This window comes from Phoenix dactylifera, chromosome 6 (assembly GCF_009389715.1).
Source record: "Phoenix dactylifera cultivar Barhee BC4 chromosome 6, palm_55x_up_171113_PBpolish2nd_filt_p, whole genome shotgun sequence".
Classification (NCBI taxonomy): Eukaryota; Viridiplantae; Streptophyta; class Magnoliopsida; order Arecales; family Arecaceae; genus Phoenix; species Phoenix dactylifera.
In genome coordinates, this window is record NC_052397.1 from 13,168,730 (window position 1) to 13,312,908 (window position 144,179).

Below are 144,179 nucleotides of genomic sequence, written 5' to 3' on the forward strand. Positions count from 1 at the left end.
TAGTCCAATGAAAACAGCAAAGGAATTGTGGGAGTCCTTGGACAAAAAGTACAAGGCAGAGGATGCCGGCTTGAAGAAATTCATAGTCGGACGTTTTCTGGAGTATAAAATGGTGGACTCCAAAACAGTTGTGAGCCAGGTTCAAGAATTTCAATTAATTCTTCATGATATAATGTCTGAAGGCATGAGTTTAAGTGAGTCTTTTCAGGTGGCTTGTACCATCGAGAAGTTACCACCTTCGTGGAAAGACTTCAAGAACTACCTGAAGCATAAGAGAAAGGAGATGAACCTGGAAGACCTGATAGTCAGGCTGAGGATAGAGGAAGATAATAGAGCCTCTGAGAGGAAGCTTGGAGGATACTCCATTGAGACCAGGGCCAATGTCATAGAACACAAAGATAAAGGAAAAAAGCGAAAGTTCTTCGGACAAGAAAAAGGACCTAAACAGGGGAACAAAAAGAAGTTCAATGGCAATTGCTTCAATTGTGGCAAGAAAGGCCATCAAGCCAAGGATTGCCGAAAACCCAAGAAAGCATCCACTCAAGTCAATATGATGAACAAAACCACAGATGAGTTTTCAGATATCAATTTATCTGCAGTTGTCTCTGAGGTGAACCTAGTAGGAGGGAATCCTAAGGAATGGTGGGTGGACACTGGAGCTACCCGTCATGTGTGCTCAAATAGGTCTATGTTCTCAACATACAAACCACTAGAGCATGGAGAAAAACTGTACATGGGAAACTCCTCAACTTCCAAGATTGAAGGAGAAGGAAAGGTGATTCTGAAGATGACTTCTGGAAAGGAACTGACTTTGAATAATGTGCTGCATGTGCCAGACATTAGGAAGAATTTGGTTTCTGGTTCTTTGCTGAGTAGGAATGGTTTTAAATTGGTTTTTGTGTCTGACAAGTTTGTACTAACTAAGGATGATGTGTATGTGGGGAAGGGTTATATGAGCGATGGGCTCTTTAAGATGAATGTAATGACTGTACTCCGAAAGGAGATTGTTAATGACAATAAAGCATCATCTTCTATTTATATGGTTGACTCCCCAAACATATGGCATGGTAGGCTAGGGCATGTTAATTTTAATTCTATTCGTAGATTAATTAATATGGACCTATTGCCTAAGTTTAACATTGATTCTAATCATAAATGTCAAATATGTGTAGAATCAAAGTTAACTAGATCTTCTTTCCAATCTGTTGAAAGAAGTTCTGAACCTCTTGATTTAATTCACACTGATATTTGTGATTTAAAATTTGTTCAAACAAGAGGTGGAAAAAAGTACTTTGTTACTTTTATAGATGATTGCACACGGTTTTGTTATGTGTATTTATTGAGAAGTAAAGATGAAGCAATCGACATGTTTAAACATTATAAGAATGAAGTTGAAAATCAACTTAGCAAAAAGATAAAGGTCATACGTAGTGATAGAGGTGGAGAATATGATATACCTTTTGATGAGCTTTGTTCAGAACATGGCATTGTTCATCAAACTACAGCTCCATATTCACCTCAATCAAACGGTGTTGCTGAACGTAAAAATCGAACCTTAAAAGAAATGATGAATGCTTTGTTGATAAGCTCTGGATTACCCCAGAACTTGTGGGGGGAAGCGTTACTTTCCTCAAACTACATTCTTAATAAGTTACCCCATAAGAAAATTGAAAAGACACCTTATGAATTATGGAAAGGAAGAGCTCCTTCTTATAAATTCTTAAGAGTGTGGGGGTGCTTAGCTAAAGTTGCAGTCCCTAAACCCAAAAGGATTAAGATAGGACCAAAAACTGTTGATTGCATTTTCATCGGATATGCACATAACAGTAGTGCATATAGATTTCTAGTCTATAAATCAGATATTTCTGATATACATGTGAATACGATTATAGAATCTAGAAATGCATCATTTTTTGAGGATATTTTTCCTTATAAGAATGATGCAGAAGCTTCGAGTTCATCAAAAAGAACTCATAATGCTACTACTAGTAATCATCAAGAGAATATAGGTCAAGGTCCTATAAACAATGAAGATGAACCTAGGCGTAGCAAGCGGGCAAGAATAGCTAAGTCTCTTGGTCCTGATTTTCTAACATATATGTTAGAAAATGAACCTCGAACGTTCAATGAAGCTATGTCTACTCCTGAAGCTCCTTTTTGGAAAGAAGCTGTGAACAATGAAATTGAATCCATACTGCAAAACCATACATGGGAACTAGTGGACCTTCCACCTGGAAGTAAACCACTTGGTTGTAAATGGATATTCAAGAAAAAGTTGAAAGCAGATGGATCCATTGATAAATATAAAGCCAGGCTTGTAGCTAAGGGCTTTAAGCAAATGGAAGGATTAGACTATTTTGATACATATTCACCAGTAACTAGGATAACATCCATACGTATGCTAATTGCCATTGCAGCATTGCACAATTTTGAGATACATCAAATGGATGTTAAGACAGCATTCTTAAATGGTGAATTAAATGAAGAAATTTATATGGAACAACCAGAAGGGTTTGTGTCACCTGGACAAGAGAAAAAGGTGTGTAGACTTGTTAAATCCTTGTATGGATTAAAACAAGCACCTAAGCAATGGCATGAGAAATTTGACAGTGTTATGTTGTCAAATCAGTTTAAAATAAATGAGTGTGACAAATGTGTATATGTCAAGAATACTCATAATGGATACGTCATTGTATGCCTTTATGTTGATGATATGCTTATTCTCGGTAGTAATAATGAAATTATTAAAACTACAAAGAGAATGTTAATGAATAAGTTTGATATGAAAGATATGGGTGTTGCCGATGTCATTTTAGGAATCAAGATTTCAAAGACATCAGAAGGACTGATTTTATCTCAGTCACATTACATTAAGAAAATTCTTGAAAAATTTAATAAGGATGACAAAAGTCAGGCTAGAACACCTATTGACGTAAATCTTCATTTAATGAAGAACATTGGTACCGGCATATCTCAACTTGAATATTCTCGTATAATTGGCAGTTTAATGTATTTGATGAATTGCACAAGGCCAGATTTAGCTTATGCTGTAAGCAAGCTAAGTAGATATACGAGTAATCCAGGATATGATCACTGGAAGGCAATCATCAGGGTTTTAAGATATCTAAGATATACCATGAATTATGGATTGCATTTTACAAGATATCCAGCTGTACTTGAAGGATACAGTGATGCTAACTGGATATCTGATTCTAAAGATACAAAATCCACAAGTGGATATGTCTTTACCTTGGGAGGTGCTGCAGTTTCTTGGAAATCCTCTAAACAATCTTTAATAGCTAGATCGACCATGGAATCTGAGTTTATCGCTTTAGATAAAGCTGGAGAAGAAGCAGAATGGCTTCGCCAATTTTTAGAGGATATCCCGATGTGGCCAAAACCGGTGCCTGCAATATGCATACATTGTGATAGCCAATCAGCAATTGGAAGGGCACATAGTAATATGTATAATGGTAAGTCTAGACATATACGTCGTAGACACAATACCATTAGACAATTGCTCTCTAACGGAATTATCACTGTTGACTATGTGAAGTCAAAGGATAATATCGCAGATCCACTTACAAAAGGTTTAAATAGAGAGCAGGTAAATTGCTCATCAAGAGGAATGGGGTTAAAGCCTATAAATTGAAAGTCACAATAATGGTAACCCAACCTAGCTGACTGGAGATCCCAAGAACTAGGTTCAAAGGGACAACCGAATTATGTGTGACAACAAAGAGCACTAAAACCCACTCCTGAGATATTAGTGCGCCTGTAGAGGTTATTAGGGTAAGCTATGCTTTTAATGGTTTTCATATACCTGATTAAGTCAGGTTGAGTATGGCAGGATACTCTTAAATGGAAATCACCTATGTGAGTGTGAAGGGGCCGCTTCTATGAGAATGAGTAAGGCTAAGTTCTCTAAAACACTTGCAGAACCAGGTGGTGTTCAGGGCCAAAATGAACACAAAGTAAGAAATAACAATGTTCGAAAGGAAGCTGTGTAATTTCTATTGTCTTGATTTACACGAACGGCTGAACAGTTCAAGGCATCTCGTCCACTGGTTAGCCAAGTAAATCCAATAGTTTTTACTAAGGAAGGTTCAAGGCTAAAAGCTACCTATCTCGATGCAGTTACTTTCATTAGTACTCAATGTCTTTCTCTATGTCTGTATTTGAAATTTGTTTTCTTCAGCCAATTCCAATTCATGTGGGGGATTGTTAGAATATTGAGCATTATGGGAGTTAAGTTTTTAAGCCAAATTAAATGTAGGACCCACATGTTTAATTGAACAGGTCCAACAGGAAACGTATTCTACTCTTTGAGTAGAATAATGTGATATATTCACATGCTCAAATTCGTTAAGTAGTGAATTAGATAATTGGCTTCAAAGTATCAAATTGGTAATGGATTATTGATGGAAAAATATAGATCCTACATTGGGAGAACATATTTCAGTAAATGGTTTATATAGTGGCAGATTTCAGTTTTTAAAACCGTCAATTGTCAACAGTTGTGTCTGTTCAAAGAATTTATTAACTTCCTATAACTGCCATTCGGTTGTAATATATAATTATCCTTCACTCCAGAAATCTGAATCTCTCTAGAAATCTGCAGGATCATTTTTTGAAGTTGCAAACAGATTTTCTGATTTGCTCTCTCTCTCTCTCTGCACTTGTTTCTTTATTCCTTCCAACCCATTCCCCTAATTGAGTACTAAGCATTGAGTTTCAAACAAGGCTTGAAGATTGTAGTGCTTCATCTTCAAGAGGTTTCATACCGTTTTATCCTGGGAGACAAACGTCTATACAAACCTTAAGCACCGAGAGGGAGACGAATTTGTCTTAAGGAAATTGTGTTAAACACAAGACTCGGTTATCAAGTTCAATTGACATTCGAATCATTGTAAGTAGTTATATACAAATTATGTTTGCATTGTTTTTATTTATCTCAAAATTTTAATATTGTAGTATTGATAAATTTACCCCATAACAGTTAGTTAAAAGTTGAAAGGTCTAAATATATTTCCGAAAACCCAAGAAGTCAACAAACACATCACTCATCAACATTTCAATATTTGAGAAAAAAAAAAGGGAAGCAGTGAATCGTTGAATTTATGCCTTCGCCCTTTGATTCATATGGTTAAAAACGTGCCGAACTGAACCAATAATGTCCAAGTTCAATAGAAGTCAAATGGATGGATAAACCATGGAGACAGAAGAATAAGCACATGTCAAACAAACAAAATAATAATTGACTTTCTGAATTCATTCCCCACAACTCCTAAAGTCAACTGCCTTGTTGAAGAATTGAAACATTGGTCGGTTGGATTCGTGGTTCCTACATTAATTCATATAGAAAAATTCCCAAGTATAGAAGGGCTAAATAGCTCGAAAACCATGGCGATAGAGGGCCAAGTTAATATATGTATATATAAAGACTAGTCGACTATTTATGTTCGTTTCCCCATACCCACTATAAGGCCCTGTTTGGGGGAGCTATTGGCAGTAGAGCTGTTAGAAGTAGAGCTGTTGGAAGTAGAACTTTTATAAAAAACTGTTTGCTGTTTGGTAACTACATTTCTAAAGTGCTGTGGCACTTTAACATTTGTTTAGTAAACAAACTGAGAAAGTACTTTTGTATGACAAAATGACTATAAAGGACATTACTAGTATTATACAATAGTGCATAATAAAATATAATATATATTAATACATAAATATATGATATAGTATAATATTAATGTAATGTAACATAATATTATTATAATATAGTACTATAACATTGTATACTATAGGATAATAATTTAATATAATATTAAATTATTTAACATAACATAATATTATATTATATTATATTTATAGTATAATACAATAATAAATGTATAAAATATTATAATTATTAGTATAAATTAATTTTTTACTCTTTTGATGACCATTTATTTCTCTAACAAATTTTCTAGCTAGGTGAAAAAATTGGTTAAATAATTACTAATATTTTTATTTATTTATTTATTTATTATTTTATTTCATTGGAATATATTTATTTATTATTTTATTTATTTATTTATTCGTTCATTTATATACATATTTATTTATTTATTTATTTTCTTTTTCTTTCCTTTTCTTTTTTTCTTCTCTTTTTTTTCTTTCCTTTTCTTCTTTTTTTTTTCTTTTCTTTTTTCTTCTCTTCTTCTCCTTCCTTCCTCTCTTTCCTTCTTCTCCTTTCTTCTTCTCCCGCGAAGCCGGCGGCGCCGGAAGGGGGGCCGGGCCGCGGCGGCCGCGGGAGGGGGGCCGGGATGGCGGGCCGCGGCGGCCGCGGGGGAGGGGGGGCCGGGACGGCGTGCCGCGGCGACCGCGGGCGAGGGGGGGCTCGGGAGGGGGCCGGGACGGCGTGCCGCGGCGACCGCGGGGAGGGGGGGCTCGGGAGGGGGCCGGGACGGCGTGCCGCGGCGACCGCGGGCGAGGGGGGGCTCGGGAGGGGGCCGGGACGGCATGCCGCGGCGACCGCGGGGGAGAGGGGCCCTCGGGAGGGGGCCGAGACGGCGGGCCGACCAGGGAGGCAGCGGCCATGGTGGCCCCTTTCTCCCCTTCCTTTTTTTTTTTTTTTGCTATGTGGTGGGTCGCAGCGGCCGGGGCGACAGGCCGCAGCGGTGGCTGGGGAGCGCGGCCACGGGTGGCCGGCGTGGTGGCTGCCTCCCAAAAAAAAAAAAAAAGGAGGAGGGCCGGCGGCATTGAGGAGAAGGAGATAGAGAGGGAGAGAGAGAGGGGGGATGGTGAGAGAGAAAGAGGCGGTGGGATTGAGATTTTTGGGAGAAAAAAGAAACTTTTAAATGGGGGTATTTTGGTCAAAAATACAGCTTCCCGACAAAGCTGAAAACAGCGTTTTCGGAAAGCTCCAAAATTGAGTTTCTGCCAAAAAGCTGTTTTCAGCTTCCCGCAAAAGCTGAAACAGCTTCTTAGAAATTTTACCAAACACACTTTTTTACCTAAAAGTACTTTTGGAGGGCCAGAAAGTGCTTTTTGGCCCTCCAATAGCTCCCCCAAACAGGGCCTAAGAGGAGCTGTTGGCAGTAGAGCTGTTAGAAGTAGTGTTGGAAGTAGAGCTGTTATAAAAAGCTGTTTGCTGTTTGGTAACTACATTCGTAAAGTGCTGTGGTACTTTGTTTTGTGTTTGGCAAACAAACCGAGAAAGTACTTTTGTATGACAAAATTACCATAAAGGACATTGCATAGTATTATACAACAGAACATAATAAAACATAACATAAATTAATACATAAATATACGATATAGTATAATATTATTGTAATATAAAATAATATTATGTTGATATAGCATAATAGTAATATAATTATTAGAATAAATTAATATTTGGTAATATAACATAATATTAAATTATTTAACATAACATATTAATGTATTATGATATAATGTAATATATATTATATTTATAGTATAATACAATAATAAAAGTATAAAATATTATAATTATTAGTATAAATTAATTTCTCATAATATAACATAATATTAAATTATTTAAAATAACATATTAATGTATTATAATGTAATGTAATATATTACAATATTTATAGTATAATACAATAATAAAGGTATAAAATATTATAATTATTATTATAAATTAATTTTCCATAATATAACATAATATTAAATTATTTAAAATAACATATTAATGTATTATAATATAATGTAATATAATATAATATTTATAGTATAATATAATAATAAAGTTATAAAATATTATAATTATTAGTATAAATTAATTTTTCATAATATAACATAATATTAAATTATTTAACATAACATATTAATGTATTATGATATAATATAATATGATATTATATTTATAGTATAATACAAAAATAAAGGTATAAAATATTATAATTATTAGTATAAATTAATTTTTCATAATATAACATAATATTAAATTATTTAACATAACATATTAATATATTATGATATAATATAATATGATAATATATTTATAGTATAACACAAAAATAAAGGTATAAAATATTATAATTATTAGTATAAAATAATTTTCCATAATTTCCCATAAAATAATTTTCCGCGGTCCAGAGGCTCTTCTTCGTGGTCCATGCTCGAGGAGGACCTCAGCGTGGGCCGCGAGGTTGATGATAAAAAAAAAACAATAGATTGATTTTGGAAGGTATGGAAAAGGATTAAAATTTTTTTCTTCTAAAATGTGGTTCAAGAGATGCATACAAAAATTGAAAAGAAAAATACCTTTTCTTATGGAAGGGAGTCTGACGGCTAGGGTTCTTGGCTCCAGTAGATTTTTAGGTTTATAAAGGGACAAACTATGTAATTATGTTATTTTAATATGGGCATTTTTGTTAAAAATACAGCTTTCCGAAAAAGCTGAAACAGCTTCCTCCCAAAAGCTCCAAATTGGAGCTTCCTTCCAAAAGCTGTTTTCAGCTTCCCGCAAAAGCTGAAACAGCTTTTTCAAAAATTTACCAAACACAGTTTTTCATCTAAAAGTACTTTTGGAGGGCCAGAAAGTGCTTTCTGGCCCTCCAAAAGCTCCCCCAAACAGGGCCTAAGTCAATTGCACCCAAACACCATCAGCTTCAACTGTTGAGTATAAAAAATCATTGCGGAAGAGAGCTCTTCTAGATAAATATCAATTTGTACAAAAGACATATTCTTTTTTAACTTTATATTAAATAGATAGGTAGCAACCAAAATATATAAGGAAAACGAGTACCGCCTGTTAAATGGCAAATCCATAACCATCTCCATATGACTCAAATTCACCTTGATGACAATTTTTTTAAAAACAAGGATCTGGTTCTGAAGTCAGAACCTCACTTGAACATAAAGTGCACATATCCAGAAGCGGAGAGGGCAGACTAATCCAATGAGAGCTTACGTTGCATCTGTTATAGTCCTCAACAACCTTAGGAAACAAACAGATTTTGACAAGCATAAGGGCGACGTTATCTCAAACAGCAAGGCAAGCATGGCTAGCATTCACTGCATCTTATTATGGCAATCATGGCAAAGGAAGACATAATATAAACCAACCTATGAGCACAATAGATCGGGCTATCAGCAGATTACAACTTGCATCCTTCAATCCAAAAGTGGTTATTGTACATGGCTTCTAAGGGAGGGGAATGACTAAAATGAGTAGATAATGATTTGGTAAGCAAAAGTTCTTTGAACATCAGGTAAACAACATTTAACCACTCTATAAGGAGTAGGTAGGTGGCGGTATGTTTGCTACGCCTTAAGAAATTCACAGGAGGGAAATGGCCTGGAATGAAGGCCCAGAAACCAAAAAGTTTATGAAACAATCCCACACAACCCTAGCATGAGAAAAGGCTAAACAGTACCTACTGAGGTTCATCTTCTGGCACTTCTTCACCAAGACTGCGCTGTGCCAATCGATAGTACAGAATGCCCATTGTTGCCAAACATGCCCTGCAGATATACACAGACTTCACATTAAGCTTCTTTGCATGGATTTATACTTACAAATGATCACTCTCTGAGAGAAAGAAGCTTGTGCTGGATAAAAGAGTGATATTCCAGCATAAGACTGAAATACCTAAAACATAACCATCAAGTCATGTCCAGGATGCTTGTTAGGACAAGACACCAATATGCATTGATACGATCAAATCATAAAAAATGATTGCATAACACTAATCAAGTTAGAAAGCAGCCTGGGGCATGTTGGGCACTCTGATAAACTTGGAATATACCAGCAAACATATGAATGTAGTTATATATGAAGAGGGAGCTCCTACCAGTACCTGCAAGATCCTAGGAAATCCTAGAACAGTGCATGAAAACGGACCAAACAAGAAATATTGGAAAACAGAAACATGACGACTAGTGTCTTCAAACTACGATGCAAATGATATTCTGCAAGTTCTGACAGCAATAATATGAATTCAAGAATGGAATGATGGTTTTCTGTTGACTAGCATAACATGTAAATGTCAATTTAGAGCAGCAAAATAAGCTGGACAATTCAACTGTTCATATAGAATAAAGGCTTTCGCATGGTCAGCAGCAGCAAAATTTCCAACTACAATACCAGATCAAGTGTTTGTGCTCAACAACAGCCAGTGAATAAAGAATAGACTTAACGTTAAAAGAATCTAGAACGTTACATGATCGCCATGATGAGTAAGATTTTCCTGGGATCCATCTTTGATGATCTTTGATGCCGCAGACGTCCTTCTGGAACATCATTTGTATTAACTAGATCTTTACGTGGTGGTGCAGTCACTGGTAGAGTTGGCAATGCATTAGACCAGAAAGGTAGCAACATTCTCAGAAACTTATGACGGAAAGGACCTGCAATTCAAAATGGTAACACTTTCACATCAGGTTCCAGTTATTACAGAAGAAACTCGTTATAGCTTGTAGTAAATTAACCATGAAATCTACTTGCATGCTAATATATGATGATTTAGTAAATCACTCCATCTTTGCAAGATCGTCAAGATCCAACTAGAATATGTCAACACATAACCTAATTATTTGTTTCAGCTCACCCCGCAAAAAAAAATATTCCATGTTTGCAAGTTTACTGAGGTCCACTTTGAATCAATTAACGCATTATTACTACTTGCTTTAGCTCAGCCAAAAATAATCTGCAAATTGTAGTTAATCAGTAAACTAAAACTAAATTAAATAAAACACAAGCTGCTTCATGTCCTTAGACATCTAACTAGATCTCATCGGCATGCTTTGCATAGACCTCAAGTGTCCAGGTGTAACAACTATATCATAAAAAACTTAAAAAAAAAGAAAAAGGAAAAGGGGCTTGTATAGAATTCACTGTCACAACATTGGCCACATACTGTTGCATGTCGACCTTGTTTATGTTACAGTTAATATTTATATAAAAATATGTGACACTTTTCTTTTTGATAATAGGTAATATAGTTAATAAATCCACTCTTCTCTCCCCCCCCCCCCCCGCCCCTCTCTCTCTCTCTCTCTCTCTCTCTCTCTCTCTCTCTCTCTCTCTGTGATGGACGAAAAGGCAGGTACAACTTCCAAAATACAAGTGTTTTTGACATATTATCAGACAATCAAAAATACTTGGACCACATTTAAGTTTTATACTGGGTGGATGTACAGTTTCCAATATCTATGATTAATTGCTAGATATATGTTGATAACTAGTAAGTGCATAAACTGAAGATGAAAGCAGAATATGCAGTGGATTTAATCAATGCAGAACAACAATAAGATTCCACACAGGACCATGAAATCATACAACTGCATATTTATTGGAAATTTATCATTGTGTTGGGCCTAATACACAAACAGCTTCTTTTAGGGCTCGAATAGCTCTCAACCTCTAACAGGATTGCTCCAACGACCTGCAAGTCTTGCTAGAATTTTCACCAATAGCTAAGGCAAGCAATTGGCAGTGTGCAGTGGTAGCAGGGAGGAAACCACCTCTCATACTCTGCCTGCATCCAACAAGGCTTAAAACAAGAGTGTTCTTGTGCATGAGGCTCCCATCACTGCAGGGGCTCCCATCGCTGCAGGGTCCGGGGAGGGTGTCAGATTGAGGCAGCCTTACCCCCAAGTGAGGAGAGGTTGACCATGCTTCAAACTGGTGACAACCAGGTCACAATGGAGCAACGTTATCGTTACACCAAGGCCCTCCCTCTCCCTGCATCCAACAAGGCTCTAGGGAAAAAGGTTGTATATTTCTTAAGCCATAGCTAGTATGCGCAAACATCATCAGGGTCCTAAAAATGATCATACATATAAAATCACAAATATATATACACACACACAAACAAGTGATATAAGTAATATAGTCTCTAAATTAATGTGAAGTATAAAAAGAACACTCAGAAATCGTTTTCTTCATTTGAGCATACCAAGATTTAGTACATATAAATGGATCCCATCTTGAACAACTTAGATCTTGTTATAGCATATGCATAAGGAATTCACATTAGCTAAAAATTATTAATGGATGAAGACCAACCTGGCAGCCCCTACCAACCCAGTAAGAGATTCAGACCTCAGCCACCTCGAGGGTTCAAAGACACCATGGAATCTACCGGACCTGACAAGGGCAGGACCTTAGTCCAGCCTGTGCCAGACAGAAGTCCACAAAGATGGACTTCTTGTCCTGCCAGGACCTCCTTGGCAGCCCCTTATGACCCCAAGCAGAGCATCCAGCCCTTGGCCGCACAGGAGGTGGTGTAGGAGCATATAGATCTGGCACAGGCGGGACACAAGTCCAGACTGCACCAGACATGGGTCCACACGTAGACAAACTCAGGTCATGCCTGGGCCAGGAAAGACCTCAAATTCAAGGCTATAGCATATGCCATAAAAAAGGTCCAAAAACAATTATACTTGAGAATTAGCTGGATAAGAATGGAACAAATCCTATATGCAGAGAATCATAATATCCAGTTTCTGCAATGGACATGACAAGTGACTGCAATATCGACTGCAAAAATACAGCCTTGGTCTACAACTTGAACCTGTTTCAGCCACATATATGGGCAACTGCTCGAGCACAGCATGCCTTTGTAGGATTTAAAGAAAGGCATAAACATGAAGACAAGGTGCAAAACTGTGAAGGTACTGAAAGAGTAAAAGAATCAAACAGAGCAGGAATTTCTAGAAGTCAATCAAATTCAAGGAAAAAGGATACCATCAGATGACAGCAACAAAAAAAAAAAAAAATCTTTTGATAGCTACATGTTTAACAAACACTGCATTAAGAGAACTTAACATTTTACGTCAACAAAATTGAACAAAAACACAAACTGCCATGAGCAATGAAACATGCTAACAGAACATGTATCAGTCATGGTTTTGCAACGTCCATAATGATCAAAGATGGGCAACCACACTAGCCTTGTAGAAATGAGGGATCTGAAGGTACCATACAAATTGCACTTCTAACTGTTTAGTTATTATAGGAACCAATCAGGAAATAAGATTAATCGCATCAATCTCACACAGATGAAATAAGGCTTAGTGTCGTTTATCAGGAAACAAAAAGGCTTAGTGTCCATGTTAATAATCTCAAGCTAGACAATCCTTATTGAGTCAAGAGCATGCCAATCACGTAGCAGAGAGAAATTATGTTTAGGGAAATATTTAGCTTTTTTCCATATAACTTACCTCTTTTCGTGTACTTTTTATGTGTTCCATCTTCATCATCAGCATAATATGATATTTCTGAATTTTGTCTGTCAACATGGTAAGTGCCCTTCCTTGTGGTAGCACCGGGCTGCATGACGTTAAAACACAAGATCATAGTGCCAGGCACCATTTACATTTGTATGAATGCACCATTTATGAACTTAAATTTACACAAAAAGTACTAAAAGATGGTTGATCATTGGCTCAGATATCACTTACACCCTTGGGGCTCACACTTTTGATGAAGTTGGGCTCTTGGTCTGGCTTAAATTGGTTTCCTAACGAACTAGGACCATCTATTTCAACAATCTCCGGTTCTGAAAGTTTAGTAGAACCTGTTCCAGCAGCGGAGTATACTTCATCTGAGTATTTTGCTTCTTTGGTAAATGAATCTGCACGACTTTTATCGCTATCTTCAACACCAGATACATGCATAAGTGGATCCGAAGCAAAAGCAGGAGGAGGAACACGGCTCTCCACTGCAGGCAATGAAACAAGGTGATTTCCAAATACATTTTTCTCCAAGCCACTCTGCAAATGTCAGAAACCATGTGGAATAAGTTTGAAGAGTCTTAACAACTGTTACTGAGTTGATGTCTTGACAAGGCAACTAAAATACGCTAAGCAATGGCTGAAAATGCAAGATGATTAACATAACTAAAACTCAATAAGGAAACAAACACAAAATCAAATATTCAAAATGAAGGACATTTGAATAAATGGATTTTCAAAAAAAATGTAGCTTAGGAACTGCTTAGATCACTTTCTAATATAAACATTTAAGAAAGGAAGCAGAATAATTTATGATATATGATCATATTAAAGTTTTGACAAGCTTCATTTTCTTTAACAGAATGTTGAACCTCAATGCCCATTGCATAAAAATCAAAAACACTAGGTTGATATTCAGTTTGTGTAGAATCTCATGCACCATTCATGAGATAAAGTGGTGCAGTCCTGATAAATTTTTATTTAGTTCAGTAAGCTGATTAATAATTCCATTATTTTAATCCATAACAAAAAAACAACCTTTCATGTGTGAGTAAGCTTGTGAATTACTGCTTGACATCAAACTCTAGAAAATTGAGAGAGAGTGTGAGAGAGTCGAACGATCATGAAGTAGAACAGCTTCTGAACGAAAGAACAGGAAACATATCTCATCTTCTTAAGAACTCTGGGTGCTAAAACGAACACCCAAAAGAAGCTAGATAACATAGGGAACAGGATCTGATGTCTTGAAGCATAAATTTAAATCTAAGAAGGGCAAGTTGTAGTACATGGACTCGAATAGCCAGATATACGATAGATCTAGCTTCTGAAAGATTGATATGATACCCAAAAGGCTAGATATCTGGAAGGCCTGGAATAAGATTAAACTCACAAGGAGAATTAATGCACCAAAAAGTCTATGTAGGACACAGGATATAGAAACCTCGAATCTAGAATTCTTGAATATGAGATCCAAAACTTACTTCCAGGATTGAACTTTATGCAACGAATCAAACATTCAGCATGATCCCACAAGTTAATCTTTATAAAAGAGAAAGTTCACACAAATCTATGTGGTCAGGCCAAAGTTTTTAATACGTGATATCTCAGAAATATCAGTAGGCCACTGAAACCGAGATAAACAAAGATACCAGTTTATCTCGGCCAAGATTGAAAAGGAAATTTTTTTAAAAAGAACATAATTTCCATGATTTCTGGATATGCAGGCCGAGACATAAGAACTAATATAATATACTGGAAACTTAGCTGACATCACAAATACATCATTTGTTCCCTTTTATACATGGACTGTGGCATATAATAGCCTTAACTATTTGCAGAGTCATTCTCCTCAAAACTTAAAAAAAAACAAACAAACAGAGAGAAAAGAATATTTTCCACATCCATGTAACCTCTTCCCTTCTATTCTTTTAGGACCCCCTTTCATCTCAACAATGGCAAAAAAAAAAAAAAAAATCTTCGTTCATCATTGTTGCCAAAGCTAACTACGAGATGAATCATTCGCCTCAACAAGTGGCCTTTACTGCCCAGCCATAGCGACTCTCCAGACACCAGCGCGGCAACACCTCCATCACACCCTCCACTGCTCACCTTCCTCCACAAAGTCCCTATTCTGATGCCAGGTTTTTTTGAACCTGCAAGATCTACAAATCTTGGCAGATAACCTCTACCACAATTGTTTCCTAATTACAGTCTCCAAAAAAGATAGGTCACCCCTTAATATGGCTTAAGAAAATCCTAAGACAAATGATAATAAAACTAGTAATCTCAGCCAGTATCTTGATATTGTATCAGCCGAGAAATTGGGATATAACAGTTTATAGCAGCCAACATAAGCTGATATTTAGAACATATTGTATCGTTAGATGCCCGAGACCCATATAACTGATATCTCGCCGCAATATCAGCCAAGATGGAAACCTTAGGTTAAGCATGTCTGGAAATAAACAATATAATTTCATTGCAACTACCATCCAGCCCTAAATTGGTGAGGATTATTAAAAAAGAAAAGAAAAGAAAAGAAAAACTAGGACACCTATATGCAATTATGCATAGATAGTCACAATAATCAGAAATATTCAGAATGTATCATGTCATTAAAGTGTATACTTATTTACTGATGTCAAGCAGCAGAAATTATTTTAACATATTGTTGCCTATTTGATCAACGATTTAGCACTTACATGGAATAAACATATCGTGAAACCAACCCATATATATGAGAAAAGGCTTATGGTAGGAAAAGAAAACAATAGCATGCTGATAACTCTAGAAATAAAATTTATGATGGTCTTACCTGGACTATTGCTTCCTTGAGTTTTGAATGGAGGTGAGATCCTGTATCTTTAATGCTTATAGGAGGCCATATCTGCAAAAAAAAAAGTGCTTTTCTTGATATTAAACAAATTCATTGACTGATTTTCAAGGCAGATAAATATAAAAGTAGAATAATTTCATAGCAGTTGATTTAAAGTTGAAAGGGATCAATATCATAATCTGCAGCAAAAAGCATTCTTCCCTCCAAAGTTCAAAGGGTTGGCAAAGTCTTCCAGCCTTCCACCCTCACTTCAAGATGTATAAACTAAGGAAAAACCATCATATGACACCTAGTGCTTTTGAGTGTGTGGTTTGCCAGTGATATGATGATAATTCTAAATTCTAAAACGTAATTTTCTGATGTTTGCTTTAAGCACAGCAATTTTAAGTAGAGAGCAGATTAGGAAGAACTAGAAGGGTTCAACAGTACAAGAGATAGAAAACTTAGTGGACACTAATTGAGGTTGAAGAGTAGAGGTATGAGGATGGTCCAGGTGTGGCATCAAATTATAAACATTCTCACTAAGGTACAGAATAAAAGAAAGTAAATCAAGCATTCTTCTTGGTGCTGTAAGGCTGTCACTAAGTGCACTCAAAGGATTCACTGGGCTTGGCATACAATATTAGAAATGGCCAGGCATATAGGATACTAGACCACTCATGGCTTTTTGATATACAAATTAGGTATAAGCCTATTTACATTATTAACTGAGGTTTATGCAGGTGAGCTAATTGCACATAATAGCTGGAATGTACAAAGGCTATGGGATGCCCAGACAGTTGAGAAAAACATTAGCATACAAAACTCCTATATATATGTTATGGATGGTTGGCGACAGGCTACTACCATACATGGTAAAAGGCTTTCCAGATCCATCTACAATTTTGTGGCTCAACAGGAACACTATATTTGTAGGGGGCAATGGTACAATTTCAAATTTCTTATGGAAACTACCTGCTGCTCTAAAAGTTAATTTTTTTTGTTGGCGGCTTATTTCTTGAAGATTACCAACAAATGTGTGGTACAGATTGATCTTTTCTTACTTTGTTGACATATGTTGTAAGTTTAATCTTGTCGGTCAGAGGACATCTGACAATTCCTTTTTGAGTGTAGATACTCGCAAGAAATCTGAATGCTCTTAGGATGCAACGAGGATGGCAACCTATGGATTGGACTCAGGCCAGGGATGGGGATGGGGATGGGGATGGCTCGGTCCTAAAACTGTGTTGGTGTATCAATCCCAATCTGGGCTATGAGTTTCTTTGCTACCACTTGCTGGTTCATTTGGCAATCTTTGAAAGGCTTCTATTGCTCAAGAGGAGCTTGAATGGGTCCAATGGGAGCTTCCACCATAGCATAGTACAAAAATAACACTGATGGATTGTGAAGACCTATGCGGGCGTGTGTTTAGTCCCACATTGGTTATTCGCTAGGTAGATCTTGGATACTTATACAGGATCAAGAAACCCAAATAATACCTTCCGGCTAGCCACTTTGGGTGAGGTCCTAGGTTGTTACAAATGGTATCAGAGCGGACCCGGCCTATGACCTATATGGACTAGGAGACACTGCAGCACGGATCCATTGGGGCTGACCACGGGCCAATTGTGATGTTTATGATTAGATTTGAATTGATTTAAACCTTTAGCCTAACGAGGACGTCACGGCTTGAACGGAGGGAGTATGTGAGAATCCGTACGGACGGTCTCACATTGGTTTGTTTGCTGGGTAGATCTTGGGTACTTATACAGGATCAAGAAATCTAAATAATACCTTCTGGCTAACCATTTTGGGTGAGATCCTGGGTTGTTACATGGATCTTCTGTAATTTCAGATAGCAGAGTTGCAAGAGCAGTAGTTCTCATCCATGTTCATGTTGGGCGGCCCATCATGGCCCAATGTATGATTCTCAACTCAGATTCCTCTCTCCTAGCTAAGGCTTGGATCTTCATGAGGCCTTGTCCTTCATAAGGCCATGTCCTTGGCATGACACCACCAGCTTCAACAGGTCATCATTGAGAGTGATCATCTTGACATGTGGGATTTTATGAGATGGGGTGAGCCCATCCCTTCCACTATCATCGCTGATTGCCACAGCCTTATGAGGGATTTCGTGGATCTTCAACTTCGGCACATATACCAGATGCCAACCATGCAGCCAATTGGGTTGAAAATCACTCTAGAACATTGGGAATTATATGAACCATGGAGAGCATATTTGATGTTTTTGGAAGACGCCGTAAGAATGTAATGGTCGCTGTTATAGCCCTCTTTTATTTAAAAAAAAAGGAGTTTCTACCACAATTTACTTTGAATTAAAAAATTATCTTTCTTCATAACTTTATGAATCAACTAATACAAATAATAATCTTAGTAGTAAATTGAACATTATGATACAATGTTCGTGAAAATATGAAGTTTTTTTTATATCTTTATCTCGATTTTTATATTTTGTGGTAAAGCATTTTATCTCCTTTTCTTATCTTTTACCTACTATATTTTCTTAGGTTTTTATCTGTATAGGTAAGACAAAGCTGACCTCAAATATAAGCATCTCAACTTTGGGTTAAGGTTGTCAGGCATTTGGATAACAATTCAGAGCATATATACCCAAATGATAAAGCATGATAGACTTGAATTTTCTACAGAAGTAAACTTGTTAACTGTCCCCACCCCCCTCAAGTTGTGTAGATTGCGGATGCCATTAGACAAAATCCATTTTCTTTCCTTTTGCTTTGGCCATTCAAGAAACAAGAAAATACTATTGAACTACTACTTGCTAGACAGAAGAAATTTGTAATTTAATAAACACAACAAAATTATGCAAAGATCCTCCCATGCATCTTACAGGTGAAGAACATGCAGGACAAATATATCCTGCTGGAGCAGTTTGTGGTGGATAGCTTTGAATATGCGACACCAAACAATTTGTGTGCACAAGATCTGAGACAAGCAAAAGAGAAGCATCTTAGGTTTACTACATTTTGTGGAGCATGCTTTCTTGAAAGCTAAATTATAAATGTATAGGTGAAGAATCACATACGCAAGCAACCCAGTCGAGTAGTCTGATCATTTCCAGCTTCGAGCGCAGCATTACAGGAGGAGCATGTAGGAGGCCAATCATACTCTCCATCAACTACCCAATCAGAGTATTGTTTGACCTAAAAGATCGATAAAAATAAGTGTGATAGACCACTAAATAGGAATATATTTATGCTGGTGCACTGCAATAAAGCTATAATATTGGTTGTTTCATGTATATGTAAATGCAGATCTGTTTACACACTTATCTGTCTACCAATACATGTTATATGTGCACAAACATGTTTCAGTGCAAATTATAAAAAGAATGCACAATATCCTATGAAAAGATACAAACAAAAAGTTAAAGTTACAAAAGAAAGGGAAAGGGAATATAAAGCTGACATGCTTGGACGCTGCTATAAAGATATTTACATAATTATGATAATCAACAAAAGATGCTTAAGAGATGGTTTATCTCCAAAGGATGAACCTAACTGGTGAGTTTTAGGCACTTGCAAGTTCGAGTAAGAAATAACTTTCATTGACAATGGTAGTTAAAAAAAGGATCAAGATTTTTGCCGCACAACTAATCTTGCCACTCGAATATGGACCAGTATAAAATGCTGAGTTATAAAAAAAATTGGAATGGACTGTGCCGGTGGGTCAAATAACTTATATTCACAAGCTCTTTCTAGATTACCCCCAAGCCCAAAATGCTTCAACATATATAACCATCGTTCAACAAATCCTTTTGCCCTCTCCCAGTTCTTCATTTCCTCCATTCATGAGGCTAGGTGATAAAATTGCTCCCTGTAATTGGGATTAATCATTGGTAGGTTAGCTGCTTTTTACGAGAGAGAGAGAGAGAGAGAGAGAGAATCACCATCCATACCCAGATGCATGGTTATGAACTTATGATCAATTGAACACTTTTCTTGATGTTCAGTGAGATACAAGGTATTGTGCCCTTATTTATCTAATTTCTCGATGAATCCAAAGTCCTTGAGTACCCAACTCTATTCTAAAGCAGGTTTTTGTTGCCAATCTTTGTTCAGAATAGGAAAATACAGGTGGAAGAGAAGCAAAGGAGGCAGAAGAGATTAAGGAAGAAGACGAGGATGACAAATAATCGTACGAAGTCTCTAATAACCTGGATAACAGGATAAGTTCTTTTTTCCTTTTTCGTTCATTTTCTTTATCATCTATCTTTTTGCCATGTTGCAAAAACATGAACATAAGTTTTTTCCAATCACAATTTCAAAAAGACTATGCCATCAATCAGAAGACAGTGAAGAAACATAAGGGATATGAAACTGGGTCGTTATAATGATTTAATGAGTATTCTGTTCACTATTCATGCAGCAAACTGTTGGATCACAACGCAAATTTCCTTTTGCCTCTATGCCTTTTTTCCTGGGAAGCCTCCAGTAGAACATATGTAGGATTGTTTATGAGAAAATGATTCCATTTATGATTAACTGATTCCATAACTAAGACAAATATATCAAAGAGAGAGCAGAAAACATGGGTCAAGAGATGGCTTATTTGATTGCTAGAGGAGGGCAGTTTCAAACTTGACAAGGTTGTGGGCAGTTGGGTAGCTGTCTAGGTGCGTTCTGTGCTGTGCAAAACTCAATGATTTTGAAAAGCTTTGAACTACTTCTATGCCCACCATCAAACCACATAATGAGTTAAAAAGTGCTCCTTAAAACTTTTGTGTTTTTCGGGCTTCTAAGATGCCTTCTTTTCATCCAAAAACCTGAAAACTTTTTTTCTTTCTAGCTAGTACTTATAACACCTAGATGGTTTGCCACATACATATCTCCAAAGCTGTTTAAAGACCATAATTATGAATTTTTAAGAGGAGGTGTTTCAATACATATGAATAATATCTGTGGAATGTGCATTTTGTACATATTCTTTGTAAATGTAATCATAAAAAGCATGCATTATGTCAATCAATTCCATGCCGTACTGTATGGACTCTCTTTCTAGTAACTTTCTCTAGTTGATTGAGATAACTAAAATTATATTTATGTCTCTGATATTCAAATAGAAACTTTGTTTCTAGATTATTAGTCCCCATCTCCAAAACCACCACCAAAAGAAAAGAAAAGAAAAAAAGAAATCCTTGCTGCAGCACTGGCTATGATTTAAATATTCGAATAAGGCCATAAAGTCTCTGCTTCAGGTATCTATTAATTAAGCATAAAGAGAGTGATCTCAACAATCATGAGAGGCAATTGTGGGAGGTGACCATGACTAAATGTAAACTTCAAAATGTCACCATGATGCTTCACAGAGGTGAACTCTGGCGACTTTATCTTACTCTGAAATTGAGGCAACAATCTAGAATGTTTATATAGTGCAGACTAGAGTATGGCACATGCAATGCATGTTGCCACGGAACCGTGGAAAGACAAAGGCATAAAGCATCACAAATGCACTTTCCTCCAAAGTTTCAGTCATAGAATAGAATGGATAAAACTGCAAGAAAGGAATATGGATAAGAACTTTACCTTGGAGTGGTGGTGTTTAGAAATTAGAAGCTACAATGGATAGTTATCTCTTGTTATATTTGCTATATTATCGTCATTTTATTTTTTATTTTTTTTTGTATTTTGTACTTTGCTTCTTCTTCTCTAAAATTCTTGAAGCCATTATTGAGGTATTCACATGACACTATTAGGAGAGAAGAAACAAGCATCAAATTGCACTAGTCTGATTCTTATTTCAAATAAAATAAATGACATCAGCTGTAATTGACAACAAGAAAGCATATGATATGGAGGCTGTGAAAAGTTTGTAGGAACCAATATACATAAGAAAGGGGACATGCAAAACAACTTGCATGCTGCAACATTTCAGAAGTTAAATCATGTTCATGATGTTGCCTCCATAAAATCCTTATAAATCAAGTGAATTGCGTAAACTCGCCAAGCTGCAAACTTGATACCTTCATGAATATAATTATCATCTATGGAATGGCAGATTTTGTTCATACTAAACATTATTCTGGATGTGATGATTTTGTGCATGAATCATGAGTTCAGATGGAACATTTTTCCTTGCAATCATAATATACCAGCAAAAAATTGTATCTGCATTGGTATGACAAAAGTCCAGATGGTTACCACGCAGATTTGGTGTTCTGTAAAACAGATGCATTCCCCGCAGACAGGTACCTTGTGAACAAAGCAATAAAGCCTAGTCGCCTGAAACCAAAATGCTCCATTACTAGTTATCCAAAGAACAATTAAAAATCAGAAAACCCAAAGATCAGATATCAAATGAAACTATGAAAATCGTTGAGTACAACTAATCATCCTATGCAACGCCAAAATCTACGGAAAAAAGCAAGCACCAGATTTTACTTCATAGATCCATAGTTTCTCTATCACGAAGAAAACCTCAACATCCAATCAATCCAAAACCGTAAAAAGAGACTTTTTCACCCGCTCCATTCTGAAACACGATTAGCGCATTGTAAATCAGCTGAATTTGTACCCTAATTGCATCAATTCTTGTAAAAGTGGCTGATCTCAACCGCTGGCAAACCCAATTCGAAGCAAACCACTCAAACAGATACCAACCAAACGAATAACCGATCGAGCACATTCACAACAATAGGCAACAAAACAAAGCCATCGATCTCAACACACCCGCACAGTTAACGGTTTCTACGAATGAAAGAAATCTCTCTTCCCAATTCTCCGCAACCCATTAAAAAATTGAGGGAAAATGAGAACAAAATCAATTAAAATCGAATTTAATATTAGACTTAGGGGAAGAAGAGAGCTTAAGGGATTGAATCCCGAATACCTTGCGACATTTGCAAACAACCATCGCTTCTACCACAAATCTCGAGAAGAATAACCGGATCTTGGCGCTGAGAGAATCGAAAAGGGATCGGAGATTTGTATGGCTTCGAGAAGGAAGGGGGAGGCAGAGGGAGAGAGAGATCTGAGAGCAGAGTGGTCAGGGACTCCGCGAGGAGAGTGGCATTTCGTAATAAAAACAAACATTTTATCTATTAAAGAAGGAAACGCGTGCATCGGTTGAGAGCAAGGAAAGGAAGAAATCAGAGCCGTTGATTGGAGATCGCGAGGCTGGGAACGCAGATCCACGTGTTTGGAGACCGCCGATATGGGTAGGATGGGGGTCCGGACTCCGGGGGCTTGTTATGACGGTCGCCCGTTTTTAATTGAACGGCTTTTGTTTGTTGATTGATGTGATCCTGACCGTTAAATTTACATCCAACTGCTTGGAAGGCGTACCGTGTTCTCGAACCTCCGACTATAGCGGCTAGCGATGGGTACTGACTATTGAGGTGGATTTTGGTGCGTATGTAACTCGAGGGACAGGATGATGGTATGAGTATAAAGAATTCAAAACCCTTGAAGATTAAAATAAAAAGGTTGCTAGGAGTGGCCAGATTGCCATGACAAAAAACCAAGTTATTCACCATAAATCACCCAGTTTTGTTCTAATAATAACAAAATATTATAGAATGTAACAAAATATGCATCATATAAGAATGTTAATAATAATATCATTAATTCTGGTATTAATATAATGAGATTATTTGATTATAATAATATTGATATTAATATTAATATTAAATTATTAATAACAATATTATGTTTGTTTTGCTAAACATTAAGATGATAATATTATTGTTAATAAAATTAAATTATCTTAATAACATTTACTAATAATTTCAACGTTATCGGTGTTAAAAATGATATAATTAGATTTAATTTAGAATAGTTATTCCTATTTTAACCAAAGGACACCTAATTTGACTAAAATTTTAAATTTTAGAATAAATTCATTATTATGTTGTAACTGAAGTTTTTAACCCTTTTTTTGACTCAAGACATAAAATATTTTTAGATCTTAGAATACTTATCTAACAAGTGTTGGAAAACTGAAATCTGATATATGTGAGAAAAATTATACTTTTGAAATGTCATATATTTGAAATGGACTTCATTAAACTTTGACCATCACATTTGATAAATTTTTGGATCTTAAACCTATATCAAAATTGACCGGCTAAGAGTTTGGGTTCGGGATCACTGATCCAACTACCGAATCAATTAGTCCAATCAAATTTAAATAGATGATATATTAAAAATAAAAATTATATAATTACAATTAATAAAAATTAAATATATACACTAATTGATGATTTTTTAATTAAAAACTACACTACAGACACATAAGTCAACATTCTACTCTACTATTTAGTTACACCATAAATAAAAAATAGCCATTAACCGCTTGATATTTATTTAAAAAAAATATATTACAAAAGGAATATATATTAAATTTAGTTATACTTTTCATAATTAGAATAGAAAAGTTTGAAAATATTAAAAATTAAATGAGTATAAATATATTTTTATTCCCTAACAAAGAAAAAAGAATTGGTTATTATTGTTATGGAAATAATTGATTATGGAGACCTATTTAAAATAGCTTTAATGAGATAGAACAAGTATAATAAAACTTGTTAGCAAGCTCATGAAATAAATTATATAGTGGTTGAGAGTTTATTTCTCTAAATTGAAGTTTAACTATTCGAAACCATATTTTAATAACTATTTTTGATACTTCCATCAAAACCCAATTCATTAATTTTTCTGGAAAATTGGCCAGGTTAGTTGTTTTTGACTAGTTTAATCATATTTCTGATCCCAAATAAAAACTGAACTTAAAGAAAATAATGAACATTACAAACGTTCAGGCTTTAGAATTGGGGCTATTGACAAAATGTTAAAACAAAGGCTTCTTCCATAGTCATATATGATTTAATATATAATATGATCCAAAGAGGTCTATTTCTATTGATTTTTATCTCCTTTTATATTTGTGTTACCTCCATAATCTCCTGTTCTTATTATCATATCGACCGCTACCTTCACAAAGCTAATGATAACTCTTAGAACCTATTTTTCTTCCTTACTATCCAAATTCTAACCCTAAATTAAATATAGCCATTACCACAGAATCAAAATTATCCTATGGTAAAATACTACTTGAAGAGTTTATTATTCACTATATAGCAATTTTAATAAATTTTTTTGGGAAGATTTTTGCATCAAAATATCTTTACATAATTTATAATTATAATATTTTTTAAAAAAATATTATCAGCATATCCTCTTCAATAAATTCATCACCTAGATGGAATTTTTTTTTGTTTTTTAACCTAGACTCTATTAAGGTGATCCCACATATACAAAAACATTGATATACATATCTATATTATATGTATGCACTAGGTGATTAAGAAAAAAGAGAGCCCGAGTTTTAAATTTTTTATAAGGTATTTTATTATTTAAAAAATCAATGATCACTCATCCAAATCGCAGTGTTGCAATATTATCTTGATTTATGCAATTAAAACTTGCTTTAAAAATAATATGTTTAGAGGTTTTGTAACTTATGCATTAAATTAATATATGATATAAATGATTTTAATAATACAACATGATGTTTTGCTAGATCCAAGCAAAATGTCCAATGAAATATCATGTAGATAATATTTTAAAATATTATATCATATCTATATAAATTTTCAATTTGCATGCTTTGACATGTTTTTCAACATATAATTAATTTATTCATTTTTTTGGAATCAAAGTATAGTTCGGGGACTATCAAGCATGTGGCAGACCTCTATGTATTTTTATTAGTGTGTATTATGATCACCTGGTGTGGACTTTTAATTTTGATTGCCCATTTTTTTAATTATATTTAATTATTTATCAATATTTACTATTTAGTATATAGCTAACTCTTATCCTGTGCTTGGCACAAATGATGGATTGGAGGAAGAATAGATAGAAGAGGAATGATGGATGAGAAAGAGGAAAGATAGATTTTCCATCCATTCCTCCATGTGTTTGGTAAAACATAAAAGAATGGATAGCAATGAGTCTCTCCTTTATTTTGGTATAGAATAAATGGAATAAAGAATAGATGATATTTATATAACATTTTTACTAAACTATACTTTGATGAAAAAGATGAAAAGGTGTTAGGGTTTTGTTACAAAATTAATAAAGAATAATTTTGTCAATATTAGAAATTTATCCCTCACATGCTCTACCCATTCTTCCTTGCATTATTTCAATTTGGAAGAATGCAAATTGGCAGACTATGGATGGATAATCCTTTTTTTTAATCTTTTTTCTTAAGATTTTTTGAACCAACTGGTGAATGGGGTCTATCCAACCTTCCAACCCCATCCTTCCACCCTTTTATCATCCTAACCAAACATAGGATTAGTTTATTTGCATAATCATATTTATTAAGTATAAAAATGCAAAACATTTTTAAGGTATTATTTCATACAAAAGATATGATAATATATCTCATATAAAATATAAAAATTTGTATTTATATCATTTTTTTCTTCACATGATTCATATGGTCATAAAGAATGGATAAACTTTTTTTATTATTATTTCTATGTTCATACTATATTCTATTATCGTTTTTTTTCTTCATATGTTTCTCATTTTGAACTACTATAATCAATTGGTGCTCATGCATTTAAAACTTTATGATAGATTAGAAAAAATTGAACTTATAGATAGTAATAACTATAGTCTAATATGCCATTTAGATTTTTAAATAAAATTAACTTAATTTTCAATTGGTTAGATAATATTTAGTACCATGTAATCATGAGATTAATATATTTTTTATGATCGTCTGATTGGACATATAGATTATTATATAATATGCAAATTAAAATCATAACTAATATTTTTTGTACATTTTAACCTAGTCTTTAAGTATTAGTTTCTCATCTTCTCAAAATAAATTAACAAACACTATAAAGTAATATATTTTTCATTTAAGAACTCTCATAAATTTAATAAAATATAATTTTGAAGTTGTAAATCTTTCAACCTATCAGTTAAAGTATTTAACAATTTAACTATTCAATTAATGGCTATCAGAGATTGATTTTCAATAAATTTGATCATCTTAACAAACTTGCTAAGGTAATTATGTATATGTATGCTATCATGGATCCCCAACATTTACAAAATAAACAATTGCAAGTAATTTTAAATAGAGATTATATGATACAACATATCACAAAATTCTAAATTAAGGTAATAATGTTTATACCACGATAAAAAAAATAAGTATTTTAATTCAAGTAAAAATAGGTTTAATGCCATGTTACTATTACTAATTATATTATATGGTTGAACTATTCTCTATACTTTAATTTTTCTCATATAAACATGTTAAAGCATGTAAAGAGTTTAGAATTTGATAATAGAATAAACATTTAAATCAACAAAACTTAGTTATATCAATTCCAGAGTTATATCTAGATTTCATAACTATTAACAAAGTTCACAATAATAAGTTAGGATATTTATTAGCGTAATTTAATTTTTGTATACCATATTTAGACTAATCAAGTGATCAAAGTTACCCTCATACACCTATTGTGTTAACAAGTAATGAAACAAAGTTACCTAGCTTTGTTGGCAAATATAAGTTGGTTGAATTCGATTACCACTCCACACATCAACAAGGCAAACTTTTTCAAAGTACATTACATTCAAAATTGAGTGGAGAAAGTTAAGCCGAGGGTTTGAAAAATGTAAAGCTAGATCGCCATTAAATAGTGATGGAAATATACAAAGTATTAGTTAAATATAAAAAAAATTTACACTATTTTGGTGGTGAGAGAATAGTACACATAAAAAAATGAATAAAAAGAGCGAGAGTTTTCACCAATATCTATAAAAAGTCCTAAACAAAATGATAAGGTTATTTTTTGTCTAACATCAAAAAAAAACTTGTCACATTATGTTAAATATCCAAACTAAAAATATACACTGATTTGCTTGCAAAAACAATGTTGAATATACCAACTATAAATGTACATATATGTACCTGCAAACAAAGTCATGGCTAGTATACTTTAAGATTGGAAATATTTTTAAACAGTTTGTTGGATTTGCGTTAGATGGGCTTATTTTGAAACGGTTACACAAGTCTGTAATTTTAAAACTAAATTATAGTTAAATGAAAAATAAAGATACATTTACTTATTTTAAATCTCGATTGGTTTGGGGTCGGATTTTGATTAACGTCGCTACAAATCCAAACCAACCGTAAAACCGCACCCAAATCTTTGTCACAAGCGAATTGGGCTGGCATGGTTCGGATTGAGCCCAGACCAGGTTAAACCGTAGGTGACCACTGATCCCTCCTTCCTCGGTGCACGTGCTCAACGGGCAAAATAAGAGAATTCCGAAATTTTGAACCGCTCTGGACCGCCCGCTCTCCTCCCCGAGGATTCAGCCATCTCATCAAAATTTCTTCTTTCGATTTGTTGAAAGCTTCCATCAAATTCAAATTTCCTCCGTTTTCCCTTCTTCCCCAAGAGCCAAAACCCTAGTCCCTCGACGCTCCGATCTCCGGCCTCCGCCATGAGCGCCGCCGTCCTTCCTACGAGCAGCGGCGGCGGGAGGGAGCTCTCCAATCCCCCCTCCGATGGCATTTCCAACCTTCGCTTCTCCAACCACAGCGACCACCTCCTCGTCTCCTCCTGGGACAAGGTAAACTCTCTTCCTCACTCCTCTCTTCCCTTCCCTCCCCCACCAAAACCCTAATCCTATCTGACTAGGGTTTTGTTCTTAATTATCACTGGATCTGGATCCTTGTCCTTTGATCAGACTGTTCGGCTCTACGACGCGAGTGCTAATGTCCTCAAGGGGGAGTTCATGCACGGAGGCCCCGTTCTCGACTGCTGCTTCCATGATGATTTCTCTGGTTTCAGTGCCAGCGCTGATAACACGGTCCGGAGGTAAGGGGGGGACTTTTAAGGCTTGAGTTCTGCTGTCGAGTTCTTCTGAAATTTTGAGCTATGCTGAACATTTGATGGGATTGAAAAATTGATCTATTGTGACCAAAAGCGCCTCTCTCTCATTTTATCATAAAAAAGACTTTGCTATTTTAGCTGTTTTAGTATAATACTGCATTTATGTCCTGTAGCCTGTAGGCCACGGAAGTTCTCAGCGTAATTAGAAGCTTGAATTCATACATATTAGCGCTTCCTTTTTCTTTCTTTGGTACCATCTTTAGCTTGTATATCTCAAGTTTAGAGTTTGCAAGTAGAATTGACAACAGCATTGCATATGCAACCCTGTGAATTCCAGATGGAAAAAGTTGGACTTTATGAGCTATATCTGTTATGGTTCATTGGTCTGTTCAAGTGGGAACTGGAATTAGGCTGCCCCTCCCCCTCCCACCCTGGCATGGATGGTAACACAAACAAAAATGCTTTTCTTATTAGAAGGGTTTGTTGTCATTTAGTTTTGGCTAGGCTGGTTTTGCTGTAGGTTTCATGCTTTGTTATACATCACCCTTCTCGTTGGGGAAGTAGAGCCTTCACTAGTGGTACTTGCAGCACGCTATAGGTTGTCTAAGGATGATGATGGTACCGCTGATATTATCTGAAAAACTTTGGACCTGTGAAAACATCCATAGTTATTTAGACTGTCTTCTTCATGTGTCTGAGGAATTGCTAGAAAGAGATGATGTTAGATACTGTGTTCATATTTAGTTAGCCATATTCCCACATTTGGGATTGGCTGTACGAATCATTTTCCATTCAGGAAAATTTTTCTGAGGTTCCATTCATATTGTAAGCCTCATTCTCTACAATAAACTCTAAACCTAGGCTCAACCTTTCACCTCTTTAATCAGGTTTAGTGATAACAATGCCTCAATGCTTTGCATGTTCGCGATAAGAATGTTATCTTCATCTACTCTAGGTCTGCAACCTTTGAAAGATAAGGGTCACAAAGTGGAAACATTGTGCATATCAAACATAGGGATGGCGATGTACCACGTTGGATTGGGTAAAATTTTGAACGAGTAAAAAAAATCCTCAACCTGTACCAACCTGACAACCCGTTTATATTCAGGTAATCGGACTGGAAAGTAAAAAGCTAAACTCAAACCCATTTACTTTATATGGACCCATACCCAACCTGCCAACCTGATTAGTGCTTTCCTTGTTAATTACATATGTCAGTAAACTATAGCAAAGTATGGTTACAAAACAGATGTTTTAGAACTTGAATTCAAATAAAGTGAGAAAATGAGAAGAAAAAAATAAGGTGGAGGAGAAATGTGATAAATCTCAAACACTCCATCCTCTACTTCTATTGAATATATATATTTTTAAATTCTCTAATCACCAATCATGCTACAGTTCTAATTATCTGAATCAGTCCTTAACCAGGCTATAAACCATTGCATGGTTAGGGCCATCTTTGAGGAATCAATTTTAAAGGGTTATCTAGTCCATGGTGACACATTGGGTCTGAAGAGCCAAACCCCTACCCAACCATTTATAACCAGGTTGCTCGGTTAATTGATACCACCAAATTATTGCAAAACCCTTTCATGGGCCCATTTATTTTACATTGGTTTGGATGGGGAGGTAGGTCAGCGTCAAATTGCCACACCTTCAAATATTTTCAGTTTTAGAGGGAATGTTAGAACTCGTATGTAATTCTATTATCTAGTTGATTGTTTAGGTGTAGCACCTAGTGTAACACCTTTTCATCAACTACTTATTATGAGATACCCACAGTTACTTCTACCGCTATGCAAATTATAAGAATGAAAAATAAGTATACTACTAAAGATAGGGAAAATAAAGGTAGGTGCAAGTACCAAGGTTTTAAATCTTATGGGATTGGGGCATCTTAGTTCTTTCGCGGAACGTGATGTGTTGCCATCTTGCCCCGTCCTGATATATAGGATGAGGATGTCCCAGGATGTGCCAATCGGGATGCTGGGACAATCTTGTCCTAATACTTGGGATGATACTTTCCCAACATTCTACAAGACATCCCATTGGGATTTGAAACCATGGATGGAACCACCTTCTTCGGATATCATTTTTGGGAAACTAGTTTAACTTGCTTTACAATTTTCCTAGACATTGCTCTAGTGCCCACTTCAAAAGATAGTGAAGTTGCTTAGGTGAGAACTGGTCTTGGACCTTCCAAGCCTAGGTGGTCACCTAGGGAGGAAGGCATTTAAAATGTTATAAGTATCTGTTTAGACCATAACAGAGCAGGGAGAAAAGAGAAGAATAAGAGTCCTAGAAGCAACAACCTCTAAGCTAGCTTTAGCAACGTTAAGCACAAGGCAACATAGGAAATAGAGGAAGGAGAAGAAGCAGGTTGTGGGTCATTAGCCACCAAGGAGCAAGTGGAAAAACAATAACATAAGCAGAAAAAAAAAGATGAAATAAGATAGGGAAAAGCAGGGGGAAAAATAGAGTCTCCTGTTGCCTCCAGTGCCCATATCCATTGCCTATTGGTGGAGCCCTACAAACCATTGCTTGGGTCTTTGCTTCTCTCCAGGTTGGGTGCTGCTGAGGCAGGAGACATAAAAAAAGAAGAGAAAAAAGGCAACAAGTAAGGAAGCAATTTAGATGGCCATGTACGGTGATCACAACACCTGCTTCTTTCTCTAGTTAGTCGATGTTTGTGAGTGGTTTACTTCAGCAGGGACGGATCATGCTTTCGAGGATCTACATGGCTTTCAACAAAGAAATAATGAGAAAGTTTTTTTTTTTTTAGGGCCAGAAGCCCTTCATTTCATGTTGCTTTGTCTCCCTTTCCACTGGTAATCACTATAAAGAGAACCTACTGAAACCCATGGTAATCACTGTTGATAGAAGAAGGTAATTAATATTGATTCCAGATTGAGTCTATGGCACGATCAATTGTCAAAGACAACCAATACAGATTGATGTTTGATTGATGCCAAAGGAGGAATTAGGAAGGAAATAAAGTTTGGATAAGTGGATATGAAACAGATGTTTTTTAAAAGATATGAAACAGTTGCTTTTCAAAAGAAGGCATGGGGTCTATTTATCATGTTAATAACACCTTTCCCATGACCCCAACTAATCAAGAAGGTTTCTCAAGTTTGATTCTTTGCATGGTATGGAAGAACATGCAAGCATCTATAACTATTAATCCATATGCAGAATTTTGACATAAACTAAGAGGAGTATGGAGGTCTGTACCTACATAATTGTTCAAGATCTCAGTCAGCCAAACACCTAATTTTTTAACCACTGAATAGTTTTCCTTTAATCAAATTGATAATCTATATAGAGAAAAATGAATGCTGATTCTTTGAAAGAGAGCCTATGTGGTACCTATGCAATATACCTTGAATCAGTTGTTTCTAGCAAGATGAATATATACTAAGAATTGCCGACAATAGTTGAACTTTTTGTTTACCGCGAATCAAGCTCGAACATGGGGAATTGTAAATAACTTCATATTGTCAGCAACCTTACATAGTCAAGGTGTAGTTATTAGCAAGGGGGACAGGATGCTAGTAAGGCATTGATAACAAAGTAGAAGTTGCAGTTGAGTCAAGCCTAGAAGATGAAGTAGTTTGAGAAGGGGCAAGGTAGGAGAACATGGAGGGAGGTCACCAAGTAGGTAGTCGAGGTGTTCATGCCAATGTTGCCATCAATAGGAGGGTGAGGAAGGTTTGAAGAGGATGGGAAAAAGAAAAGGTGATGATAGGACCCGACTTAGACCCGAATGGCAAATGGCTTTCACTCTGTTTCTTTTTTTTTTTCTTGTTTCTCATTGAAAGGCATGTGGGTCGAAAGCATGGCCTGCCTAGCTAGAGTAAACTTCTGGGTTCACAAGGTCCCTCGCAAGCTGGGTTTTTTATCCTTCTAAAATGGGACACTTGCTGCCTAACGAGACGAGGAAGCGGGTGTTGTGATTACCATATATTGCAGTCTAAACCGTTTCCAACGGCTAAAGGTTAAATGGGTTAGTTTTTTTTTTTTTAAGTTGGGCCTTGCCTAGGCGGTGGCCCTTTTGGGCTCCTAGGTAACTGATTCTAACAACACTTTTGCTTTCTAAGCTTCCTTACTTCTTTATTATTATTATTATTATTTTGTTATTATTTTTATTATTATTACTTAAAAGACATGGTCCCATCCTGCACCTAATACCTGCTTGCAATTCAAGTAATCAAGTGAAATATTGAAGGAAATCTTGAAGAACAGTGGCAAGATAATACTCTTTCCTTTTGGTAAATTTTATCTTCAAAATTCTTTTTACCCCTGGAAATGTGTTTTTCCACAGCCCTTTCATCTTTGATGTGCTGAAGGCATGCATGTAACCTCACAATAAAGGTATTCATGGAACATAGGTAGAATTATAAAGTCTTAAAATGGCACTTTGTTTTCAAATTGCATCTTAAATCTCAAGCAGCTGGAATGATACTTTGCGACCCACTTGAGATTTTTTCCCCTTTTAAGTGGTGCCTTGTGATCAATAGCTCATCCTTATATATTTTTTTGTTCTGTTGCAAACATTTTGCATCAATTATTAGTAGACAGAACTTTCTCGAACATAATTTTTCCAAAATTTTGCTGTAAGGCAATGATTGGTGCTTGGTTGCCTATCCATTTTACAACAAATGTTGAATATCTGTCGTATAACCTATATTTAAAATTTTAACCGTACCTTGTTGGAAAATCAATTAAGTCAAAGTTTTTACAATAACCATCCTATTTCAGGTTTGTCTTCGGTACTGGCAAGGAGGATATTTTGGGACGTCATGAAGCTCCTGTGCGTTGTGTTGAATACTCTTATGCAGCAGGTTGCCTGGCTATTTGTATACTCAAACTATATAGCTGCCAAATTTTTTGGTTTATTATGCTATTAAGTTTTACAGAGAAACCATGTCAACTGAAAGTTTTCATTATTATTGTTACTATTGTTGTTGTTGTTACTGATCATATGTTGAAATTTCAAACTTTATAAGGCAAGCATCAATGATTGCATATTGACATGAACCTTATAAGGGTTTCACTTTTAACATAGGGTACTTCAAGATAGGCAAACTAAATGATCTTATGCAACTTTTCACTCTTTTTGAACTGATGCAGTGTTGCCCCCTTTTTTATTCCTGTTCTTATAAAGCACATTCATGGATCAGTCAATTTGACAGGTTCATATGCATGCAATTGTATTCTCTGTTAAATTTATTCAAAATTTGTTTGTTGTTTTGTGTAATCAATCTATATAGATGACTTTGTGCACTGCACTATGAATCTCGAAAAAAATTTGTTATCAGAAAAAAAACCCATATATGCACATCCTATTTTACATTCTTAATATAATATTGAAAGACTTTAATCTGTGCATTATGACTCTTATGAGTCACTAAATAACCATCATAAGACCCATAGCTCTATACTTGGCAGTTGCAATGGTTTGGGTTGGGTTAGCCTTGTCTATCAAGATATATAGGCTTGACTTAGAGCTGAATGACCTGACTACTCATTGTTTTTCGAGACCATACAAGCCATACTCACTAGGTAGTAGTAGCTCATTCTACTGATCTGCTCTTGATCCATCGACCTGCATAACAAATTTTTGTAACCTCTTGAATCCTACATGATCTGATGCTTCTCTCCTGTCTCTGGTTATAGTAATTAGTTATCAATACTAACACAATAATCCCTACTTGATAAGGATCATCAACAACGTAGTGCTATCAACACCTAACCTGTTTAACTTGTGGTCATTGCTGCTTGACCCATACCTGACCTGCAAATAAAACATGCCTGCCCATGTTTGCTTCGTAGTGAGTTGGGTCCTAAATTGCTTCCCTTGTATGTGTAACTTTAGCACATTCATGGTACTATTAACATTTAACCTGTTTAACATGTGGGTTATAAAAAAATGACAATCCATGTTTATAATTCCTTGTGTACAAATTTCTTGATTGGATTATTGAGAATAATTAAATGGAAATTTGTGGAACCAGGATAAACAAATGGAAACTCTTTGGGCTAGGAATGTAGGCTTAAGAAAGTTGATGGATCAAGGTTTCCTGTAAGGTTAATCATTTTTTATTTTTTATTTTATTTTATATAGGATCCACTTGTTTTCCTTATGGCATAACATCTAAGGATTTTAGAGATAAATTTGAGTTTGCCAATTTGATCTTTGGTGTGCCAGTTTGGTAAATCTGATCTAACCAGCTCTGTCTTGGTTGACACCAACATTTGACTACTCTGCTTGATGAATCAATCGTCAAAAAATAATATACAGCAACATCAGTAATTTTCATCTGCTTCTCCCATCAAGTTTGCAACTTCAAACAGCCTTTGAAACCTGTATGTGGGATTCATGAATTTCTAAGTAGAAAATAATCAGATTCAGGACACAAGTGGAGGAGGTTACATTTTAAGAAAAGATTTATTATCTTGTTCCATCTAAATTGGATTTTTTATCTACAGAATGTATTATTAGAAATTGAGCTCAGTAAAAAGGAGATGAAGGTTTTTTTTTTTTTGTCTAAAAATAAGAAACTCTAATCTCAAAGGAAGTCTCTTGTGTTGTCTGATATAATTTAATTACATTATTGTTAATTGACCTCAAGTCTATGGCCTTAAACTTGATTTATGTCTGAACCTTTCGCCCTCCGTAATTTCAAATCAGATAATCAACTAAAATAAATATATCCCACTGTGTGTGAATTCACTCTCCATGTGCTTCAACTATAAAAACACCCATTATAAGTTATTGATGTGATTATAGTACAACTACGAAAAGTTATTATAATCAATGAGAAAGGTTTTTACAGGTGCATCTTGTTTACTTATGTTTCTACCTCATCCCCTAAAGCTAGCAATTGGGTTATATGTGTTATGTTGTCAAGGAATAACCCACCAACCCAGCAAGCCAATGTTCTTCACTTCGTTAATTCAAATCACTAGAAATTCTCATCAATGTTAGCATCATGCATGAGGCTATATATGCATAAATATAAGAGGATTGTATGCATTTCCATGTAAAGTATCTCGGAATATGGCAACTGGGTGGGTTCCTAAGTTCGATGTGCATAAAAGCATACAACAAGCCACATATTCTGAAGTATACCTTGAGAGTGATTTTGAAAGATGAAGATACATATATCCGATTTTTCAGAATTACTATCATGGCATATAACCTTTACCTTTCCAGATGAGATGTTTGGACCATCAATGAATAACTCTTCTTGATCAAATGATGTGGATATCCTTTTTGTTTGCTCAGTCTTTCATAAATTGTAGTTACCATGACATTTGGGTACTCCACCATGTATCCGGTTGCTGTCACCTATTTTAGTTCTTGACCTGACTTATTTTAAGCTTCGAACCACTTTATATTAATATCGCTCTTTATGGTCTGTCTAAAAATATTAAATATTTAATCCTCAACCTGGGAAACAAGTTGGCTAGAAAAGCTACCTTAAAAGACACTTTTCTCAAGTGGAAAGTTAATTGGTTGAGCAAACATCTAATTCCATGTTAACTAAAAATATCAAGAACTATTGATGTCAGTGTTGATAATTCATTTTCCCCTGAGTGATGCACAACTTGGGGATTGAGAGAAAATTTTATAGATAACAATAAGGCCTGAAATTTTGTATTGTGTTAGGCATTAAAGATTGTTCTGGAAAACAAGTTGAGTGTGGCAGAAATGTAAATGTAAAAAAATTTTGGTATACGGATAGATTGAGAATATGAATTCTATTACAGCATTTTTAGGTGCTGCACAATGAAAATATGAGGGGGCTCTAGTAAGGAGAGAGAATTGTTGAAGGATGCGGGACAAGGAGGGGAAGATTTAAAGTAATATGTACGAGGTTGTGAACAAAGATATGGGGGACATTGAATGGCATCAAAGATGGCCCTAAATAGAATGTGGATCCATAAAGCTGACCTAAATAGCTAGGATAAGGTGAGATGGTTGTGGTTATGGTTGTGATTTGTAGTGTTTCTTTCCCACTCACCTATTGGATCAATAAAAGATATCCAAGGGTTCTCTGGCATTTGGTGGCTACGGTGCTTATGCTTTATGCTGATTGATTAATCAATTTTAGGTTCTTGTTCGTAAAGAATTACACAATGTTGCATGCATCACTTTCTGTTCCTGTCTATTTGGTCAGTATAGCTAATGGAACTCAATAATTTCTAATATGGAATTTATCATTGTCGTGTGTTAAAAGCTATATATTATGCATTTGTCTACTATTTTTGAACAAATTAAATGCCATTACTATTTTTAATGTCACTTGCCAATACGTAAAACAACACCAAAAACAAGAGATCTATTTTTTGAGATTTTTGTCTGACTCTGTGATAAGTATAGGCAGTTATATCAGAATCAGTTCACTGGCCGCTGTGTTAACATGGTATTGCAGTTGAGCTCACATTATAACCTACTCATAAAACTAATGAAGATAGCTCTTGAAAGCAGGATGAATCTATGGTAACCTCATTGGCCTTTATATCAGGCATCTTGGTCATCTTTGAGCATTCTACAGTCTTCTCTGGATATCCTACTTCTAGATCACTCTATAGATTTGACTACCATTTGAAGCTGAGGTTGGGATGTTGCAAGGACTTCCTCTTTTCAGTCATCATTTTGGGCCACATTGCTTGTAGCTCGAAACTTCTAGTTAGGGTGCTGCACATGCTATAGCATCTCTCTAAGAACCCATTCCTGCACTTGCTAAAAGTTTCCTATTCTAAATGCTCGATCTGGTTTCCCACACCTGCACCTGAATCTGCTTTTATACCCGGTTCTGCTCTGCGTAAGTAAAGTCATGCCATTGATTCTATATATATAATTTGGGTTACTTTGGAAGAGGAATAAATCAACCCAAAATAAATGAGCTAAGTTACTCCTGCTCTTCTTTACTACGGAATAGATTACTATACCCTAGATGGAGTAATTTATTCCTGGGTTAAGTGGGTAAAAGGGGTTTGTGAGGCAAACAGTTGTTTACCAAATTTTTTAGAAATGTCTGTTTTCCCTTCAAAAAGAAAAGTTTGATCCAAATGCTCCAATGAGTGTTTGGCTGAAAAAGAATGGAATAACTGGGTTAAATGACTTCTACTTCCTTTTATTCTTCTTCCAAATGCGGCCTTAATGCCATTGAGATTCATATAGCATTAGATGTTGTAACTAGATTTGTCTTTGATCTGTCTTAGAAAATAATTTGCTTTACTGATTGAATTCCATGATAGCACTAGGTGATGCATTCTATCTGATGTATGTATTCTTTGCTATCCCATCATATTATTTATGCATTATCATGGTATATTGCACTTTGATCTTGTAAGTATGATGTCGAACAATAAGTTGTCATATGCAACATTTATGATGTGTACTGACTCGTCAATATGATGTCAAACAATAAGTTGTCATATGCAACATTTATGATGTGTGCTGATTTGTCTATTTATATCATGTCAGGACAAGTAATCACAGGTAGTTGGGACAAAACACTGAAGTGCTGGGATCCTAGAGGTGCAAGTGGGCCAGATCGTACTCTCGTCGGGACGTATCCACAACCTGAACGTGTATATTCACTTTCTCTCGTTGGCCACCGCTTAGTTGTTGCAACTGCAGGAAGGCATGTGAATGTCTATGATTTGCGCAATATGTCTCAACCGGAGCAACGGAGGGAGTCTTCGTTGAAATATCAAACTAGATGTGTCCGTTGTTATCCCAATGGCACAGGTGAACATTTATAAGAACTTGAAGCAGTTGATATAGTTTTAAAATTTCCACATGGATATTTGTGCATGTCATTCATGAATGGATGCATTTACTTACTAGTGAGATAGTTGATTCATAAAAAGTCCTTGGAATTTTTTTTTTGTTGCTATTTTAACTTCTTTTTTATTAATATAGATGGGCTTTATATTGTTTTCTTAATGTGTTCTTGTTAAATACATAGCTTAGCATTGTGCATAATTTCTGTCATATGCAAGAGGTGGTAGTTTTCGCTAGATAGATCGGAGGTGGATTTGGTAAGTAAAGGTCGTCTAATCTTTTTTCAATGGTTTAAGAAGGGAAAACTCTATTTTAACATTGGTAAAAGTCATGGAAAAGCTCGCAATAACATCAGATTAGCCCCTATCCACCACCACAGATAACAAACAACTATGAACCTGAAATTAAATTTAAATCATTAACATTTCTTTCGTGTTGATATATCTGGGAAAACATAAATAATGTATAATTTCTCCAAGGATGTGGACCTCAATTTGTGTGCATTTAATCTGGTAAAAACAAGTACATTCACTATTATTGTTGGGGGATGAGTGGAATTGATAGCTTGAATGTTTTGAACCAAAACCAGTTTGTCCTAAATAGTTAAGCCTGGATGTAGTTGCATGCTTAAGTTTATGAAGCAAGAGAGTCGGGTGAAAAGGACACAACCACATTTCTTGATATACCAGATAATGAAGATATAGGCGCTCCACACATAACTGAGTCCTGCACATCTGCAGCTAAATCTTAGTCATTTGTTTCACACACAATTTACATAGAAGAGGATACTGCATTAAGGGAATTGAATTAAAAAGCTGGTTTACAAAATAAAAAGGTAAAGGAAATCTAATGCAATATTTAATAATGTGGTCTAGGCAGCTGAATATGGGCTAGCGTATGCGGATGCAGCCTGGTGACTGCACTGCATCTGCATTAGCATTCTGTTGCATAGTGAGCCACCTAGGACCTAATATCTCACATATGCAGCCCGGGCACATACGGTTTGTGATGAAAGTGTCCGGTAAATCATTTCTTGAAGAAGATTTGACTTTTGACTGCCTTTACGAATTTTGGTCGTTTAAATACTATGTATCTTGTTTAATATGTAGACACTTTAAGCTAATAAGTCACGAATCCTTGCTGCTTATTTTCTTTTTATTCATCATTTGATTATTTGCAGATTTCTCTGTTGTATTTGTGGACCTGAAATTTGAGCATACCTCATAAAGAACCTACTCCACCACCTCTTGCTCCTCACTATAATTTTATTTTAACATGTCATATTGATTTGAGCATACCATATGAAGAAATTTCTTTTTCTTTTTTTTTAAATGCTAAGTTGTCATATTATTGTAAGATATGCTCTCAAATAAGTGTAACGATGTATACTTAATATTTTTTCTAGTTTTTTGAATTTTTTTTTTGTACTTTGTTTACTTCTATATACTTTTCATATTTTATTTACTTCTAGGGATTTCAAAAATAACAATCACATAGGTCTCCTATATTTGCAGCTACTTACTGCATGTGCATTGTGTGGTACCTCAACCAACAGCTACCACCATTGCTTTTTAAGGCCTTGGTTTAATGGACAAGAAAACAAAGTAAGTGATAAGAAATTGGTTAGTGGAATTGGTGTAAGATGTGAAAGCATCCAGGGAACTCATTTCTTGTGCAGCATATTGGGTCTTGAGAAAGCTGCTTCTGTAAGAAGGTCAATTTGATTTCCTCAAATGGGAAAATTTTGAAACTTCTACATACTTAGAATATAAGCAAAAGAATTTCATTAACAAAATAAAAAAAGAAACCTCCAGCAACCAATTTCTGAATGATTAGCCTGTAGTCACGTGTTTCTCATGCATTTCCCTTTTGTTTTACTTCTACAAATCCGGTGTTCTTTCTTTCTTTTTTATTTTTTTCACTTGAGGGGGATGCTTATTCCCCACCTCTTTTTTGTGTATTATTCTTGCACCTTATTTGGAAACTATATGCAAGAGTGCATTGCTAGGCAGCATGGAGTGGACTATCAAGTTTATAAATTTGAAATGAAGAGGTTAAGGATGTACGATGGGCAATGGGAGTGACTTAAAGGTCATGTGGCATCTTGTACCTGAGTCAGATCCATTGCTGCATCAACATATCTGAGCAGACTAACATGACAATATTGATGGTAGTAGCAGATTTATAGAGGAGTTTTGAGAAGACCGCAGCTAAATGGTGAGTGTTGAGCTTAAGAATGCCTTGGTGGAAGGACGTGTGACATAATTAGGAGCATCGACTTAGCTAAAATAGTTGGCAAGGTTGGATTCGATAGGATAAAATGTTGACAAAGGCATCGGTCTATATATTCAGAATTGCACTTTTGTGGTTACTATAGTTGTGAGAATAGCACTCAAGACAGATAATGGATAAACATCTACAAGCCTATTTCTGGATACAAAGTGGGCAAGTCTGAAATTCAAAATCAATATCTACGAAGTATGAAAAATATGCCATTTAAGATGCTATTGGTATTATTAAAGAACATTTTATGCTTCTGCAGCAGTTTAGTCACCAAAGGTAACTGTGAAGCAAGGACCTGAAGCATAAGGAGTCAAGCATATTTGCTTTAAAACAGCTTCAAACTCATCTAATGTAGAAAATCTATTACTTTATTAGTTTAGTTGTTTCACCATTAATCTGACATGCCGGGATATGGCTTGTTGCAAAGCTGCAAAAGTCTTCTGCTTGGTGCCCAATGGGAAATCACGCTTCACAAGTTTGTAACTGTGTTCCTAAGGCTGACAATTTGGCAGCTAGGAAAGTTTATCTTTGCAGTACAGTGTATAATTTTGCCAGTTGCCTTTGGCTATGATTTTCAGCTTTGTGGTTAATGATGATCAGATCATGTGACGATGAGCGATCATGACAATTAAGAGTAGTAGTATTATAAATGGAGGGTTGTCAGGAGGGAACATCTTGGGGTCTAATTTCTACAGTTTACATTCCTTACTTTCACCTTTTCTTTAATGTGACAATTCAACTGAGCTTTAGTATTAAAGTGGTATCAGAATGTACATTTTTTGACTTGCCGCTTCAGACTTCTTTTGATGCTATGCTTGCGAACTAGTTCTGCAAGCATGATGGAAGAGATTGTGTATCGGCACTCTTTTGAACTTCATATGATATTTAACATTCAAATTTCTAAAACTGGCTGCCATGCCAAATACTTTTCTAGTTAGTATCCAAATACTTCTCAACTAGTTAGTATCTTATATTAAATTTCATGCATCACTTGCTTTCGTTCTTTTACATTCCATATATTGGTAATAATGCAGTCACCCTATTTGCTGTACTTGATGTTTTATTGCTCTTTGATTCAGGTTTTGCCCTAAGTTCTGTGGAAGGTCGGGTTGCTATGGAGTTCTTTGATTTATCTGAGGCTGGCCAATCTAAGAAGTATGTTCTTTTGCTTAAATTTCATTATATGAATACTAGAAATAGGAACACATCTGCTTCAGAAGATATATGCTGCTTTTACTTCAACATATTTGAGATCATATTCTGTAGATCCTTGAATCGTACAGACGGTACTACGTTATGGTAGAGACTGATTTGTTCAATGATGTGATTAATTCTGATTTCACTTAAAGCTGCTCTCTGCTAAGTGCTAGTTCTCTATCAGGACATAAATGTGCATGTCTGAAAATGTATCTGTGCAGAGATAGAGAAGCAAATGTTGAATGTATTCAACCTCTAAGTTGTTATTCCGAGTGGACTTAGGTGATTAGCTGTCTGATGGGAAAAACTTACATTTCATTATATAGCACTTTTTATGTTTAGAATTCCTACTTTGCATGAAGAATCCTGTTTGTTTAGTACTTTACTGTTGGGACAGTTGAGATAGCACTGTTATTTGCAGCGACTTCCTCTTCATTAGTCTGTTTGCAGAAAAAGCAGTCCGTTGCTTCAATGAGGAATCAATAGAATGAAACTAACCTCTCTATTTCCTACAAGTACTACTAAATTTCCAAAGCATTTGTTTCTTGCAACATTCCACTTCCTTTTGTTTGCTTGGTGTTTATGACAATTTCGGTGTTTCTATACGTTTCCTGATCTTCGATTCCCTCAACTGAATAATGTTTCATCCAGGTATGCATTCAAGTGCCACCGAAAATCAGAGGCTGGGAAGGACACTGTTTATCCAGTCAATGCAATAGCATTCCATCCCATGTAAAATCTCTCTCTCTCTCTCACACACACACTCTCTCTCTCTCTCTCTCTCTCTCTCTCTCTCTCTCTCTCTCTCTCTGTGTCACACCCACACACTTGGACGCATCCTTTAATTCCTTTCTTTTGCCCTTAAATTTGGCTGTTGTAGTTATGGAACATTTGCCACTGGAGGCTGTGATGGATATGTAAATGTGTGGGATGGTAACAACAAGAAGAGATTATACCAGGTAATAGTTTCATACAGTGGCAACACCTGTACATCACCATTGAGAAGCTCTGCATAACATTTCTTTTCTTGTTCTGTTCTTTTACAGTATTCAAAATACCCAACCAGTATTGCAGCGTTATCCTTCAGTAGAGATGGACGTCTGCTGGCTGTGGCATCCAGCTACACATTCGAAGAGGGGGATACACCGTGAGTGAATCAAATTATTTTGCTAACCTCATAAAATTCGTTCCTATTAAAATAATGCCACCGTTATGGTGCAATCACTAATTTATTTATCATCTTGCAGTCATGAACCCGATGCCATTTTCGTGCGGAATGTGAATGAGGTCGAAGTCAAGCCAAAGCCCAAGGCATTGCCTGCACCTCCTCCATAAGTTGTTTTTCATCGCAAGAAACAAGGTAGTTAAAATTTGTAGAATGCTTATTGGAGAATACTTAAAAATTCTATTTCTTGTTATTACGTGTGTATTCTGACAGCTTTTGTTCTGGAGAAAAAAAAAGAGAGAACTCCAGTGGACAACTAAGTCGGGAATTAATGGCTGTTATTTTCGTTAAAACAAAATTAAGGGTGAGTTGCGTACACTGTTAGAATAGGATAACTTAATGAAAATGTCTTCATCTGATCTCCAACTGGCTCTTTTACTTCAACTGTTGTAGGTGTTCATTATTTTATTTTAGAAACAATCAAGGAAATGAATAAGAAATTTATTGGATTTTGTGCCACATATATTACAAGTCAATATTTGATATATAATTTTCTACCTATGAAGGAGAAGATATAGAAAGAACATGCAGCAGAAGTTACAGAGTCTGACCTATGCCCCCATTCACAAGTCAATAAGGCAAAAGAACTAACTATATAATCAATCTGCTATGTTGCCACCCTTTCTCTGCCATTGGAGGACCAACGGTTACAGTGAGAAAGCAGGGGAAAAAGCAAAAGCCGAGTAGTTTATCTTGCTATGATTTTTGACCGTTGACAAGCTTGTACCAGTTATCCCTCTACCCTGCAAGGCTCAACTCTTAGCCAATTAGTTAACAGCGGCACCAGGTCTGATTTGTGTTTTTCTCAGCAAGAGTTGAAATTAACCCAGACCCTCGCCTACTATTATAGTTTATTAGTTAAGAACATGATGTATTACTGGTATGAGTCATCCTTCGTAATAAATAAAAATAAAAAAACTTGATGTCACCCGATAACGAGTCAAGGTACCCGTCTAACCACGCCATCAACCATTTATACATGAAGTGTATTAAAAAATCAAGTGAATTAAGTTAATCGGAAAAAAAGAAAATATGCAGTATATATATATATATATATATATATAATTGTTTGAAATAGTAAAATTTTTGAACTATCTGAAAAAAATGTCTTTATTATTTTTTTCAAATTTTATCATAGGGAAAAAAAATTGATCATCGAACCATCACAACCTGCTTTAGATAACTCCATTTACTGTACCTATATTAACACAAGTATGTTATTTAAGTATAGCGAATGATCATCTGATCAAATTAAAGCTACCACTCGTCTCTCACTCGCGGGTGGCCAAGAAGTTCTCACTAGAAGCTGCGGTCGGGTGTTCAAGTGTTTATAGCGTAGGAGGTTGGGTTTAGACGGGAAAAAAGAAAAAGCCTCTCAATAGCTCACATAATCTAATTGGATTTTGTAGAACCTCCACTTGCTATTTCTTCTGTTATAGCATAAAATCTCCTCAAACTTCCATTTGTAAGTCCCATATCATCCTATCAAACACTTGAGCCGACTGCCCAGAAGCTGCACTCTTCTTTTAAGAGTCTCTACCCTCTCCAATCTGTGTTATGAAATGAGAGGCTCTAGTTGACTAGTTCAATATCATCCCACTGCTCATTGATTGATGATAGGTGATTAAATAAGGCAAATACAAGTGGTGGATCCGCTTGGCAGTTGCATTATGCTTGGTGCATGAGTAATTAGGCAAGACATTTAGTTTTTTTTTTTGGTTAACGACAGTTCAATGTATGATTCATAAATTCTACTTATCCTTAATTCTTATATCTCACATAATGCATTGTTTTGATTGTAAACTTGTAATTATTCAACTAGATGGTCCCTCGTTGAGCGGAAGAAGTAACAAACTCATTGTTAGTTCAAAACTATGCTATAGGAGATGGAGATATTGGTAGCTTCAGCTAACACAGTGCTGGGTTGCCGGCACGCGGTGTTCAAACTTTTTGCAGGTTATAAAACTGTTTCAACTCGGATGCAGGATAGAAGTGACCTTCCAATTACTTATAGCTTAGATACGATGAGTCTCTCATAATCACCATCATTTGCACGTCCCTTATGTTTCAGACATGATGCATGTAACAACCCAAGACCTCATCCAAAATGGCTAGCCGGAAGTTACTATTTGGATTCGTTGATCCTGTATAAATACCCAAGATCTACCCAGCGAATAACTGATGTGGGACTAAACACACGCCTGCACGTGGTCCTCACATACTCCCTCCGTTCAAGCCCTGACGTCCTTGTCAGACTAAGGGTTCATATCTATTCAAATCTAATCACAAACACCACAATTGGCCCGTGGGCAGCCCCAATAGATCTGTGCTGCAGTGTCCCCTAGTCCACATAGATTATAGGCCCGGTCCGCTCTGATACCATTTGTAACAACCCAAGACCTCACCCAAAATGGCTAGCCGAAAGTTACTATTTGGGTTCCTTGATCCTGTATAAATACCCAAGATCTACCCAGCGAATAACCGATGTGGGACTAAACATACGCCCGCACGGGTCCTCACAATGCATACTTAATGCGAATATGCATTGAACTAGGGCATGTATATTTTGCGGGCTAAGCAAGAGGTTATAGTCCCACGTCGTCTCATAAGAGGATGTTGTATCGATTTATAAGCTTGGGCTGGTCCTCCACCAATAGCTTAGGCTTTTTGGACTACTAAGACCACGATAGGTTGTATCAGAGCTAAATCAATGTCCCCTCCTCTCTCAAGGAGTCAAAGCCAATTCTTGGCCAGGACATTATGAGATCGAGTGGGAAAAATCGGTTGTGGTTGAACCACCCACTTCAGGCCTATTTGGATGATGGGCCGAAAATCCTATGTGATTCATAGATTGGATCAATATAACCAGCAAAATCATAAGATAACCGACTGAACTAGACCTATATGTATAAATACCCAGAAGTAGCTTTGGAGTGGGTCGGCCCGAATTCTATAAGGCTAAAATAAAGACCTCAGCACCAAATATAAATGGTCATATGTGGTCCATTCCAATGCTAGTTCTGATTGTACTGGTTCAATCCATAAATTTTATAAGATTTTCAGTTCGATTATCCAAATAGGCCATCGGGCTTTTTTCCTCCGAAATAGCTTATCAAGGAATGGACTTCAATCCTATTTTTGGTTAATCAAATGGCTGCAGCGAGTTTCCGCTGGCCCAAACCGAGCTCTGAGACCAAGCGCAGCCGAGGAGACGACCGAAGAGAATTAGACCAATTCAACACCACGTGGTCCGCACCAAACATAGACGGTCACACGTTACGTGGCTTGACGAACATATGTATTGAATGCGCAAAGGGGAAACGAGAAACACGTGTCAACCTCTCGCACTGTTTCACACCCAAACTTCCTTATCCTTCGCGTAGAGGTCAGTTCTAATTTACAGATATACATGCCACGTGGCACAGTAGGAAGGCAAAAGCCACGAAAAGGCCAGGATTACGGTACGGTGTCCCTTCTCTACAGTATTATGTCCACATTCTATCCAATAAGATGCCTCCTTTCTTTAAATTTAACCCCATATTAGTCTTGTATTCGTACGTTATTGTTTACAGTACGAGAAGACTCTCTCCATCGTGAGAGACGGTTTTGTATTGTTTTGAATGAAGAACAAGTCGACTCTCGCTGCAGTACTCCTGCTACTTAACGTGTTCCTGCGCCGCTTAACCTGCTCCAGCACCCCCCCCCCCCCCCCCCCAAGTTTGACGGCACTCGCCACCACCTATTTATGCCATCCAACACCCTTTCCTTGCTCTCTACTCTTTAGTTCTCTCTCCAACTGAACCCCTTCTCTTCTTCGACTCTTCTTCTACTCTTCTCATCTTGTTGCTGTTTGGAGCTCTGATGGCTCTGGAAACTCCGGCGCCGGTGCCGGCTTTGGTGTTGAAGTCTCGTGTTGCTGAATCGAGAGAGGCGTCGCCGCCGCCGCCGCCGCCGCAGAGGGTGGAGGGGTGGGCAAAGCGGAAGCGGACGAAGCGTCACCGCTTCTTTGATCACCACCCGACTGAAGAGGAGTACCTCGCGCTCTGCCTCATGATGCTTGCCCGTGGCGGTGGCGGAGCCGGTCACGGCCGCCTCCCGTCCCCCACGCCACCGGCGCCGCCGGAGACAAGGCAGGAGTACAAGTGCTCCGTCTGCGGTAAGGCCTTCGGTTCCTACCAGGCCCTTGGTGGGCACAAGGCCAGCCACCGGAAGGCGCCCCACACCCCCGGCGGGGGGGCGGAGGAGGTGGACTCTACCGGCTCCGCCTCCTCGTCGGGCGGCGGGGGGAGGGCGCACGAGTGCTCGGTGTGCCACAGGACGTTCCCGACGGGGCAGGCGCTGGGGGGCCACAAGAGACGCCACTACGACGGCGGCGCCGGCGCTGGAGCCACCGGAGGGAGCGGGATAACGACGCTGGAGGCGGCGAGCTCGGGGCTGAGGGGGTTCGATCTGAACCTGCCGCCACTGCCGGAGTTCGGGTCCGAAGCTGCCGCGAGTTGGCGTTTGGCGGCGGCCGACGAGGAGGAGGTGCAGAGTCCTCTGTCGCTGAAGAAGCGGCCGTTCAAGATTTCGACTCAGAGAAAGTCAGCGGTCGCGGAAGAGCCTGCGACCGCCTTTGTTTAGTTCATTATCTATTTCTTTTTTTGTATTTTTAGGTTTGGAATTATATCACGATTATTTGTTGGTGTACAGGGAATTTGCAATTATTCTTTGTAGCTAGGTGTTCACAAGTTTTTATAACTTTTTCTTATGTTGTTTCTTAGAGATAATTATAAAGTTATTATTATTGCTTTTTTAAAGCATGGATTCTGACTTGGTCCTTCATGTTGTTAGCTTGTGTTATAGATTAATATAAGTTTTGGAGTGTATGGATTACGATGAGGTGGGGTTTGGTGAGGGGATAAGAAGGGAAGGTGGGAGTTTCTTTGCTTTCATGCTCGAGTTTATTTTTCTTATCAAAAGAGAAATAAAAGTATGCTATGAGATTTTTTTGAGAGGACATTATCTAGAAACTAGACTTGTTTCTTTCTCTTGCGTGTTATATAAGAACATTATATAGTTGGTAGAACTTTTTATAGATCCAATAATAAAAAAAAAAAATAGTGCTTTCAAGAAAAGTTGTAAATTCAACCATATAAAAAACAAAGAAAAAGCTGTAAAAACTCTTTATGTATTAGAATTATTTTTTCCTCAAGGTGATATTAGTTTTAAAAAAAATATTTTTCTTTCAGCCAACGAGTACTGGCGAGACACAAGAAAGAGGCGGCAGGGACGGATTGGGATGGGAACTTTGGAAGCTCCGCAAGGTGGAAGTGCCGTCTCGCAAGCGTCTGAGGTCACTTTTGCTGCATTTAAAATAAGGAGGTATGATCAATTATCTAATAAAAGCTTCCAACTAGATATTATTTTTAACTCACGTACAGTTTTGCTGAGTCGGCTGGATATGATGGGAACTCGGTGTTCCTCAACTAGATATTAATATTTCTAACTTTATTTTCGAAAACAGATGATTAGTATTTAATTGCAGAAAGGTGCAACATTTCTTGCATGAGGTAACTTTATGTACACAGAGAGAGAGAGAGAGAGAGAGAGAGAGAGAGAGAGAAACTAATTAAGTTCTACCCTCCTTTCCACGGAGGCTGCTTGTTTAGCTTTCCTCAGGCTAAGGTAGAATGGATCTCTCAGAAAGAGAGAGTGACCAAGTTCTCCACTTATTTTTTTAGCACCTCATCTTCACTGACGTTCGTGACTCCAACTAGGCTCCACAGAGGCTTCTTTTTTGGCCTTCGGATGACGCTGGTTTGAGGTGGGTCCATGCACACATATCAGGGTAGCTTGGGGGGCAGGTAAGTCGGCAACTAAAAATAATTTACTCTTGCTGGCCAGTGGATCCGCTATGCATTGCTTCATGGACATGCCGTGCGGCGTGGGAAGTGGGTTTGCTGGGAACCACTTTTAGCTGCAAGTCGATTGTCACAGGAGCATGGGTCCTTCATGGAATGCAAGTAGAATTGCAAAATGCTGTGCAACCGTACCTTTTAGGCTAAGTATATATATAAAAAATTAATAGAGCTGCGGATTGAGTGGCTCCATTTGTATCAAATCATTCTGGAAGAGTTCTCTGAATTGGTGAAAGGGAGCTATCTAGAGTGCTTCGAGACTCATTACTTTTTTATTTTTTTGGATGTGATGGTTGTTCATCTTCTAATGGCAGGCATTCGAACATGGTACTTTGTGGTTTGCTGGCTGCACCACAGAGGATGTTGGCATTTTAGGTCCCATGCCAATTACTCGTGGCATGGAAGGTCGGCTGTTGTTTGAGATGGCACTGACCACTGGCCAAGCCGCATACTATTTCTCTCAAAATTTAAAAAAAATAAAAATAAGATCAAGTAACATGACGTCAAGGGGTCTCCTTTTTAGATTATAAGCTAGTGCTCACGTAAAATAAGTTACTATAGAGAAGAATTCAATATCCAATTATGTCACGAAGGATTCAACTTTTTGTGAAATTAAATATATGCATAACACAGACAAAAAAGAGAGAATATATTGGATTAGGGTGGTCAAACTAGGAGGCTGGGTCCGGTCGAATAAAATTTGCTTCATAGAAAAAAAAAATAAAACTCAATCCGAATATGGCTTAGACTTTATCAAGAAATGCAAACCTAGCTCAAGTTCAAAATATTATAAATATAAAGCTAAATTATTTTATATCAGCCAACAGCAAGTTACCATAATATATTCATTTTAAACATGGTCGAGCAACTGAAGTTGGCAAATTGTTCACCGAGTCAACCAAATTTTGGTTGCCTACGAACCATTCTCAATTTTATCATATCAAGGTGGTAGCTCATGCAAGATGCCCAACCCAAATTTGATCCATTATTTGACCCGAATTTTGTCGAGGCATCAAAAGGCTGACCTAGACTCAAATTTGTAGAAGCTGGTAGGTCCTGATCCAGTTTTGCGACTCGACGACTCCTACATCAAGCATCAGATGTCCAAAATACTTAGGGCAGTTAAATTTGCAATTTACTAGTGGCACAGCAGCCCGTTTTACTTAACTAAGAGATAGATGACATGGCTCCTTACGCGTGAACACTGACTGGATAGATATAAAATTGAGATGATTCGTTAATATGAATACCAAGTACCAATTAAGGTTCCATCACCTGATCTAGTCCAATTTAGTGTGCAATTTTTTTGTTCGATGCAGGCCGTAAATTTTCGCATACCCTCTCCGACCCATGGGCTCCCCCACTAGGATCAACACTCATGTGTGAGTACGTCACCTCAGCGCCACCTCGGTACCAGCGGATCAGAAATGCTCCCACCGGCAGCGTCCGGGCGTGGGACATCCGGTCCCCACAATTAATCGACGCCCGCACGTTTCGTACCTGAACCACCCCGGTGGAAACCAAAGGTCCGTTCCATCTGTGCTACCATTTTGGTGGCTAATTTAGTGTGCAATTGGGAGTCACAAGAAGAAACTTAGTTGCACCTTCTCTACCCATGGGTCCACCACTTCTACCTCAATAGGGCCATTCATGGTCTCCTTCTGGCCTGACTAGGGTTGAAAACACTTGGGATGTTATCCTGATGGCTTCTCTTAACTTTGGGCCATGAGGTTGGCTAGAAAAAAAACAAGTGGAATGGTTCTTTCATGAATGCCCTCTATTTAGGAAGTCAAGGAGTCAGGTAGTACTTTTGAATGAAGCCCTTCTTGGCTTAGAGAAAGGAGAATAGTTTTCTCTGTTCCCGCATGGACTTCTTCTTCCGCGACACCAGTTAGCTGGAAGACACTTCGGTTTCGGCCTAACGCGGTTTGGAAAGAACGTGTTCTTTATCTGGCAAGCTTTCATGGTCCTCAATTCGAATAGACCATGCTGATGCCAGTTTCATCGAAGCCGATAGAAAAAAACCTAGACCAAGATGCGGGTCTCGTTGGAAAAATTGAAGTCCGTTTGACTATTTGTAAAGATTGAGCTGAAAATTCTGTAGAAATCGAGCATGTTGGCCCATCCATCTTGCACTGTTTTGTTGGAATAGATTTATACTGTGTGGGAGATAGTCCGAATCATTTAATGTTTGGTTAGAATTTGCGGAGGATATCCCCTATTTTGAGGGATGTCTCCTACTTATTCCACAAACAAATGACACCTTATAATATTTTTAAGATTATGGTTTGTCAACTTTAAATTAGTCTATGTATGCAAGATTATTGATTCTTACATTCTCAAAGTAAATTATTTTTTCTTCTTGCTTAATTTTGCTGTCTGTCCTGAAAAACCCTAGCTGAGGTGAGTAAAAGAGTGATCCTCTTAGCATCATGACTTCCTACTACATGGAGGGGCTATAGTATACCTCCAAGTCGTGAGTACCTAATGAAATAGAGGGGGGAACATAATAGCAAAGCAAGTTGGGATCCTACATAAGCCTTGTGACAGTTCCATGAGCTAATCCAAGTGCTTAATGAAGATGCGATGAGGATGTCATGGGCCTAGGTGAGGGAGAATGTCATGGACTGTGCATTTCATATAACATTTAGGATATATTTCCTTCTCTTGAACACATGTACCAAAAGGGACCTTAAAAAGCTAGATTTCTGAAGGCTTATACAATTCTCTGGAACCTCATGGATTTGACTAGAACATGCATGGTAGACTCTGTGAAGGGAGGCTGCATATTTTCTATGTATGTTTCTAAGCATTTCCTACAAAAGTCGGAAACTTTTAGAAAATGATGCAGAAGGATCCTAACCATTAGGTTTATGACATTCATACGTATTCATAGCCATTGATTATATATAACAATACCCATTAAAAGGGAGGCCTCATTTGGCCAAATAAACAAGCAAAAAAGCCTTGTAGAGAATTTTCTATTTACTCAAACTCTCTTTTGTGTCCTTTTCTAGTTTTCGTACTCTTCCAACTAGCTTGTTAGGCTGAATTAGTGGCAAGTATGGGCATGCCAAACTTATGACCGCCACATGGTTTGCTTGAGGAACAGCAAGCCCTGTCATAGGAGGCACTTTTTTTTTCTCTTTTACAATGCATGAGCACAGTCAACAAGATCAAAAAAAACAACCGGTGAAGAGAATAAAAAACATCCGCTTGGTTCTCCTCAAAGAATTCTCCAAAATGATGTGCTGCAAAGAAAGCCATCCAGTCAGTTACACTGTTTGCCTCTCGGTAAACATGGGCGGCCTGGAAGGAGCCACATCCTCTCGCAAGTTTCTAAATGTTGTGGAGCAGCGGCTACCCGCCCATCATAGTATGCCGGCCTCAAACCCACTTTTCTCTTGCCACTTTGTCGGTAGGACTTGCACGGATCCTGAGGTCTCTCTAGCTCTGAAATTGTGTTGGACTCTTTTCCATAAGGCCTTAATAGGACTTCAATGGAGGAACAAATGCTCAACCATCTCATCCCACCGTCTATATAATGTTTAAGGCTATACCCATGCCCCATCTTCTATTCCAAAGATAATCCACTATTTGAAGCTTATTCCAATTAATTATCAACCATATAACTATTTACACCCTCATTGGCATCACTCTCTTCCATAAGTGCTTGGCCACAGGACACACAAACTCCTCCGTGATTGAGGAACTGGTAGAAAGATTTATATGTCCCGAACCACTAAGCCGGCAGTCTGGACACAAGCTGAAGAAGCTTTGTTGTTCCTTCATTTGATATAGTCAGTGTAAACTTCCACTCCCATCTACTGCCCTACGGTACATATTCTATTTGGTCTGTATTAAGATTTCTGGTTTCTAGGCAACCTGAAACAATTGCAGAAACTACACTGTGCATCTAGCCAAAATCTCTGTTCGCCTGCCGGTTGAGCTCACATCTGAAAGCCACAGCCACCTTTCAAACCACCTTCCAAAACAGGGATTCTAAGAGAGGAGATAGCACCATAAAATCAAGTGGCCTGATGTGGCTGTAATCATATGCACCAGCCACTGCCATTTTACTAGCGTTGGGGTAAATATCCTCCCCAACCATTCTATAGTGAGAGCCCAAGTCTACTCTTCAAGCCCCAAGGCCCGGGACTGAGGCCACTGAAGTCCTTCGGCTCACACACAATTCTCCTGCTAGCTAAATCCAAATTACACTTTCTAGCTAGTCTTTTTTACTTGCGTTGGGGTAAATATCCTCTTCAACCATTCTATAGTGAGAGCCCAAGTCCACTCTCCAAGGCCCGAGACTAAGGCCACCGAAGTCCTTCGGCTCACACACAATTCTCCTGCTAGCTAAATCCAAATTATATCTTCCGGCTGGTCTTTTTACATGAGATCCTAGGTTTATTATTAAGAGTTCTATCATTTTCCAAATAAAATTTGCATGTGCTTGTTTTCTTGAGAGGTTACGCTTTTTTCCATGCATGGAAGTTTAGGTTTTAGATATCAAAGATGAGACATTTGGGCTTTATGTTAAGATAAATACTTCTTTAACTAATCCTTAGTTAAGATAAACTAATTTGGTGCTGTATCTAGTTTAAGAGAAGGATCATATTTTATATTGAGGGCCTTGGCTGTGCGAAATTTGAGATCTTTGACAGTAGAGCAAAATTATCTAGAGATTCTTAGGACAACATGGAGTGCTAGGAAACAAAGGGAGAAGGAACAAGATGAGGGAAAAGAGGGGCATAATGTAGAGTGAGGCCTAAGACCAGGCCCCAAGGACGAGCCACCCTTCTTCTTCTTACAAAGAAGACATGACTTGAACCCCACTTGGAAACACCTATTGTTTGGAAGATCATCGTAGCTTTCGTTCCCAGCATCTGGCATGCTTTAGCAATCTGATAACGGAGGAGAGGCTGACAGAAGCTCTGTTACGTACGGTGATATCCCATGATCAACACTATCGCAGCACTGTACGCTGGTCAGTGTATACAGGACTCACGCATAAGAGATGGGAAAAAATTATGAAGTATAAAGAGGAACATGTTGGAGAAGAAACTAATTTTTCTGATTCATTATTTGCATTGATATGTCATGGTGCATGAGTGAGTTTGTATATAACTAAAGAAAGACTAGCTTGGGAAAGAATGAACAAAAGTTGGACTCTAATTCTTGTACTACCATCTAAAAATATACTGCCAGTAGAACATTTCTGTCAACAAAACAATAAAAATATCCCAAAATAGGCAACTACTTGCAATGTTTTTTTTTAATATATCTAAGTAAAAATAATAAAATCTGTCAATAAAACAAAAAAATATCCCAAAATAGGCAGCTACTTGCATTTTTTTTAATATATTTAAGTAAAAATAATAAAAAGCCTAATTTTTATGTATAAAAATTTACTATTATAAAATGTATGTTTGGAGCTGCCTTTCCTATTACTAGAGCTGCATGGTAGTTTTGCTCGAGGTTAAAGGCTACCTACCTAGATTAAGGGTAGCGATGCAAATGAATCGAGCAGCTCGTGAGCTGCTTGAGTTTGACTCGGGTCCAATCTCTACTTGACTCAATTGTTTTCGAGCTTGACTAACTCGAATAGTTTTTTGAGTCGAGCTCGAGAAGTAAAGTACTCAGCTCGAGACTTGCAAGCTTAAATATATAAATATATATATATATGTATATATATATTATATCATATTTTATTTATAATATATTATTAGTTTAATATTAAAAAATATCATATTATGTTATATTTTTAATCATATTTTTTTAATTATGACTTGAGTATAGCTTAGTTGATATTCGAGTCAAGTCGAGTCGATCTCGAGTATTATTTTTTTTATTTTTATTTTTTTGATCGAATTGAGCTCGAGCTTGAATATTAAGGCTCAATTAATTTTGAGTCAAATTTCAAGCCCGAGTATTTTGAATCGAATCTAGCTATTTGATTTGAATTGGCTCGATTGCATCCCTAATCAAGGATCTACCTTATATATAGAAATTTTAGCATTTGTGTTCTCTATAAAGAATTTTATTCGTTGAGCTATGTTATCCGGAGGAGGACGTATTGGTAGAGGACTTCTCCTTGCGCCATTAACTTCGAACTAAAACCCATTGTGGTGGCCCCTGCGTGCGGTATGCTTAAATATCGTCATAGATAAATGGTTCGAGCCCATCCAGGAGGTTCGAGGTTGGAGCCCCTAATCTAATCTTTCGAAAGTATCTATATACGGATAAATTAACTATTTTAGGGCATTAGACTCATGTTATTATTGTGGGGATTCCAAGTGACATAATTGAGGGATTTCTACTAAGGTTCTCTTCATCTTAGTACTTCATCTAATAAAACTTTTCCGGTCCTTTTTACCACATAAATCAATATATCCATTTTAATTATTCTATTTAGAGGCTGTTTGTTTCCTATAAGACCTATTTTTTCAAAATTGGTCATAAAACATGGTTTGTATCCCATGTGTTTTATGAAAAAAAGTGCTCCACTATTTTTCATGAAACACATTTTACACAAATCGTGTTTTATAATTATCCCATTTAAAAAAAAGCTTGCAGAAAAGCAAATACCCCATGGAGTAGTAGCATTGGGTCCACATTTTTGTCATAACAAATTATGAATTTTGGGATGGAGATTTGTTAGATTTATTTAGATTTGCTCCCACAAATTTTTAATGAAAAAATTCAAGATCACTAGCATTTTAGTATTTGGTAAACTCCACCAACATTTTCATTGTTATACTAACTAAATTTTACAATTGACTGAGAAAAGCAAAATGCCCATAAATCATGCAAGGTTTCCTTCATAAAATAGAATTTGAATGTGGATTGATTTGATACACTTCATGAGGAATATACAAAGGATTTAGGTAGTAGAGGATGCATGATGTAGTTAGGCTAAAATGCAATCACAAGTTCATGCATGCAATCACAACTAATGGACATTTGGGCATATTTTAATGTGCGCTTGTACAGTTAAGGTGGAATGCTTCTATGAGTATTTTGCTCCAAATGCTTCCTAATCAAACTTAACGAAGAGCCTTCCAATATGAAAACCAGTATTATTGGTCATGATCTACTACATTAGATTAGCCAAAAACCAAATATCATGAATTATGGTACTAGATCTTCCCATATTAGATTCATGTATCTATTTATAAAAAGAGAGCATGGTTAGTAATGAATGGGAAAGACATGGAATTAGATTTTTATCTATCATAAATGCCATCCATGGATTTAGAAAAGGTGATTATGATAAGAATTAAATTAGAGAGATATGGCATTGGATTTTCCCATTGTAGATGCCTAGTATATTTTCAACAAATGATGTCACAATAAGAATTGAATGGAAAAGATATGGCTCCAGATTTTTCCATTATAGATGCGATAATGGTAGGTATTGAATGGGGATCGAGATACCATTTTGGAATTTTATAGCTTGCATGTATCCAGTTGGAAAGGGTGACTATGCTAAGAATTGAATCGAAAGATATGGCACTAGATTTTGCCATTGTAGATGCCATGTATCAAGAATCATTTTGAGCTATAAATTGGATAGCCCTTCTTCCTGGATTTGAAACGAGACCAAAAAGCTAGTGGTTGTAGCAAGTATGGAGTCATACCATGTTTTCTATCTCCATTTGACTCCTCTTTGGGGGGGGGGGAGGGGGGGAATTGCTGCAAGTGTTCTTGATCTTGGTGGTTGCAATGATGATGCAGCAAGAGTCCATCAACATTTTCCTTCCTGAGGCTCAAAGTTTGATCCCAACTTACCCATCATCCGATGAGCATCAGGTAAGTTTGAACGATGATACTTTGATGCATCTCCTTTTTCAATCGTAGTGAAAGATACTTTGAGCTAACTCATTATTGGTTAATTGATCAATTGGTGTCTAGGAAAGTATTAAACATGGCTACTTAATTAGGACCGTGCTCGCACGGGGAGCCTCCTACCTACTTACCTGGCCAATTGGGCTAATTATCTTTATGGATGGCTTAATGTTCAAATTACTAGTCTGAAAACTTGATATTAAGTTTAGAAGTCTTCCACCATAGTAGAGTTGCTAAGGTCTTTCCGGCGTTAATTTATCTCGGCTGGACATAGTTGGCAAGTTGCATCGGAAGACTGGACCTCTCTATTAACATGAGATATTGTGAGGGTAAAGGTGGGGTTGGGCGCCAATAACTGTTAGGTGAGGACCCAATGACGATTTTATTTTTACGGAAAATATGGTGGGTCTGATTTAACCAAGGAACGAGACCAATAACTGTTAGGTGAGGTCCTTATGACTTGGAGACCAAGTTGGCTACAACTTACTTGAAAAGCATTGTACAAAGAGTTGTACACCCATCATTTATGTGTCATCAATAACTGTTAGGTGAGGTGGCATGTAAATTAGTCAGACCGTAGCACCTCACTTGAAATCTAGAGTCGCAGATTTTTGTTTCTCTACTACAGGAGTGTAAGAGATTCAAGGAAATAGAGGAGTGTAAGAGATTCAAGAAAATAGTGGGAGACGTTTGTTTTAAAAGTTCCTAAAACAAATAGAAATTTAAGTACAAAATTTTAATTAGAATTTTTATTCTCTGTAGATAAAATGTCAGCCTCTAATCCCTTGACTCGTATCCTTGAAAAAAATCGATTGACCGGACCCAATTATAAAGATTAGCTCCGCAACTTGAAAATTATTTTAAGTTGTGAGAAATTAGGGTATCTGCTGGACCATGACACCCCGGTGTTACTAGCCCGTCCGACTGCTGAACAGTGTGAGACGCATGCTAAGTGGACGGACGATGACAATAAAGTTAGGTGCTACATAATAGCCTTCATGTCCAATGAACTACAATGCCAGCATGAGAACATGAAAACTGCCAGGGACATATTGAATCACCTGTAAGAGTTGTATGATGAACAGGGTCGCACAGTTCGGTTTGAAGTGTCCAAGAAGCTCTTCAAGGCCAAGATACATGAAGGGCAGTCTGTCCATGATCATGGTCTGACCATGATAAAAGACTTGGAGGAGCTTGAGAAGCTCGACATGACCATGCACAAGGAATTGCAAACGGATTTGATCCTGCAATTCCTTTCTGCTTCATACGGGCAGTTTATAGCAAACTACCATACGAACAAAATTGAATGCACCAAGATGGAATTGTTAAATATGTTGGTAACTACGAAAAGAGCCTTGAAGAGTTCAAGAGGCACAGTTTTCGCTGCCGAGTTGGCTTCTACTTTCACGAGAAAGTCTACTGGAAAGAAGAAGAAGCCTGCAAAGAAGCAGAAGACCGAGAAGAAGCCAAGAAAGAATGTTCCAAAGGAAAAAGCCGATGACTAGGGAAAGTGTTTCCATTACAACGAAGACGGCCATTGGAAGAGGAACTATCCTATCTACATGGGGAGTATAAAGAGCAAGAAGGGTGACACGCCTTCTGAAGGTATGTCAAATATGCTCATTATTGAAACTAATCTAACGATTTCTTCTACTTTCAGTTGGGTTATAAATTCTAGTTCTAATGCTCACTTATGCACTATTATGCAGGGTCTAAAGGAAAATAGAAGGCTCATGGAAGGTGCTTTAACCCTTCAGGTTGACAATAGAGCAAGAGTTGCTGCTGTTGCTTTGGGCACCTATCCTTTACGCTTACCGTCTGGATTTAGTTTGATACTTAGGGACTGTTATTTTGTACATGCTGCTAGCAGAAATTTAATTTCTGTATCTTGTTTAACACAGAAAAATTTTGAATTCAATTTCAATAAAGACTACTGTTCCATTTATTTGAGAAATAAAATGGTTATATGTAGTTTTATGATTGACAGTCTCTATCACTTACATTTGGATGTATCTGTGAATGTATCTGAGCAAACAGTGAGTACCATAGGATCCAAAAGATCTAGAGATGAGATAAAGCAAAAGTATTTGTGGCACCTTGGCTTGGTCATATAGGAGAAGATAGAATAAATAAACTGGAGAAATATGGGCTTTTAGGCTCATTGACTTTCGAGTCATATCAAATTTATGAATCTTGCCTTCAAGAAAAAATGGCCAAATTACTCTTTGTAGGACATGGGGAGAGGTCTACTGAAATACTTACCCTAGTACACACTGACGTGTGTGACCCATTCGATGTGCAGGATAGGGGTAACTATTTTTGCTTTATAACATTTACCGATGATTGCTCTCGGTATGGGCATGTGTATCTTATGAGACACAAATCTGTAGCTTTTAAAAAGTTCAAAGAGTTCAGATATGAAGTAGAAAAATAAACAAAAAAATTTATTAAGGTTCTTCGATCCGATCGAGAAGGTGAATACCTTAGTGGAGAGTTTCGTGTTTATCTCAAGGAGAATGGTATAGTCAGAAAGGAGAAATCGGACCCTATTGGATATAGTCAGGTCCATAATGAGCTTCACTGATTCACCCTTATTTCTTTGGGGAGATGCCCTATTTTCAACAATTTACATATTGAATAGAGTTTTTCTTAAGTCTATTCCTACCACACCGTATAAGATATGGCATGGTAAGAAGCCGAGTCTTGGTCATCTCAAGATTTGGGGATGTCCAGCCCATATCAAGCGACAACAGGCGGACAAGTTAGAGGCTAGGATATTTAGTGCTCATTTTATTGGATATTCTAAAGAGTCACTAGGATCCAATTTTTACGTTCCAGAGAATCACAAAGTGTTTGTGAGCCGACATGCTGTTTTTCTGAAAAAACAGTTTATCCTTGAAGACAGTAGGAGAAAAATTGAGTTCGAAGAGAAAGTCTCTAAGAAGCAACGAGCTACTGTGCCTATAGAACTTATTCATATTGAGCCAGTACATATAGTATCTCCTCCACCTCGTAGATCTAGTAGGATCTTCTATCCTCCTGAAAGGTACTTAGGTATGCTTACAGAGAAAGTAGATAAAGTGTTCCTCATGAAAAATAGGGATCATTGTAAGGATCTCAATACCTACAACGAGGCGATGTTAGACATCAATTCCAAGATATGGCTGGAAGCGATGAAGTCAGAGATGGACTCCATGCATTCTAACCAAGTCTGAACCTTGGTAGATCCACCAGAAAGTATAGTACCTATTGGGTGTAAATGGATCTATAAGAGAAAATTAAGTTCAGATGATAAGGTAGAGACCTATAAGGCAAGGCTAGTGGTGAAAGGTTATAGTCAGTGCAAAGGCATTGACTATCAGGAAACCTTTTTACCTGTAGCCATGCTGAATTCATTCGAACATTGCTTGCCATTGCAGCATATCATGATTATGAGATATGACAGATGGATGTGAAAACTGCATTTCTAAATGGATATCTTGATGAAGATATCTATGGAGCAGTCTTTGGGTTTCACTTCCAGTAATAGTAGTCACAAGGTCTGCAAACTGCAAAGATCTATCTATGGACTAAAGCAAGCGTCTCGGAGATGGAACACTCGTTCAACGATGTAATCAAATCATTTAATTTCATCAAAAATGAAGAGAAACCATGTATTTATAGGAAGGTTAGCGGGAGAGCTATTGTATTCCTCGTATTGTACGTGGATGATATCCTTCTAATTAGGAATGATGTTCCCATGCTAACTTCGGTCAAGGTAGGGTTGTCTAAGAAGTTCTTTATGAAAGACCTTGGGGAAGCATTTTATATTTTGGGAATTAAGGTCTATAAAGATAGATCTAAAAGGATGCTTGGCTTGTCACAGAGAATGTACATAGAGGAAGTGCTGAAGAGGTTCAGCATGAAAAACTCTAAAAGGGAATTACTACCTCTTAGGCATGGGATTCATCTCTCCAAGAAGATATGCCCCAATACATCTGAAGAGATTCAATGCATGAGCAAGATCCCTTATGCTTCAGTTATAGGGAGCCTCATGTATGCCATGCTATGTACACGATATGATATAGCACATGTTGTGAGTGTCACAAGCAGATATCAGTCGAATACAGGCGAGGAGCACCGAATAGTTGTGAAGAACATTTTTAAGTACTTGAGAAGAACTAAAAATATGTTCTTGATCTTTGGAGGAGGATCGGAACTAAAGGTAGAAAGATATACAGATTCAGACTTTATGTCTGACATTGATGATAGAAAGTCTACATCAGGATATGTGTTCTTATGCAATGACGGTTCAGTAAATTGGAAGAATTCCAAACAACCGATCATTGCAGATTTTACCATAGAAGCTGAGTACATTACCGCCTCTAAAGCTGCAAAGGAAGTATTCTGGTATAAAAAATTTATTGAAGAGTTTGGTGTGATGTCATCAGATACCATCACACTCTACTACGATAATAATGGTACCTTAGCACTAGCTAAGGAGCCAAGGTCTCACCAGAAGTCAAAGCACATAGAGCGGCGATATCATCTGATACGTGACTACCTCGAAAAGAAGTATGTAGAGGTGCAGAGAGTAGACTCTACGGACAACGTGGCAGACCCATTCACTAAGCAGTTAAGTCAGCAGAAGACAGAAGCATATCTTGAGAAGATGAGGCTTAGATATATGTCTGATTGGCTTTAGTGCAAGTAAGAGATTGTTAGAAGTATGCCCTAAAAGCCAATTTAGCAGACACATTGTAATTATTCTGGGACATAAATTCGTACTTGACCTTTTTATTAATTAATAAAATTGGGCATTCTTATCATTCATGTTATTATGTGTCCATGAATCGTCCAAAAAATTAATAAGATAATGACACATATTCTCAAGAGTTGAGAATTTAAGGCATGTGTCATTGATGATTAATTTTTGATTTGCTTCTGATCGATGGATCATCACGAAGGATGGTGATCGATCCGATGAGATTAGTGCACAGATCACTTTCTTTGATGGACAAGTCTTGAGTCTACAGTGTGGGGATACTGGAGTGATTGTGCAAGTGCTTGTTAGAGAATAAGGGTACTGAGCGTGACCAAAGCAAGAAGTCACTTAAATGTCTATCCACTTGTCAGTGACTTACTTAATGCTGCAGTTGTATGACTGATACTTAGACCTGTGATGCCTCTGCTATTCACAGTGAGGTTGCTATAGTTTGACGAGTGCATAAACATGGGCCCTATGCATCAGGGTCCTTGTGGTGAGATTGGCTCAGTAGGTTTACTGTTAGATTAGGATTGCACCAAGATGAGATCTATCGACCTTGATAAATTAGGAGAGATCCTATGTGATTTATGAGATTGAGCTCGAAAGACCTTGGCTAGGGCATTTTAGAAAAAGAGTTTTCCAATCTCGAACTTGAGCCAAATAAATTTTGACATATGACAGACGATGGAGTTTGACGAGTTATCCATGACCTCCATCTTATTGGAATCCACGATAGAGGGACTGTATCATACGTTAACTGCATCTAGAGATTCATCTATTCTGTTCTGCTGGGTTGCCACTATATGCTGTTAGGTGTCACTAATAGATTGTGAGACTCGAAAGCATTCACTTGATGATCAGTGAACCCTTAAGAGAAGAGTTGAAATTATTTCAACCCATTAAAAAGAGTTTCAATGATATTGTGATGGAAATCATAATATATCTCACTACCAGATAGATTAGAACCTATGGGGTCACAGACATAAGAGGTTTTGATCGTTCCGATGGTTGGATTGCGATTTAGAATCGCAATAGATCATGATTGTCAATTTGATTGATAATTGGTTTAACCCACTAAGAGTTAGTGAGTTAAAGAAGGAAGATTTGCAATTGGATTGCAATTTGATTAATTCAGTTGGACCAAATCAATTAGGCTTAACCTTATTAGATAAGGATGGAAGTTCTAATTGATTAGAAGTCCTTATTTGATAAAGAACTTAATTCATAAAAGTCCAATTTGGATCCTAATTGGATTAGGATTCACATAAGTCAAATTGGAGGACATATTAGGCCCTAATTGGATTAGGATTCAATTAATCAAGAGGGACCACATGATTCCTAATCAGATTAAAAAATCTAAGTATGAAAGGAAGGGACTCTCCCTTCCTTCATGTGGGTGAAACAAGGGAAGGGGGCGTCCGCCCCTCTCCTTGATTCACGCCAAGAAAAGGAGGGGCGTCCGCCCCTCCTATCCTTCTTGGTTTCCCCACACCCAAGAGGAGGGGTGTCCGCCCCTCCTCCTTCTTTTCTTGGGCTTCCACACGGCACAAGGAGAGGCCAAGTTGCCTCTCCTTGATTCTCTCCAATCCCTTTTAAGTAAGGGATTGGGAGGGGTGAAACAAGAAAAAGATTTGAAATTTTTTTTTCCTTGTTTAGCTAGGCATGAGTTGCCTATAAAAGAAGGGGAGGCGTGAGGGCTAGGGCATGCATTAGAGATTGTTGATTTCAACCCTCTCTTCCTCTTCCTCTTCCTCAGCCGCAAGGGAGCTCTCTTCCATCTTCCTCCTTTGTCCAAGAAAAAGAGAAGGGTTCGCTTCTTCTTCTTCTTCTTCCTTCTTCCTTCTTCCTCCTCTTGGAAGTAACTAAGAGTTGATTGCTTAGAGGAGTTCCAACTTTCAAAGAGAGGATCTCTGCAAGGAAGCTAGCACCTCAGTGAGATCAAGGTGCTTGGAGCGATCTGTACCTTGTGTGGATACCTATAGAGGTCAGACAATTGTACGGGTTCAGGCGAATCCGAATCCATCGATCATCAGATAGCGGTGAAAATCTACCTGCTCAAAGATAAAGATAGAATCTTTACAATTCTTAATTGTAGAATTAAAATCAATTAAGTTTTAATTTTAATCTTTTCTTTAGAATTCATAATTTTCTGAGTTAAAGAACTCAGAATTTTTTTGAAATCTACTTTTCCTGGGACATTCATGTGATGAACAACCCCATGCGTGTGTTTCCGCTGCGATCGTCGCAACACATGTGGGGGTAACCCGACACCTTATATATAAAAATTTTAGCAGTTGTATTCTCTAAAAAGAATTTTATTCGTTGAGCTATCTTATCCGGAACTTGGAACTAAAACCCATTGTGGTGGTCCCTGCGTGCAGTATGCTTAAATATCATCATATGTAAATAGTTCCAAGTAAAGTATCTATATATAGATAAATTACCTATTTTAGGGCATTAGGCTCATGTTGTTATTGTGGGGATTCCAAGTGACATGATTGAGGGATTTCTACTAAGGTTTTCTTCATCTTAGTACTTCATCAGTAAAACTTTTCCAGTCCTTTTTACCTCATAAATCAATATATCCATTTTAATTATTCTATTTAGAGGCTGTTTGTTTCCTATTAGACCTATTTTTTCAAAATTGGTCATAAAGCATGGTTTGTGTCCCATGTGTTTTATGAAAAACAAGTGCTCCACTGTTTTTCGTAAAACACAATTTATACAAATCGTGTTTTATTATTATCCCATTTGAAAATAACTTGCAGAAAAGCAAATACCCCATGGAGAAGTAGCAGCATTGGGTCCAGATTTTTGTGATAACAAAATATGAATTTTGGGATGGAGATTTGTTAGATTTATTTAGATTTGCTCCCACAAATTTTTAATGAAAAAATTTAAGATCACTAGCATTTTAGTTTTTGGTAAACTCCACTAACATTTTAATTGTTATACTAACTAAATTTTACAATTGACAGAGAAAAGCAAAATGCCCATAAATCATACAAGGTTTCCTTCGTAAAATAGAATTTCAATGTGGATTGATTTGATGCACTTCATGAGGAATATACGAAGGATTTAGGTAGTAGAGGATGCATGATGCAGTTAGGCTAAAATGCAATCACAAGTTCATGCATGCAATCACAACTAATGGATATTTGGGTATATTTTAATGTGCACTTCTACAGTTAAGGTGGAATGCTTCCATGAGTATTTTGCTCCAAATGCTTCCTAATCAAACTTAACGAAGAGCCTTCTAATATGAAAACCATTATTATTGGTCATGATCTACTATATTAGATTAGCCAAAAACCAAATATCATGAATTATGGTACTAGATCTTCCCATATTAGATTCATGTATCTATTTATAAAAAGTGAGTATGGTAAGTAATGAATGGGAAAGACATGGAATTAGATTTTTATCTATCATAAATGCCATCCATGGATTTAGAAAAGGTGATTATGATAAGAATTTGTGGAGTGATTGATCATAACCCTATTTGATTTTGATGAGCTCAAAGCATCTGAGTATATCTCTTGTTTACTAATGAATTCAATTGAGTGTTTCAGTGAAAATCTTGTCTAAAGTGTTTCTAGACTTGGTTCATAATATTTTGGATAAGTTAAGAAATCAGTTTGAACCAAAGTCTGAGACTCGAGTCGACTCCGGAGTATTACGAGTCGACTCCAAGCGTATCAGAATCACTGGCACGGGCTCGAGTCGACTCCGGATCATTACGAGTCGACTCCGACTGAGAACAGACAGACGAGCAGAAAGCATCAACTCAAAACCTGTCAGCGAGTCGACTCCTGAAGTGCGCGAGTCGACTCCGATGTTTACCGAGTCGACTCTGGAGTAGTATGAGTCGACTCCAAGGAGTTACAGACAGAAAAGTCAGAGAGCGAATTTCGACTCTGAGATTCGAGTCGACTCCTGTGGAACGCGAGTCGACTCCGATGGTTGGTAGGTCGACTCCAAAGAAAGCGAGAGTCGACTCTCAGTGGTTCACAAGGCAAAAGTCAGAGAGCAGTTTTCGGACTCTGAGATTCGAGTCGACTCCCACAATGCGCGAGTCGACTCCGAGACAGCGCGACCCCAAAAAGACAGAAGACCGAATTATTATCTCTGAGAGCCGAGTCGACTCCCAGACAGCTCGAGTCGACCCCAAGGCAGCGCTACACCAAAAAGGCAGAAGGCCATGTTTTGGAAACTGAGAGCCGAGTCGACTCCAGAACAGTCCGAGTCAACTCCAAGACTGGACGAGCCAAAAGACAGAAGATCGGGAGTTCGGGCTCTGAGCGCCGAGTCGACTCCCAGGATTGTCGAGTCGACTCGAGTGGGCCAGGTTGAAAATTGGCTCCGTGGACTTCATGGGATGAACCGACTCCGAAAATGCCAAGTCAGCTCCAGAAGTTGGCGAGTCGACTCCGGGTCAAGTCGAGTCGACTCCCAGTCGAAGAGGCCACTTTAATTCAAATCCGGAACAGTTGCCGAGTCGACTCCAAAAAAGCATGAGTCGACTCCCGCTACAGCCGAGTCGACTCCTGATCGCGCGAGTCGACTCCGACCCCCAACGGACATATTGTCAGGTTGTGCAGAGTGTGCAAAACGGGCAGAAAAAGGTGTCTAACGGCTAGTTTCCGTGGGGGATGGCTTAAATAGCCACAGAGGACTGTAGCAAGGCAAAAAAAAAGCACCATTCCATTCAGAGAAATCAAGCATTCATTCTCTGCATACTTGTCTTCAACGAAAAGAAGGAAGAGCGCCATTAACTCCATCCAACTTCCTCTTCCCAGCATTTTAAAGAAGCCTCCTCCTGCATTCAAGTCGACCAGACATTTCAGAGGAGACTCAAAGTTCAAGAAGCCCTACTCTACTCCAACTCAAAAGTGTTTGAGGGCTCTTAACTCCTCTCTAGTTTATATTGTAGCAAATCTGCTTTTTAAGAAGCTCAGTTTTTCTGTTTGTTTCTTATTCTTTCCATATTGTCTTTGCTTGGTTCAATCGGGGGATTGAATCAAGGGTGTAGAGGTTGGTTGGTGAGCCGAGTGTAAAACCAACGTGTAAGGGTTCGATTGTGATCCCGGAAAAACAATCGGGATGGTTCTAGTCGGTGAGCCAGGGAAAACCGACCGAGTTCGTTGTGAGCTCGTAAAACAACAAGTTTGGTTGTGAGCTTGTAAAACAACCGGCTGTAATCCGAGGGGTTATAGTGAATTTCCAAGTGAGACTTGGGGAGTGGACGTAGGAGCAAGGGTTAGCTCCGAACCACTATAAAAGCCTTGTGTTTGTGATTGTGTGTCTCTTTCTTTTACTCTCATTTCATTCACAGCACATAGCAATTAATTAATCATCTTGGTAAAGCATTAATTAGTCATCCACAACGTTTTAATTGCAAAATTATTTTAAAACCCAATTCACCCCCCCTCTTGGGTTTTCTATCTGGGCAACAAGTGGTATCAGAGCCTAAACTCTTCTACCCTAAGAGTAAAAGATCAAAATGACAACCCCATTTGGATCTTTCCACATTGAGGGTCAGTCCACCCAAAGACCCCCATTCTTTAATGGATCCGACTACTCATATTGGAAGGCTAGGATGAGAATATTCATCCAAGCCCAAGACTATGAGATGTGGACCATTGTAGTAAATGGACCATACATCCCATCCATCTATGTAGAGGGTGTCACTGTACCTAAACTAGAAAAGGATTGGGATGAACATGACATGAGAAAGGCACAACTCAATTCTAAAGCAATGAATGTGCTTTACTGTGCATTAGATAGGAATGAATTCAATAGAGTCTCTACTTGCAATTCTGCAAAAGAGATTTGGGACAAACTTGAAGTGACCCATGAGGGCACGAATCAAGTCAAAGAATCCAAAATAAATATATTAGTTCATAAGTATGAACTATTTAAGATGGATTCTAATGAGACAATCACTAGCGTGTTCACTAGGTTTACTGACATTGTCAATGGCCTAAAAAGCCTTGGCAAAAACTATACTAACAGTGATCTTGTCAGAAAAATTCTTCGCTGTCTACCAAGGTCATGGGAAGCCAAGGTGACGGCAATCCAAGAAGCTAAGGACTTGAACAAGCTTCCACTTGAAGAGCTCCTTGGATCCCTAATGACTCACGAGCTAACAATGAAGCAGCACAGCGAAGAAGAGTCCTCCCATAAGAAAAAGATAATAGCTCTCAAATCTACATCATCTAACAAAGATTTGTCTTGCAGTAGCAGCAGTGAAGAAGAAGATCATGAGGGAGATGATGATGAGGCTCTTCTTGTGCGCAAGTTCAGAAAATTCATCAACCACAAGAAGTCCTATCATCAAAGGAGAGGCCCCTCAAATTCCTATCGCAAGGATAAAGGTAAGGAAAGGAAAAATGAGGAGATTGGGTGTTATGAGTGCAAGAAGCCGGGGCACATCAGAGCTGAGTGTCCCTTACTAAAGAAGGGCAGCAAGTACAAGAAGAAGAAAGCCCTTCTCACCACCTTATCGGACTCCGACGCATCATCTTCATCATCGGATGAGGAACAAGAAGAAAATGCCAATTTCTGTTTCATGGCCAATGAAAATGAGGTAACATCCAACACGCATCTCGATTTTACCTTTGATGAATTGTATGATGCATTTAATGAATTAATGATTGAATATAAGGCCATAAATCTTAAGAATAAAGAACTAAAAATAGCTAATCAATCTTACCTACATAAATACGATAAGTTAGTTAAGGATAAGGATTGTATCACCAAAGAAAATGCAGAACTTAAAACAAGCAACCAAATCTTGATACAAAAGAATAATACCTTAACTAAAGAAAATGAAAGGCTGAACAAAGAAACATTAGAACCCAAAAACAATAAACATATAAATGAGAGTATCACAAAATAACTGAATGATTTAAAAGCAGAAAAACAAACACTAACTAAAGAACTTGAAAAATACAAACCCTTGGTTGAAAAATTTACATATAGTTCAGAAAAACTGAATATGATACTTAATAGTCAACGAGCAGTATTCAATAGAGCAGGTTTAGGATATAAACCTAAAAATAAGCAAAAACTTCTGAGTAACTTCTTTGTTAAAGCTGGAGAAAGCAAAACTAAGAAAGTAACCTGCTTTTGTTGTGGAACTGTAGGACATAAAGCAACTGTATGTGACTATAGGAAAGAAAAAACTAAAAGAAAAATTAAAAGGGTATGGGTTCCAAAAGGAACCAATATGACTAACCATGAAGGACCCAAGAAAACTTGGGTACCTAAGATTATATGATCTGCTTGTGTAGAAGTGTCTTGCAGCCAAGGTCAACAAAAATTGCTGGTACTTGGATAGTGGCTGCTCAAGACACATGACGGGTGACAAGGATTAATTCTTCACCCTTGAAGCTAAGAAGGGAGGTGCTGTGACTTTTGGAGACAATAACCAGGGTCACATCATTGGTATAGGTAAAGTTCAAATTTTTCCTTCTACTTTTATTGATAATGTTCGCTATGTTGATGGTCTTAAGCATAATTTATTAAGCATTAGTCAATTATGTGATAGAGGTTATAATGTTATGTTTAAACCATCACTATGCATCATAACAAACCCAAATGACAATAGTTTAGTTTTTAAAGGAATAAGACGTGGAAATGTGTATATTGTAGACCTTGAGGATCTTGCCAAACACAATCCATGTTTAGTTGTTAATGAAACTAAGGACAATGATGCTAGTTGGTTATGGCACCGTAAGTTAGGTCATGCAAGCATGGACTCAATATCTAAACTAGTTAAAAGAGATTCGGTGATAGGTTTGCCAAAATTAAAGTTTGAAAAGAATAAAATATGTGAAGCATGTCAATTTGGCAAACAATCAAAGAACTCCTTTAAATCTATAAATAGTGTCTCAACCTCTAGACCTCTAGAACTACTACACATGGACCTATTCGGACCAACTAGAACCACAAGCCTAGGTGGAAATAAATATGGTCTAGTTATTGTAGATGATTATTCTAGATACACTTGGGTCATGTTCTTAGCTCATAAGGATCAAGCTTTTTCAGTTTTCAAGAAATTTCATAAAGAAGTAACCAATGCTAGAGATACTTCAGTAGTAGCTATTAGAAGTGACCATGGTACCGAATTCGAAAATCATTTATTTGATGAGTTTTGTAGTAAAAAGGGGATAACACATAATTTTTTCTGCACCTAGGACACCACAACAAAATGGAGTTGTGGAGAGGAAAAATAGAACTCTAGAGGAAATGGCTAGAACTATGTTATGTGAAAGTAACCTCCCTAAGTACTTTTGGGGAGAAGCCATTAATACTTCTTGTCATATATTAAATAGAGTTTTATTGAGACCTATTATAAAGAAAACACCTTATGAACTTTGGAAAAACAGAAAACCAAAGGTAAACTATTTTCATATCTTTGGATGTAGGTGTTTTGTTCATAATAATGGAAAAGATAATCTAGGAAAATTTGATTCTAAATCTGATGAGGGCATATTCTTAGGGTACTCTACAACTAGTAAAGCATATAGAGTCTTTAATAAAAGAACCCTAGTTATAGAAGAATCCATACATGTTGTCTTCGATGATTCTAGTGATATCTCTTCTAGTAAGAGAGTTAATTTTGATGATGATACGGAAATTCTTGAAGAAAAGATTGACGAGATGACATTACAAGATAACAGTCAAAAATTAATTGAAGATGCATCATCAAGCCAAGAGATTATAGTAGATCATGGGCTAACCAAAGCTTGGAGGTATGCTCACGGGCATCCTAAGGAATTAATTCTAGATGATCCGTCTCAACCTATTAGGACTAGAGCATCTCTTAGGAACTTAAACAATCATCTAGCTTTCGTTTCACATTTTGAGCCTAAACGCATAGAAGAAGCTGAAAAAGATGTAAATTGGATAAATGCAATGCAAGAAGAATTAAACCAATTTACTAGAAACAAAGTATGGAATCTAGTTGAAAGACCTTCTGAATATCCAATTATAGGTACCAAATGAATTTATAAAAATAAACTTGATGAAAATGGAATTGTCATAAGGAATAAGGCTAGACTAGTAGCAAAGGGCTATAATCCAGAAGAAGGTATAGATTTTGATGAAACCTTTGCTCCTGTAGCTAGACTTGAGGCTATTAGATTATTATTAGCATATGCATGCTCTAAGGACTTCAAACTATTTCAAATGGATGTAAAAAGTGCATTTTTAAATGGGTATATTAATGAGGAGGTATATGTAGAACAACCTCATGGTTTTGAAAATTATCAATACCCTAATCATGTATATAAATTGAACAAAGCACTTTATGGTTTGAAACAAGCACCTAGAGCATGGTATGAGAGGCTTAGCAAATTCCTATTAGAACATGAGTTCTTTAGGGGTAATGTAGATACAACACTATTTCTGAAAAAGCAAAACAAAGATATGTTATTAGTGCAGATTTACGTTGATGATATTATTTTCGGTGCTACTAACAATCGCCTCTGCGAAGAATTTGCTGATTTGATGCAGAGTGAATTTGAGATGAGCATGATGGGAGAGCTGAACTACTTCCTCGGGCTTCAAATCAAACAGTCTGAAGGAGGCATCTTCATCAATCAAGCCAAATATATCAAGGAGATACTTAAAAAGTTTGATATGGAGGGGAACAAGTCAATCAGCACCCCCATGAGCTCTTCATGCAAATTAGACCAAGATGAATCAGGTAAATCTGTAGATCAGAAACTATATAGAGGTATGATAGGATCTTTATTGTATCTTACTGCAAGTAGACCTGATATCATGTTTAGTGTTTGCATGTGTGCTAGATATCAGTCTAATCCTAAGGAATCACATCTAATTGCAGTTAAGAGAATCTTTAAATACCTAATAGGAACTAAGAATATAGGTTTATGGTATTCTAAAGAATCTAGCCTGATCTTAATAGGATATACAGATTCAGACTTTGCTGGATGTAAACTTGATAGAAAAAGCACCAGCGGGTTATGTCAATTCCTAGGAGAAAACTTAATATCATGGTTTAGCAAGAAACAAAACTCGGTTGCATTATCTACTGCTGAAGCTGAATATGTTGCAGCCGGGAGTTGTTGTGCTCAAATCTTGTGGATCAAAAAACAATTAGAAGATTATGGCATTAAACAAGATAAAATACCCATTAATTGTGATAATACAAGTGCCATTAATCTAACTAAAAATCCAATTCAGCATTCAAGAACTAAACATATTGAGATAAGACATCACTTCATAAGAGATCATGTACTGAATGGTGATGTGACACTACAATTTGTTTGCACTGATGATCAATTAGCTGACATTTTTACAAAACCCCTAAGTGAAGAGAGATTTAGTGTGCTTAGGAGGGGATTAGGAGTGATTGATCCATCCTAGTGGTATTTTCCACTAGTTCATTGATTTTGATGTTTAGATCATGGTTAATTTAGAGTCTCTTTACAATGATCATCAAATCAGATCATAACTTAGTGATTTTCCCTCATTCGGCACGAACATAGCATGATTTTTAGGTGCGTGCCAGAGTTCGAGACGACTCGAGTAAGTTTCAGAGTCGGCTCGTAAGGGGGAGTCGACTCGAAAACAATGGCAGCAGAGGGGGAGTCGACTCGCATACAGTAAGGAGTCGACTCGAGGTCAACAGGCGCCTAAGGAGAGTCGACTCGCGCATATTTTGGAGTCGACTCGAGGTCGAGTCGACTCGCGACTCAGTGGAGTCGACTCGCAGTCGGGATCCGACTTTTTAACCCTAACTCCATCGTTTAGAAAACACATATTTTCACCGCCGCCACTGTTCAAAACCCTAGAGCCGACTCCTAGAACGTCTCCGGCCGCCCCTAGGTCCTTTTCCCGTTGATCATTCATCGTCCATTAGGATTTCATACCATTCTAGGTCAACCATGCCTCGCAAAGCCACTGTCCCAAGCCGGAAGAGGCCCCATTCCGCGACCGGTGCCGAGCGGCGTTCCAAGGCCCGGAACGACCCCGTGAGGTCACAACCTCCGGCTCGTTCCCCGCCGAGGGCCGTTCCCTCGAGGCCGTGTGCCGGGAAGGCGGTCTCCACCGGGAGATACGTCGATTTCGACTATCTCTCCCGGGAGGGCTTTACGATAGGAGAGAGGTTGCGAGTCCAGGGACTAGAGTATTTCCTTACCCTAGATCTCCCCACATACCCTGGACTAGTTAGAGAGTTTTATGGTACCGTCCATAGGGGAGATGGGGGTATAGAGGGCACGGTAGCCGGTGTCCCTTTGTTCGTCTCGGAGGATATCATTGCCCAAATCCTCCACCTTCCACAAGTAGGGGTGGCTCTTACACACCCCGAGGATAGGACTGAGGCCCTTACGGCCATTCTAGGTTGTCCACCTCAGTCCCCCTTAGTTGAGGTATCCGCTAGCTCACTTCTAGTTGAGGTGCGGATCCTCCTGAGCATCCTGTCTAGGTCCCTCTTCCCGAAGACTGGCCGCTTCGATTTTGTTTCTGAGAGGGACCTCGCCCTTATGTTCTATATTCTCCAGGACACCCCAGTCAACTTCCCAAAACTTATTTATAGATATCTATGTGAGCCACTAGATAGACCTAGGCTCACCCTCCCCTACAGCATGATGTTCACCCTGTTGTTTAGGGAGGCCGAGATCCCTATTCCTGAGGGGGAACTGTCACGACCCCTGCCCCATTCCCGGCGGGCCGCCGCGACGGTCCTAGGGTGCGGGTAGGCATAAGGCCACCAGCCACCGCGTAGAACCCTACTACCTATCAATCATCAATAAATCTTGAAAAAATTTGGCATGATGCATGCACAAAATGATCACTTTTCCTATAGTGACCTGTCAGGATTATCTCAATACATACAACACACTACCTGTCAGAGCAGCAATCACATAATCTGTCACATAATAAACCTGGACAATATATAGCAATACATCATCTCAGGCATATAACTCATCTGCACACATATATATATACCTGCTTCCTAATCCATCCATGGTCAAACCCATATCCACAACAGGATCTATGACTGTAACTATGCACTATATACAATAGAAGGTTTATAATACACCAAAAGGTATAAACCTCTATCTACATTATACTATACTATGGAGCGGCACAGCTAGCAGGCGACCACTAATCCTGCTCCTCTCTATACAATACCTGCCCTGCAATCAAAAACACCAAACTGGGGAGTGGGTATATAAATACTCAGTGAGTGGAGTAGAGAGTACTATGCACATGAGACAGAATATAATCATGGCTCGAGATGAAATCTCAAGATCAATAACAAGATGAACATGAACTCAATATAGAGAATATGGAGTGAATCATCACAATCCCAATCAACACATCTGGAGCACATATGGAATAATCAAGTAATCATATATGCTACCCATGAATATGCTCAATAGGTCATAGTACTGAATCATATAAATCAGGTGTCAATAGGCTGAATCATCAACAAGACAGCTATCGGGAGGTAGGTTTTACGCCCCAGGCGAACCAGCAACAACTCCCTACTGCCATATAAATACATCGAATATGACACCACACCAATATGTAAATCATCACTAGACAGCTGTTGGGAGGTGGGTTTTACGCCCCAGGCGAACCAGCAACAACTCCATACTGTCACATGCATATGCAGGATATGACACCATATCGATAATGTAAATGCTAGACAGCTGTCGGAAGGTGGGTTTTACGCCCCAGGCGAACCAGCAACAACTCCCCACTGTCACATGCATATGCAGAATAAGACACCATACTGATAATGTAAATGCTGGCCAGTATCCAGGACAGAAATCCCTCTCACATCTATATACTAAACGGCACCTCGCGGAAATTCTACATCCGCGGAAAGCCATACTGCACCTCGCGGGGTCTTACTATGCCCGACGGTAAGCAGAATATAAGTCGTAGGACCGGCCGATCCTACGCCTAGGGCCGTGTCCCCCCCTAGGAAGGGACTGGGTTCCGCCCACCCAGAAGGCTACTATGTGCACAAAGGCCGATGTTCAACCCCATCGACTATAGGTGTCCTGCAGATACTGCCAAGCCATGCATAAATGCCATAATGCACCCTCCCAATACTCTACTAAAAAGGAGTATGATCAAGACTACCACTCACTCGATCATGACCCAATCATAAACTAACATCAGGGTTAGGAGTGAGGGTCAAGGAAGTGCAATACAACTCAATATACCACTAAGAAGGCTCTACAAATCTTTGAAATGGAGGAAATGAAATCAATTTACAAAAGAAATTATTTCACAATTTGGAACCAATTTAATTACTCATAAAAGAGTATAATCAAGCTACGACTCACAAGTCTTTAAAATAGAGGAAATAAAATCAATTTACAAAAGAAATCATTTCACAATTCGGAATCAATTTGATTACTCATCAACCCCTCGTAATTCCTCTCAATGTTCCCTCAAGTGCATGTACAGAATAATCAAGCATGGAGAATCAAGATTATAGAGGAATCTACTACAATATCAATCAATATGCTCAAGTGGAATCAATTCACACGACATTCATGAAAATGAATTAAGGATGCTCATAGTGCAAAGTAAATGACTCCCACTCACCTGTCAATCCGGCACAGCCCTGATACGCCTCCAAAAATCTACAGCAGGCAGTGGGGAACTTCTTCCTCTTGTTCCCTAGCTTCTTGCCCAACTGTGACATGCATTTACAATACATTTAGTCTTGTATCAAGGGCTATAATCTACGTGCCAATTATAACATAGGGAACTTTAATTGATTCAACTCCCCTGTTCCCTAAATCTTTTCTTTTCTTTCTTCTTTTTCTTTTTAATTAATTAACTCACCATTTATGTGTATTAGGGACTCCTTTGCATGAGTACAAGGTCCCTTTTAGCTTGATCTAGGCTTAATACTCTATTATAGCATGAAATCCCCTATTTTCCACCCGGATGAACAGTAACCCGAACTGACAGTGGGTTACTTCATCCCGATTTTGATCCACTTTCAGGACTCCAAATTTGATGAAATTTTTACCTAACATTCTAAACTCATAGAGGATTCCAAAGAGATAACATGCATCATCATCGGAGGCCGTTTGACCCCCTAAATAATTCGCCGAAGTTGGAACTTCGGCACAGTTTTTCCGTAGTGCCGGAAAAATTTGTCAAAATCCGATTCTTCCTCTTTTAACCGCCTCTACAACCCTTATCCGACCCCTCTAGACTATATCCACCCTTTGTATAGCCTAATGTCATCAAAAGACTAGATAGGGATAGATATTTACCTTTTTCTTTTTGGAAATCGAGGTCCTTGCGTAGAGAGAAAGGAGATCTACACTTTTCCCTTCAGCTGGAAGTGCAACCGGGATTCCTTTCCCTCTCGAATCCCCTTCCTCTTCTTCTTTCTTCTTCTTCTTCTTCTCTTTTTCTTTCTTTCTTTCCTCTCTGTTTCACGCCTCCCTCTCTCTCGGTTTCATTCCACCGACAGCACAACCCTCTAATTAAATCACATCAAAACACTATTCACCCTTTGTTTAATATTATTAAATTCCCATTTTGCCCTTGCCACTTCGATATATCTGCAATTATGCCATTATCTTTTGATTCCTTCCCATTTTGCCCCTAACACTTCAACGCATCTACTATTATGCCATTAACTTTTAATTCCTTCCAATTTTACCCCTTATATCAATTTTAAAGGTCAATTCTATCCCTTTTTATATAAAAAAAAATTTTAGGGTTATTACATCCCCCCCTTATATAAAATTCGTCCTCGAATTTAAAAGAGTAAATTACCTGATTACTCAAAGGGATGAGTATATCTACTCTTCATATTCTGCTCGGTGTGGTATTGGGAATCAAATAAATTGGAAGTGTTTTACCTTCTATTTCTACCACATAGGTAGGATACACATACTTCGCTTTTATACTATCCCCTACAGGTGTACTAATAGCTAAGAGAATATGCATTAATATCTTATCCTTAGCTAACTTTTTAGCAAAATAAGGGGACACAAATGAATGGGTAGCTCCAGAATCAAATAACACTCTAGCTTTAATCTTATCAATGAGGAGCATACCTGTCACAGCTGCATTTGATGCCTGTGCCTCCTGTGGATTTACCGTGAACACCCTTCCTTGCCCTCTGCCTGCTGGAGCTAACAGCTGAGATGGTCCAACACTCTGCTGTGACGCTGGTGTCTGACCTCTGCCTCTGCCTACAGGCCCCCTACTACTAGGCCTGTCTATCTGCACAAAAGGATAGGATGCCAAAGGCACAAACTGCTGGGTGGCACCCTGCGGGCATTCTCTGACAAAATGACCCGGTTGTCCACATCTGTAGCACACTCCCTGACCCATTCTGCATCTGTCAGGGTGCTGCTTCCCACATATGCCACATACTGGCCATGATTGGAACCTCGATTCAGTTCTGGCCATAGTGACTGGAGGACGAGGTACTGATGGTAGAAAAGTATCTTGTGATTGACCTCTTTTCCTCCATTTCCTTTTACGTGGGGCAGGTGGAGCTGAGCGTACAGACTGCTCCGTCGGGCCCTCCGAGAGATCTACTCTCTCAGATCTATCTCTACTGCTTTGCCCTTTCCCCATACTCATTTTCCTCTGTTCTCTTTCAGCTCTTTCCTCTTTGTTTCTGGTGTAATAACCCCAAAATATTTTTTTTATATAAAAAGGGATAGAATAGTCCTTTTCAATTAATATAAGGGGTAAAATTGGAAGGAATCAAAAGATAATGGCATAGTTGTAGATCCGTTGAAGTGGTAAGGGCAAAATGGGAAATTTTAGAGTTTGATTTGACTTAAATGGGGGTTGTCTGGCGGTGGGTTGGCTGAGAAGAGGGAATTGAGACAGAGAGGGAGAGGAGGTCTCAGGCATGGAAACACAGAGAGAGGAAAAAAGAGAAGAAGAAGAAGAAGAAAGAGGGAGGGGATTCGAGGTGCAAGGAAGCTCCGGTTGCGCTTCTAGCTGAAGGAAAAAGTGTAGATCTCCTTCCCCTCTATGCAAGGACCTCGATTTCCAAAAAGAAAAAGATAAATATCCGTCCCTATCTAGTCTTTTGGTGACATTAGGCTATACAAAGGGTGGATGTAGTCTAGAGGAGTCAGATAAGGGTTGTAGAGGTGGTTAAAAGAGAAAGAATCGGATTTCGACAAATTTTTCCGGCACTACGGAAAAACTGTGTCGAAGTCCCAACTTCGGCGAATTATTTAGGGGGTCAAACGACCTCCGATAGCAATGCATGTTACCTCTTTAGAATCCCCTATGAGTGTAGAATGTTAGGTAAAAATTTCATCAAATTTGGAGTTTGGAAAGTGGATCAAACCCGGGATGAAGTAACCGGCTGTCAGTCCGGGTTACTGTTTATCCGGGTGGGAAAATAAGAAATTTTATGCCAAAATAGGGTATTAAGCCTAGATTAGGCTAAAGGAGACCTTGTACTCGTGCAAGGGAGTCCCTAATACACATAAATGATGAGTTAATTAATAGAAAAAGAAAAAGAGAAAGAAAAGAAAAGATTTAGGGAACGGGGAAGTTGAATCAATTAAAGTTCCCTATGTTATAATTGGCACGTAGATTATAGCCCTTGATACAAGACTAAATATATTGTAAATGCATGTCACAGTTGGGCAAGAAGCTAGGAAACAAGAGGAAGAAGTTTCCCACTGTCTGCTGTAGATTTTTGGAGGCGTATCAGGGCTGTGCCGGATTGACAGGTGAGTGGGAGTCATGTACTTTGCACTATGAGCATCCTTAATTCATTTTCATGAATGTCGCCAAGTGTGAATTGATTCCACTTGAGCATATTGATTGATATTGTAGTAGATTCCTCTATAATCTTGATTCTCCATGCTTGATTATTCTGTACATGCATTTGAGGGAACATTGAGAGGAATTACGAGGGGTTGATGAGTAATCAAATTGATTCCGAATTGTGAAATGATTTCTTTTGTAAATTGATTTCATTTCCTCTATTTTAAAGACTTGTGAGTCGTAGCTTGATTATACTCTTTTATGAGTAATTAAATTGGTTCCAAATTGTGAAATAACTTCTTTTGTAAATTGATTTCATTTCCTCCATTTCAAAGATTTGTAGAGCCTTCTTAGTGGTATATTGAGTTGTATTGCACTTCCTTGACCCTCACTCCTAACCCTGATGTTAGTTTATGATTGGGTCATGATCGAGTGAGTGGTAGTCTTGATCATACTCCTTTTTAGTAAAGTATTGGGAGGGTGCATTATGGCATTTATGCATGGCTTGGCAGTATCTGCAGGACACCTATAGTTGATGGGGTTGAACATCGGCCTTTGTGCACATAGTAGCCTTTTGGGTGGGCGGAGCCCAGTCCCTTCCTAGGGGGGGACACGGCCCTAGGCGTAGGATCGGCCGGTCCTACGACTTATATTCTGCTTGCCGCCGGGCATAGTAAGACCCCGCGAGGTGCAGTATGGCTTTCCGCGGATGTAGAATTCCCGCGAGGTGCCGTTTAGTATATAGATGTGAGATGGATTTCTGTTCTGGATACTGGCTTGCATTTATATTATCAGTATGGTGTCTTATTCTGCATATGCATGTGATAGTGGGGAGTTGTTGCTGGTTCGCCTGGGGCGTAAAACCCACCTCCCGATAGCTAGCCAGCACTTATATTATTGGTATGGTGTCTTATTCTGCATATGCATGTGACAGTAGGGAGTTGTTGCTGGTTCGCCTGGGGCGTAAAACCCACCTTCCGACAGCTGTCTAGTGATGATTTCAGTATATTGACACCTGATTTGTATGTTCCAGCATTATGATCTGTTGAGCATATTCATGAGTAGCATATATGTTTACTTGATTATTCCATATATGCTTCAGATGAGTTGATATTGATTGTGGTGATATCGATGATTTACTCCATATTCTCTATGTTGAGTTCATGTTCATATTGTTATTGATCTTGAGATTTCATCTCGAGCCATGATTATATTCTGTCTCATGTGCATAGTACTCTCTACTCCACTCACTGAGTATTTATATACTCACTCCCCAGTTTGGTGTTTTTGATTGCAGGGCAGGTATTGTATAGAGAGGAGCAGGATTAGTGGTTGCCTGCTAGCTGTGCCGCTCCATAGTATAGTATAATGTAGATAGAGGTTTATACCTTTTGGTGTATTATAAACCTTCTATTGTATATAGTGCATAATTACAGTCATAGATCCTGTTGTGGATATGGGTTTGACCATGGATGGATTAGGAAGCAGGTATATATATATGTGTGCAGATGAGTTATATGCCTGAGATGATGTATTGCTATATATTGTCCAGGTTTATTATGTGACAGATTATGTGATTGCTGCTCTGACAGGTAGTGTGTTTTATGTATTGAGATAATCCTGACAGGTCACTATAGGAAAAGTGATCATTTTGTGCATGCATCATGCCAAATTTTTTCAAGATTTATTGATGATTGATAGGTAGTAGGGTTCTACGCGGTGGCTGGTGGCCTTATGCCTACCCGCACCCTAGGACCGTCGTGGCGGCCCGCCGGGAATGGGGCGGGGGTCGTGACATCTGGTCTCCCACTGTTTTGCTTTATCTATCAGCCTAGACAAGGTGGGGACCTCTACTGCCAGTACTGCATTATAAAGCGGAGAAATCAGACCTCGTCTGAACCTTTCTATCCTAGCAGCTTCAGTGGGGATGATGTAAGGAGCATACTTCCCCAATCTAGTGAACTCACAAGCGTACTCAGATACGCTCATTCCGGGCATCTGCTTCAGCCTCTCAAACTGAAGAGCCCGATTCTGCCTCTCAGCTGGAGACAAGAACTCATCCATCACTGCTTGCCTGAACTCTTCCCAGGTTGGAGGATTCCTACTATACAATCTGTCCTCCACTTTTCTCTGGTACCAGTCCCAGGCATCTTCCTTCATTGTGAGCCCTACAAGTTCTATTGCCCTTGCATCAGAACAGGGCAGTCTCCGTATCATTTTTTCAGTCTCCTCCAGAAATCTCTGAGGATCTTCACCTTCTTCCCCCTTAAACTCTGGGGTTCTGAGCCTCAGAAACTCCTGTACAGTAATCCCCTCATCATCTAGAGCCCGCCTGGCCAAACTTCTTGGCACAACTATAGGAGGTGGGATGGATACTACTGACGGGGCAGGAGATTTCCCCCGAGCAATCTGCTCCCTCAGAGCCTGATTCTCCGCCAGTAACTGTTCCATCAATGCATCTCTATTTCCTACCTCCCCTTGATCATCAACTCTCTGCCTGTCTGCAGGAGGAGATTTTTCTCTTTGGGGCTCGATATGTGTGGAACCCGCATCCAATGCTATATCTGGCTCCATCCTCCTTCCAGGACGAGCAGATCCTCTCCTTGGAGGTATTCTTTATGTGCTCTGATACCAAGATTTGTCACGACCCCCGCCCCATTTCCGGCGGGCCGCCGCGACGGTCCTAGGGTGCGGATAGGCATAAGGCCACCAGCCACCGCGTAGAACCCTACTACCTATCAATCATCAATAAATCTTGAAAAAATTTGGCATGATGCATGCACAAAATGATCACTTTTCCTACAGTGACTTGTCAGGATTATCTCAATACATACAACACACTACCTGTCAGAGCAGCAATCACATAATCTGTCACATAATAAACCTGGACAATATATAGCAATACATCATCTCAGGCATATAACTCATCTGCACACATATATATATACCTGCTTCCTAATCCATCCATGGTCAAACCCATATCCACAACAGGATCTATGACTGTAACTATGCACTATATACAATAGAAGGTTTATAATACACCAAAAGGTATAAACCTCTATCTACATTATACTATACTATGGAGCGGCACAGCTAGCAGGCAACCACTAATCCTGCTCCTCTCTATACAATACCTGCCCTGCAATCAAAAACACCAAACTGGGGAGTGAGTATATAAATACTCAGTGAGTGGAGTAGAGAGTACTATGCACATGAGACAGAATATAATCATGGCTCGAGATGAAATCTCAAGATTAATAACAAGATGAACATGAACTCAATATAGAGAATATGGAGTGAATCATCACAATCCCAATCAACACATCTGGAGCACATATGGAATAATCAAGTAATCATATATGCTACCCATGAATATGCTCAATAGGTCATAGTACTGAATCATATAAATCAGGTGTCAATAGGCTGAATCATCAACAAGACAGCTATCGGGAGGTGGGTTTTACGCCCCAGGCGAACCAGCAACAACTCCCTACTGCCATATAAATACATCGAATATGACACCACACCAATATGTAAATCATCACTAGACAGCTGTTGGGAGGTGGGTTTTATGCCCCAGGCGAACCAGCAACAACTCCCTACTGTCACATGCATATGCAGGATAAGACACCATATCGATAATGTAAATGCTAGACAGCTGTCGGAAGGTGGGTTTTACGCCCCAGGCGAACCAGCAACAACTCCCCACTGTCACATGCATATGCAGAATAAGACACCATACTGATAATGTAAATGCTGGCCAGTATCCAGGACAGAAATCCCTCTCACATCTATATACTAAACGGCACCTCGCGGAAATTCTACATCCGCGGAAAGCCATACTGCACCTCGCGGGGTCTTACTATGCCCGGCGGCAAGCAGAATATAAGTCGTAGGACCGGCCGATCCTACGCCTAGGGCCGTGTCCCCCCTAGGAAGGGACTGGGTTCCGCCCACCCAGAAGGCTACTATGTGCACAAAGGCCGATGTTCAACCCCATCGACTATAGGTGTCCTGCAGATACTGCCAAGCCATGCATAAATGCCATAATGCACCTTCCCAATACTCTACTAAAAAGGAGTATGATCAAGACTACCACTCAGTCGATCATGACCCAATCATAAACTAACATCAGGGTTAGGAGTGAGGGTCAAGGAAGTGCAATACAACTCAATATACCACTAAGAAGGCTCTACAAATCTTTGAAATGGAGGAAATGAAATCAATTTACAAAAGAAGTTATTTCACAATTTGGAACCAATTTAATTACTCATAAAAGAATATAATCAAGCTACGACTCACAAGTCTTTAAAATAGAGGAAATGAAATCAATTTACAAAAGAAATCATTTCACAATTCGGAATCAATTTGATTACTCATCAACCCCTCGTAATTCCTCTCAATGTTCCCTCAAATGCATGTACAGAATAATCAAGCATGGAGAATCAAGATTATAGAGGAATCTACTACAATATCAATCAATATGCTCAAGTGGAATCAATTCACACTTGGCGACATTCATGAAAATGAATTAAGGATGCTCATAGTGCAAAGTACATGACTCCCACTCACCTGTCAATCCGGCACAGCCCTGATACGCCTCCAAAAATCTACAGCAGGCAGTGGAGAACTTCTTCCTCTTGTTCCCTAGCTTCTTGCCCAACTGTGACATGCATTTACAATACATTTAGTCTTGTATCAAGGGCTATAATCTACGTACCAATTATAACATAGGGAACTTTAATTGATTCAACTCCCCTGTTCCCTAAATCTTTTCTTTTCTTTCTTCTTTTTCTTTTTAATTAATTAACTCACCATTTATGTGTATTAGGGACTCCTTTGCATGAGTACAAGGTCCCTTTTAGCTTGATCTAGGCTTAATACTCTATTATAGCATGAAATCCCCTATTTTCCACCCAGATGAACAGTAACCCGAACTGACAGTGGGTTACTTCATCCCGGTTTTGATCCACTTTCAGGACTCCAAATTTGATGAAATTTTTACCTAACATTCTACACTCATAGAGGATTCCAAAGAGATAACATGCATCATCATCGAAGGCCGTTTGACCCCCTAAATAATTCGCCGAAGTTGGAACTTCGGCACAGTTTTTCCGTAGTGCCGGAAAAATTTGTCAAAATCCGATTCTTCCTCTTTTAACCGCCTCTACAACCCTTATCCGACCCCTCTAGACTATATCCACCCTTTGTATAGCCTAATGTCATCAAAAGACTAGATAGGGATGGATATTTACCTTTTTTTTTTTGGAAATCGAGGTCCTTGCGTAGAGAGAAAGGAGATCTACACTTTTTTCTTCAGCTGGAAGTGCAACCGGGATCCCTTTCCCTCTCGAATCCCCTTCCTCTTCTTCTTTCTTCTTCTTCTTCTTCTCTTTTTCTTTCTTTCTTTCCTCTCTGTTTCACGCCTGAGACTCCCTCTCTCTCGGTTTCATTCCACCGACAGCACAACCCTCTAATTAAATCACATCAAAACACTATTCACCCTTTGTTTAATATTATTAAATTCCCATTTTGCCCTTGCCACTTCGATATATCTGCAATTATGCCATTATCTTTTGATTCCTTCCCATTTTGCCCCGAACACTTCAACGCATCTACTATTATGCCATTAACTTTTGATTCCTTCCAATTTTACCCCTTATATCAATTTTAAAGGTCAATTCTATCCCTTTTTATATAAAAAAAAAATTTGGGGTTATTACAGGAACCCTCTCGTGAATTGCGATGGACAGATCGCACGCGAGCGGGAACCCTGCACAGGATGGGCTTTCGGAAGATAGAGGGGACATGGGTTAGGAAGTCTTCCACCTCCACACATACCACCAGACATTCCCCTAGTCCTGAGCCAGACTCAGATTATCCTGACTTTCCCTCCACTTCTGCTCCTACCACCTCAGCCGGACCCTCCTCCTCAGCCCATGGAGGTCCGGATCGCTCCTGAGCAGCTCCGGGAGTTGCGCCAGGAGATAGTTAGAGACCTGCGGGATGATCTACTTCGGGAGCTCCGGGGTTCAGTGCCTGCTCCCTCTCCTGCACCATCTTCAGCGTTGGTCCCTTCCTTGACAGCCGTGACTGAGATGACGGCCCATGTGCGGGAAGAGATCGACAATGTACGGTTCCTGGTCCAAGCTCAGTTCCATAGCATGAGCGAAGTCTCGAGCACCACTCGGAAGATGCGCGATAACGTCCGACAGGATATGGGCACCACTACCCAGGGAGCCGAGCGCTTGGCGAATGTGCTCATCGACAAGCTGGACACACTTCAGAAGTCGGTGACCGAGCTCGATACGACACATAGCAGGGCCACCTCGGCCATTATCCGACAGCTCGAGCACGTCACCAATGCAGTCACACTACTTGCAGAGCGCATGCCCCGGGGACCCGCATCTTCCTCGAGGAAGCCTTAGATCATTTTGTGTTATTTTGACATGTACTTTTTTGCTTTACTTATTGTATTCTAAAATACATTTACATACACATCAATACAATGAGTAGACATATTCTCTTCAATTGTGTGCAATTTGATCTCTAAGTGATTGTTTGTTCTGCTTACCTCCTTTTTGATATGATGACAAAAAGGGGGAGAAATATTTAGTAGATATGTAAATGGAATCAACATAAAAGAACTCAAAATGAGAATCAAAAATTAAAACATAATTTGTTCTTAGTGGATTTGGTACCTCGAGGCTCATTATCTCTCTGTTGGGGCTCCTAATGGAGTAATCTCCAGAATCTATTCAAGGGATATTCGGAGATTAGCTGTGTCACGCCCCGGATCCGGTTCCGTGACACGGCCGTGCTATTGCCGACTACCGCCCACAATAGCACGCAGCCTCATACTTGGGTAATAGGGTAGTCAAACCAACCGAATCTTTTCATATGAAAGCATTCTTAGTACAACATGCTGGTCAGTACCCAAATACAGAGCTTCTACATAATTTATGTACACAAAAGTATGCTTGCTTTACCCCAGAAGCCCTGATACCAAATTAACGTGTCTCTGGCAGCTATCAGTGGTGAGGGTCTGAAAGAAAACGAAACATAAACAGATGTGAGCTACACGGCTCAGTAAGTAATCCTGCATAATCCTACCGGATCAACCAGTAGACTAAACATGTAAATCAGGGTTTTGAGAAGCTGACATGCATGTTTATCTAATAATCATCACGGCATAATATGTATGCAATTTAAAGAAGATAGCGGTTATAGCAAAATACAACATTTCATAAGGATATATTCAAAAATCCGTTGTAATACAATGTATGCTTTGGCCAGGCACGTTCATAAATGTCACGGCCCGCCTGCGCAGGGCACGTGACTATTGGGCCCACATGAGGGGGAAACACGGGGCTCCCCTGCCAGATGTTGGCCGGTTCCGGGGCTTCACGCAAGCGTCCTTCACCCCTCACCGATTTTGCTTCTCCCCAAAAACACATCTGCAGGATTTGGAAGCACCCGCCTCATATACCCAATCTCTGAAACGAGCCTCATGATCATGCTTCAAATACCATTTTCATAAAATATGCAATTTAAACAAAACAGTATTGTAAATCACAAAATTTTCATAAAACATGCACATGAAACCGTGCCCCCGGCATATCGTGGTCATGCTCTTAAATACTACTAAATCAATAAAATATCCATGCTGAGTAAATAAAACAGTATCCTACAATGTCAAGAAATCATGTAATATGCACATGTAGGAAAAATCGTGCCACCGGCATACCGTGGTCCTTTTTCTCTTGGATGCTACTGCGAAGTCAGACTCGACCACTGGCGGGGCCAGCTCAGTTACTATTCAGCCACTGGCGGGGCAGGCTCAGTTACTATTCAGCCACTGGCGGGGCAAGCTCAGTTACTATTCAGCCACTGGCGGGGCAGGCCCAATTCCAATTCAGCCACTGGCGGGGCAGGCTCAGTTACTATTCAGCCACTGGCGGGGCAGCTCAGTTACTATTCAGCCACTGGCGGCTCAGTCATTCACAGTAGCATCTTTGAGCCCATTATAGTGCCTCTGGGCTAGCTAAGGCTTTACAAACTTACATGCATGATTAAAATATCAGTATCATCATGTCACATACATAGCCATAGCTTCTGGGATCATGCAAGTTACTTATGCATTGTAACATATCATGCATGAAACATATATACTTAAAATAAATGCTTAGGAAAACATTAATAACATGACATGGTCCATAACAGGGTTAGGACAGGTTACTTACTTTCTTCACAAATCATGTATACAATTCAAATTGTATGAAAAACACTGGTTTATCTTATAAAACGTAATACAAGATCTACGATAAGATTAAGACAGATTACTTACAGTGATTCGTTTTCTCCCAAGTTTCTTACGTCCTGGTGACGGATCCTGAGTCACCTAAAATCACATTATAATGAGCATATTATTTCCTTTTACTTGCTTGGATTCTATCCGAAATTTAGCCCAAGTCTAATGTGTTCATATTGGAGCCTTGATTGGGTCCATATGGTTTAATTGGCCTTCTAATTGGTCATTAGGCTTAATCCCAAGTTTAATTGGGTCCAATTGGGTTCAGATCCCACTCAATCCCTCATCCGGGTTCACCCAACTAGATTGGGTCCGGTTTAATTGGGTTTACTTAACCCATTTCAATTTTATATATACACACACATATATACATATATATATATATATATTTATTTATTTAAGCTTAACGGGTTGCGGGTTCGGATCCGACCCGCAAACCCGTTACTATTTTCCTTTCTCCCCCCTTCTAGAGGCTTCCGCCTCTTCATCTCCGTTGCCTCCCTCTCTCCTCCGGCTCTCTTTCTCCCTCTTCTCTCCTTCGTTCTCACCGAAACCCACGCCTCCGGCCGGTCCTCCGGCCCCCTCCTTCTCCTCCGGCCAGATCTGTGGCCTTCTCCCTCTCGGTCACTCCCTCTCCTTCTCTCTCTCTTTCTCTTTCTTTCTTCTTTGTTTTCGCCGAGACCCTAGCCTCCGACCCCTTTTGTCCCCCCTCCGAAACCCACTGTCTCCTCCCCTTCTTCTCCCGCAGGCAACCGGGGAGACGAGGCTCCCCCCGATCCACCGACCGAGGCGGGGGGTTTCCCCCCGGTGCACCGGCGGAAGGGAAGGCCAGCCCTTCCTCCCTCCGAAGTGATGCCGGAGAGGGGAAGGGCTCGGAGGTGGGTCGGGATCCGGCTTTACTCGAAAGCCTCCACCCGCTCCGTCCACGGCAAGGCATGGCCGGAGGGGATGAAGCCTTAAGGTCCGGTGAGTTCATTTTATATTATTATTATTATTTTTTTTTTTTCTTTTCTTCTGTTTCCTTCTCCCCCTCTTTCCTTTTTCTTGTGGGAGTCTCGCCACCACCTCTCGGCCGGCGGAGAGGTGGGGCTCGGCTGGGGCTGGCGGCCTTGAGGCCGCGTTGGTCGCCGGCACGGCAGACCCGGCGGCCCTTGGCTGCCCCTCAGCCCTAGGGCAGCCATGGCCGGGGCCTGTCACCCGCAGGCCGAGTCCGGCTGGGCTCGGCCCGGGTGGCGTTGGGCTCGGCTTGGGCCGTTCTCAGGCCGGCCCGCGGCCTGTTGATCCGGCCCGCAGCCCGTGGGTCCGACCCACGGCCCTCCTCCTGTTTTTCTCTCCCATGCCGGTCTCCTCTTCTCTGTGCCAGTCTCCTCCCCTCTGTTTCATCAGTGAAACAGAGGGGAGAATACCCCACAGAGGGGTATCTCCACTCCCTAAAACTTTATTATTTAACCTAAGGGCCACTTACCTGGATTTTTGCTGGTTACCGTTGGGCCGTTCCTCCCCCTCGTAGTCCCTCCTTCCTCTTGGAGCTTCAGGGCTCTTCCGCCTTAGGCTCCAGGGCTTCGGCTCTCTCTCTTTCAGTGTTCTTGGGGGCCTCCGACTTAGGGTTGCCGGCAGGGACTTAAATAGTGGTTTAGAAGATGAGACCCCCCTCTCTGAGAGGTCCCATCCGCTCCATGCCTCCCCTCTCCGGGAATGGCCGCCGCCCCCTCTGTCTCCGGTGCGCCGGCATCGACTGCCAGCAGGGGTGGGGGTCACCCTTCCCTGTCGGTCTTATCCCTTCGTACTGGCTACAGTATGATTTTTTTTTTTTTTTTTTTTTTTTTTTTATAATAATCATTATACTGGCTACAGTAAAATTTGGGCCCAACCCTTAACTGGGCCTATTTTTCTATTGGGCCTAGTAGGTTGTGGGCCCGGACATTACATTCTTCCCCCCTTAAATAAATTTCGTCCTCGAAATTAAACATACCTTGGTTCTCGAAGAGCTGAGGGTAGCGTTGTCGCATCTCTTCCTCCAATTCCCAGGTAGCTTCCCTTTCAGTGTGGTTGGTCCACTGGACTTTAACGTAGGGAATGGTGCGCCTTTGGAGGATTTGCTCTTTTCTGTCTATGATGCGCAGGGGAGCCTCCTCATAGGTTAAATCTTCATTTAATTGCAGAGGCTCATGTGGCACCACATGGCTGGGATCCGGAACATACCTCCGTAACAAGGAGACGTGGAAGACGTTGTGTACGCCTGATAGCTCCGGAGGTAGGGCCAATTTGTAGGCAACCTTGCCTATCCTGGCAAGAATCTCAAATGGGCCGATGTAGCGAGGACTTAGCTTGCCGTGTCTTCCGAATCGGGTAATGCCCTTCGATGGAGAAATTTTCAGGAAGACAAAGTTCCCCTCCAAAAATTCCAAGGCCCTTTTTCTTCTGTCAGCCCATCTTTTCTGTCTGTCTTGGGTAGCCTGAAGCCTTTGCTTAATCAGGAGCCTTGGAGACTGGCCCCTCTCCTGGTGCGAGGTCGATATCAAATTCGATCTCTCGGTCTGGGGGTAATCCCGGTAATTCCTCCGGAAAAAAACATCCGGATATTCTCTAACTACTGGAATATCTTCCAGTTTGATCTCTTTCTGAGCATTCTTTACACAGGCCAGATAAGCCATACACCCCTTTTTCAGAGCCTTTCCAGCTTTCAAAGCGGAAATGTAGTGCAATGTGGGAGCACCCTGAAGGGGTATGTCGCCCTGAAAGAAAAATTCTTGCTCCCCAGGTATCCGAAATACCACCCTAGTCCATGCCCAAGATAATATCAAAGTTTTGCATGTCAAGTTGTAAAAGATTTGTCTCTAACTCTTTTTTTTTCTATCTGAATTATGCAATCTCTATGTTTAGTGTCAACAATTGCGGTTTTCTGAAGGGGTGTAGCAACATGCCATGGTTCCACTAATTTCTCAGATGTGCTATGTAATTGTCTGGAAAAGCTAACTGACACGAAAGAATGCGTAGAACCAAAATCAAATAGAATGAGGGCAGGAACCGAGTTGACCAGAAGTGTACCTGTCACCACCTGATCGCTAGCACTGGCATCCTGTCGCGTCAGTGCGAAAACTCGAGGGTTACCCCTCGATCTCTGGTCCTCTGGTGCAGTGTGTCTGGGCTCGTCCTTCTTTCGACTAGGGCAGTTGCGGGCGATGTGTCCTGTCTGCCCGCAAGAGAAACAAGCTCCGGTCTTCATTAAGCAGGGTCTGCTATGGTTCCTACCGCAGGTGGGGCAGCTTCTGTTCTGTTTCTTCTTGGGCTCCGACCCCTTGCTGCCCCCGGATCCACAACTCTGAGCTCCCGACGATCGGGTCCTCTTCATGTCTTCTCTCTCCCTCCCGGACCGTATCAGGTCAGCCTCAACCTTCAAGGCTCGGTCCAGTACATCCTTGTAGCTTGAGAACAGATGGGAAGATATTCGGGATCGAATCCCGTACCTCAATCCCTGTTCAAACCGGTTTACCTTACTTCTCTCCTCCTCCATGAACTGGGGGCAAAATCGTCCCAGCTCGTTGAATTTATTGGCATACTCCAGAACAGACATCCGGTCGGTCTGGGTCAGCGCCAAGAATTCATTCTGCTTAGACTGGTTGACTGAATCCGGAAAATATTGGTTGTAAAACAACCTCTTGAAGTCCCTCCATGTAAGTCCGTCGACGGCATAGGCTGTCTCCATGGCCGTCCACCAGAACTCGGCGTTTCCTGTCAGCATAGAGGTCGCCAGTCGGACCTTCACCTCATCGGGGAAAAGAAGAGCTCGGAACATCTTCTCTATTTCCCGGATCCATGCTTCTGCTGCCATAGGGTCAGGCCCACCCTCAAATGTCGGAGGGTTTAGTCGGCGAAACCTCTCATAGCAGGTGCCTGCCGGTGGCATAGCGGCCAGCTGCATCATCTGCTGCTGTTGCAGCACTTGTGCCATAAGCTGATACACTCCGGCTAGGCCTGCCTGACCCGCTGCAGACCGTGGAGTATCCGGGGAAGCTGACCGCTCGCTGGGCTCCGGGGAGGGTGGTCTCCGGTCGTCGTCCATATCTTTCTAATGATTGCCTAGCAGTCAAAATTTTTTTAAAGTGAGATTATGATAAACTAGTATATTATGACTTTTCCTATGACGGTGACATTCTTAATTACCCCTTTCCTTAGGCATTTTATGGTTATTCTTTTGTTTAACCTAAGGCTCTGATACCACTAGATGTCACGCCCCGGATCCGGTTCCGTGACACGGCCGTGCTATTGCCGACTACCGCCCACAATAGCACGCAGCCTCATACTTGGGTAATAGGGTAGTCAAACCAACCGAATCTTTTCATATGAAAGCATTCTTAGTACAACATGCTGGTCAGTACCCAAATACAGAGCTTCTACATAATTTATGTACACAAAAGTATGCTTGCTTTACCCCAGAAGCCCTGATACCAAATTAACGTGTCTCTGGCAGCTATCAGTGGTGAGGGTCTGAAAGAAAACGAAACATAAACAGATGTGAGCTACACGGCTCAGTAAGTAATCCTGCATAATCCTACCGGATCAACCAGTAGACTAAACATGTAAATCAGGGTTTTGAGAAGCTGACATGCATGTTTATCTAATAATCATCACGGCATAATATGTATGCAATTTAAAGAAGATAGCGGTTATAGCAAAATACAACATTTCATAAGGATATATTCAAAAATCCGTTGTAATACAATGTATGCTTTGGCCAGGCACGTTCATAAATGTCACGGCCCGCCTGCGCAGGGCACGTGACTATTGGGCCCACATGAGGGGGAAACACGGGGCTCCCCTGCCAGATGTTGGCCGGTTCCGGGGCTTCACGCAAGCGTCCTTCACCCCTCACCGATTTTGCTTCTCCCCAAAAACACATCTGCAGGATTTGGAAGCACCCGCCTCATATACCCAATCTCTGAAACGAGCCTCATGATCATGCTTCAAATACCATTTTCATAAAATATGCAATTTAAACAAAACAGTATTGTAAATCACAAAATTTTCATAAAACATGCACATGAAACCGTGCCCCCGGGCATATCGTGGTCATGCTCTTAAATACTACTAAATCAATAAAATATCCATGCTGAGTAAATAAAACAGTATCCTACAATGTCAAGAAATCATGTAATATGCACATGTAGGAAAAATCGTGCCACCGGCATACCGTGGTCCTTTTTCTCTTGGATGCTACTGCGAAGTCAGACTCGACCACTGGCGGGGCCAGCTCAGTTACTATTCAGCCACTGGCGGGGCAGGCTCAGTTACTATTCAGCCACTGGCGGGGCAAGCTCAGTTACTATTCAGCCACTGGCGGGGCAGGCCCAATTCCAATTCAGCCACTGGCGGGGCAGGCTCAGTTACTATTCAGCCACTGGCGGGGCAGCTCAGTTACTATTCAGCCACTGGCGGCTCAGTCATTCACAGTAGCATCTTTGAGCCCATTATAGTGCCTCTGGGCTAGCTAAGGCTTTACAAACTTACATGCATGATTAAAATATCAGTATCATCATGTCACATACATAGCCATAGCTTCTGGGATCATGCAAGTTACTTATGCATTGTAACATATCATGCATGAAACATATATACTTAAAATAAATGCTTAGGAAAACATTAATAACATGACATGGTCCATAACAGGGTTAGGACAGGTTACTTACTTTCTTCACAAATCATGTATACAATTCAAATTGTATGAAAAACACTGGTTTATCTTATAAAACGTAATACAAGATCTACGATAAGATTAAGACAGATTACTTACAGTGATTCGTTTTCTCCCAAGTTTCTTACGTCCTGGTGACGGATCCTGAGTCACCTAAAATCACATTATAATGAGCATATTATTTCCTTTTACTTGCTTGGATTCTATCCGAAATTTAGCCCAAGTCTAATGTGTTCATATTGGAGCCTTGATTGGGTCCATATGGTTTAATTGGCCTTCTAATTGGTCATTAGGCTTAATCCCAAGTTTAATTGGGTCCAATTGGGTTCAGATCCCACTCAATCCCTCATCCGGGTTCACCCAACTAGATTGGGTCCGGTTTAATTGGGTTTACTTAACCCATTTCAATTTTATATATACACACACATATATACATATATATATATATATATTTATTTATTTAAGCTTAACGGGTTGCGGGTTCGGATCCGACCCGCAAACCCGTTACTATTTTCCTTTCTCCCCCCTTCTAGAGGCTTCCGCCTCTTCATCTCCGTTGCCTCCCTCTCTCCTCCGGCTCTCTTTCTCCCTCTTCTCTCCTTCGTTCTCACCGGAACCCACGCCTCCGGCCGGTCCTCCGGCCCCCTCCTTCTCCTCCGGCCAGATCTGTGGCCTTCTCCCTCTCGGTCACTCCCTCTCCTTCTCTCTCTCTTTCTCTTTCTTTCTTCTTTGTTTTCGCCGAGACCCTAGCCTCCGACCCCTTTTGTCCCCCCTCCGAAACCCACTGTCTCCTCCCCTTCTTCTCCCGCAGGCAACCGGGGAGACGAGGCTCCCCCCGATCCACCGACCGAGGCGGGGGGTTTCCCCCCGGTGCACCGGCGGAAGGGAAGGCCAGCCCTTCCTCCCTCCGAAGTGATGCCGGAGAGGGGAAGGGCTCGGAGGTGGGTCGGGATCCGGCTTTACTCGAAAGCCTCCACCCGCTCCGTCCACGGCAAGGCATGGCCGGAGGGGATGAAGCCTTAAGGTCCGGTGAGTTCATTTTATATTATTATTATTATTTTTTTTTTTCTTTTCTTCTGTTTCCTTCTCCCCCTCTTTCCTTTTTCTTGTGGGAGTCTCGCCACCACCTCTCGGCCGGCGGAGAGGTGGGGCTCGGCTGGGGCTGGCGGCCTTGAGGCCGCGTTGGTCGCCGGCACGGCAGACCCGGCGGCCCTTGGCTGCCCCTCAGCCCTAGGGCAGCCATGGCCGGGGCCTGTCACCCGCAGGCCGAGTCCGGCTGGGCTCGGCCCGGGTGGCGTTGGGCTCGGCTTGGGCCGTTCTCAGGCCGGCCCGCGGCCTGTTGATCCGGCCCGCAGCCCGTGGGTCCGACCCACGGCCCTCCTCCTGTTTTTCTCTCCCATGCCGGTCTCCTCTTCTCTGTGCCAGTCTCCTCCCCTCTGTTTCATCAGTGAAACAGAGGGGAGAATACCCCACAGAGGGGTATCTCCACTCCCTAAAACTTTATTATTTAACCTAAGGGCCACTTACCTGGATTTTTGCTGGTTACCGTTGGGCCGTTCCTCCCCCTCGTAGTCCCTCCTTCCTCTTGGAGCTTCAGGGCTCTTCCGCCTTAGGCTCCAGGGCTTCGGCTCTCTCTCTTTCAGTGTTCTTGGGGGCCTCCGACTTAGGGTTGCCGGCAGGGACTTAAATAGTGGTTTAGAAGATGAGACCCCCCTCTCTGAGAGGTCCCATCCGCTCCATGCCTCCCCTCTCCGGGAATGGCCGCCGCCCCCTCTGTCTCCGGTGCGCCGGCATCGACTGCCAGCAGGGGTGGGGGTCACCCTTCCCTGTCGGTCTTATCCCTTCGTACTGGCTACAGTATGATTTTTTTTTTTTTTTTTTTTTTTTTTTTTATAATAATCATTATACTGGCTACAGTAAAATTTGGGCCCAACCCTTAACTGGGCCTATTTTTCTATTGGGCCTAGTAGGTTGTGGGCCCGGACATTACAAGCTGAATCCTACTCAAGAACAAATTGACAGATTTTCCCTCTAAAAACCAAAAATTTCAGTTCAAAAACTTCAATGCATTAAAAGAAAATTCAGAGAATCAAAACAAAGTTGAATGCATATGTTGAGGGGGAGAATCTGAATTTTTAAGAAAGCTAAATCATTAAATATATATAAGCCAAACAATTGATTGCATGATATGAAGGCTTATATAATTCTAAATGAAAGGGGGAGCTTTAATTCCAAAATTTATTGTTTCACACCTTTCAAGCTTGGATAAATTAAATAACCAGACACTTGAATTCATTTATGGATTTTATTTCCTTGTTTATTGAGCAATTCACTTTACATATACTCAATGTTTTGTCATCATCAAAAAGGGGGAGATTGTGGAGTGATTGATCATAACCCTATTTGATTTTGATGAGCTCAAAGCATCTGAGTATATCTCTTGTTTACTAATGAATTCAATTGAGTGTTTCAGTGAAAATCTTGTCTAAAGTGTTTCTAGACTTGGTTCATAATATTTTGGATAAGTTAAGAAGTCAGTTTGAACCAAAGTCTGAGACTCGAGTCGACTCCGGAGTATTACGAGTCGACTCCAAGCGTATCAGAATCACTGGCACGGGCTCGAGTCGACTCCGGATCATTACGAGTCGACTCCGACTGAGAACAGACAGACGAGCAGAAAGCATCAACTCAAAATCTGTCAGCGAGTCGACTCCTGAAGTGCACGAGTCGACTCCGATGTTTACCGAGTCGACTCCGGAGTAGTATGAGTCGACTCCAAGGAGTTACAGACAGAAAAGTCAGAGAGCGAATTTCGACCCTGAGATTCGAGTCGACTCCTGTGGAACGCGAGTCGACTCCGATGGTTGGTAGGTCGACTCCAAAGAAAGCGAGAGTCGACTCTCAGTGGTTCACAAGGCAAAAATCAGAGAGCAGTTTTCGGACTCTGAGATTCGAGTCGACTCCCGCAATGCACGAGTCGACTCTGAGACAGCGCGACCCCAAAAAGACAGAAGACCGAATTATTGTCTCTGAGAGCCGAGTCGACTCCCAGACAGCTCGAGTCGACCCCAAGGCAGCGCTACACCAAAAAGGCAGAAGGCCATGTTTCGGAAACTGAGAGCCGAGTCGACTCCAGAACAGTCCGAGTCGACTCCAAGACTGGACGAGCCAAAAGACAGAAGATCGGAAGTTCAGGCTCGGAGCGCCGAGTCGACTCCCAGGATTGTCGAGTCGACTCGAGTGGGCCAGGTTGAAAATTGGCTCCGTGGACTTCATGGGATGAGCCGACTCCGAAAATGCCAAGTCAGCTCCAGAAGTTGGCGAGTCGACTCCGGGTCAAGTCGAGTCGACTCCCAGTCGAAGAGGCCACTTTAATTCAAATCCGGAGCAGTTGCCGAGTCGACTCCAAAAAAGCATGAGTCGACTCCCGCTACAGCCGAGTCGACTCCTGATCGCGCGAGTCGACTCCGACCCCCAACGGACATATTGTCAGGTTGTGCAGAGTGTGCAGAACGGGCAGAAAAAGGTGTCTAACGGCTAGTTTCCGTGGGGGATGGCTTAAATAGCCACAGAGGACTGTAGCAAGGCAAAAAAAAAGCACCATTCCATTCAGAGAAATCAAGCATTCATTCTCTGCATACTTGTCTTCAACGAAAAGAAGGAAGAGCGCCATTAACTCCATCCAACTTCCTCTTCCCAGCATTTTAAAGAAGCCTCCTCCTGCATTCAAGTCGACCAGACATTCCAGAGGAGACTCAAAGTTCAAGAAGCCCTACTCTACTCCAACTCAAAAGTGTTTGAGGGCTCTTAACTCCTCTTTAGTTTATATTGTAGCAAATCTGCTTTTTAAGAAGCTCAGTTTTTCTGTTTGTTTCTTATTCTTTCCATATTGTCTTTGCTTGGTTCAATCGGGGGATTGAATCAAGGGTGTAGAGGTTGGTTGGTGAGCCGAGTGTAAAACCAACGTGTAAGGGTTCGATTGTGATCCCGGAAAAACAATCGGGGTGGTTCTAGTCGGTGAGCCAGGGAAAACCGACCGAGTTCGTTGTGAGCTCGTAAAACAACAAGTTTGGTTGTGAGCTTGTAAAACAACCGGCTGTAATCCGAGGGGTTATAGTGAATTCCCAAGTGAGACTTGAGGAGTGGACGTAGGAGCAAGGGTTAGCTCCGAACCACTATAAAAGCCTTGTGTTTGTGATTGTGTGTCTCTTTCTTTTACTCTCATTTCATTCACAGCACATAGCAATTAATTAATCATCTTGGTAAAGCATTAATTAGTCATCCACAACATTTTAATTGCAAAATTATTTTAAAACCCAATTCACCCCCCCCTCTTGGGTTGTCTATCTGGGCAACAGAATTAAATTAGAGAGATATGGCATTGGATTTTCCCATTGTAGATGCCTAGTATATTTTCAAAAAATGATGTCATAATAAGAATTGAATGGAAAAGATATGGCTCCAGATTTTTCCATTATAGATGCGATAATGGTAGGTATTGAATGGGGATCGAGATACCATTTTGGAATTTTATAGCTTGCATGTATCCAGTTGGAAAGGGTGACTATGCTAAGAATTGAATCGAAAGATATGGCACTAGATTTTGCCATTGTAGATGCCATGTATCAAGAATCATTTTGAGCTATAAATTGGATAGCCCTTCTTCCTGGATTTGAAACGAGACCGAAAAGCTAGTGGTTGGAGCAAGTATGGAGTCATACCATGCTTTCTATCTCCATTTGACTCCTCTTGGGAGGGGGAAATTGCTGCAAATGTTCTTGATCTTGGTGGTTGCAATGATGATGCAGCAAGAGTGCATCAACATTTTTCTTCCTGAGGCTCAAAGTTTGATCCCAACTTACCCATCATCCGATGATCCGGGACAATCTCTAGCACTTACGAGCGTCTTGGTTGTCTCAGCCCCACGCCAGAGGAACCACACGACGCGCGGGAGGAAGCGCGTTCCGAGTTCCATGCGAGGAGAACCATACCCGACGTGTGTTCCGAGTTCCATGCGAGGAGGAGAACCATCCCGACGTGAAGATGATGGTGAGTCCCATGCATTCGCCGAGCAGGAGGAAGCTCGAGCCGAGCCATCCCGCATCATGCACGGTAACCATTGCATGGACGTGGGAGTGAGGAGCGTGGGATGCGTGTTCCAAGCCTACTCTCGAGCCATCACGCATCCGTGCCTGGGTCCCACCTCAAGAACTATGCACAACGGATGGGGGAAGTTTTCCGAACTAACCCGCGTGACGCACGAGTTTTGTTGCATGGCATAATCTCATGCAACGTGGGACCCGGGAGGCTTTGAAGTACCTCTAAGCCTTGCATGGCTATTGGGGAGAACGTGGGATGTGGGGGAGTAGCATGGGAAGCCAGTTCTTTGTTCCATGCAGTTGCACCACATAACCACTCCACATCTTGCTCACTCCAGAGGAAGTGGTCCACGTCGGGTTCGTGGGATTATGGGAGAAAGAAGGAGCTTTTGTAACAGGGAGAGAAAGAGAGAGCTGGGGAGAGAAGCTTGAGAGTTCAAAGGAAGAGATAGCCTCTGTAGTAGGGAGTAGACCTTGTAACAGAGAGAGTCACATAAGTGTATGAGAGCTCTTCCCAATATAACCCCTTGGTCCCAAAACATTTCTCTCTCCTATTTTGACGATCAGAACGAAGGCTTTGCGATTCTGTCTCCCTCGTTCGGATCATCCGATAAGCATCAGGTAAGTTTGAACGATGATACTTTGATGCATCTATGTTTCTTTTTTAAAAAAAAATAATTTATTGTTGGAATCTAACACCATCCCTTATCTTGCATGTGAAGAGACTGCTTTCATATTTTAAATCTATGACAACAAGCAACCTTACGATTGTGCTAATGCCTTTTTATTCTTAGAATCTATATAAAATATAATTCTTCTGCCATAATTTCTAAAACATAATAAATATCATAGGAAGTCAGAGTATTATATATAAATTTTGTTGCTAGAAAAGCTAGTATTACTGTTTTCTAATGGCTTATGATGATATCCTAATATAATTAAACCCTGTTTTTGGCATCTATAAATTCAAATTCATGGGTATTAGATACCGGTTGTGATTCTCATATCAGCAAGTCATTGCAGGAACTACAAAAAATTAGAAGTTTGAAGAATGGTGACTTCGAGCTTTATGGCGCTAGAGGAGAGTTCATCCGGGCTGAAGCTATTGGAACCTACTTTTTGAAATTGTCTTCAGGCAAGCTCTTGGACTTGGAAGACTGTTATTATATGCCTAAAATTATCAAAAATATAATTTCTATTTCTTTATTGTTAAAACAAGGATTTGAAATTAATGGAAAGGGCAATGGTTGCTCTATTTCTTTTTCTAATGAGCATTATTGCAATGGCATTATGAAAAATGATCTTCTAGTTCTATTTCTTAATGACAATATATTTCATATTGATGAAAGTAAAAAATGAAAGAGAGAAGAGGTGAATAACACTTTCCTATAGCATTGCCGAGGTCACATAAATGAGTCAAGAATAAACAAGTTATACAAAGAAGAATTCTTTGATCCTCATGATTATGAATCATTAGAAACTTGTGAATCTTGTCTTATGAAAAAAATGACCAAGTTTCCATTCACTGGACATGGAGAAAGGGCAAGTGAGTTATTAGGACTTGTGCATACAGATGTATGTGGTCCTATAACAACTCAAGCTAGAGGTGGATACTCTTATTTCATCACATTCATTGATTATTTATTAAGGTTCGGATATATGTATCTTATGAAACATAAATCCAAAATCTTTGATAAGTTTAAAGAGTATCAAAGTATGGTTGAAAACAAGCTGGAAAGAGTATTAAAAATCCTTCGATCAGATCGAGGAGGTGAATACTTTTCAAATGAGTTCTTAGATCATCTTAAAGAAAAGGGTATTCTCTCTGAATGGACCCCTCCGTATACACCACAGTTAAATGGTGTAGCAGAAAGAAAAAATCGTATTTTATTAGATATGGTACGGTTCATGATGTACTTTACAGATCTTCCTATTTTCTTCTGGAGATTTGTCCTAGAAACTGCTATATATATATTGAACAGGGTACCTTCTAAATCTATATCTAGCACTCCATATGAGACATGTAGAGGTAAGAAGCCAATCTTAAGTATCTTAAGATATGGGGTTGTCCAGCTTATGTCAAAAAAAATTTTTGGACATAACCTAAGTGTTAGGTCAGATAAGTGTTTATTTGTAGGATATCCTAAAGAGAGTATAGGATACCTCTTCTATCAACCTACTGAACAAAAAGTCTTTGTTGGTAGGCATGCCACTTTCTTCAAAAAAGAGTTTATCCTAGAAAGTGGCAGTGACAGGAGAATTGAACTTGAAGAAGTTCAAGACCTACAAATAGGGATACAAGATATTTCTCGACCAGATGTACCCATAGATGAGGCACAACCACAACACACATCTTCTCTTCGAAGGTTAGAAAGAGTGCGAAGAGCACCTGAAAGATATAGGTTTATCATTGAAAATGATGAAGCCCACATCGTTGAGAACGATGATCCTTTGATTTATTCGAAAGCTATCAGGAGTAGGGACTTTGACAAATAGCGGGCGCGCTGCTGCGCCCGCTCGGCCAAGGTTCTGGCCCGTGCATCCGAAGATGGGCGTCGCCCGCGCCCACTGTCGCCACTTTGTGCGCGCCCTGCGCATGCCCTGCTGCGCAAGGCAGTGGCCCGCCCGGCCACTGCTCAGCCTGCCGCGCGCGCCCAGCACGGCTAAGTGCCGGCCGGGCTACTGTGCTCCGCCTGCGCACAGTGCCCGACAGGTCTGCGTGCTCCCCGTGCGCGCCTGCGCGGCCTGCGCGCGACTTGTGCGCGCCCGCGCGGCCCGGACAATGCCCGGCCATGAAATCTGAAATAGACTCAATGTAAATCAACCAAGTATAGACTTTGGTTGATGCACTTGAGGATGTAACCCCTATAGGTTGCAAGTGGGTCTATAAGAAAAAGATTAGAGCAGATGGCCAAGTAGAAACTTATAAAGCTAGATTGGTGACGAAAGATTTCAGACAAAAGCAAGAAATTGACTATAATGAAACCTTTTCACCAGTTGCCATGCTTAAATCTATTCGGATTTTGCTTGCAATAGCTGCATACTTTGATTATGAAATCTGGCAAATAGATGTTAAAACCGCCTTCCTTAATAGTCATCTTGAGGAAGAGGTTTACATGACTCAGTCAGAAGGATTTGTCTCAAGTGGGTGAACAAATTAAGTATGTAGGCTTAAAAAATATATTTATGGATTGAAGCAAGCATCGAGGAGTTGGAATATCCATTTTGATATGACAGTCAAAGAGTTTGGCTTTATCAAAAATGTGAATGAACCTTATGTGTATAAGAAGACAAGTGGGAGTGCTATTGTCTTCTTAATTTTGTATGTAGATGACAACTTATCATTGAAAATGATATTCCAATGTTACAATCGGTCAAGACTTGGCTATCAAAAAATTTTTCTATGAAAGACCAAGGTGAAGCATCCTATATACTTGGAATAATGATCTATAGGATAGATCTAAAAGGATGCTAGGATTGTCCCTATCTAGGTACATAGATCTTATGCTAAAAATGTTTAGTATGGATGGGAGTAAAAGAGGTTACTTACCCATAGGTCATGACATACGTCTCTCTAAGATGTCTCCTAAGACACCTAAAGAGAGGAATAGAATGAATTCTATTCGCTATGCTTTGGCAGTAGGATCAATAATGTATGCTATGCTATGTACTAGGCCTGATGTTGCTTATGCCTTAGGCATAGCGATCAGATTTCAGACTGATCTAGGAGAGGATCATTGAAAAGTAGTGAAAAACATTCTTAAGTACTTGAGAAGGACTAAAGATGTTTTTCTAGTGTATGGAGGATCTGAGTTGAAACTAGAAGGATATTTTGATTCTAGTTTTCAGTCAGATCTAGTTGATAGCAAGTCTATATCAGGATATGTCTTTATCCTGTATGGTGGTGCAGTGAGTTGAAAAAGTTTCAAGCAGCAGATTGTAGCTGACTCAGTTACTGAGGCAGAATACATTGCTGTAAATGAAGCTGCGAAGGAAGCTATCTGGATGAAGAAGTTCATCACTGAATTGGGTGTTGTTCCTGAGATTGCAAATCCAGTGCTAGTTTATTGTGATAACACTGGAGCTGTTGCTCAAGCAAAGGAATCAAGGTCTCATCACAAATCCAAGCACATTCTAAGACGCTTCCACCTCGTTCGAGAGATTGTCGAAAGACAAGATATAATCATTGAATGAGTAGTTACGAAGAACAACTTAGCAGACCCATTTACTAAAGCATTACCTCAGCAGCAGTTTGATCGCCATCTCGATTGTATGGGGTTAAAGATTAAGGGCGATTGGCTTTAATGCAAGTGAGAATTGAAAGAATAATGCCCTAAAAGCCATTGCAATCTTTATTGCGATAGAATTTCTTTTGATTTTTCAGCTCATGTACATGACATTTATTATAAATGAAAAAGGCATTATGTTTCATCATATGCTGCATCTTATATTTATGATGAACCCCACAGATTAGGGCAACGATTTTAGGGCTATGATGAGATCATGTAAGTGAGACCTAAAATCCTAAAATCCTAATCTAAAAATATTTCCAGTTGATGGTACATTGAGTCGGGGATCAATGTTATCGAACAAACTGGCACATCTTCTGTATGCTCGATGGAGAGGGTAATTTATCTCACAATCATTTGTGTAGAGACACTAATACAAGAATATGGGTGCTCATTAAAAAAATAAGTTTACTGAATTGACCTGCCAAGAGAATATCTTATGGAATCTTACTTATATGTCAAAAGATGATTCTCTTAGTGGGAGTTATGCAACTGATCCTTTGACTTGAGACCACCATAGTATCTTGTGCACATGAATCCATATTTTGGTTCATACTCATTTATGACTACAGTCATATACGGGGTGTTCTGGATATGATAAAATGTGCACGAAGGTTGTGAGTAGGTCAACAAGGAATCAATCACTTCTAGTAAGAGAAGATCGCATCCTACTTACTCTAATCATATGATAATTTAGAAAGTCTATGATCAAAGCAAAATAAAAATTAGAAAGGATTTCTAATGTTTCACTATTAGAATTATCATTAAAAGATTGAGAGAGACATGAATATGTAATTGAGTTTGATATAGATATATACTCATATACATATTCAGGATGCAGATTGATTGAAGGATTAAATTGCACGGTAACTTGCCACTGAAGGGTATATTTGGTATTTCTACCAAATTTTATATCTTCCGGATAGACATGATACATTGTTAGACGTCAATCTTGTCTTGTTGGTTTGATCGAATTAAAGAATTTAATTTGATCACCAATTAGAAAGGGTTCTAATTATTAAGCTCGGGTTTGCATAATTTGGACCTAAATCGATTAGAAAAGTTCTAATCAAATCAGGTCAACTTGCACCTGGACCTACTGTTGGCTAGATATGGAACCCAATGGGTCACACACAAGAAAACTAATTAAGGATTTAATTAGATTAGAACATGTTTGCAGAATGAACATGCTAGCACGTGTTGCAAACTCTAGCTCCTAATTTGAATTGGATTCGAATTTGATTCTTGATTTGGATTGATCTAATTAAATTGGCCTTTTGGTTAGATCATATCCTAGTTTGGGTTAACCAAGAGTTGACTCCTAATTGGCTTGGTTTGAACTCAATTGGATTGGGTTTGATGGCGCCATAAATGGATAAGGATGAAAAATCCATTTGGATAAAGGAATCTTATCCATTTAATTTCCTCTCTTATCTTCTCACGTCTTTATCCATATGGGGCACCACCTTCTGGTTTACTTTAGCCCTTGGATGTTGGTTGGCGCCTCAAAGAATGCATGTCGCCCATTGGAACTTTTGGCGCCCCACTAATGCATGGCGCCCCTTCGGAAAAACACCAGTAAAATTCTGCATGAAGAGTCCTTTTGCTTTAAGGTGACACTTCGGTGTTTTGGATTAAAATTTAAATCCAGAAAGGGTGTGGGCATGTGGGGCATGAAGAGATAAGGATGGCACCTCTAGATGAGGCACCACATCCTTATGGCATGAAGAGATAAATGAGGCACCTCTTCCTTCTTTAGGCGTGTGGATAAGGATGCATCTTTTGGAGATGCATCCTCACGCTAAAGCCAAAGCACCCCTCCGCCAACTATAAATAGTTGGCATTCCCCAGGGTTCTACTCACTCAATTCCAATCCCTTCTTTCTTACATCTCTCTCCAAGGTTGTTCTAAATTAAGATAAAAGGTTTTCTTTAGGACAAAAGGCTTGGAAGGAGAATTAGAAAGAAAAAGACAATTAGAAAGAGGGAGAAGGAAGCCAAGAGAAAAGGGAGAAAGGCAAAGCACTTGAGAAGTGTTATTTTGCCTAGAAGCCAATTGAATTCTTTGGAAGAATTCAGCATCAAGAATCAAGTTCTTTCGGAGTTAGAATCTTAAAGCAAGTTTCCGTGTGGATCAACGTTGGAGGGTGAACACTTGGGCGCCTAGTGAAAATTCTGAATATTGGAATTAGCGTTATAGGTATTCTTCTATTTCTACATTTATTTTAAGTTTGATTGTTACCATTAAGGTGATCTTGGGTTTAGAATTTGATGTTTCAAAATTTCATTATGAATTTTTTTTTGAAATCTCGCACTTCCGTTGCGCCCCTACATCATAGAAATTCCTAACATATTATGTATAAATTTTGTTGCTAAAAAAGCTAGTATTACTGTATTCTAAAGGCTTATGATGATATCCTAATATAATTAAACCTAGTTTTTGGCATCTATAAATTCGAATCACTTGTTAATATTTTTATATCATTTTATTTTATTTTGCTTTTTCAAGATATATTATTGGACTAGAGACTTGCTTACTACAAGAGGTGTCTAAGCCTGGTTGGCACAATTTACTAAGTTTATTGACTTTCATTGTTTTTTGCAACAAAAAAAAAACCCTAAAAGCCAATAAACTCATCGACTTTTAGTTAGTCCATGCACATACCATACTACTACAATATTTGAAATCCATGATTATTGATTATTGAATTCTCAAAAAAATACTAATTTCTTTCCTTTTTCCCTGATGCTCAGTCTAGATGATGGATGCTAAAAGCTTGGGAGCTGTGCTTCAATTGTGATGCAGGCGTCTACTCCAAATCTTCTACCCACGATCTCAGTCATACCTAGTTTGGAGAATTCAGTCAAAAAAGAAAAGGCCAACCAAGGCGTCCAATCCAAATCCTCTACTCGCGATTTCAACTTTACCTAGTTTGGAGAATCCAGCCAAAGAAGAAAAGGCCAACCAACCCATTGAATCTTTTTAGCATTTTTCAGCCAACCCATTGAATCTTTTCAGCATTTTTAGAATTATTGTCCTAAAATTTTGCTTTATTTTTTTTAACTTTCTACTTATGTGTGGCTCGCCTTTATTATATAAAGGCCCCACCCCACTCCCTTGTATTGGATTCATTGAAGTTTTGAGTAAAAAGAAAATTGTTCCACAAGTTCCCTTTTGGTGTGATCATAAGAGAGTAACGTGCTTGCTTTTTTCCTTCCATCTCTCTTCGAAGGCGACGTGCTCGCCTCGACCCACTTTCCCTACATCAAGTGGTAATGTGTTTGCTCTTCCCCTTCCATCCCTCTTCGAAGGCGACGTGCTTGCCTCGACCCGCTTTCCCTACGTCAAGTAGTATCAGAGCAAGGCGCTCTCCCTCCAATGACCGGTGCCACCAACAGATCAGAAGGCTCCAACTCCACAGATGGTGCTTTGGGAGTGCTAACCGTTGAAGCCCTCGGTGCGGCTCAACGGAAGATGCAACAAGATTTGGAGAAGATCCAGAAAGCTTCGGTGATGATAACCCAAGCCCTTGGACTTGCCCAAATCCATGACGACGGCTCTACTCCAGCACTTGCTCCTAAAGCCGGAAGGCAAGTTTGTCACGAGGATCTAACTCCTAATGTTGGACACAAAGAATGAGATGAACCACCCCTTCCTCTTCTTGGCCTACTTCACTCTAGGCTCGCAACTCATCCTCTTCCACGCACACCCTACGACGACTCCTCTAGCGAAAAGGAACCCCTACATAATCCCTACAGTGGTGATTGGAGGCAACCGTTATGGTGATGATAATCGCTATGGTGGCGGCAACTCTCATGGGGGTGGTGACCGCTACAGAGGCCGCAATGAGAGGGACTACCGCATAAAGGTAGATCTCCCACCCTTCAATGGCCATCTACACATCGAGGACTTTCCCGATTGGCTCGCAGAGGTCGAACGCTTCTTCGACTACATAGAGACCCCAGAGGAAAAGAAGGTCAAGCTTGTAGCTTACAAGCTTAAAGGAGACACTTCGGTATGGTGGGAGCAACTATAAATCTCCCGCACGCGACAAGGCAAAGAACCCATATGTTCCTGGCCATGAATGAAGAACATGCTGCGAGCCCGATTTCTTCCGATTGACTATGACCACTTCAACAAGCGAGCTCACCCCGAACAAAGGAAAGGCTCCTCTTCGAGAGGCCTCACCCATTGTGAATAAAGAGACTGGCAATCACCAATCCAAGTCGACTAGAGGAAACAAAACGACACGAGTTCTTTTCACCAACCCGTATGCTCTATCGCGAGGAACCAAATGCTATTGGTGCAATCAACTGGAGCACCCATCCAACCAATGCCCAAAACGAGCGAGACCAATCTCACCGAAGTCGACGACATTGAAGAGGGACACAACGATGCATTAGATGAGGAGGGCTACAACAACAAGACCATCACCTATGAGGATGAAGGGGAAGCTCTCTCCCTCGTGGTGCGACGATTGATGTTCGCACCATGCCAGGAACTTGACTCCCAGCAGCATCGCATCTTTCGAACTAGGTGCACCGTGAACTAGAAGGTGTGCAACCTCATCATCGACGATGAAAGCATTGAAAACATTGCTTCCAACTCTATGGTGGAGAAGCTTTAACTCCCCACAGAGATGCACCTGACACCTTACAAAATCGGGTGGCTTAAAGATATTGGTGAAATCAAGGTAACTTAAAGCTGTAGAGTTTCTCTTTCTATTGGAAAACATTATGAAGATGAGATTGTATGTGATATAGTGGATATGAATGTCTGTCATATTCTACTAGGTAGACCTTGGCAGTTCGATGTGAATGTCATCCATAGGGCTCCAGACAATACTTATGCCTTCACCAAAATTGGGCATAAGATTATTCTTGGACCTATGTGAGAAGAAACTCGTCTCAAGCCTTCCTGAGTGGAGGGACGATCCTTCCTAGTTACTAATAATTTTGAAATGTGCACCCCCCCACTCTAAGACTTCAGGGACATTATGCCCAAGGAGTTACCTGACGACCTTCCTCCCATGCGAGACATTCAACACCAAATCGATCTCATACTCGGTCCTAGCCTCCCAAACCTTCGACACTACCAGATGAGCCCTTAGGAGCACGAGATCCTGTAGAACCAGATGGAAGATTTGATCCACAAGGGACTAGTTCGTGAAAGTATGAGCCTTTGCGCGGTACTAGCACTGCTGATCCCCAAGAAGGACAGAAGCTGGAGGATGTGCATCGACAGCCGCACCATCAACAAATCACCATCAAGTACTGCTTTTCCATCCCCTGCCTAGACGACATGCTCGATATGCTAGAAGGTGCCAAGATCTTCTCCAAGGTTGACCTCAAGAGCGACTACCACCAGATATGAATCCGTCCTAGAGATAAATGAAAGACAGCTTTCAAAATGAAGGAAGGCCTCTACGAGTGGCTCATGATGCCATTCGGACTCTGAAATGCCTCGAGTACCTTTATGCGCCTGATGAACCAAGTACTCAAACCCTTCTCTGGCAAGTTTCTGGTTGTTTACTTCGACAACATCCTTGAGCACCTATGGCAAGTCTTCACCGCACTCTGAGAAGCCCAACTTTTCCTCAACCTCAAAAAATGCAGCTTCATGACATCTAGCCTAGTGTTCTTGGGCTATGTTGTGAGCAATAATGGCATCTACGTCGATGACGAGAAGGTGTGAGCCATCTGAGAATGGCCCACCTTGAAGAATGCAACAGAGGTGCAAAGCTTCCATGGATTAGCAACCTTCTACCGACGATTTGTGCGCAACTTCAGAAGCATTGCCGCCCCACTAATAGACTGCATGAAGAAAGGAAGGTTGCAGTGGACCGATGAGGCTGAACAAAGCTTCAACGCCATCAAAGAAAAATTGACAACCGCTCTGGTGTTGGCCCTGCCCAGCTTTGAGAAACTCATCAAAGTAGATTGTTGTTGCCAGAAGACAACCCAAGAGGGGGGTGAATTGGGATTTCTAAACTTTTACTGGAATAAAACAACTTAAAGTAAATATCTGTAATGTAAATGCGGTAAACAAAATAACCAATGAACACACACTAACACTAAGGATTTATAGTGGTTCGGTGCTATTCCTGCACCTACGTCCACTCTTCAAGACTCTTGAAAATTCCACTATAATCTTTTTGATACAATGCAGTTGTTTTCCGAGTTTCCAACCCAACTCATTATTTTTCGGGATCACAACGAACCTTATTGGTTTCTTCTTAGAGGCTCACCAACTAAAACCTTTTACCCAATCCAATTCAGGTTTGGATTAAACATGTCCAAGTTTCAATACTTGAAACTTGTTACAAGAATTTATGTAAAGAGATTCGAACACAGAAATTATTGTTTAAAAATAAAAGCGCAAACTTTAATGGGAATGAGCAATAAATGGTTGCTGGTGCTTTGAATGAATTCGATGGAGCTTCGCCAACTTTCAGAACCAAGAACTTGATGTTGATTGCTGAAACAAATGCCTTGAATGCTTCAAACTTGAATGCACACTTCTTGGCTTTGTTTTTGGTAGCTCTCTTAATGATTTGAACTTGTGGTGGTTGAGCTTTTCTTTGATCTCACTTCTATTTTCTCTCTTGTTGTTAATCCAAGTTAGTGCCCTTGTATTTATGGCTTCTGAGGATGAGGGGACACTCTCCTAGCCGTTAGACACAAAAAATAGCCATTGGAAAACTTTTGTTTGGTTCTGACATTCTGCAAAACTAGCTGTTATACCTTCCAGCAGTTTTTGAATTGGCTCTTACAGATGTTAAGTCGGCTCAGCTGAGTCGGAAGTCAACTCGAGCTTGCTGAGGAGTCGACTCGAGTTCGGGATCTTCAAAAATTAAGTTTCTGTGTTTCTGTGGTTCTCTTAGATAGTCGACTCGAGACTGCGTGAGTCGACTCGTCTACTGTTCATCTGAGATTGCTCTTCTGTCTTTCTCTAAGAGAGTCGACTCGAGGACTGCGTGAGTCGACTCGTCTACTGTTCATCTGAGATTGTTGTTCTATCTTTCTCTGAGAGAGTTGACTCGAGGATTGCCTGAGTCGACTCGTGAGCGTGCCAAGCGTGCCATTTGATAATTTCTTGTGCCAGAGTCAACTCGGACCTTTCAGGAGTCGACTCGACTACTGTTCCCAGACATTTTGAAATTCAGAATCTTTTCAAGACTACATGAAATCTTCTCTAATGAATCTTATGATATTTCTCCTGAAACGCTTAATCAAATTTATTTAGTATAACAAGATACATACTTAAGTATTTTGTATTCATCAAAATCAGGTACGGGGTCAACAATTGCGATGCCTCTGGAGTAGGCATTGGCGCAATCCTTTCCCAAGAATTGAGACCCATAGCCTTCTATAGTGAAAAGCTTAGTGAAGCAAGAAAGAAGTGGTCCACGTACAAACTCGAGCTGTATGCAGTGGTCCAAGCCGTGAAGCATTAGGAGCACTGGGTTCCTACTTCATACCGACCACCAAGCCCTCAAGTTCCTCGATAGCTTGAAGAACACCAATTGGATGCACGCCCGATGGATCGCCACACTCCAAAAGTTTACTATGTTATCAAACATAAGGTCGGGCACCTGAACAAAGTCGCTAATACTTCTAGTTGAAGTGTTGACCTGCTGGTCACCATGCGAACTAAGGTTGCAGGCTTTGACTTCCTCAAAGACCTCTACGCCGAGGATGAAGGCTTCCAGAAGGCTTGGGAAAAGTGCATATCAAAATAAACGGGGGAAGATGGCTTCCACATCCAAGAGGGCTACCTCTTCAAAGGAAACCAACTCTATATTCCCTAGAATTCACTTCAAGAGCATCTCATTCGAGAGCTACATTGCGGAGGTCTTGGTGGTCACCTTGGTCGAGACAAATCCATCACTCTCGTGGAAAAAAAGTACTACTGGCCCCAACTTAGGAAGGACGTCGGTAATTTCATGCGCCGCTGCTACATCTGTCAAACATCAAAGGGCCAGTTGCAAAATATGGGGCTCTACACCCCAATTTCCATCCCAAACGCCCAGTGGGAAGACATATCCATGGACTTTATCCTAGGGCTACCAAGAACCCAAAGAGACATGTACTCCATCTTCGTCGCCGATAGATTCTCTAAGATGGGATATTTCATCCCATGCAAGAAGATGACAGATGTAGTTAACATTGCCAACCTCTTCTTCCGTGAAGTTGTTCGCCTGCATGGGGTTCCAGAGACAATCACGTCTGATCGAGATAGCAAGTTCTTCAGGCATTTTTGGAGGACACTATGGCAACGACTCGACACCACCCTCCAGTACAGCAGCACGTACCACCTGTAGACGGACGGTCAAACGGAGGTAAACAATCAAACCATGGGTAACATCCTCCATTGTATTGCAGGAGAGAGGCCAAAGCAGTAGGATGTAACACTAGCCCAAGCAGAGTTCGTATACAATAACATGCTTAACAAATCGATCAAAAAGACTTCTTTTGAGATCGTGTATGGTTGCGCGCCGAGTCATACTCTCGATTTGGTTTTCCTCCCAAAGCTCCCAGGGATGAATGTCTCCGCTAACCACATGATTGAAAAGCTCTCTGCCATGCACTCCGAGGTGAAGGAAAAGATCGAGGAGGCAAATTCCAAATACAAGCATGATGCAGATCGACATCGACGAACCAAAACTTTTAATGAAGGTGATCTCGTCATGGCACACCTAGAAAAAAACGCTTCTCCGCAAGCACCTACAACACGATGAAGCCAAAGAAGATTGGACCTTGCAAAGTTCTCTGCAAAATCAATGACAATGCCTACATCACCTTCCTGATGATTTGCATATCTTCCGAACATTTAATGTGGAAGACTTATACGAGTACTATGGATCAAACATCACTCAATTGAACTCAGGGTTGAGTTCTTCATAGGAGGGAGGCCCTAACGCAGGCGTCCACTCTAATTCTCCTACCCACAATTTCAGCCGCACCTAGTTTGAAGAATTCAGCCAAAGAAGAAAATGCTAATCAAGGCGTCCACTCCAAATCTCCTACCCGCGATCTCAGCTGCACCTAGTTTGGAGAATCCAGCCAAAGAAGGAAAAGCCAACCAACCAATTAAATCTTTTCAGCATTTTTAGAATTATTGTCCTAAAATTTGCTTCAGCCAACACATTGAATCTTTTCAACATTTTTAGAATTATTGTCCTAAAATTTTGCTTCATTTTCTTTATCTTTCTACTTATGTGTGGCTCGTCCTTATTATATAAAGGCCTCACTCCCTTGTATTGGATTCATTGAAGTTTTCAGTAAAAAAAAAATGTTCCACAAGTTCCCTTTTGGTGTAATCACAAGAGAATAATGTGCTTGCTCTTCTCCTTCCATTCCTCTTTAAAGGCGACGTGCTCGCCTCGACCCGCTTTCCCTACGTCAAATTGGTCACTAAGAAGCAATCTTAGGTGAAACTTGGGCATCGTTTGCAGCCAAACTAGGAAGTGGATTGGCACGGCGGAGTCTTAACTATGCTTAAATGTTGTGTGAAGCAACAAGGTCCCAGACAACTCCATTACATGGAGGGTAGAATATATAGCTGAAGCGGTACGCATGAAGTTATTGTAGATCACCTTATTTTAGATGTGGTTTTGTACGAGTTACTATTAATGCACTTACTCTCTTTTTTCTTTTTTTTTCTCCAATGAATTCTATCGATACTTGGAACATCCAAATTGTATTAATCTATCGAGTATTACTGATTAATTACATTTGGGCAAAGAAATAGGATGACATACTAAATGAAATTTATATGGGTTTTTGCAATTTAGTCCCTAAACATTTTCTATATTTGAAAACCAATCCTTGTCTTTTTCATATTTCTACGTTTTATCCCTAAAATTTTGAAACTTATTGCTTAAACATCTCTCAGATTAAGATAGTTAGACGTGAATAAAATATTCTGCTTTTAATCTCCTAGCTATGTTAATTTCATATTTTCTATATGTAGTCCTCAAACTTAATCAACTATTTAACCGGAGCCTCTCTAGCATCGGTCCCTGGCGCCCAGGTCTCGAGTAAGAAGAGAGCAAAGCGAGTGAGAAGAGGCCAAGTCTCAAGCCTCATTCACTATTGAAACAAAAGCATTTTTGTCCTTCTGCAATCGGTCTCTCTAGTCTTTCATAAAACCTTGCACTTCTTCTCCTTCGGGGGCAGTCAAAAACATCTGATGGTCACAACTACATCCTAAGTAAACTGTCTACTCTCCGTTTGGAAATTCCTCACTTCCTCAATTTTCCATCAACAAAAAAAAAAAGGAAAACTGTACATTCATGGACATATGTATCAGTGGATCTAATATCCACCTCTCAATGCATCTAATATCCAATTTGATAAGGTGAGCCTGGTAAGGATAGAATTAGAAACTGTATAGTATCAGATTTTCCTGCCCCAGATGCTATGTTTTAGAACAAATTTGAGCTATAAATTGGACAGCCATCCTTCATGGCTTTAGACAAGATTAAAAAGCTACAAGAGGTGGAGTTAGGAACCATACCATTCATTCCATTGCCATCAGGGTCTCTAGTTGGGAGGGGTCAACAATTGCTGCAACTATCCTTAATCCTAATGCTTGCAATGACCATGGTGGGAGGGGGAGTGCATCAACACAGTATATTTCTTCCTGAGGCTTCAGGTTGATACCAACCTATCCATCATGGGTTAGGGATCCGGTATGTATTAAACCTAATTGAATTATATTTTTTGAATAAAGATTAATATTTATCTGGTGACTACCTGATGCAACCTATATTTCATTTTTTACATTTCTTCTTTTTTCATGTTGCAGTAATTGTGTTTAACCCAAAGAATTTTATTGAGAGTACTGTACATCCATTTTGTTTCTCAAAAGATTAGTAGTTCTTTCAATAAATGGCAACATTAGAATCTCATATTATGATTAAATCCTGTTTTACGCAATTATTACTAGATTTCTTTTACTGAATTTCTTTATATTTTATTTTTCTTGAGAAATATTATGGGAGTATCCTCATTCCAAGTCGAACTGGGGACTTGTCTACTAAGGAGATGGATGCCAATCGACCAAGTCCTGTCAAAACAATTATCTTATTATGTGTCCAGGTTTTCTGGTCTGTCAACTTTAAATTGGTCCAATATACCTAGGGGTGCAAATGGGTTAAGATCAGGTTGGATCATGAGTGACCCCGATCCAACCCAGATTCTTATTTGGGTTCTAATTTTGAACCTATACCCAACTCAATAGAAAATTAGGCCGGATCAAGTCGGGTCCACCGCTACAATTTTTGACCCAATAGATCATTCGAGTCAGGTTGGATCCATATATAACTCGAGGCGAGCCTTTTCTTTTATTGATGATCCAAAAATCGAGGTACCTAGATTCTATTTATAACAGTGAGATCCGGCTTTGTACAATTTGGATCGAATTTCTCTCTTAGTTCGAACGGAAGTGGCTTTCCGAAAATAAACATAACTAGTAGAAATGAATAAAAAAAAGTTAAAATTGTAGAGAAGGTAGATATCAACTCCTGCATGAATTTTGTTTTCTATCATTTCACTAAATTCTTTCTGGATTGGAAGATACATCAAGTTAAAGTCTTCCCCAAACGAAAATTTTTAGTTTGATCGACTCGTTACAAGGCCCAAATATTGAAATTTAAGTCTGATCGTTAGAGACGTATAATTAAGTTATCAAAAAATTATCTGATTTCAAAACAAAAAAAAATCATCTCAATTGGGTGTCGTATGATTAAGTTATGGTTTCGAAAGTTTGGCACGTAATTTGGCTTTCTGATGTAGTAGACCTTATAAGCCAGTTCTACTCATAGTGGCTAAAGTGATCTACATCAAATCACATGATTCATTGTGAACAAATAGGATGTCTAGCTAAATAAAATTGTGTGACTGTTTTCTTCAAACGATCACATTTTTCAAATGCTTTAAAATTCAGGAGTTGGAGATCAAAGATATGCATTGATATACTTTACCTTAAAATCAGATCTTTTAAAGGCTTCTTGTGTCACTCAGATACTTAATAGCTTAAAAAATCTGCTTGAATTTCTGAAATGTTTTTTTTTTTTCTTTTTTTTTTGCGTGTGTGTGATCTTAGATTAGACGTATAAAATTTCTAGTGTACTAGACCTACTGGCAAATCCAAATTATCTTTTCATGCACCAACCATAATCCTCATGTAAAGCTTGTTATTGAGCTATTGCTCAAAATTAATCACAATCTTTTGCTTTTTAAGAACAAGAACCAACAATAATCTACAAGTACAAGCAAGCTCGATATGAAGATATGCCTTTAAATTTCTTAAAGAGTCCCCTATTCCCAAAAGAAATTGCTCAACATATACCACCCACAGGGCTTTGCCGGGAGTAATCTTCAATGGCTAGTCAGATTTTCTTGAAGTAACGGAGAAAAGGTCATTGGATAAGGTGTAATAGCATCGGTTTGGCCGAGCTTGGTTTGAAATTAATTTTAAGCTTAAATTCCAGAATCATGCTTGATTTGTTTATCATTATTTTGAGCTAAACTCAAGCTTAATTTCGAATCAAGCCAAATATGAGTGTGTTTCATCAGCTTGATAATCCTAAATTGACCTGAAATCAATATGACATTAAATTAAGCCTGGTCCAAACTCAAATGAAAGCTTGCTTCTTGATTTCAAGTTTTGGTTCAACATATGGTTCAGGTCTAAATAACAATTTAATTGATCCAAGGATAAAAGAATATACCAATTAAAAATTTTAATCTGGTAATCTATTATACATAAAATATTCAACATAGAATTTTAAACAGGGATAAGTACAGATTAGGTACTTTGTGGTAAGGTCCGATTTCAGTAAGCCCATCTATAGTTTCAAAAGTAGCTTTTTAACATACCTGAGCTCAGCTCCATTAGACACCATGCCACTTTGTTACCCTCACGAACCCATCTGAAAAAAGAGATCTAGGATTAATTTTTACTCGATTTTAAATTATTTCTCTCCCTAAATGTCCAAATGGAAGCTTCTTCGCCAAATCCAAGCCTCCCTTCACCAACCTAAAATAGAAGAGTAAGAAGGAATTGATCTGCTAAGCACATCACAATTCCTGATTCCATTTGAAACTTGTTGATAGATTATGGCAAATTTCTGAAACAATCCTTGGACTGAGTTGATATAAGTGCTGTGAGCCATGTCTTCAAGCCTATCATTTGCAAGCAGCACCAATAATAGGCTGATTTTGTACGATTGTGGGGGAACATCGAATATAAGGACATCATGGACGGTGGAAAATTTTGGAAAATGGTTCCATGATTGCACCAGATACAGGGTAAGTTCCTGAATTTTTGGATTTTCATTATTTTTCTAGTTAGATGTGAGAGTTAATTTGAGTATTTGGAATATTGCTTTACAGGTTAATGAGCAATGCAAATACTTTTCGATTGATCATCCTACTTGCAGACGTGGGACTGAGTTAGCTGCAAAAATTGTGGAGAAATTTATAAGAATTCAGCAAAAGACATATTTTCCTAAAGAGAAGGAAGAAATTCTTCGTGCTAAGGAAAAGATAGCTATGGAAAGAGAAATAATAGCTCGAGGGAAGGAGGTTTACAAGTATGCATTGTTTGGGTCTTGGATATTGTTTGTTATTATTGGTGGCAGTTTGTTTCTTGGGGATTTTCACAGCAACTAAAACTCATTTGTTGAGTTTCCTTGCAAATGGTATTTATGCTGAAGTTCTGCAAAATAGTTCTTATAGTTGGTATTCAGCTTGCATACAGCTGGAATGAAGAAGAAAAATAGTTCTGTAACCCATGGTGAACTTGAAGTGACTTTTGGTAAACTAGACATGTCATTGTTATGATTAATAGGCAACATATTCGATTGTTATGAGTAATATGTAAAGATTTAGAGTTTAAGAAATGAGTAACATGGAGAATTCCTGTTATAGAAATCTGTACCTGATTTCAATCAGGACAAGAAATGTTATGGTGGATATGGGTCCGAGTAATGTGAATTATTGTTCTTAATTCCAGCTAACTGTTTCTGCTTCATTCTGCTAGCTGATTTAGTTCACATTTTTGCTAGCTGTTTTTAGTCTATGGACAGTGGTCAATAGCACAACAATGATGGTGCATAATAAGAGAAAAAAATGTTTGGATAGAGCCTAGCAATAGTAGTTATTTTGATACATAAAAGTGTGAAATTAATCGAGCGAGAAACAAAAGATACATCATAGATATAACTATCTTGTAGCTGTCCAGGAATAAATCTAAAGACCATCTAAAACTAGTTTGCACTTCCAGAAGCCAAGCTGAACAATGGAACAAATCTGATCACTTTTATCAAACCCCTGTTAGTATATATAGACAATTCAAATACACAACGATTGGATTTACTTACATGCATGCATGGCAGCAAGTCTGCAGCCTACTTGAGCCAAAGACATCCAAATGTCTTCAATATACTGTTAGTAAGAGCACATGAAATATTTTGTGGAATATATCTGAACAATCTGTGAAATCACATCATAGTACAGAATCCACTGTTTTGATAATATCTTTGATAACCTACACATACGAAAGTTCATGTGAAATGCAAATAAACATAGCTTAACACTAACATTTCAGCAAATACATTATACTCATTTAGATAAGCTGGTCTTACAAACATTTCAACCAAAATAGATAATTTTCTAAGAAACATTTCAACAACATCTTATGCTCATATATATATATATATATATATATATATATATATATATATATATATATATATATAGATAGATAGATAGATTTCGTGCTGCAAATATTGCAACTAAGATATTTGAGCAGACATTTCGATTATAGACCCATGGAATCTCAGCTATATTCGTATTTTTCATAAGAAACATTTCAACAAGCAGTTTTGGCTCGCCTCATTGGTCGGACACGGGAGGCCAGCAAATGATGGAGCTTAGGATGCCGGGATGAACGACGACCTCGCCTCCACGTTGTCGCGGGTGAAGAAGCCGCAGAGCCGTGCAGTTGTCTCAAAGCCTTGACATCGATGTTGAGATGATGGTGCCGGAGAGGAAGAGATGAAGATGACGACAATGATGCCGATGGGATCCAGTGGAGCACGGCGTTCGTTCTAGTCAAGGAGTGGAGGACGAACGAAGGAGGGAGAACAAGATGACGGCAGTAGAAGTATGGTGGAGCACGGGGGCTACTCCAAGGATGTTAAGAAGATGGTGTACTCGCAGATGATACGCTTGAAGACATGGTTCAAAGCACCTACATCATATCAGTCTAAAGGCTTGTTTCAGAAATTCATCATAATCCATCAATAAGTTTCAACTGGAAACAGAATTGCAGTATAGCATACCAGATCGAGAAAGAAGCTTCGAATTGGAGAGATTTGGGGAGGAAAATGATTCAAAATCGAGTGAAAATGAAACCTAGACCGGTAACAAAGGAGGCCTCGATGAGCTCGTCGCACTAAGATTTCAAATTTACCCGAATCTAATCACAAGCACTATAATTAGCTCGTGTCGGCCTCTATAAACTCATGTTGTAGTATCTCTTAATCCATATAGGAGTTCATTCTGATACAATCCAGAATCTCACCTAAAAATGCTAGCCAAAAAATATTATTTGTGTTCTTTAGTCCAATATAAATATTCCAAAATTTATCGGTAAATAATCGATGTGAAACTAAATATACGTCTGCATGGGTCCTCACAAAACCTCTATTTTCAGACGAATTCATGCTCTGTCAACATCCAACAGAGCTGAGCACAGGTGAGTTAAATGCTACCTTTTAAATCACAAGCTGGCTCAATGAAATCAAGCCTTACCAAACGTGGGCAATCGGTAATTATCTCCTTCAAATATATCCGAGTTTTATATCGTCTAAGCCCAATTAAGCTAAATCAATTTTTTTTTCCTTGATTCGAAATCAATTCCAAGACTTCTTTGCTAATTCAAGCTTGGTTTATCTAGCTTCAAGCTGAGCTTGATCCAAGCTTTCTCAATATCTCGAGCTCGAGATCGTGCTGCTCGGTTCATCTATCACCCCTACCCACAATTCCATTATGGACCTAGCTCAGCTCGATCTATGCGTCTTACAAGAATCAAACCTAATATCATGCGAATATTACCGTGGGAGGTGCATCTTCCATTAATATATAAAGATTTGCTCGCATCGATCCATAGGGTTGTCGACACGGCATTGTTCCCGGCCAGCAGCCACTTGCCATGAGGCACTCGCCACCACCTGTCGGCCACCCGGCCCTTTTAGGGGAACACTCTTCTTATTATAATGGAAGCAGCACATGTTATCAACCAATTAATAGAATCCAATCTCCTAACGAATTATATTTTGTGAGCCGATGTCGAGATTGATGTCATGATCCCTCCTCCTGCGATTGGCTGGTGAAGTTAGTTGAGCCCAACTGAAACCTGCCACCACCTTTAAACAATAAGGATGCTTGGTGATGCTCATTTGATAATTCCTGCTTGCTGATGCTGATTAAAGAAAGGACTTACTAAAGAGGAATTAATCCAATCCTAATGGAGGAACATGTTATGGAATGTGGAGGAAGTTGAGTGAGCTAATGAATGATGCGATAGCTATTTAAGTAATGATACAATATCTGGCCATGTCTATTGTTAACTGCATGTTTGCACGTCAATTAGAATAAAATAAATGGACGACAGAAATTTAATGAAGTGTGGCATTATGATATAGTATCTACTGTGAAATTATCCTTTCACTTTTCTAGCATCTTTCAGGTAACTACTTGGAAGATGAGCTCCTATCAAAGTTTCGCACATATTAACAAGGTTCTATGAAGTGATGCCTTTGAGGTGAGAATGTAACGGTGGTCGAGGTCATTGTGGAAAAGTCTGATCCAGGTTTAATTGGAATTTGATCCAAATTGTCTTGGTTGAAATAAAATTTTATACGAAATACAGTAGGTTACCTGAGTTTACCTTGAGGGTGTCATGGGTTTGAGTAATTTTCTAAGTATAATAAATTCTAGTCTTACGAGCAATAGCAATTAAATTGCTCGAGTACGTATGGATTTAGGCTGTAATTAAGGTGGTGGCTCTGGTCTTCTCTATCTAAAAAGGATGAAGCAGTCCGATTAGATTTGGTCTTATATGATATGGTACTTGTAAGTTAGAACATTTCAATTTTATCATATATTTCTCATCCACTTTAAAGAGTACTCCACCCAAAAAAGACAATCACTGTGAAGGTGTACATTGTTGCTAATGAAGAAAAAAAACCCTCCTTTGTAGTTTTTTCAGTTCAAATACTAGCATGCATGCACGGAGTATTCATCCATCTCCTCAGTAAAGTATCTTTTCTTGTGGACATTAAGCATCCCCTGCCTCCTCTCTTTCCGTGCCTTTTCTCGGCATGGCTGGTCCCACAACACAGTCTCTTTTTTTTTCTTTTTTTTTTTTATTGTTTGGTAAAACACAACTGTCAAGTTGCAACTCCAAAGCAGCCATCGCGTTGGATTGCGCCAAGCACCAACTCTAGTGCTTTGGAACACTCTTGTCCCTCCCGTGTTCCCTCCTTTGTAAAAGATCTCAGGTTCCATGAGGCCCCCATGACTTTTTGCATCGAATTATGGAGCCCCATGACACTTACCTGAGAGAGAGCATAGTCCAAGAGCTAAGCATCCAAAAACCATATGGTGGATCTTGGACGGTTTAAACCCTCCTTTGATGGGATCCTCTTTTGTTTGGTTATTGTTCCATTGTCCCCACTTTGTTATGCCCCCCCCATTAGCCCATTAAGGTGACGTGTCCATGCCTTCTTTGGCTGATTAAGAATGGTTGCAACATAACAAGAGGATCTTCCCTCGTTTTTATTTATTTATTAAGCGGATGAATCATACAGTTTTAGTATCCAATAAGTCAAGAAAAAACAAGGGTTTCGTCTGTTTTAAGATGAGATGATGAGAGGTGAGAAGTTATTAATTCATGGCAAGTTCTTTAGCTATGACAAGTTCTCCCTGTTTTTGAGGGATTTTGCCTGGTTTAGGATGAGATAATATGATGTGAGAGGTTATCAATTCATGACAAGGGTGTTATATTTTTGTGAGTTTAGCCTGCTCACTAGCTGTGAGCCTGTGAGAAGTGTGAACCACGTCATCCAATTCAAAGTTGGGGAGCGCTGACATGGCAAACAACAAGTAGATTGAAACCGAAGCTGGTGCTCTTGTATGAACAATTCCCCCAAGCCATTTTGGGATGGGGGACCGAGACAAGGCCCGTTGATACATAAAGGTGTAGTAGAATGAGCATGGATGGGGACAGACCAAAGTGCGAGGTAGCCTCAAATGATGCAATGTGGACTAAATTTAGCTGGCTATAGTGGTAGGCCAACGAATTGACGAATAATGACTTGCAAAGGGCAACAATTAGAATTTTTTAACTGTAATCTTGTTTCCTAATTCTTGTCCGACAATCGAAGGAGAAGATGCTCGATAGACTCGACATTGTCCATATATAGGTAAGTTAGGTATAGTTTGGACTATACATATAACCCTATTGAAAGGAAAGTTGATTAGGTATGGTGTTGGGGTGGCAGACCTAAATCCAAATCTCGGAGCGAATCAAGCATGTCTCTAACAAAATTTAAAGTCGCTCGAACATCCATTATGAAACAATAAAGTTGTACTAATCGAAATATTGTTCAAAACGTTGGCTAAAGCAAAATTGAACCGGGACCTAGGTACTTATGCCCAAGTGTCTCGAAACCATATTCAGATCCTTAGGTAAATCAATCATGTGTCTAGTAAAATTAGAACTCATGCAGCATAATTTACTCAATGAGACTTGGCCTACTAAGAATATTGTTTGAGAGACCGGCTCCCATGCTTGGCTTCAAGATGGATCAGAGATGAATGCAGGTTGAGCAAATTTGGTTCGAATCCTATTGCAAACCATCTTGGCATGACTCGAGGTTTTCACCTTGGCCGAGATTATAGCTGTGATATATTTTGAGTAATAGGCCCTCACCGATATGGTATAATGGACATCTCAGGTGATGTTTGAACAATCAAAATATAAATTTCTTTACCAACATTTTACAATCTTAAATTTAATTTTGAATATTAAACATTTATTTTATGTTTTCAAATGGTAGTTACTTTGGATACACTATATTGTCTAGGATTTCGGTAATATTGGTTTCTATAATATTGGTTCCCTATTTTTCTCCCACTTTCTATGTTATCTAATATAAATAAAGATCATGATTCTTCTTGATATCAACTAACAGCCACCCACCAAGGTGGAGATCTTCGTTTTTTGAAAATGTTTACATAGACCTAAGATAGATAAGGAAAAATAATGCTAGCTATCAAAAACAGTTTCATGCAGCTTGCCAGGTTCTGCTACATAGTTATTATGGCTTGCTTAGTTTTTGAGGGATATCATGGCATGCTTATATCTGAAGGCTGCCATCGGATATTCTTTGGAGGTGAAGTAAATAGTACATGAAAATAGATTCTTTATTGGATCACAAATCTTACAGACTCCTCTGTTCTACTTCTAGAGATCTTGAAACTTTATCTTGATAAATATAAGCTTTATAGTCATTGACATGGCAATAAACACATTATCTAATCTTTAATTTTAAAACAAAAAAAAAGGCAGAGTGCATGCAAGCATCGTACTGATGCTTTCTAAACAGATTCCCAGTCGCCTGAGCTTAGTGTCAGCTCCATGTGTTACTGGCCACCTTTAATGGGGAAGAGGCATGCGATTTTAGTTTTGCGAGAAGAATAGTGAAGTAAACTTTAGGAAAGGTAAACATCATTATGGAGAAGAGTGGAGAATATGATAAACCTATGTTAGGTTCTAAAAGTATTTATGTGGTTTGTACCATTTTGGTTTTTGGAGATTATGACATGTGGAGTTGGGACATGAAATGTGGACACAAATGATCCACAGGGCCAAAGGGGGTGAGGTTCATCATTAGGAGGTGGAATTGAAGATCAAGAAGGTGTTGAAGAAGACATAAACAAGGATTACCCATGGTGGTTGGACTGAGAGGAGGCGCCTAACCAATACTTTCCATAAGAAACCTATTCTAGAGCTTGGGATGAGGAGCTTCCCATGTAAGGTCAACTATGTTTAACCATACTTGATGGCTTCGTGTTTAAATAATATTAGATAAAGCATTTCTCTTTTTAGAATTAGACAATTTGGTATGCTACTTTGCGTACGTTGCATATCTCTATTTTTTTTCAAGATTGATAATTAGATCACAGTTAACCATAAAAGATACATAATATTTTTTGTGTTAAATATTTGTAAGAAATTGCAGTATTTTTCAGACAGTACATGTGCATCAAAAGATGAACAAAATCACCGATTATGCAGCACAACACTTCGATAAAATTCTGAATATACTAGAGGTCCCTCCTTCACAGTTATGCTAGATTGTAGCTCTTAATTTTGCCGGCTGCAACTATACCAGAGTAGATAAGCAGTCGTTGCGCTAAAAAAAATAAAATTTATATTTAAAATTTACTTAGTTAATTATTATCATACTAACATTATTCTTATTTTTCTTGATAATCTACTAATATATTTTTTTACATCAAACAAAATAATAACAGCATTTTCAAGATCAATTATATTACATCAAGAGCACAAAGTCGAGCACATCAATGATGAGAGAGCCCTGTTAAAGATATGGCAGCAAGCAGAAAAAAGTAAGGGCATCATTAATGAAGGCAGGCTTGTTTTAGGAGGTGGTCTTCATGACATTAAATAGTTGTGAAGTATTGGGACTTGGGACGAGTTGGAAAGAAGAGCAGCTGACATTCTTTATTGACCATCCCAGATTGAATTGAATCCATTATAAAATAAACAAAAGATTTATATAAATCCTGAATACTCCAACATTTTTCAACAATACCAGGGTAGCCTGAGCAAAAAAAAAAAAAAAAATACCAGGGGTAGCAATGTGTCACTTCATCTTTTAACTCAGCAGAAGAAAAGAGAGAGGGAAAAGAGTCTGTGGGTGGGAAGCAGTTTATAAAGAAACAGTTAATGGCAATAAAAAGGAGAGAAAGGAGAAGAAAAAGAAGAGCTTTTTTCTTCTTTTTTTTATGTTTCACCCTCCTCTGCTCTGGAGAGAGAGAGAGAGAGAGAGAGAGAGTGAGAGGTTCGGTAAAAGAGGACTCCAGAGCTTGTTCTTTGGATTCTTGTGGTCATTGGATTTGAGCTCGCTCTTCTTTTGCTTTTGCTGCTCAACAGTGGGTTTGGGGGAGTGAGGGGACTGACAGCACGCAGAGAGGAGGTGTGGGCATGGGAGGGGTCATCATGGGTTTCCTGCTGTGCGCCTATGGAGAGTAATCCTTAGAGGACGGGCTCAGTTCATGACTTTACGGTGGTTTCTCTTTACCCTTTTTCCGTTCTAAAAATATTATTGTTTTGCTCTTCCTAATAGTCCTAGTCCTTTCTTTTTGGCTTTTGGCTTTGTATTCCGCTGTTGTTGGTGGGTTTTAGTGCTTCGTTTTGGTGGCCATTTTCATGCACTTTGGAGGTTGGTTTATTCTTCTTTCTCCTGCTTTTCCTCTCTCTCTCTCTCTCTGTATGTGTGTGTGTGTGAGGGAGTTTTCTCTTTTTTCATCATTTTCTTCTCTAAAATGTGGGATTTCTTTTGAGGTTTTCCATTTATGCTGGGCTTTGGTTTGATTAGTCTTGACTTCATGAGGATTTGTACTATTTTTTCTTGAAAAAATCAACCTGTTTTGCCTGGGAATTGATGAATGAGTTGGTATATTTCCCAACTTACAAAATACGAATATTTATTTGATGTATTTGATCCATAATATCATATGGTTTGCAATTACTTCACCTATACTGTTACTGTACTTTATTGTTTTAATGCTTTTCCCCCCTTGATCTCCATGTCTATATGCCAGTTCTTTCATTTGATTTATAGTTAGAAGGTGGTATTTTTTTTATGGATTTTCTTTCGCTCTTCTAATAACTCCACTGGAATACTAATGCAGTCTCATGCAGTCTCGCATGTTTTATTGACATCCATATATTTATAGTTATTCTATATGCCTTCAGATGTGGGATTTTGCCAACTTGATAGGATTCCTTCAAAGAAAGCAGTTGTTTTGGTCTCTCTGCACCCCCTTCTCCTCATTTGATGTGCTGTTTTGGTCTTGCAGGAGTTGTGATCACACAAGTTGGGAGTTGACTGGAGGAATAAGGATGCCATGGTATAAGCATTGAAGCATGGGACACTAGATCTTATAGATCTTTGGAACAACGCAAGGAAGAAAAAAGAAAGAATTGGAGAACACTATACACAGCTGAAATCAAGAGAAATTCATTAACAAATGGCAGGGAGGGTGGAGGTATTAGCTTAGTGTTTGTGTGTATCTCAGCTCTCCCTTGATTGTTTACTACTTTAGAGAGCCTGTGGCTGTCTCCTGTGCCTGATCATTAGCCCTTGGACCTCGTGGGCCTGCTGTGGAGCAGGGAAACAATATACCTTCTCCCTTGGACGGCATCTCTGGTTCTCCTCTTCATTGAGTGGAATGGCCTTTGAAGTCTAGACCCAGTAGTTTCTTCTTGTGTTGGATGCTCTGCATCCGTTTCTATTTTTAGTAACAAATCGATCTGGAAGTCCACTCCACCATCTTGTAATTGCACACTTGGCAGCGTTCTTTATAGCAGCTCTTATTTACACTACTGGGGATGCAGGGAGGCGGTATAGCTGTTCTTACGACAGTTTAGTGGGGTTGTGTGGTTTGCTCTGTGTCATAGAAGTGAAGGGTGTTTTTTGTTTTGTACCACAATGAAGTTTATGAAGCTTGGATCAAAGCCTGATTCTTTTCAGACGGATGGGAACAATGTCAGGTGACATATCCTAAAACTTCTTTTTTTGTTAAACATAAGCACTTTAAGAACTTATTCTGCATCTTCCTCTAGGTAATGACTTATTTTACTTTGAGTTTTTTCTATGATGTTTCTTCTTTTACCTTCTTTCCCTATCTATTAGTTTTACGCTTTTTTTGATTGGACTGCATACGATCCTGTTTTTGGGTAAATCTTTTTATTTAGTTCATCTACTTTTTTGGCTTTCTTTCTAGGGTCTATAGAAGATCCAAGTAATTTGATATCTTTGAGGATGGTACATTAAAATCCAAAGTAACTTGCAGATTATGTTGCGATATCTTGCTGCTTAGGTGGTTGGTGATTTTTAATCAATAGCACTGAATAATAATTTACTCTGCATTAGGCTTCATTTGATCTAAACTGGCTTTCGGCTATTGGCATCTGAAATTAGTTAGAAGAAAGAAAAAGGTGGATCTACTTTCCTCATGCTCTTAGTAGCCCCAGTACAAGGATGGATTTCAATATGTCAGTGTCATGGATTTGACATCACTAGCATTCGTTGCTGATTGTGCTTTTCCATGTGGCACATGCCAGCTTGTGTGAGATGATATTATGATGTTCTTCCTTCACTATTTCTATTCATTAGATGAAATTTTAGCCTCACCACTTGTTCATCTTTGGATAGCTCTTGGTTCTTCATGTATTTTCTAACATTTTTGCGGTTAATTTCTTTGATTGAGGCCAACAGGACTTCCGTTCACGGGTTAAAACCTCTCTCCTCAGTACTTGCACAGGAGAGTTTCTGAGTTCAACTTGGAAATGTGGCACTAACACCATTGTTCTCAAAAAATGTTTAAGCAAGACCTGTTGATCATCTTTTATACTGTGAATGGACTCTTGGCTTAAAATGAGCATGAGCAGTTGACAATAAATTGCATGACACTTTGTGTCGTATTGCATTCTTTTGAATCCAACCAAGAGGGTAGGGATGTGGATGGGTTTTAGTCTGCAACTTCAGCTTTTGAACTAGATTTTCAGAGATGAAGTTTTTCTGACTTTCTAGATCAACAATAGCCTCAATGATGCTCTACTTCACCTGGATTTTCATGCGGAAGAGTTCTTCTTGTGCCCCTATATTTGCTTCAGTTACTATCTCGAGTTTTCTCGTTATCAGGCTCAATTTAGAGTCTGCTTGCTTAAGCTCGGGCAGCTCCACTTTTACAGCATTGAGAACTGCCTTTTTCTTTTCTTTGAAATCTTCATCCTTCTGCGTCTTCATCTTCAGCTGCAACTCAGGATGAAGTTTTCAGCACTTCTTCTTGGTATGTCCACGAAGGTTACAATGATCATAATAAATTTTTCGAGTCGTGTTGGCGTGCTTCTTTGCTTGCTCCCTCTGTTGACATGGATTTCCATCGCTTTTTTTGAATTTGTCTCCCTTTTTACTTTTTCTAGACTGATTCTTTTCCTCAATCTCCATGGCCTTCATGCTGGCTTCGCTGATATCTTCAACTTTGAATACTTTCAGCTTCTTTCGAATACTTTTGTGGAGACCTTCGATGTATTTAATGAAAATTGCATGATCATCGATGGAAATTTTGAGGAAGATTGCTTGCTTGTGGAACTCGATGGTGTAGTCCTGGACAGACTAATTATTCTTCTGTCGTAAGTAATGCCACTTGATCTACCGATCTTTCTTATGACCGATTGGGGAGAACTACTTTTTAATTAGGCTTTTGAATTTGTTTCATGTCAAATTTGAAATGCATGTACGAATTCCACTAGATAAAAGCATGTCTAGAAAGCTTGAGACGGGCAAAAGCTACCTTCTGGATACTGGAGTATCCATAGTAAAATATGTTTCTAATTGATCTAGCTAGTTATTTAGTCTTTTCGCATCAACAACTTCGTCATATACAGGAATCTCGATTTGAGTATCAACTTTAAATAGTTGAAGAGAGATTTTTTTGTACCCGTAGATTGCTCATCCTCATTCTTCTCGCTAGATGGTGGATCTTCATCTCGAGCCGTAGGAGACAACTTCGTAACAGAAGTTGGTGGTGCTTGTTCTAAAGGTATTACCAATCTGGAGACGATCTTGGTGAGTTGGGCAATTTTCTCCTCTAGTTGTATGAGATGTCCCTTCGTCTCATCATCATCCATTGCGGAAGAACTACTAGCCATACTTGCCTTTGTCCTTCGATGTACTTGAAGCACGGATAGCTCTTCTCCTGATTGCTTTATTACTCATGCGTCTGGACCATGAACAGAGGCCCCTAGGCTCCTACAGATATAGAGGACCTGAGCTCTGATATTAATTTGATCCGATCGGAGAGAAAAAAGATTTTCTTCAACCTGCTCAACTCGAATCTCTCAAAAGATAACTAGAAGAAGATAGAAAATTTTCGAAAGTAGGGCTTTTAAGTTTCCTTTTCTTTCATTAACCCTTAAAAAAACAAGGTACACATCTTCTATTTATAATGATGAGGTCGTCCCTCATACAATTTGGTTCGGATTCCTCTTTTCTAATTCTAGTAGAACTCTTTTTTCTAAATTAGACATCTCTAGTAGAAATTTAGAAAAAGCTAAAAATCTTGAGGTAAATCTTGTCTTGTATATCAACTATGTTTTTTGTCGCTCCGCCTAATTCTTCTTATATAGAGATCTATGCTCGGTTAAAGTAAGAAAACTTCGGTTTGATTGGCTGTTTTGGAGTCTAAACAATAGAATTTCGGATCGGGATCGATTTAACCTCCTAGGAGGTTAGCCCAAAGTTGTAGATTTCAAAGAAATCTCCAATTTTTTTTAAAAAAGATAATCTTAGTCAAGCATCGTATGACTAAATTATGGCCTTCTGAAGTTTGGCTTGCGACTCGGCTTTTCGATGTGGCAGATGTCGCTTCGGAACCCTGTCCAGCACTACTCGTAGTGGTCAAAGTGGTCCACATCGTGTCTGAGGATCCTTCTGGATCATAATTTCCTCTTTTATCAGCAATCATTTTATTCCACCTCTCTTCATGGAATATTTAAACCCAAGAAGACCGAGTTTCATGGAATATAGGGGAATAGGGGGTCATGGAATCAAATAATTTATTCAATTATATTTGGCATTGAACCAAACAATTCTTGTTTGCTCCGAAATTAAGGTAGGATAAGGTTTGGGATAAACTCGACCCCAGCCACATCTCATTTGCCAATCTAGTGTTGCTTTGGGACTATTTATTCTAGGTAGAGGGCTTTATTCTGTGAAAATAGGGATAAATTATTCCATGGTGAGAGAGAGGGGACTATATTCCTTCCCACTTCTCAATTCTAATCCATTCCATCTTAAGGCAACCAAATAGAACCTTGACTTATATAATGAACAGGAGTAATCTTAACTAGGAATCGCCGTTCCAGCTTTTACTTGTAACTAAAAAAGCCTTAGGCTACAAGATGTAGTTGTTTTACAAAATTGGACAGGAATGGATAGTAGTGATGGTTTTTGAAATGTGGTGGCAATGATAAAGATATATGGGATTGAGAGAGGAGTTCTCCAAGGTTTGAGGCCTTTGAAGAGCTTGGAGTATGGCATCTCTTGGATAGGTTGATCTTTTTTTCTCTTTACTTGTAAAGGCTGGTGCTTAACAACATCTGATAGGATCATTTAAAGTAATCAACTAATCACAGTTGGAGCTTCATGTATTTAATTGCTGAAAATGACATTTTCGTTAAATGGGAGGTTTTCTGAGAGAATGACAATATGTGGGCCAATAAATTGTACATGTATGTATGTATGCATACCTTTCTTGTGGTCTGGTAGTATTCTCACCATGGTGAGGACCAAATTCCTTGTATGTTTATATTTACCATGGGCAATATCTTAAAGAGTATTGCACGTTACCACATACTTGGCTACTCTTGTTCCTCTCACTTGAATCTATCATAGTATCAGAGTCATATTTCTTCTTTGGTGTGCAATCATCTTCAACATTTGCATTTTTATCCTTGTGCTTCATTCTTGCAATTGGAGAGTGCTTTTGGAGTTTGTTGTTGCTCTTCTTTGGTTACGATTACTATGGTTCATCTTCATCTTGTCTTGCCTATTTGTTGGGATTTGAGATCCACTGTTTTGAGGCATAGTCTACTTAATCAGGAGTAGCCATCCAACAAGATTTAATCTTTAATATGCTACACTGTTCATTGGTTGTCTTCTCACGAGCAGCAGCTTGCTAATATATCTTTACAAAGTCATCAGCTTGCTGTTACAACTGCATCTACCAGCTGTTTGTTGATTTGTCTCTTTGCAATCAACTTCCTGTTCTACACAGAAGCTTGTTGGTTTGTGTTAGATAGATGGAAACTCAACCACCTTACTGTTCAGTGGCTGCTGTTTTAGTTGTCGGCCTTCACAAGCTAGTGATATCATGATATGCCTATTCTGGTTCCTACTAGGAGTTTAATGATTGGCCCCTTTTTATACATCTCATCTACATTGATCAGACTTCTTGCTAACATCAGTACATAGCTATAATTGTCTTGGATCTGCAACAGCCCACCAACTGTTTGGCAGGATACCTCATTTGCCTTGCAAAGATAACCTCAAACAGTCAGATTTCGCACTCCTGAGGATTGTTCTGTTGCTTGACTTAGTTGAGCGCTCTTTTGTCATGACCTCGGAGTTGTCTGCCCTTGCTTCATAATTACTCATTCTTTCTTGGAACTGTTGAAGTCATTCTTTTGGAGCATATTGTTAGAGCTTTCCGCTTGTATGCTACACCTCTAAGGTCCTACAATGGTATCCACCTACTTTTCAGATATTTTGTATTGTTCTGATTGGCTAGAGATGGTTGTTCGTGCTACTGTGCCTACCTCGTCAGCTTGTTCAGCCTCGACCACATCTAGATTCGGCTAGATTTCTTAATTCTTGAGCCTCCCATGACTGCTGATGCTTCCATCTTGGCACACCCATCATCACTTCGTACTCCTTTCCAGATATCTACTGCAGATGGCTCTCCCTTACCATTTAGACACCATGGCACTATTACTCCCTTTTGTGGTACTTCTAGTTGGTTTTCTATTTCTCATGATTTGCATTTTTCTAAGCTTGCAATGAATATTTTTTCTGCTAGTCAGCTTGTGGATAGCCATTGTACTATTACCTTTGATTCTTCATCTTGTTCAAATCAAGATTGTCATACTGCTATATTGATTGGGACAGGCCATAGACAAGGAGGCCTCTACTACATGGATCATCTTCTGCTTCCACTACTGCAGCTACCACTTCATCTCTACTAGTGGCATTAGTCCTTTTGATCTATGGCACCACAAGTTAGGACATCTTTCTGGACTTAGGCTTAATTATCTTGTTAGTACTGTGCTCTTGGCTCCATTTTGTTCACTCCCTGACACTTTATATAGGTTGTTAGTTGGCAAAGCATACAGCCCTTCCCTACAATCCTAGTGACACTATATCATCAGCTCATTTGACTTAATACATTTTGATGTTTGTATTTCACCAATTCCTTCTAAGGGTGGAACTCAATATTATGTCTTTTTTGTTGATGATTATAGTCATTATACTTGACTCTACCTTATGCATCATAACGCTCAGGTTTTTGTCAAATCTATAAAGAGTTTGCCACTATGGTCCATGCTCAATACTATGAGGTCATAAAAGTATTTCGCTCAGATTGTGGTAGTGAATTTTTATTTTTGTAGTTTTGGGCCTTTTTACTATCTCAAGGCACTTTATCTCAACCTTCTTGTCCACATACACAACAACAAAATAGTGCTGTTGTGCGCAAACATCGCCACATTCTATAGATTGCTCGTTCGATTCCGTTCCTACCCAGTTCTTAGTAGAAGCTGTTCTTACCATAGTGTTTCCAAGGTCACTACTGATGTTTCTCCTTTCAAGCGGCTTTTATCTCGTGCTCCCTCTTATTTTTATCTTAGGGTGTCTGGTTATACCTGTTTTGTCCTTCCACCTCTTAAGAGAATCAACCTTTCTACTTGATTAGTCATGTGTGTTTTTCCTGGGTAGAGCCTAGAGTATAAAGGACATCAGTGCTATGATCCTGTACCTTGATGCTTACTTGTCTCTAAGTAAGTTACCTTTCTAGAGTGTGTACCCTATTATGCTCTTCCTTCCCCACCTTCTCCTTTACCTAAGAGTCTTACCTTTCTTGATCCATGTCACTGTCATACTATAACCTCAATTCATTCTTCTACCCCAAGTGAGTCTTCACCGTCTTTACCAAATCCTCCTCCTAGGTCTCCTATTACCCATGTTTACACTAGGAGAGCACATTGCAGTCTATTGGTGGAGACTTCTTTGTCTATTGATCCTGCCATCCCCTCTACGGCGATGATCGTGATCCTCTGGCAACTTTTTCTAAGCATCGCTATCCTCTCGCAGTTGTCGTGCGCCAGATTATCTTTGAGATTATCATGTGACAGGTGTTCATTTTATTGGTGAAAACCAATTTATTGCATTATTTTATTTTTGTAATATGATGGCTTCTTCCACAAAAAAGCATTTTAGAAAGGGTTTAAAAGCTTCATTCATAACATTTTGCCCTTTGCACAAATTTTATCGCATACCCACTAGCAATACCACCAACATATTGAAGTTAGACATTGGGAAGCATATTATTGAGAAAAATATAATTGAAATCTTCCAAAGATTGTGCCTAATCTTTATGAGGTTTGTCAAAGAATCTATTTGTGATATTCGGCACTGATTCTGACACCATCAAACATAATTTTGTGAACCCTTTTTTGCTGGTTTCATGTTTGCCAAAAGTTATTGGGTTCAATGGACCTCAATGCCTTCAAATTCTATATATATCAGATTGTTATTGGGATCTCTGGAGACTGGACTTGTCAATGCCTTCAAGAATGTAAACATCATATGTTTATTTACAATTGCAGATGGGAGTGAGGAGAAAAATAAGATTGGCTTTTTTTGATAAATTTTTGTGATGGAAATATGGAATACAAAACAGTTTAAGAGGAATATGCCCACAAATATAAAAAACTCTGCATTGGAGGAAGACTAGAGTTACGACTGAATAGGTTATGACTTATGAGGTTCATAAATTTTACCATGGAAAATCAATAAAAATATTGTTGTGGTTAGGCCTTTCTAAATAATGGAGGTTGGATTTGATTGAAGAATTGGAAAGTGGAAAGACTAAGGAAATCTAGTCAGAGTTGATTGGTAAATTGACTAGAATTAAAAGACATCACATTGTTATGGTGACTTCGTTGTAAGAGCTGTAACAAGATGATGCAATACAAGCACATACTATGGGATGAATTCGATCACTGACAAATGATTTACATGATTTAAAGATTAACATGTGCATTATCTTGCATGAATCCATCAAACGATCAAACTAATCGTGCAGATGATGCATTTTGGAATGTTTAATGTAGGATATATTTAATCATCACTCTTACTAAATCAGCAAAGCATATCCACGAACATGGAATGAGAGACTATTCCAATAAACACTTGATCCAAAAGCATGTACATGTTTTTGAGCTTAGATTCGATTTAGTTCATGTGTTTCTTTGGTGCAAAAAAAAAAAAAACACTCGCATGTGTAGTTTCTTTACAAAATTAGCTAAACAAATGGATCCTGATCCATAGAAATTATGAGGTTGACTTGTATATGAAAGCTCATAATGTTCAAACAAAATAAATGAAGCAACGTTCTTTCACTAGAAATAGTGATTCGTACAACTTTTCTGCTGAAAATTCGCTGATCGGTAAGAATGGTGAAGCATATATTAAGTCCATTTGTGCACCTGTGACATTTTTAAAAAAGAAGCTTTTCTTCTGAAAAATCAAATATATTTTATTCAAGTTGTATTGAGAATCAACTGTTTGGTTAAATGAGCTCATTGTGTGCAAGTCATAGCTTAGTCATTCTACCAGCGAAATTCCACTTTCATCTCTCCTAGCTTATACCTGTAACTGTTCAAATTCGTTGTTTTTGCTCATTTAGCTCTGTCGATATTTTATTTATTTATTTATTTATTTGTTGAAATATGATTATATAGTTGTTTATCTTTGCAGGTTTGTGGCAACTGAGCTGGCAACTGATATCATTGTTCATGTAGGAGAAGTTAAATTCCATTTACACAAGGTAGGAACTCTGGTTTTCCAATCATAATGAATGTCCGAAATGATTATGCATGGACTCTGAATGTTTGACTTCTGTACCTTAATCCACTCACCTTGTGGCAAATGCACTTACCTTTCACGACGTATATGGGCGGTCTCCTCATTACTTGTGGAAATTGTATTTTAGTAATTTAGCTGAACTTAAATATATTCATTAAAATGGGCATGCAGAGAGTTAAAAAGTGCTGACATTTTTTTATTCTTTCTGCTGAATATAGGTGTTAGCTAATAACACCAAAGAATAGATATTGATAATTGTAATGAATTTCCTTAATCTTTTACTGCTAGGCCATTATGTTAGAACTTGTATGAGGAAAGCAGGGTGGTAATGGTTTTAAAAGTAATTATTGGGATATGTAGCGCCTTTTTCACTAGGCAGTTGTCTTTTATATGTCCATTCTTCCTAACTATATTACCTTTATCATTCATGCACCTTTCAAATACAATTCATGTTGTTAAAATAAATAAGTTGCGGGGACAGTTTAACAAAAGGTAATAGGCCTTTCATTTATGTATATAGGAAAGCATTATTCGTCATTGTGCATTGTGTTCAATCTCTGCTGGTTCAGTTTCCTCCAGGCCTCTTTTTCCTTTTACTTACTGTGCTTACCTTTTCCGCACCAATTGAAAAAATGCAGTTTCCTCTTCTGTCCAAGAGTGCTCGCTTGCAAAAGCTGGTGGCAGCTACCAATGATGAAAGCAATAATGAGATTCATATTCTTAATGTTCCCGGCGGCCCTGCTGCATTTGAGATTTGTGCTAAATTTTGTTATGGTATGACTGTCATCCTCAATGCTTACAATGTGGTTGCAGCCCGTTGTGCAGCAGAATATCTAGAAATGCATGAATCTGTGGAGAAGGGGAATCTGATTTATAAAATCGAAGTCTTCCTCGACACAAGCATATTCCGCAGCTGGAAAGACTCAATTATAGTTCTCCAGACTACAAAGTCTCTGCTACCTTGGTCTGAGGATCTGAAATTGGTGAGCCACTGCATAGATTCTATAGCTTCCAAGGCCTCCATTGATGCTTCTATGGTGGAATGGTCTTACACTTATAACCGAAAAAAACTTCCGTCAGAAAATGGTCTCGATACACAATGGAATGGGGTCAAAAAACAACAGTCAGTACCTAAGGACTGGTGGGTCGAGGACCTCTGTGAGCTTGAAATGGATTTCTACAGGCGGCTTATAATGGCCATCAAAGCTAAGGGAAGAATGTCCGGGAAAGTGATCGGAGAGGCTCTGAAAGCTTATACATATAGAAGAATTCGAGGTTTTGGCAGAGGTTCCCTGATCCATGAAGGTGACGTCATGAAAAGTAGGTCACTGCTAGAGACCATTATCTGGTTATTGCCGTTTGAGAAAGGTTCCGTATCATGCAGTTTCCTTCTTAAGCTACTAACAGCTGCAAGTTTACTGGATTCTGGCGAAATGGGTAAGAAGGAGCTCATCAAGCGAATAGGCCGCCAATTAGAAGAAGCTTCAGTACCTGATCTTTTGATCCCCAGCATGTCAGGGGAGGACACTGTGTATGATACCAACATGGTTCTTAGTATAGTGGAGGAATTTGTGATGCAGGATAGTGGTGCTGCTCATACTAGCCCAAAGGCATCTGAAGTGCTCGAGGAGACCAGGAGCCCGGCTATAGTTTCAGGTAGTTCAAAGATCAGTGTAGCGAAGCTGGTTGACGGGTATCTTGCTGAGATAGCAAAAGACCCCAAGTTACCTCTTTCAAAGTTTGTTGATCTCGCTGAAATGCTGTCAGCTGACTCAAGGCCAGTGCATGATGGGCTTTATCGTGCTATTGACAGGTATCTGAAGGTATGAATATCGGAATCCTTCAAAAGTTACATTCTTTCCTAATCCTTGTAAAAGATATGGTTGCCTGGACCATCACAGGACTGAAATTAGAAATTCTATATAGCATTAAATTTAAAATCTGCTCCCTAGAAATAAATTGTAGGCTTGAAGAATCATAATCAATGCATTATCATGTGATGAAGTTGCTACTATGTTAGCTACTATACTTTAAATGATTCATTCTTATTATTGTGAGCAGGAGCATCCGGGCCTGAGCAAAAGTGAGAGAAAGAAGATTTGTGGTCTGATGGACTGCAAGAAACTGTCTGCAGATGCCTGCTCTCATGCCGTGCAGAACGAGCGCCTCCCACTACGGGCGGTAGTCCAGGTCCTCTTCTTTGAGCAGGTCAGGGCAGCAGCTACTGCTGCAGGCCGGACCGAGAACTGTGGTGGTTCCTATGGGAGTTCGAGTTCAGGCGTCACTACCAACACAGAGGATGACTGGGATGGACTCCCAACAGTTGAAGACCTCAAGTTGCTCAAGTCTATGAAGCTCGTAGGCGGCGGGGAAAGCGAGAGGAGCAGCGACAGCAACGCCGCTAGTAAGAACCAAGGCAATGACAGAGCTGGCAATGGCAAGGTGAAGGGCATCATGATGCCCAAGAAGATTCTAGGCAAGCTGCTGTCGAGCAAGGGGCAGGGAGGGGAGAACACTAGCTCTGATACATCTGGTAGCCCAGGCTCAGCAAACCAGGATGAGCCCAAGTCCACACCTTTAAGGAACACAAGATACTCAGTTTCATGAGCAACCTGCATCACTTAGGCCGAGCACGATGAAAGCTTACAAATGGTCTCTTTTGTGTGATCAAAGACCCAGTTTTGCATGTACCATAGAAAGGTGGTATGGTTTTGGTAGAAGATTAGAATGTTGAACAAGAGAGAATGTCGATGTGGGTGAATGTAATTGTCTATTATTTTATATTGTAGCAAAAGAATCGGTTAAATCTTCTATGACATCCATCCAACTGCATCATTTGATGGTTGGGAATGCCTTCTGATTCTTGATGGTGGAAAGAAAGCCAGAATGATCTATTTTTGCATGTAATCAACTGACCAAGAATGGAACCATTAGAGTGGTTTGCTTGAAGTGCTCTCACCTCAAAAAGTTCATGTTACAGGTGCAAAGCTTAGCTGCCCATTTGATAAGAATCAAAAGCATGGGGATGAGCAATACTTACATAGCATGAATATCTTTTCCATAAAAAATAATCTAATAAAGAGAAAAGCAGACGTGGAAGAACATTGTGAATCATGTTTCTGCCCAGCAGAGACTGCACGTCCACAAAATTATTCTTGTATATGTCAAGTTTGATTTCCTTGCCCTTTATGGTTGAGATCCTATATGAATCAAGCTTTATTATTTGAAGATTGGTTATTGGAGCACACGGAAGATCGAATTTTTTGGGATGTCAGGTCGAAATGACATAGTGTTTAGAGGAAAAAAAAGGGATCCGTTGGCCATAGCTACCATATTTGAAAATTTATTGATTGAATTTGTGCGAGCTCAATATTTTGGTGAAGTAGTCCAAAGGAGAACTCTACCCACTCGTTGGAACCCTCCTTGGAACTACTACTATGAACTCAATATTGATGGTGCAATACTTAAAAATGACTTCTAACAACTAATATAAGTGTCGCAAGAATAGCAATTATTATCAGAAATTACTTGGATCAGTCCATTGCAATGATGTCAAAAAAAGAACGGGAATTGTGATTTCCACTTGATGCATTGAAAATTAATTACATGAGTTGGTTTTTAGTTTGTGCACTAGACTTGAGAATCACTAATATTGTGATAGAAGGGGATGCCCAAAACATTAAATGACTTCCATTGCAAAAGAAGAAGATTTCTCTATTGTCGGAGCAATTATCGACTCGATGAAGTTTGAGGAGTTGTGCCATGCTCTCATGCAAGTTGAGGAGGGAATTGGATTACACATCTTTTAGCTAAAAATGCTTATTCGATTGATTTCTAATCAGTTTTGATTGGAAGATGCCTCTTTTTTTTCTTTTCCAAATCAATTGCCGGAAGACTAACGAGTTCCACGATTTAGCAAAGTCATCATCTTTTCATCAAAAAAAGATGGTTCACTTCCATGTGTTTTGCAATCATGGAAATGATTTCCATGAGTGAAGTTTTGCAATCATGCCCGGATCTGAATTCATGCAACCAAACTGCTCTGACTGTGTTGGAGACTTTCTGTGACCATTTTGCTAGGGCCATATTTAGAAGGTCAAGATGGTTGCTCGGTGGAGCCCAGCTGGTGTCAGCCACCCCCTGGGCTCAGTGCTGTGGCCATCCACATGGGGCCCATAGCCTCTCAGGTCCCCTGGCATTTCTAGTACATTGATCCCCACCAAGGCCATGGCCCAAAAACCAAAGGCCCTAAAGCCTCTTCTGACTTCAACTTGGGTTTGTTTACTTCCTTCCTTGTCTAGAACTCTGTAGTCTTATAGATTACTTTCTCTCAGGTTCCCAAAAGTCCACCTACTTGGAGCTTTGGGTCAAACACATTGGAAGCCACGGATGCGGGGGGAGGGAATCTAACAGTAAGAGAATCACCTTTTGATTAGACTCATCGATTGACCTTTTTCCTTCCCACAGATGGAAGGATTCCACTGTCTTTGAGATGTGACATCGATGGGTCACAAAAGATTGGCGAGCGGGAGTGTTCCCCCAGCCACGTGTTTTGGTCCCTGGTGGGGCCCTGTGGCTAAGTTGGCCCGTGAGTGGTTGCGAGGTGGGGCCAGAGCTGATGGGCCTACACACATGAATGAAACTTGGAGGCTTGTATGCTTGTGTGGGAGCTGACTGGGGTTTGCTTGCTTTTGTGGAGAGAGAAGGGGGAGGTGCGGATAGAAAGCAGTCGGCGAGAGGTCCTAAGGAGACAATCCCACGAACGTAGTCCAAATGAGAGGATCCCACCCTTAAAAGGAAATGGTACCTCAGGTGACATACGTGGCAAAAGGTTTGGAGTAGGGTGGTAAGTGGATCAGGTTCGGATCGAAATAGAAAACTATCAATCCATTTCCAATATGTTTATTAAACAATTCAGAATTTGAAATCTGGATGGACTTGATCGGTTTAATAAGCAGCTAATCTGATCTAACCTATTTGACATGTTTAATAAATATATACTATCAGTTCAAGTATGCAGTATATTTGTTTAATTGAAACATTTTTTTATCAAACAAGTATTACCTATTTAAATTAAACTCGTATAAATTGTTTAGCATAATTAATCACAAACAAAATAGAGGAAAATTTTTTTATCATAGAATTTAAGTTTCTTTTTCAAAGCACATATTTGAACATGTTTTAAGATGTCTGATTAAGTTAACAAAATAATGAACCAAATTAAATGGTACCTCTTCGGAGATATTGAACTAAATTTAGAGCTACAAACATAATATGTTGAAATTGGTTCCAAAAAACTAGCCCCTGACCCACGTTAAGATACACCACAAATCACATGGATTTCTATCTTAAGAATAAAGGTTCAAAATAGAATACAATAGCCAATAGCCTAGCCAAAATAGCTTGATATAAGCACTACAACTAGTTCGTTTCAGGTTTCAGGCTTTTAGTACTTCGAACTAATTTATGAGCATGGCCCTTTATCCGATCATCCTCTTCCTTGTTATGCTACGCCCATAACTATCTATAGCAAAATATGATAGATGAATTAATACAAATATGAATTTTTTACTGTAATTCAAATGAAAGAGAAACAAATTAAGGTCTTGACCACCTGAAAGAGCAGCTAAATTGATCATAGCTCTTAAGGTACTCGGCAAAAGCATGGCCTATGGAAGGATAACATGCAACATTGGAAGCTTAAGAGACCACTGAGTGATTATTTTAGATCCTACTTTTAGTAGCCAAACAAATGAAACAGATTCACAGGTAAAAGTTGCATCAAATAAACAATTTTTAGGATTTCATTATACAAGGAAATGGCTATGTAGAAAGAAAAACAAAGCCAAGATAATTTAATAGTTCACAACCATGCAACTTGCAAGAAAAGATTGCACTCTATGAAATGACAGCTTGAGTGAGCAAGCCCAAATTACTATCGCTTAACAATCTAGATATATATCAGCCCACAGATCCTTAATATTATCAAGAGTGCGCGCTAATAATTAAATTATAGCTGATTCTTTATCTACTAGTACACTAAAAAGTCCAAACTAAATGTTTAAATTGCCACAAAAATTTACAAACAAAAATTATTACATAATAAGAGAGTTAAAAGTATCTATCAAAAGCAACTACAAAAACTGCAAATCTATGATAGGATTCATCATGAGAATTTTTATAAATATTCAGCTTTATTTTTGAGACTTAAGTTCAGGACATATACTATAAACTCATCTCACTTAATTTCCAAAGTATCTACACTAAAATATTGCAAAACTAATAATTGTTCATTCAAAAAGCAGGTAATGCTATAAGTAATGAAATATATACTTTTCTTTCCAAACATCCAACTCCAAGTACAAATTAAGGCCTTAGAGTGAACATTTACATTTGCTAAGAACTCTCCCATCAATACTAGAAACGTATTAGAGGCCACTGTAGAAAGGGAATACTTAAGATATCATGTCTTGTAAGAGAAACTTAATGATATCAAATTTGATTGGCTTTCCAAAATTCAAGGATGTCTAGCTTTATCTTTCTATCAACTAGTCTTAGCTCATCAAAGTATAATTTCATGTGTGACTTTTGCGCAGAAGGTTATTAATTCGATGTTTTCAAATGTATCAAAATTTTGCATTATTGAAAAAAATGAATTGAGTTATTTCTCATAAGCAAACTATGTATAAGTATAATGCACGAGTTTATTAATTCTGACAACATATTTTATATTACCTTCGAAATTTACATTTTTCTAGTCATGAACTACCAAGCTCCATGTTTTCATGATTTGATATGCTACTACTTGAAGCCTTAGAAGGAGCAAGTTAAAGAGAGAAAATATGTTGTGATGAATGTGCATGCACTTAGTGGAACCATTTCCATATAGCTTCTTATAACAAAACTCCATAAATTGAGTTTTGTACCAAGAATCCAAAATGATGGTTGCAGCCAAAATTAAGCAATATGACCAATATGCTTTTCAAACTTTACAAATATCCATCTTATTGTTTTTTGCATCAAATCATTTAGACTTTGCATTTTTTGTCTCAATGTAAGCTCATTCATGAAAACTTATGAAACATACAATTTAATTTAGGGTATTTAACTCTTAAAAATATTGAAGTGGCATCAAAGAACACACCCTAAAACTTGCAAGTCTTTTCTACTTTGTTCCACTTTTCTTTAGATGGACAACACCTATAATTAGAATTACTAATTATCAAAAGAAAAGCATGGCGATAAAAAAGAGAACTTTCAAACATTAAAAAAATAAACTTTCATCTTGTAAAAAAGCTTACTTTAAGCATTTTCTATTCCCTAAAGAAATTTGGCTATAACATTCCAAAAAATTTTGTTTTCTAGCATGTGAGTTTCTCATCTCTCTCTTTTAGTCCCTCTAATGTAATTAAATTAAGAATATGAGTACAAACTTGAAAATGAAAGAACTATTAAAAAATGTATTCCTCAGATTAAGTTGGATCTTTTTAACATGTGAACAAAAATATCATTTGCAGATGTCTTATCTAAAGTCATGCACTACAATTTCTTTTCAATTTTCTATTTAGTCATTGGATTATAAATTATTCCACATAAATAAATGCCATTATATCAAGGAGGCATGAAAGGAAATTTAGAATTTTCTTTTGTGGCAAACATTCTTCATCAATCACAAATATCCACCTAGAGTAAAAAAGATCCTCAAATCTAAAATCAAGCTTATCCTAAAAAATTGAGTATAACCATGATTCTAGATTTTCCTTCTATTTTTTTTATATGATTTCAATATATCAACTTTGGGAATATTCCTTGATACTAATTTGGCATCCTTACAAACATAAGCAAACAAAACTCTAAACACTTCATAATCGATAAATGAAATGGTAGATCATGTTTAATAATTGTAAATATTACAAAAATATAGGATCAAATATTATAGAATGCTTTGGCATAAATCCTTTCAAATTGTGATAAGATTATTTATCCTATAACATAATTCTTTCTACACTTCTGCACATGATGTTTTAAATTTTCAGTCCCAATAACTCTACCACCAATTGAATATTCTTTGCCATATCGATCACTTCATTTAAGCGATAATAATTATAAATGGGTGAAGTTATCTTTCTTTTAAATTTGATATATTTAGAGTCACTTGCTATCTTTTTATTAGGAACTCAAAAGATTGATTCATTAGACTAGCTATATCATCTTTACTCGAAGCCTCCATATCTACACTAGGATCTTCAATTTCAATACTATCTCTATCCATCTACAATATGTAATTTAAAATAATATCAAAAGATCAGCATATAATACCAAAACTAGTGACAAGAGGCATGTTGAAAATTCTATAAATAAACTAACATGCATGCTAAATTTGACTTACACTAAATAAGTTATTTAACATTATAATTTTAACATGGACCCAAAATATTTTACTTACAACTTCCTCCACAACTAGAAAGTGAATTATACTTAAAATAAAATTTATTAAAACATATCATTAGCCAAAGACCAGTTGATAAATCATTGTTTTTTGTTGATAAATTGATAAATTTTATAATTCTATTCATCTAATGAAAACTATGACTACTTAAGTCATGCATTTAACAGTCAAGGTAATTGATTTATGCAATAAATGAGACGTTAAAAATCTCTCTAACAACCATATATTATTGGAAGCTGTATTAGAGTTTAAATAAAAAATGATTAAAATAGAAAGAATGATATCGCTAGATATAACTAATAAATTTTTATCTGATATACTTCATGCATGCAATAATCTAGTATGCTGTCATTAGCAAAATAAATGCATTAATAAATCAATAAAATATATGCATGTACCAAAAAAGTAAGCAAGCAAGTATTAAAGAAGCTCTCTAAGCTTCTAACAATCCTATATCAATACACCATCTAGTTAAACCAACCAAAAACTATGTTAATAGATACTATCTAGCTAAAATAACCAAAAATCTAATGCAAGAATGCTAGATTTCTAACATATTTAATGCTTTAAAAATAATACTTTGAAAGAAATAAATCTCTTTAAATAAGAGCTAAGAACATCTCTCTCCCTCTGCTACTACAAGTTTAGATATTAAATCTAGAAAGAAAAAAGAGAGGAAAATGGAGGAGTGGAGATCACAGCCTTTGAGGAGTGGCTTGATATTCTGAATGGTGAAATGCCATTATGGAAGTTGGAAGCCGCTGTTGGAGTGGCAGCTCCTAAAATCATGGTGAAAAGTATCCCTTGACAAGATTATTTGGTAGTGAGGAAGGCATGGTTGCTCACATAAGAAGTAAGACAAAAAAAATTAGCCCAAACCTAGGGTCTCATAAGATATTCAAAGAAAAAGAGAGATGAGCGGATGAGCGGAGGAGGCAAGGCTTATTGTGTAGTAGCTGTAGCCAAGGGAAGAGAGGCAAGAAAAGAAGAGATTTGAACTCTGGAGTCTTGCCCAAAGAGAAGAAGAGGGACTTAGCGCTAGCCAATGCTTTTTAGAATGAGAGAAGAGGAGATAAGAGATTAAGAAAAGAGGAACGGGAAGAGAGGTAAGAAAAAAAAAGATTTAGATTTTGAAGTCTCATAGAAAGAGAAGGAAGGGCGTAACCCTAGCCAACGCTCTTTAGAATGAGAGGAGAGGAAAAGAAAGGCACTCAACACTATGCCCAAACTCCTCATGTGTATATAAATATATATGTATTTATATGTGAGTTAGGTAAATAGGTTAACCCAACCCGACCTTATATGATTTGATTATTAGATGGGCTAAATAAGTTTAAGACATTGAAACGCAAATAGGACCCATTTGATAAACTTGTCAAGATGAGTTGACCTATTTATAATTTGAACTTGTTTAGTTCAAACCCCAACTTGTTTATTACAGACCGCGCATGAGTTGGGTTGACAGGTAGAGTCATAATTTACCACTTTTAGTTTGGAGAAATGAAAAAAGTGGGCCACCTTCACCAAAGTTAAATCCCATAAAGCATTGACAATGAGAGTGGCTTTGTAAGCAGGAATATTCCTATATTTAGGAAATGTACAAAGGAAAAAGAAATATTTCTTAAAGACCAAAGAAATAACTAGGCAAATTTATAAAGCCACACTCATTATGTGATAGGTAAAGAACATTTGAACCTAGCTTCTAGCACCTAACTCCACAGTTGGACTAATGTAAACTCAATCTGTCTATGAGATGGTGTTGTCGGAAGTGATCGAGTTACCTATGCAATGTATTTGTTTGAAAGATTTTTAAAACATTCAGCGACTAATCATAGATGATAAATGAACATGTGAAACATCTAAGAATCATTAAGTCAAGAAGAGTGGATTATCACAATTGAATTGGCGCTATAAATTTGCGGAAAGCAGTAATTGAAAACTATAAGATATTTGAATGTAGCTGCCCAACAACTTAGACCCCTCAGGGACTTACTTTAGAATTGTTTAAACGAACTTAAATTAGCCTACACTGCTTTAAGCTAGTGCTTGATGGATGAGTTTGATCAAATTATTATATCTTAATCTGTTGAAAGATGGATGGGTAGGATTCATGCTTGATCCTAGTCAAAGTTGTGCATTCTACGCGGTTTCTTGATTTCGATTCTAACACACGTTTACTGGATTGCTTCTTTTTGACTTGCTTTCCCTACCGGTCAACACCAATATTATCTCTATGATCCATCAACACCGACTCTAAGGTATGGGGGAAATTGAGGTCCAGCAAATGTTTGATAATATTAAATTCTAGCATAAGATTTGGAGTCTAACAAAATCTTTAGTGATATTAGCAGATAGGATTGGTGTCTACCAAACATTGGTGCCCAAAGTTGCCTAACAGGAAAAGAGAACCTGAGAACAAATCTAGGTAAAAATGAGAGAGAGAGAGAGAGATCTAGAGAGAGAGAGAGAGAGAGAGAGAGAGAGAGAGTTCAAGCAAACTAATCTTGTCGGTTAGGCAGGCTTAGGCATAGTCAGGTAGTGGAGAACTAGCTTACGATGCTCCTCATCGAACCTAGAGTCAAGTCATGAGGGCCCATTGAACTAAT

At 39.0% G+C, this 144,179-nt stretch overlaps 4 protein-coding genes across 7 annotated transcripts; 3 read left to right on the plus strand and 1 right to left on the minus strand.

Moving 5' to 3' along the window:
• Positions 1–9,015: 9,015 nt before the first annotated feature.
• LOC103705294 (zinc finger protein-like 1) lies at positions 9,016–23,047 on the minus strand. The gene is made up of 9 exons (XM_008788952.3): positions 22,871–23,047; positions 22,183–22,263; positions 19,068–19,185; positions 18,873–18,967; positions 16,004–16,075; positions 13,417–13,728; positions 13,177–13,285; positions 10,173–10,359; positions 9,016–9,474 (listed from the first exon to the last, which is right to left on the minus strand). The coding sequence occupies exons 1-9, from the start codon at positions 22,892–22,894 to the stop codon at positions 9,387–9,389; spliced, it is 1,086 nt and encodes a 361-aa protein (XP_008787174.1). The 5' UTR covers positions 22,895–23,047; the 3' UTR covers positions 9,016–9,386.
• A 5,291-nt stretch (positions 23,048–28,338) lies between these two features.
• On the plus strand, positions 28,339–43,789 carry LOC103705293 (mitotic checkpoint protein BUB3.1). Its single transcript, XM_008788951.4, has 9 exons — positions 28,339–28,653; positions 28,771–28,901; positions 33,678–33,760; positions 38,416–38,682; positions 42,081–42,156; positions 42,850–42,930; positions 43,079–43,157; positions 43,245–43,345; positions 43,446–43,789. Exons 1-9 carry the CDS (start codon positions 28,525–28,527, stop codon positions 43,531–43,533), a joined length of 1,035 nt encoding a protein of 344 aa, XP_008787173.1. The 5' UTR covers positions 28,339–28,524; the 3' UTR covers positions 43,534–43,789.
• A 3,352-nt stretch (positions 43,790–47,141) lies between these two features.
• Positions 47,142–48,222, plus strand: LOC120111078 (zinc finger protein 1-like). The gene has a single exon (XM_039127465.1). The coding sequence runs from the start codon at positions 47,285–47,287 to the stop codon at positions 48,044–48,046; it is 762 nt and encodes a 253-aa protein (XP_038983393.1). The 5' UTR covers positions 47,142–47,284; the 3' UTR covers positions 48,047–48,222.
• A 75,016-nt stretch (positions 48,223–123,238) lies between these two features.
• On the plus strand, positions 123,239–135,984 carry LOC103705290 (BTB/POZ domain-containing protein NPY2). 4 transcript variants are annotated; one of them, XM_008788946.4, is made up of 5 exons: positions 123,239–123,479; positions 124,276–124,969; positions 133,017–133,086; positions 133,763–134,947; positions 135,186–135,984. In XM_008788946.4, exons 2-5 carry the CDS (start codon positions 124,908–124,910, stop codon positions 135,729–135,731), a joined length of 1,863 nt encoding a protein of 620 aa, XP_008787168.2. In that variant the 5' UTR covers positions 123,239–123,479; positions 124,276–124,907; the 3' UTR covers positions 135,732–135,984. The 4 variants fall into 4 exon arrangements, with proteins under 4 accessions (XP_008787168.2, XP_008787170.2, XP_038983394.1 ...); XM_008788948.4 differs by lacking the exon at positions 123,239–123,479 and adding an exon at positions 123,505–123,635; XM_039127466.1 differs by lacking the exon at positions 123,239–123,479 and adding an exon at positions 123,698–123,869.
• The last annotated feature ends 8,195 nt before the right edge of the window (positions 135,985–144,179 follow it).

Excerpts from the sequence above, each read along its gene's own strand:
- LOC103705294 (XM_008788952.3), bottom strand. The coding sequence starts at position 22,894 with ATGGTTGTTTGCAAATGTCGCAAG. Across the intron at positions 10,360-13,176 it reads TAAAAAGTACACGAAAAGAG|GTCCTTTCCGTCATAAGTTT; the intron begins GTAAGTTATATG and ends TTTGAATTGCAG. Across the intron at positions 9,475-10,172 it reads TTACTCATCATGGCGATCAT|GGCATGTTTGGCAACAATGG; the intron begins GTAACGTTCTAG and ends GTATATCTGCAG.
- LOC103705293 (XM_008788951.4), top strand. The coding sequence starts at position 28,525 with ATGAGCGCCGCCGTCCTTCCTACGAGCAGCGGCGGCGGGAGGGAGCTC. Across the intron at positions 43,158-43,244 it reads ACAAGAAGAGATTATACCAG|TATTCAAAATACCCAACCAG; the intron begins GTAATAGTTTCA and ends GTTCTTTTACAG. Across the intron at positions 43,346-43,445 it reads TTCGAAGAGGGGGATACACC|TCATGAACCCGATGCCATTT; the intron begins GTGAGTGAATCA and ends ATCATCTTGCAG.
- LOC120111078 (XM_039127465.1), top strand. The coding sequence starts at position 47,285 with ATGGCTCTGGAAACTCCGGCGCCGGTGCCGGCTTTGGTGTTGAAGTCT.
- LOC103705290 (XM_026803956.2), top strand. The coding sequence starts at position 131,298 with ATGATCGTGATCCTCTGGCAACTTTTTCTAAGCATCGCTATCCTCTCG. Across the intron at positions 131,390-133,016 it reads TTGAGATTATCATGTGACAG|GTTTGTGGCAACTGAGCTGG; the intron begins GTGTTCATTTTA and ends TTATCTTTGCAG. Across the intron at positions 134,948-135,185 it reads CTATTGACAGGTATCTGAAG|GAGCATCCGGGCCTGAGCAA; the intron begins GTATGAATATCG and ends TATTGTGAGCAG.